At 33.0% G+C, this 144,179-nt stretch overlaps 11 protein-coding genes, 1 long non-coding RNA gene and 1 other non-coding gene across 23 annotated transcripts in view; 5 read left to right on the forward strand and 8 right to left on the reverse strand.

The window, feature by feature from the left end:
- Positions 1-11,509: 11,509 nt before the first annotated feature.
- Positions 11,510-11,839, forward strand: LOC123227263 (precursor of CEP3-like). The gene has a single exon (XM_044651994.1). It carries the CDS (start codon positions 11,510-11,512, stop codon positions 11,837-11,839), a length of 330 nt encoding a protein of 109 aa, XP_044507929.1.
- A 20,006-nt stretch (positions 11,840-31,845) lies between these two features.
- LOC123227412 (precursor of CEP7-like) lies at positions 31,846-32,109 on the forward strand. Its single transcript, XM_044652206.1, has one exon. The coding sequence runs from the start codon at positions 31,846-31,848 to the stop codon at positions 32,107-32,109; it is 264 nt and encodes an 87-aa protein (XP_044508141.1).
- Positions 32,110-58,235: 26,126 nt separating this feature from the next.
- Positions 58,236-58,342, reverse strand: LOC123196074. The gene has a single exon (XR_006497594.1). It is a non-coding gene; the product is annotated as a small nucleolar RNA R71 (small nucleolar RNA).
- A 6,040-nt stretch (positions 58,343-64,382) lies between these two features.
- Positions 64,383-68,628, forward strand: LOC123211152. 4 transcript variants are annotated; one of them, XM_044629970.1, is made up of 13 exons: positions 64,384-64,510; positions 65,263-65,344; positions 65,526-65,587; positions 65,705-65,809; positions 65,893-66,009; positions 66,173-66,715; positions 66,800-67,131; positions 67,212-67,311; positions 67,427-67,486; positions 67,649-67,732; positions 67,840-67,956; positions 68,139-68,233; positions 68,319-68,628. In XM_044629970.1, the coding sequence occupies exons 4-13, from the start codon at positions 65,714-65,716 to the stop codon at positions 68,557-68,559; spliced, it is 1,785 nt and encodes a 594-aa protein (XP_044485905.1). In that variant the 5' UTR covers positions 64,384-64,510; positions 65,263-65,344; positions 65,526-65,587; positions 65,705-65,713; the 3' UTR covers positions 68,560-68,628. The 4 variants fall into 4 exon arrangements, with proteins under 4 accessions (XP_044485666.1, XP_044485747.1, XP_044485905.1 ...); XM_044629731.1 differs by lacking the exon at positions 65,526-65,587 and having other exon boundaries at positions 64,383-64,510; XM_044629812.1 differs by lacking the exon at positions 65,526-65,587 and having other exon boundaries at positions 64,383-64,510; positions 65,708-65,809.
- Positions 68,629-68,845: 217 nt separating this feature from the next.
- Positions 68,846-85,553, reverse strand: LOC123210926. 4 transcript variants are annotated; one of them, XR_006501341.1, is made up of 26 exons: positions 85,398-85,553; positions 85,112-85,283; positions 84,919-85,028; positions 84,616-84,781; positions 84,408-84,508; positions 83,368-83,440; positions 83,131-83,266; positions 80,440-80,600; positions 79,999-80,123; positions 79,818-79,917; positions 78,417-78,513; positions 78,202-78,253; positions 76,825-76,926; positions 76,587-76,733; positions 76,350-76,512; positions 76,024-76,236; positions 75,784-75,938; positions 74,330-74,458; positions 74,017-74,134; positions 73,697-73,892; positions 73,463-73,574; positions 73,231-73,385; positions 71,290-72,736; positions 70,052-70,246; positions 69,070-69,653; positions 68,846-68,944 (listed from the first exon to the last, which is right to left on the reverse strand). XR_006501341.1 is itself a non-coding variant. In XM_044629457.1 (25 exons), exons 2-25 carry the CDS (start codon positions 85,245-85,247, stop codon positions 69,183-69,185), a joined length of 4,860 nt encoding a protein of 1,619 aa, XP_044485392.1. In that variant the 5' UTR covers positions 85,248-85,283; positions 85,398-85,553; the 3' UTR covers positions 68,846-69,182. The 4 variants fall into 4 exon arrangements, 3 of the variants coding, with proteins under 3 accessions (XP_044485392.1, XP_044485461.1, XP_044485531.1); XM_044629457.1 differs by having other exon boundaries at positions 68,846-69,653; XM_044629526.1 differs by having other exon boundaries at positions 68,846-69,653; positions 85,112-85,271; positions 85,398-85,550.
- Positions 85,554-86,423: 870 nt separating this feature from the next.
- LOC123221851 (estradiol 17-beta-dehydrogenase 1-like) lies at positions 86,424-88,914 on the forward strand. The gene is made up of 5 exons (XM_044644795.1): positions 86,424-87,658; positions 87,763-88,022; positions 88,234-88,327; positions 88,438-88,549; positions 88,641-88,914. The coding sequence occupies exons 1-5, from the start codon at positions 87,523-87,525 to the stop codon at positions 88,807-88,809; spliced, it is 771 nt and encodes a 256-aa protein (XP_044500730.1). The 5' UTR covers positions 86,424-87,522; the 3' UTR covers positions 88,810-88,914.
- A 656-nt stretch (positions 88,915-89,570) lies between these two features.
- LOC123221841 lies at positions 89,571-94,243 on the reverse strand. Of its 2 annotated transcripts, none has more exons than XM_044644771.1 (7): positions 94,041-94,243; positions 93,840-93,958; positions 91,447-91,508; positions 91,111-91,230; positions 90,775-90,873; positions 90,578-90,695; positions 89,571-90,491 (listed from the first exon to the last, which is right to left on the reverse strand). In XM_044644771.1, the coding sequence occupies exons 1-7, from the start codon at positions 94,208-94,210 to the stop codon at positions 89,908-89,910; spliced, it is 1,272 nt and encodes a 423-aa protein (XP_044500706.1). In that variant the 5' UTR covers positions 94,211-94,243; the 3' UTR covers positions 89,571-89,907. The 2 variants fall into 2 exon arrangements, with proteins under 2 accessions (XP_044500706.1, XP_044500716.1); XM_044644781.1 differs by lacking the exon at positions 94,041-94,243 and adding an exon at positions 91,601-91,649.
- Positions 94,244-96,573: 2,330 nt separating this feature from the next.
- On the reverse strand, positions 96,574-108,691 carry LOC123222668 (CDPK-related protein kinase). Of its 2 annotated transcripts, none has more exons than XM_044645567.1 (11): positions 101,266-102,611; positions 100,890-101,020; positions 100,748-100,789; positions 100,533-100,641; positions 99,969-100,047; positions 99,572-99,868; positions 99,388-99,500; positions 98,139-98,246; positions 97,996-98,055; positions 97,746-97,913; positions 96,574-97,548 (listed from the first exon to the last, which is right to left on the reverse strand). In XM_044645567.1, exons 1-11 carry the CDS (start codon positions 101,866-101,868, stop codon positions 97,408-97,410), a joined length of 1,851 nt encoding a protein of 616 aa, XP_044501502.1. In that variant the 5' UTR covers positions 101,869-102,611; the 3' UTR covers positions 96,574-97,407. The 2 variants fall into 2 exon arrangements, with proteins under 2 accessions (XP_044501502.1, XP_044501510.1); XM_044645575.1 differs by lacking the exon at positions 101,266-102,611 and adding an exon at positions 108,302-108,691 and having other exon boundaries at positions 96,985-97,548.
- Positions 108,692-110,000: 1,309 nt separating this feature from the next.
- Positions 110,001-114,503, reverse strand: LOC123227468 (mitogen-activated protein kinase kinase kinase 5-like). The gene is made up of 11 exons (XM_044652278.1): positions 113,854-114,503; positions 113,021-113,626; positions 112,854-112,941; positions 112,536-112,598; positions 112,286-112,449; positions 112,060-112,135; positions 111,372-111,431; positions 111,172-111,297; positions 110,590-110,799; positions 110,401-110,498; positions 110,001-110,278 (listed from the first exon to the last, which is right to left on the reverse strand). Exons 1-11 carry the CDS (start codon positions 114,405-114,407, stop codon positions 110,251-110,253), a joined length of 2,073 nt encoding a protein of 690 aa, XP_044508213.1. The 5' UTR covers positions 114,408-114,503; the 3' UTR covers positions 110,001-110,250.
- A 2,422-nt stretch (positions 114,504-116,925) lies between these two features.
- Positions 116,926-119,800, reverse strand: LOC123210975 (50S ribosomal protein L25-like). The gene is made up of 3 exons (XM_044629477.1): positions 119,313-119,800; positions 119,110-119,239; positions 116,926-117,421 (listed from the first exon to the last, which is right to left on the reverse strand). Exons 1-3 carry the CDS (start codon positions 119,679-119,681, stop codon positions 117,195-117,197), a joined length of 726 nt encoding a protein of 241 aa, XP_044485412.1. The 5' UTR covers positions 119,682-119,800; the 3' UTR covers positions 116,926-117,194.
- Positions 119,801-124,047: 4,247 nt separating this feature from the next.
- Positions 124,048-126,965, forward strand: LOC123216861 (LOB domain-containing protein 36-like). The gene is made up of 3 exons (XM_044637477.1): positions 124,048-124,470; positions 125,040-126,013; positions 126,711-126,965. Exon 2 carries the CDS (start codon positions 125,051-125,053, stop codon positions 125,972-125,974), a length of 924 nt encoding a protein of 307 aa, XP_044493412.1. The 5' UTR covers positions 124,048-124,470; positions 125,040-125,050; the 3' UTR covers positions 125,975-126,013; positions 126,711-126,965.
- Positions 126,966-135,616: 8,651 nt separating this feature from the next.
- On the reverse strand, positions 135,617-137,535 carry LOC123194164 (transcription factor HHO2-like). 3 transcript variants are annotated; one of them, XM_044607340.1, is made up of 5 exons: positions 137,164-137,535; positions 136,826-137,067; positions 136,471-136,732; positions 136,276-136,349; positions 135,617-136,185 (listed from the first exon to the last, which is right to left on the reverse strand). In XM_044607340.1, exons 1-5 carry the CDS (start codon positions 137,354-137,356, stop codon positions 136,030-136,032), a joined length of 927 nt encoding a protein of 308 aa, XP_044463275.1. In that variant the 5' UTR covers positions 137,357-137,535; the 3' UTR covers positions 135,617-136,029. The 3 variants fall into 3 exon arrangements, with proteins under 3 accessions (XP_044463275.1, XP_044463262.1, XP_044463268.1); XM_044607327.1 differs by having other exon boundaries at positions 136,276-136,355; positions 137,164-137,534; XM_044607333.1 differs by having other exon boundaries at positions 136,276-136,352; positions 137,164-137,532.
- Positions 137,536-143,804: 6,269 nt separating this feature from the next.
- LOC123208366 overlaps positions 143,805-144,179 on the reverse strand; it is a 1,049-nt gene continuing 674 nt past the window's right edge. The window contains exon 2 of the long non-coding RNA XR_006500773.1: positions 143,805-143,852. This is a non-coding gene — a long non-coding RNA (uncharacterized LOC123208366). The remainder of the gene's footprint in view (positions 143,853-144,179) is intronic.

The following is a 144,179-nucleotide window of genomic DNA, read 5'->3' on the forward strand; positions in this document are numbered from 1 at the left end:
TTAATTCATGTTCAAATCCATTGGAGAAGATGTATGACATTTGAGGCAAGGCACTTAATTTTAGCTCATCATTGGTTTGACTTGTTGGATCTAAACAAATAAGTAAAACATATCTATAGCTTGTGAATGTTAGCGGCATAATCCACCCCATGGGGGTTGGTGGTGTGGTTCTTTTGACTTTGACTACTTTTATTTAACTCTATTAAGATGTAATTAATATGAGCGAATTTAGTATACAATAGTGTTAATGTGAACGCATTAATATTTTATTTTGTCTGAAAAGCATCATGATTATAAATTACTCATTATGTTATGGAAAACGAAGATTAGTAAAACACGAACTATCAACATATTGAAAAATCTATAATTTCTCAATCTTATAAAAAAAAATTAAAAAAAAAATATAATTATTGGGCTTTTGGGTTCTTTCCTAGGTAGAGAAACTCAAATTTATTTTAATGAAAAAAATCTGACCTATCATATTTATAAATTAGGGCAAATAAAAGTCAATATATACACATAAATAACGTACTAAAGTTAGAATACAAGAGAAGGAAGAAGACAAAAAAACACTGTTTTAGTTTATCAATACAAGTTTGTGATAGATTTTTGTTTTTTTTCAATTTCATTATTAAATCGCTCTGATTTTTAGACTAATGGTAAAAGATACATTATTTTTTATTCTAAATGGTGGAGGTAGCATTTTGGTTTTCAAGTAAGCAGTTATCAATATTGAAATATGAGTGATTGTTTGATGCAGTTTTGTTTAGACGACTCTTAAAAAAATGTCTCTTTTTCTTTAATCTATCATTCAGTTGCTCTCAAATTTTAATAGTATTTTAAGTAAGTTTAGTGTTATATTTTGGATAGAGACTTGTTTTTTATGCCTGTAACATTATAGACTTGTTTTTTATTATTTTTCTACAATTGTATTATTTATTTGCTTTGTTACTTTAGAAAGTTGTTTACTTATTTATAAGTTGAAAATAAAGTATTATTATTTTGGATATAACAGAGTGATTTATTTAGACAAGTCTTATGATTTTACTCGAAAATGTTTCTACATTTAATAGTGATGTTCTTTTCTATTATATTTGTTTTTTATTGTTTAGTGTGATAAAATCATATTTTGATTGATTATTTATTATCACATAGTTTAATCAAATAAAAAAAAGTTTAATTTTAATTTTGTTTGTTTAATTGTTCTCTTCCAACAATAATAATAACAACTTGTTTTGTTTGTTCCAATTATGTACCATTTCGGTTGGAAGGTTTCATTCCATTTTGAAATAAAAGTTGACTTCTGAAAGTGAGAAGCATCTTTGACAAAACGAATAAATTTATGGAAATTTCAAATATAGAAAGACTGTCATACTGATAGAGGAGCACTGGTAGACTGGAGTGATTAAATGGGATCCACTATTTCTTATTTGGGGCACTTATAATATAATATAATGTTATAAACATGAAATCTTAATCTGTAATATGTGCAATTAGTAAGTAAGGACAAAACTTAAATAATCCAAAAAATGAAGCTGACACTAATATAGAAATACATGCTCTGAATATACCTATTTGGAGGTTTTCCCCACTGAGAAAAATTAATGTTAGTTTAAAAGTCAAGGCAAGAAGATCATTAAAACTTTACCCCACTTCTGGGATTTGATATTTTACCAATCCACAAAGATACTAATTTATATTTTCTCAAAAGGCAGCGGTTCAGCCTATATTCAAATTAAATTGCAATGTAGACAAAGCCTCATGTGTTCAACTATAAAATTGGCAAGTTGATGCTAGCGTACTCCAACTTGATTCGATGTTTGATTCTGTTTAATTTAATTTTCATTTATATATTAAAATTAATATGTTTATTTCTATTTTGAGTACACAAATAACTATATAATTAATATGCATCATCAAGTTATTTGATGATAATAAATTAAAGATAAAATAACATTCAATTATATAATGACATATCATATGCATACTTAAAAAACAGAAACATATAACATTACTCATTAAGTAATTTTGATTAAGTGGAATCTTAGCTTGTCTCCAAGGATCGCAATTTCACCTAACTTTCTTAATAGCAATTCTCATTATTCATTCAGCATACTTATTTCATATGAATTCATAAGGATAGGCTTAAGACTTAGATAATTGTAATTGTAATTACCAAGATTTCATTCAATTCATTAACCCCAACTATATGATTCCTAGCCAGTTGCATCATCTAAAATCATTATTCATTCACTCCCAAACCTTTTCCTTTATTTGGTTAGATTTACAGAATGAAATAAAATCATTATCAGAATTTCAAATTTACATGGAAGAATAAATTGATCCAACAGCTCTCAACCCATTTCGGTTGAGTCAGCCCAATAATAACTGGGTTGGGTATGAGGTGCCCAAACCAATAACCCAAACTTTAAATTATATTTTTTATTCTAATATATTATTTATATATATATACACACACACTGATATCAACCCATTTTCTGTATTAATGAAGTTAAAGATTCTAGCTAGTACCATTTTGCTGTTATTTTATATATTTGGTTAAATAGTATTAAGTTTATGTATCAACATCAATATCTTAAATAGAAGAGTGCATGATTTATTCAAGATGTCGCCAATTGAAGACTAGAATGTGTAGCAATGAATTCATGAGTTACTTAAGTTAATAGGTGAGAAATTATAGCAAAAAAAAAAAAAAAAAAAACAGAAGGTGCATTAATTGTTAGGGTAATGGCTTAGAGCCAATTGGATTTGTATTTGTGTAATTTATAATTTCAAAAAGCAAAAAGGCTAGGTTAGCATGAACGATTGTTATAATCATAAGAACGACTATTTTTTATCTCTAATTAATCTTATCTAATATCTTATCATATATCTCAAACATTAATGAAAACAATTAAAGCTAATCGATACAGTATCGTGTGAACAACCGTGCATGCCTCTGGAATAGTCATTCATATGTTGTGTTATACAGTTTGCCCAGTTTGCTATCACACATGTATCGGGCATTCAATCTCCTTGGAATGCCAATTCTAAGGTCAGTATATAAACAAACAATATATTGAATTGTATAGGTTTTTTATTTTTTATTTTTTCACTTTATAAACTCTCAAAACATATATTACTCTTTCAAAGGGTTCTAGCAGATTCTTGAGCTTCCCATTGCCTCCCGATTCATTGTTCCATGTGGATCATCTCGAGCCATCCTACATTGAACTGGAAGCGAAAGGACTCTGACATTAAAGTTGAAGGGGCCTCCAAACGCAAGTCCCATAAACTCCCAATGGATGTTTTAGATTATATATATTACGTTCCATATTCCGATCCTAGTCGTTCATGGATGAATGTCATGATAAAAATTTTTAATTTTACACTTTCGATGTTGTATTTGATATTTAGAGTCCGTAATTGGAAACGAAGATTGTTTACAATAATATAAAGTGTTATTTTCTAGTCAGGATGTTTTAATACAAGTTTGGGTAAGATTGAAGGCTTAAGTAAGCCTGAAGATTGCATCAATGATGATGCTGGATGAGCCCTAGGTCTCAACGATGACTGGATTTTGCATAGAACAGAATTGGATTTATACAAAATTCCCAAAATTTGCTGTGAACTAACCCTAAGATCGAAATTTAATTAAATTACAGTTTATAAAATACCCAAAATCATCAATTTTAATATGACAGAAAAGATTCTATAACCTAACCTAATAAATGTTGCATTAATTCCAAATGTTAGATTAATTATACAAACAGATACATTATAATCTACAATTAATCTATTGAAGTTCAACACAAACATAATTCACACACATACATGTTATAAAATACTATAATTATAAGTTTTAGACATTCAAACAAACTTGATTGCACAATTGATGATGTGAAAACGCTTTATTGCTCGATCAGTTGCCTATCTAATAAATAAAGCATGTCTATCTTTGTAAGATACTCTCGTTCATTGCATTGGGAAATGAAACTTTTTTGAAATCATAGTTTATTAGGTCATTTCATTAAAAATTCAATAAGCTCATATAGTCCAAACTCAATTAAGCTTGAAGATTGCGTCAACGATGATCTTGGAGGAGCTCTAGGTCTTGGTGATGACTGAATTTTGCATAGAATTGAATTGGATTTATACAAAATTCCCAAAATTGACTATAAACAAATTCAATTAAATTTTAGTTTATAAAATACCAAAAATCATCAATTTTGCATACAACAGAATTAGATTTTTTAGTTTTTAATAATAACAGCAAATACCAATATAATTATGATAGTTGCTTTTTAACAACAATTACAAATACCACTAAAGTGTATTTTAATTAACTTTGGAAAATATGAATTAAATTTATTGGTAATTTTAAATCTTATAAATAATTGTCATAATTCGTCAAAATTTTGTTGATAATTATTTTTTATTTATACCAACATTGCAAATAATTATAAGAAAACTTATAATAATACAAGATTTTTCTATATTTGTTTATATATAAATAAAAATATTTGTAATATTTTAAAAGTCACTAAAATTAATAAAAAATAGCTCTAAAGAATCTTTTGGTTGTAATGGTAAAATTTTCTATAAGTATTTTCTTAGCTCTTTGTACTGTTCGAAATGCTTAGAAGTCGTACAATCTGTAGACAAGTTCAATATGCTCCACTGGAGTAACAAGTTCTTCATGAAATCGTGATTGTATAAGAAGATCTAGCTTTTGTTGACTATAGTGGAAGGATCTCAATAATTTGTGACAGAACGAATCTGAAGAATAAACTCCCTATAATAATGTGAAGGCGTTGGAAAATAATGGTGGAGTTAAAGCTTTATGTACACAAATTAAACCTGGAAAACATCATCCATCATATATATCACTACTTTGTGTCAATCTTCATGATGATTTTTACTGGGTCAAATTACGGCTGTTATACAAACCATTCTTTTCTGTCAAAAAGTATTCGTCGCATTGGTGGCTGCAAATTAAAACAATTTTTGATTTGAAGTGTACTTTTGCCCCCAGTCTATAGTGCCTACACTGTTGCTTAAAATATTGTTAAGATTTACAAAACCCCTATATAACCGAGATATTGAAGAACAGATCAAAACAATATTCAATTAAAAGGCGACTACAACAGATTTTGACAAAATTAAGTATAGAGATCTCAGTTGCCAAATCTCTGTATGATTCGGCTTCGCTCAAATTGGACGACATTTTCATTAAACAACCAGCAAGTTGGACGATGCATGATGGCAAGACAGTTTTTTAATTCAATGCGTTTGTTGATCCCATTAAATTAAATAACTTGCAACCACTCCATGTTATCAGATTAATGATGCACTTGCGAGAATTCCGCAGAACTGGGGACTTCAGCAAAATATTTTGGCAAGAAATACTAGTTAAAAGTATTCTTTCTGTTTTAAGAGAACTCTAAACAATTTTTTTTACCGGAGACTTAGATGTATCCTTTTTTAAATGACTGGTCCTTGAGAAATAAATAATAAATACATAAGTTGAGAAATTTGTTCACTTATGACAATTTTATTTTGATTTGTACTCTGTAGAGTATATTTCAAACGCCACTTTCAGAGCACTATTCTCATAAGCCGTTATAAGTAAGAATATGTTTATAGATTAATTCAATAATCATGAAGAAAATTATTTATAATTACCACTTTAAGGAATCTGTTGTTTTCTGTGGCAGTAATCATGATCAGCACTTTTGATAGTCTGCAGCAGGCCATAAATAACCAGTTTGGAACAGTTTGCGGACAGATGTGTTACACTTGAATTTGTCGACAAAAAGAATTCTTCTAACTTGAAGAGAGCCATTGACATAAAATACTATACATTTGCAAGTGGACGGTATAGGTGAATCCCTAACTTTTTGGTGCATTACGGGGGAAGCGGAGCTTCCGAACTTTGCTAATTTTCATTAGGCCGACTGACTACATCCCACGCAAAAAATTTGATGGAAAGACAATGTGTCATTCTTTTTCAAAAAAAAATTAATTTCCCACCTGTTATCTAACTTCCTTGATTAAAACCGTCAATTGAAAACAAAGAAAGATGTTTACCTATAATTTTCTAAAATTCTGACATAACTTAAAAGTTATTTTATTTAGAAAAAAAATTCATACTATTTTTTTATTTTCATTTTCCTTATTTTTACCTATCTCTTTTATTATCTTGAAAGTTTACAATGCCATGTCACTTCCACCAAGTCTTGCATTAAAAAAGGCTTATTAAACACAAGATTTATTATGCTTCTTACATTGTATTGAAATTCTTTTTGTGGTGGTTGAATATATGGCCGCTAATTCCACCTTATTCTTTGTCGTTCAACATGCCCACACACAACATCGGCCTACTTTTCAAATAAACCCAGCTCCGATCCATTGAAAAAACAACCAGGGGGAGAGAGCAAGATCCGGCTGGTAAATCTGAATAAGATCTAGAAGCTACAATGAATTAAGGCTAGTGCAAATGTCCAGGTGGCATCCACCAATCTGGTTAGCCATTGACCCCAAGCTCAGTTTCGATTACCAACAGCTGTTGATCCTGATTTCTAATTTTTTTCTTGAATTTTGTTTGATTTGATTCCATATAAGTTATTATTTGTATTGTGGAATATTGTGGAGCAAATAAAAACGATAATAAGGGGCGGTGGTGATGTTGGTGATGAAGATGAGGGAAAGTGGAAAACAGGTGAGGAGAAGACAAATGAAAAAAAGAGGAAATGAAAAAGATAATGAAAAATAAAGAAAATATTTATAATTAGAATTTAAAATCAGTTTGCAGTATTTTTGTAGTTTAATTAAAAAAATAAGGATATTTTAGTAATTGACATTTGCATTAAGTATTAATGATAAATTTATAATTTCACTAAAAGGGGTAATTTATGGTAAAACCAAATGAAAGACAGGAGGGGAAATATAAATTTCAAATTGAAAGAGTAGAAAATTTTGTTTCATGAAGTTTTGGTGGCAAATAGTAATTTGACCTTTCCAATATTCTTGGGATACCTAGCAATCCTCTGTTACCTTATCAACCACAAATGGAACGAAATTGATTAAAGACTACCCCCTCTTACAACACTATACATAAAGCAACATTAAGCACAATGAAAGGTCAAGGATATTTAGCTTCAAGAAAAATTGTAAGTTGGTCACTGTTTCATTCTCAAATTCTATATACTTTATGATTATAAAAAAAAAATGGGCATGCAAACTATCGTGCAAGATCTTCAAAAGATCAAATCAATTATATGCAGTGATATAGGGAAGCCTTTGATGTTTTAGTCATATCTAAACCGTTGAAATTGATATTAATGCCGCTGGTCCAATTTTTAAATTTCTTTTTTTTAGTTTATGAAATTATGATTAGCTTGAAGATTTCCAATGTGCATACTTTTTACGCCTATAAATAGCTTAGGAGATGAGAGCTTACCATCATACCTCCTTACAGCTCTTGTTTTCTTCAAAGAGCTCTCATAATTCTGTCATTGAGTAATTCAATTCGTTCCTCTTCCAAATATGGCGGATAACCGATCCGTGAACATATGTGTTATTCTTCTAGCTTTAATCGCCTGCAGCCACGCAATTCTTTGGGCTGAAGGAAGACAGTTAAAGTACAAGGAGAAAGAAGAAAAGGCAAAGCATGGCAGCAACAAAGTTAATTTGCACCAGAATTCTGCAGAGCTCAAAGAAGATTTTCAGTCAACGAAACCGATTGTTGACATTCCTGGGGTTGAAAACACGGCGAGTGTGACTGGGAAAAAAGAAATATTCCCACCCATGAGTTTTGGTGAATCAGCAGCATCAGACACAGATGATTTTCGACCAACTGCACCAGGAAACAGTCCTGGTGTTGGCCATAAGCATGCAAAAGAGGAAATAGATGTTGAAACTAAGGCGATTGTTGACATTCCTAGGGCTGAAAACACTGCGAGTGCGACTGGGAAAAAAGAAATATTCCCACCCATGAGTTTTGGTGAATCAGCAGCTTCAGACACAGATGATTTTCGACCAACTGCACCAGGAAACAGTCCTGGTGTTGGCCATAAGCATGCAAAAGAGGAAGAAGATGTTGAAACTAAGGTGATTGCTGACATTCCTAGGGCTGAAAACACTGCGAGTGCGACTGGGAAAAAAGAAATATTCCCACCCATGAGTTTTGATGAATCAGCAGCATCAGACACAGATGATTTTCGACCAACTGCACCAGGAAACAGTCCTGTTGTTGGCCATAAGCATGCAAAAGAGGAAGAAGATGTTGAAACTAAGGTGATTGTTGACATTTTTAGGGCTGAAAACACTTCGAGTGTGACTGGGAAAAAAGAAATACTCCCACCCATGACTTTTGGTGAATCAGCACCTTCAGAAAAAGATGATTTTCGACCAACAGCGCCAGGAAACAGTCCTGGTGTTGGCCATAAGCATGCAAAAGAGGAAGATGATGTTGAAACTAAGGTGGTGGTTTCGAAAACAAAAGCATAAACATGTACATGTGCTATGCGTTTAGGTCCTTGCACCTGGTGGATAAGCCGGTGTCGGAAATATATATTGGGCCTACAAATATAAAGATTGAAATCTATATTACACAAAACCAATTGACTTATGTTAAGGTCCAATTTACACATTTATATATCACTTTTTTAGATTCTATTTATTAGATGTGAGACTCTTTTTTTTTATTCTTTATTTGAGTCTTCAACACGCCTGTTTAAGTGCAAGCATCTAGGCTGTTAAACTTGTCTTTCAGCTCAGCCGGTTTTTAGTTGGATGTATTGTCACTTGTATCTAGGAACACTTAGGCTGTTAAACCCGCCATTTGGCTCGTGCTTTGATACCATATCGCTGTATATAAGTGACAATGCATCCAGCCAAAAACCGATTGAGCCAAAAGACAGGTCTAACAGCCTAGATGTTTGCACTTAAACGAGGTTGTTAGAGACTTTAATAAAGAATAAAGAAAGAGAGTCTCACATCTAATAAATAGAATATAAAAAGTGGTATATAAGTGTATAAATTGGACCTTAACATAAGCCAATTGGTTTTGTGTAATATGGATTTCAATCTTCACACTTATAGACCCAATATATATTTTCGACAGTCGGTAATTAGAATTTCTATTTGATGTATTATGTCCGTATATAAATAATTATCGTGTCCATGTACAGGCTGGTTCCTTTATGTATGTTCGAGAGTCTCCATATATATGGACTCAGCCGCCGTGCTATTAATTATATGGAAGTAAAAAGAAGTCTTTTAATCATTGTCTATATACTGAATTAAGGAGATCTCGAAATCTGAAAGCCACAGCATCGATGGAAAAGGGCAAATAATTAACATCTTATTATAACTATAAAAACTTCAAAAAGTTTTAGATTGATAAAATAATACTCTACGTCCAACTGTGAAGAATATTACGGTTGCAGATGAAGTTTTTATAAACAAAAGCACCTGCCATTACTTCACAAAACAAAAATAATTTTGTTAATAATGCAAAATTGGTGAGTTTCAATCAAAACTCACCGTTTCATAGCATAGGGGAAATGCAAATTGTAGAAGATCGATTTGAGTAGGTCTTCATTGTTCTCTTCCTGTTCTTGATATTTTGTTTCTCTTTCATCAAATCCGGGTACTTTCTCATCAGATCTGGATTTCTCTCAAGTCTGGATATCTTTCGTTTATGATAAGTTAGAATCTGATTGTTTATTGTTAAACGAGTGAATAATCAGTGTATGATCTGAAAACTTTATGATAAATTGTTAATGCCATGGCCATTAATATGGAAAACCCTAGAGAGTTACTTTGTTACATAATCTAGGGTTAGGGTTATGCAATTGAAAAACAGATTACAGTCTTTGAAGAAAGGAGTAATGAGTATGAGCGATTACGTAAAGAAAATGAAGGACATAGCAGATTACTTGAGAGCTAGTGGTCAGGTTATAATTAACAATGAACTGATCAATTTTATTGTGGATAAATTAAGTTCAGAGTTTGATCCAACTATTGTTCTTATAACATCAAAGTTGGATAATTAATGTGAATGAGTCGATTACCTTGGCAGTTTTTTTTGGTTAATTAAATGTATATATGAAAGGAAACAACGGACACTCAAGAGAGGATAACTGGGAACAATCCTAAGCACATTTTTTCAAAAAAGGACTGCACAACAAACTAAAGATAGGCAAAACCCAGCCAGACCTACAAACAACAAGAGGGAGTCTAAGATTTCTTCTCTTGAAGACCTATCATGGTTCCTATCACAAAAGGGTGGCATATCACAAGAAGAAAAGGCCTCTCAAACAAATCCAAAATACAATTGAAGTCTTTTCCAAGAAGACAGAATCTCCATCCAGGAATTGAAACCAGAAGCAAAAACACTGCAGTATCCGAATAACTAGGAAATGCACTTTAATAAAGCTGCAAATCAGACATCCATAAAAATATATTTGATTTAGCAGATATTTAGTGTTATGGTTGGAAAGCTGAACACTGAGAAAAAACATTTAACATTTAGTGGGAAAAATAGAGAAGAGCAACAGAATATTCAATAAAAATCGTTTAACGGGACTAAATTTCCCGAATGTCTATACTGTCCTCCCTTTGTGTGATATAATATGCACTTCAAGTTCCAAGATGTTATTATACATGCATCTTAGAATGCGCACCAGCTGTTACCTTAGTGATCAAGACTCTTAAAATATAATGTATGGTTAAAAAATTCGTCGACGCCTTAAATCTATAAATGTTTTGTGCTACTGCACTCTTCAGCTTGATTTTAATTGAGAAAAATTAAAACGACAAATCTCACAACAAGTGGCGGCTGCATGTGCATGCAAACTTTTTTCCTAAACGCTTTTCAAGCCCCAGCTACATACTACTCTTCCTACATAAATTAAATGTGAGAGGAATGAACCCTTTAAAACATACAAATCAAGAATATTATCAAAGTAAATCGTATTAATTATTGTTTGAACTTATTTCCATAAATTGAAGTCCTGGCTACTTCCTTGACTATGTTTTTAACAGTGAAAACATGTAATTTGTTATAACTATATCATGAAGTTGTTTATTTTAGTAAGGAGTTACGCAGAATATATGTTGTAAATTCAATACACATAAATAGTGCAGTGAGAGTGAGTGCAAGTTAATGAACCCATGAGATGCTCCGTGCATGCATGTAAGCTCATGGCATGCATGACATCAAAGTGATGTATCTTGATTGATTTTTTAAATCCAGTATTTTATACATTGCAACAAAAAGTAATTCCCACTAGCTAGGGCTTGTGAATTGTGATGCTCATGCAAGTGGCTCTTTAATCTCTATAAATACGGAGGAGAGGAAAGGGTTTGGCATGCGATTTGCTTAGTTTAGTCTATTTGTGTGCAATAAGAAAATTGCTTCAAGTTTTCTGTTTCTCTGTCTCTTGCAAGTTAGTCGTTCATTAGCTAAAGCTTGTTTCTAAGGCTTCTTTCTTTGTCTAAAATGAAGCTAATCTTTGCATGTCTTATCCTCTTTTTAACTTTCTGCCAAGAAATTCAATGTACCGAGGGAAGACATTTGAAGTTAGAGAGACAAAATGAATCCCAAAAGCTTCAAATTTACAACAAAACCCTTGAAATAGAAACAAGGAAGCTTGTAGAGCAAAAACGTAACCTGCTTGTTGACGAGAACTCTGCCGTTACAGTAGCAAATGCTACTGTGTCTCCACCTACAGATGGGTTATCGGCACCTCCACCTTCAAAACATGCAGATGACTTCAGGCCCACAGCTCCTGGTCGCAGCCCTGGTGTCGGGCATGCTATTCAAAACTAGGGTTACTTTTCATTTGTTATGTAATCCTGCATGCTGTACTAAGGTGGTGGCGTTAATTTTATTCGGTCCCAGTTTTCTTTAAATTTAGAAAACTCAAATAAACTCTTTGTGTGGTGCTATATGATATTATTATTAATTCGATCACAAAAGCTACTTCAAGTACAGCAAATGTAATTTATTTGCTATTCTGTAAGATGTCTGTTTGTATAAAGATGTATTGGTGCTCAATGAAGCAATGTTATTTGGGATTTATTGTTACTTTTATCTTCCAAGCTATCAGCATCTTGTTTACTCTCTCTACGACGATTAATTATATCTAAATCTTGCACCGATAGTTTTCAATAGATCTCACTCTCCACTAATAAACTCACACCCTTTATAATGAAACCAATGCGCTCTTGTTTACATAAGAAGAGGCTATACATCGCCAAACCTTAACCATATGTGATATATAGTCAGCTCCTTAAGAAATATATTGTATACTCACATTTGAAGAGATATATTAGATCACTCCTCCAAGATTAAAGCTGCTATAATAATTCTCCGGAAAAAATTACAATATAATATTTCAATACGAAGATTACCATTAACTATTTCATTTCATTCTGCAGCCAAAAAAGATAATTGTGAATAAGAATTAAGTAGTAATTCAATATCATCGGAAGATTTCCACCATGTAAATTTTGTTTGGTTCAAGCCTCAAAAGGATTCAGAACTGAAGTCGAAGTATATTGCTAACGTTAATAATTAGTTGACATTGAAACTTTAGTTATTGTTTACTAGTGGTTAGAGATTGTCATTGATCTACAAATTTTTATGGTGTCGACTAAAAATGATTATCCATTCTTATACTCGACTAATCTTAACATAACTCTCTCCATTTATTTAAACGAACATACATAGGTTAATCACGAAATTTTTTGCAATCCATGAGTCATGGCAATTTCATTTCTTTTTCATCTTGGCTTTCCATTACAATCCTCAATAACAAGTTACATTTTGCCAATCTAAGTTATATTCCAAGAGGAATATTAAATGTACAAATATATAATATAAACTTATTTATACAAACTGGAATAATAATATCTAATTTGGTGATTTTAAAATATTGTATTCATATTTCAAACCATACTTGTGGACTCCTATTGCAAAACTACGATTCGACAGTAAAGGAGTGTATGTGTGCACTCTCAAACTACATACAATGAAACTAAAGCTGAACGAAATACAGTGAAAATATTATAATAACTACATTGGACAGTTGGGACTGAAAGCATGATTACAGATCTTTGTCGACCAACAAAAGTAACTATCAAACAAATAGTCTAAGCACGTTTGCTTTAGTTCTTTAGTTTCTAACCATTAAGTATAACCAACCTCGTGCACTACAGCCTAGCACACAATCAATGAGAATCAAATTGTCTTTGTACTCTTTATATATTCAATTCATTTACTAGTTAGTTTAATATTTATAAGATTAGTGGGAGGGAGGCGCTGGGGTTCCAAACCTCGGGGAGCCAACCATGCAAACACAAGAACCTTTATGCAAGATTCTTCATTCATTTTCAATTCCATTGTAATTGGAGGGAGCGGATGAATGACGGTTGAAGCAACGCACTTAATTTTTAGCTTATCATTGGTTTGACTTGTTCGAACCAAACAAATACGTAAAACATATATATAACTTGTGAATGTGAGTGGCATAATCGACCCCATGGGGGTTGGTGGTCATGGTTCTTTTGACTTGACTACTTTTTTTATTTTATTGAAATAAAATACCATTAATACAAGCGAATTTAGTATATAATAGTGTTAATGTGAGTGCATTAATATTCTATTTTGTCGGGAGAACATCATGATTATAAATTATTAACTGAATTACATTTTTCAATCCAAGGTTTTGCCTTAAAACACTTTTCCACCTCTTGTTAGTATAAATAACGTTTTTTCATCTAAAATAAAGTATAAATAATACTTTCCTAATTATCATTTTATCTATAATACTTCATTTTCCTAAATTATCATACAATTATAAATTAATAAAAATAATAAATGACATTTTAAATATTTAAATTATATAAAAAGCTTCATATTTTTTTTTCTTTCCTCCTTACCCATTGTTTCTTTGTTCTTATAGTAGAGTTGTCTTTGACGCACAATCGTATATTTGAGGTAAACTATAATTTTTTCAAATTTTAGGGGGTTATTAGAAATTCAAAAAAAGATTGGGGCTTTTGAAAAAAATTGAAATATCAAATTGTCCTTAATAATTTCAAAAATGACAATTACAACCCCAAAATAATGAAGAGAATGTAACAAATTATAAATGTGAAAATCATATGATAATTATTTGGGTCTTATAGTAGTTTCAAAATATATAGAGATTTGAAAAAAATTTAAAGATTGTTTTAAAGCTTTTAAATATTTTTAAGGATTAAATTGTCATATTTAAAATGTTGAAGTCTAATGATTTTTTTATTTTTTTCAAATTAATTGATTGCAAAATTACTATTTTGTCTTTACACTGTTAATTTTTTATTAAAGAGTTTGTGTCGAAATATAATGGGCCTATAAGTGTGGAGATTGACATATATATTATACAAAATCAATCGACTTATATTAAGGTCTAATCTATCACATTTATATACAATTTTATTAGATGTAAGATTTTAGTCTCCAACACCCTCCCTTAAATGCAATAATCATAGATTGTTAGACTCGTCGTTTGGATTAGTCCACCTATTTGATTTTGGGCTCTGATACTACGTTGAAATATATTAGACCTATAAATACGGAGATTAAAACTCATATTATATAAAATTAATTGACTTATGTTAAGATTCAATCTAACACACTTATATACTACTCACTTATATTGATTTTATTAGATGTCAGACTTAAGTCTCTAACAGTTTGATTTTAGGTGAAAAACATTATTTATGTTAACTAAGGATAGAAAAGTGTTTTAGTTCAAACCATGGCTGCCTGTTTACTCTAAATCATTTATGATCATTATTACGTTATAGAAAGCGTAGATTCGTAAAACACAATTATCAACATATTGAAGAATCATTTATTTCTCAATCTTATAATAACAATAATGATTGAGAACTCATTTGTTTCAATTATAGATCATTTGGATTAGTTGGCTTTATTTTTGGAAGGTTGAAAGAAAAACCCAAATCTATACATAGAAAGCTGCTTTTTGAATAATACCTCTTCTCTTTGATTTCAAATTACAAACATGCCTTTGTGGATTTCGGACATCCTCTTTCAAACAAAAGTGCAGCACCAAAAGCATAAACATGCACATACACATCAAGTTCTTGTACTATTCATTTAGGTCTCTTAACCCTGTACATAGTAATGTAATTTCCATGGCCAAGTTAGTTCCTTTATGTCTATTGGAAAGTTTCTCTGTGGATTCAGCCGCCAAGCTGTTATGGAAAACAAAAAGTATCAAGTCTTTTCATAATTCTCTCCGTCGAAATATATGAGTTAATTAACATCTTAATATAACTTCTAGCTTTATTAATATTATTCAACATCCATAACTGGGAAAAAATAGAAGCATATAGAGTACATATATATTCGAGCGCGCCATCTTATATAATTTGGAAGGAATATTCATTAACAACTAAAGTACAAGTATCTCTATCTATTTTTACATTATGAATTTTTATGTATGAAAAATATTAACAACACACAACACCACATGACATACAGAAAAGATAAAATTTGTGTTTGTTTCAATGTATTATAGGGTGTAAGTCTATTTTGTATATGATTGTAAACAAAATACATTGATATATCTAAAAATATATTTGGTTTCTCTCTGGTGAGTTAATATATAACTAGGAATTCGAATTAAGTTATAGACTTCAAATGCATATTTGGGTAACCAAAGCACTATAATCAGTTGCCCAATTATGCATTTCTCATAAACACATATTATAACTCATAAAAGAGTTGATATGAATTTACAATTTTTTTGGGTCATTTTGTCAACTTGAAATTGTCAAGATACAAAATTCTACATTCTCTTACAACCCATTTAGCGAAGAATCTTTCATCAGAGAGATAAGTTGCTTTTAAGAATAGAAAAAGGAAAAAGAACATTATATGTCCATCCCTGGCATAAAAACACACACATATACATACAAATATATTTAGACACTGGATAACCTAATTAAAAAAAAACTGCAGACCATGGCAAGTAACAGAACAACATATTAGAGGACAAAATTTCGATGAATTTCTTATATTAAAAGACACAAATTTTATACTTAAAGGTGAACTAATTAAATGTGCCCATAAAAACATAAATGTGCATATTTGTCTATCAGTTTATGCATGTAAACTTATGATTTATGTATGTTCATACGTGAGTACATGAATGTAGAGAGACTCAAAAGTGGATCAATTCATGTAAAAACAAGATAAAAGGAATATCAATACTTAATTAAGATATAGAAAAAAATTCAGCCAGCTTACCATTTGGGGCAGTCTTTTCCACAACTTGTGTACATGTTAATTATATAAGAGATCCTAAAGCATCAAGGTATCTTTGAAAGTATCAAACTATAAAGGGTTAAGAAAAGTGCTCCCAGGTCACAGCCGGAAGAGAGTCGATTAAGCACTTTTTACAATAACTAAATACAATGGAGATTAAATAGATGAATTATATAAATCGAACATGCACAGAAGAAAGAGATATGGGGGCACATGATGCCACATGAAGTCGGCCGCCACAACCACTAACTCTAGTCTTTTTGTTTTTGTATTTTTTTTTTTCACTTTTACTCTTTTTTTACCTTGCTTTTCTGGCCTGATTTCCATAGTTGAATAAATAAATACATCAAGGTAAGCTGAATAAAATAAAGTGACTATTAAATGTGGGAATCCATAAGATATATATATAGTGTACATTTGGTTCATGTAATCTTATATTAATAGTAAGAAAATATTACTATCAATATAAATTAACATAAAGATTATTAGATATAAATTATTATTGTGTTAGTTAAATACTGTGTTTGATTGATAGTAATAAAAAAAAATTGAAATATTATTTTACTGAAATACCCTTCTATTTTTCATTTTAATATGAACTCACATAGTAGAAGGACCGAAAGAGAAATATTTTCTTTAATGGTGTTCAAAAGATAGCTTACAAAGATATTAAGCAAGCGTTTTGATAAATGATAGAGCTTTGATTTAGGAAGAAAAATGCAATGGGATTGGGTGGCTAGTTATTTTAATTAAATGTAATGACCGTTTTGTCCTAAAAATTGAATAAGAGTAAAATAATCATGATGAGGGTTAGGTGGCTCGTTATTTAAATTGAAAATAAGGGTATTCTAACTTACAAATTTAATAAAGGCAAAATAATCATAAATTTAAAATGATCTTGCTAGTATATTTATATAAGGGAAGGGTGGTATTTATATTCAATAAAACTATGTATACATATTTTTTAGTATATATTAGATATAAGATAATGTATTATTATGTGATTAACTGAATTTGAATTAAATTTCAAATAATACATAATCACATGATGATACATCATCTGTGTACTTAATTATATATTCAAAATTATATATATAGTATTACTTATTCATATTATATCCTATATTACCTCATCTTGATAAAAGAAACACAACCTATTACTTACTAATTAGGATTCCTTTAATAAATCATAATAGTGCTCGGTTGCTTTTCGATGTTCGACAGGCTCATTATTTGGATTTCTCCAAATCAAATTTACACTAACTAAAATGCTATCAATAAAACTTGGTTTTAAAAAATCCTTTAATTCAAAATTTATGATTAGCTATATTCAACTAATTTTGTTTTGCCGTAAATGGAAATTCAAACTCTTTTTTAGTAAAGATATCTATGCAATTAATCTTGCTCTTAAAATAAATTATTCTAAAGGTTAAATCTTTGGTCAATTATAAAGTGACTCCTCCATAGCTTTGGCATGTCTTTCCTCTGGCTCTTTCTAGCCTTCTTGGCAGTTTTGCACAAGAAATGGACTGAATGAGCGCCTTCATCTTCTAAGTTTCATTACCTTTCATTTCGCACAGAGGAAATGGTGCAGCGGACCAATTAGTCAACATTTGCTCTACGCAGCTAAACTTTGATTTGAATGTACACTCACTCATCCCTAGCTAGCTCCTTAACTCTTTTTTTATCAACACAGTTGATCCCTTTTTTTTTTTTGGGTGAGTAAAAGAATATATTAACAAAAAAACAACGAGACTACAACAGAGATTCGAAAACATCTTAAGCTCCTCCCGCCAAGAGGAAAGATAGCACAAGAACTAGGCAAGGTCCAACCTGCACAAAAGAAAAAAAAAAAAAAACTAAAGTGAAACTCCTCTTGAAACCTTATCAAAGATCTTAGAAAGATAGGAATCAAGAGGATGACAAAACAAAGTTTAATTATGACTATCTATATAAAAAAATTCGCAGGTCTCTCTTGTAGGCTTATTGATAGGGTATTACTAGTTACCATTTTACATTACTTTTTTTGGCTTGAACTGAACTATATACCTTATACCTTTAAGACTTTGCTTACATTCGCATTCATGTGTTTTAGTTAACAATTTTCATTATATTCCTTATTTAAGAGTCATTTCTTTTTTCGTTTCTAAATAATAAATTCTCCTTTGTTACAATGAGTTTCTACTAAAAACTAGAAAGAGAGAGAGAAATATTACATTAACAGAAGTTAAAAATAAAAGGGCTCCCTAGCTACCAGAGAATCCTCGACTGCATGTCAGGCAACATTTAGGGTACTTGGAGAAAGCCTTTTTAAGCATCTTGAAAATTTCTACTGAATTTACCTTTCATCTTCCCATTCAAAATTAGGGTACTTTTAGTTAGGAAAATTTTAAACTGAATAAAAACTTCGATTGTAGGCATTTCTCTGTTTTGGATGCTAGTTCCTTGGAAAATTTGAAACCGGCATTACTTGTTGGAAAATTTTGATATATCATATATCATATATATCATATTATAAGATATCTTTTTAAAAAAAATAATGTAATAAAATATTAATAAAAATAATAAAATTTTTAATCAATATATTATTATTTTAACTCAAAAATTTAAAATTTTTTTATATATACCTTTATTATATCTTTATTTTCTATAAAAAATTATATTAATTTAAAATGGCAACATGTATCATAAAATACATATAATTATATATATATATATATATATATATATATTATATTATTAAATGTAAATATTATATATTATAAAATACTGATAAATATAAATAAGTTTCATGATGTGTTAACCTGAGTTGGCTGCCATGTAAATTATCGTATTTGCCATATTGAATATCGAGCATGCATGGTGAGACTCTGAGGTAGCCAGCCGCAAATTTGAAGGGAGGATTCTATGGAATCATGTACAGTAGCCACGGAATTAGATTCCCTGAAAACCGTGCAAAGAGATATAATTAAATAGTTTTGTATTTTTAACTCTTGTTTAGTCCCACAACTTGCAAAGATAGAAAAACAAAGAGAATCTAATAAAATTAAGAGGAACGGCAGACAATATTCTCTTTGCCGGCGGGAGATTTGTGGGCGGACAATTTAAGAGTAAAAAACTCTTCCATGTGCAGCTCCCCATATAGCATTTTACTGTATCGACTGACTGAGATATATTTTTTATGCCGCAAAAATAGTGCAAAAGTTGCAAACTAGCATGATTCTACGGTAAATTTTAGGCTATTTATAAAATTTGAACAATGATATATGGACTCAATTTTAAATAACTAATTGATTAATTAGATTATATTACTTTATGAGATTAATTATTATTTTATTTTTAATTTAAAATCATTTAATCATATGATAATTTATAATTTGAATATTTAATTAGATGCTCAATACTAAATTCAAATAGTCTTATTAATAAATATTTAGGCACAAACAAGAACACACCTTTATGTTTACCTTTCATGGAAGGGGGAGGTCAAGAGAATCCTTTCCATATTTACAGTTCCACCTTCTTGAATTTACTTTTTGTCTGCATATATATTGATGAAAAACAAGCAGCCCTATGTCAAGAATACACAATTTTATGTTTTCTTTACATGGAAGGGGAGGTCAAGAGATCCATTCCATATATGCAGTTCCACCTTCTTGGGTTTAGGTTTTGTCTACATAAATATTGAGGAAAAACAAACAGCCCTACGTCACGTACGAGTAGTTCAAGAAAAAAACACTTTCTTACTTAAAGAAAGTACCATAAGGTAGTGAAATAAATTATCGGGGGAACAAAAAAAAGGAAACTCTTCATTACAACAAGTTAATTTCTTTTTAGGGCTAAAGATTTAAATGGCCTTTGTACACATTCTACCGTTAACGACAAAGGGAAAAAAAGAGGCGGCAGTTGCATGTAACATGCGTTGTTATCTTAAAAGTTTATGCAAGCTAAGCTATGAAAAGTTACAGCTTGTGTACTCTAGGAGCATGCTTGGCGGAACCCTAGAACAGGCTTTCATAAAGCGGTCCAGACCTAATTTATTTATATTAAATTGTTCTCCTTCAATGTAGGTGCGATGGAATCTTCCTTTCTGGGTTTTTTTTTTTTTTGGTTAAAATATATTGTGGACCGAAGAGAAAGACTTGGGACCTCACCTCACATGCAATGTTATATGCCATGTAGCTTTTTTAACTCTATTAATAGCGATTTAGGTGAAGGGTTTTTGGCAGCTTACTCTTCTTTCTCTTTCTCGTATATATTTGACCTTAAGTTCTTTCAGTTTGGGATATTGGTATGAGAAATGATAGAGTTGATTTGGGTTTAAAAAATGTAATGGGGTTGAGTGGTTTTTTCTTTTAATTGAAAATAATGTCTGATTGTCTTAAAAATTGAATAAAGTCATGATGAGGGTTGGGTGGCTCATTATTTAAATTGAAAATATCAGCATATTTAACTTAAAAATTGAATATAGGTAGATAAACATAACATTAAGATTACTATACTAACATTTTAATATAAGAGGAGAGTAGTAATTCATATTATATCCTAAATCACCTTGATAAAAGATAAATTATTGGGATAATATTTTATTATCCCGAGCCAAATAGACCCAAGTACTTCTAAATAAGATTCCTTTTATACAGACTATGCCGAAATGGTCAAGAGGCAAAGAATTAGTGAATCTCTTGTAAGTTTTTAGTATGGTTTGGTTGCATTTCAATGTTTCAGAGGCTTATTTATTTATTTGGATATCTCAGAATTAAATTTACACGAACTAAAATGTTAACAATAAAACTTGGTTTTAAAGAATCCTTTACAATTTACATCAAAATTATGATTAGCTAAATATTCAAGTAATTTTGTTATGCCATAAATGGGAGTTCAAACTCATTTTTTTTGAAGGTATTTATGCAATTAATCTTGCTTTTAAAATAAATTTTTCTAAAGGTTAAATCTTTGGTCAATTATAAAGTGAATTTGCACAGGAAATGGATTAATTTAGCGCCTTCGTCATCTTAATTCAATCATCTTTCCGTTCCCACAAACTATAGAAATGGAAATGGTGCAGCGGATAGTGGACATTCTCTACGAGGCTAAACTTTGATTTAAATGTACACTCGCTCTTCCATAGCTAGCTTCTTGCCATTTTTTGATCAACACAGTTGATCGGGTGTTTCTAATTACCATTTTTTGAATTACCTATAATATAAGAATTTGCATACATTCGCATTCATGTGTTTTAGTTATATTTGCATTAGACTTTTTCCATCTGAGGGAATGGGGATAATATTCACGATATTCCTTATTTAAGAGTCATTTCATTTTTTTCGTTTTTAAATAATAAATGCCCCCTCGTTACTAGAGTTTCTGCTAAAAACGAGAGAGAGAGAGAAATATTATATTAACACAAATTAAAAACAAAAAAGGCTACCTACCAGAGAATTCTCAACTGCACGTCAGGCAACACTTGGGTTAAAGTTGAAGATGCTACTTGGAGAAAGCCCGTTTAAACATCTTGAAAATTTCAGCTAACTTGACCTCTCATCTTTCCATTCAAATTTAGGATACTTCTCGTTAGGAAAAGTTGACACTGACAGAAACTTCGATTATAGGCATTTCTCTGTCTCTGATGCTAGTTTCTTGGGAAATTTGAGACCAGCGTTACTTGTTCGATAGTTTTAAAGACGACTACACAAAACTAAAAATAAATAGCTCAAGTTTCATCCACGTGTTAACTGGAGTTGGTTACCATGTAGAATATCGAGTATGCATGGTGAGACTCTGAGATAGCCAGCCGCAAATTTTAAGGGAGGATTCTATGGAATCATGTACAGTAGTCACGCAATTAGATTCCTTGAAAACTGTGCTTAGAGATACAATTAAATATTTTGGTATTTTTAACTCTTGCTTAGTCCCACGTTACAACTTGCAAAGATAGAAAAACAAAGAGAATATAATAAAATTAAGAGGATCGACAGACAATTATTCTTTTTGCTAGTGGGAGATTTGTAGCGGACAATTTAAGAGTCAAAAACTCTTCCATGTGCAGCGGCTAAAATATCATTTTACTGCAACGACTGACTCACATTTTTTTTTTATGCCGCAAAAAATATTGCTAAATTGGCTTACTGGCATAATTCTACAGTAAAGTTTAGGTTATATATAAATATTTATGCACAAACAAGAACACTCCTTTTATGTTTTCTTCACATGGAAGGGGGAGGTCAAGAGAGAATCCTTTCCATATATACAGTTCCACCTTCTTGGGTTTAGGTTTTGTCTACATAAATATTGAGGAAAAACAAACAGCCCTATGTCAGGTACGAGTAGTTCAAGTAACGAAACATTTTCGTACTTAAAGAAAGTACCATAAGGTAGTGAAATAAATTATTCGAAAGAAAAAGAAAGCTCTTCAGTTAAGAAGTTAATATCCTTCATGAGTATTACTAAATATACAAATAAATTGTATAAACTTTTGTGTAAAACCTTATTCAACAGCTTATGATTGAGTAATTTTACATCACTTAACAGGTTAATTTTCCTCATGAATAAAACTATATGTACAAGTAAACTTTACAAACTTTTATGTATAACCTGATATAATAACTTATGATTAAGTGATATAATTATTTATTTTTTCTATCACTTTAAAATCACCTAATCAATTGTCATCACATCAAATTATACACAAAAATTTATATAATTTGTTTATATATCTAGTTATACTCTTCTTTCATATCTTTAATAATAAAATTATATGTACACATTTTGAATACACAAAATGGGTATACGATGATTTGTTATCATGTGAATAGTTAATTTTGAATTAAAGATAAAATAATATTCAATCATATGATGACACATTATTTGTATACCTATTTTATGTATTCAAAGTATGTACATATATCGTTACTCTCAATCTAAAGATTTAAATGGCGTTTGAACACATGTTAACGACAGAATGAAAAAAGAGGCGGCAGTTGCATGTAACATGCGTTATTATCTTAAAAGCTTATGCAAGCTAAGCTATGAAAACTTACAGCTTGTGTACTCTATAAGCATGCTTGGCGAAACCCTAGAACAGACTTTCATAAAGCGGTCCAGACCTAATTTATTTATATTAAAATTTTCTCCTTCAATGTAGATGCTATGGAATCTTCCTTTCTGGTTTTCTTTCTTTTCTTTTTTTTTTTTTTCTTCTCTATAGTGGACACAAGCTAAAGACTTGGGACCTCACCTCACATGCAATATTATATGTTATGTAGCTTTTTAAACTCTATAAATAGCGATTTAGGTGAAGGGTTTTAAGTATCTTCCTCCTTTCTCTTTGAGTTTTTCAGTTTAATGCTTAGTAAAACAAAACACTAAACTGATAAACTCAACCCTTTGACAATGGCCAAGGTCATTTTTACCATTTTGTTTTTCATAGTAATGATCTTTTCCCATGAACTTTGCATTGAGGGAAGACGTTTGAAAGTGAGAAAGAACATCAAGTGTGACAAATGCCTCTTTAGTCCTGATGGACAGAGCATTTCTCGGGACAGTGCTAAAAAACATGTTGCCGCTCCAATGCAGCATGGTATTAAAACCATGGAAGGAAATATTGACGTTTTTCGCCCCACAACTCCGGGTCATAGTCCCGGAGTGGGCCATTCCATTCACAACTAAGGAATTAATCGAATAACAAAACTCTGATATCAATGGTTGCATCAGTTGATTTCCTGCTTAGTAGCTATCGCGGTTGTAATGTTTGCTTCTTATTGTTAGTTCGTTGACTGTATTTATGTATTTCACTTTTTATATAGATGTTTTACATTGCTTTCAATGTGTAAGAAGCTTTAGAGCCATATGTATGTAAAACATCAAGTATGATTCAGTATATTCCCCTATATTCTGTAAAGTTTTGTTTCTCTTCAATATCATACACTTTTTCTTACTATAATATTCACAAAAATCATGACGTACCTTCTAAATATGCACGGCTACCAAACTACCTATATGTTAGGTATATTGCTTTCTGTAAATAAAGAAGCATAAAACGTCTTATGGACACTTCAAATTAGAACTTTGTTCAACTTCAGCTCACGATCTGCAATAATGAAAAAACTTAAAATATCTACATCAAAATGTAAGGATTATGAGTGAGTTACTGTTGGAAATAATTCAAGCGTGGTCTTTTATTGTTGCTATATTTCTGGTTTGTGGATGTTAGTTCCTAGAATTAAGGTTGAATAAGTCTAAGTAGTGGGTTGTCCACTAAGTGTCTGTTAGAAAAATTAGGAGTCATGGCTTTGTGGTGTAACAACTAAATGGAGAGAGTCTCTATTTAAATGCTCACTTACGTGTTTAATAATATCCTTCTTTAATTTAAAATTTATTAAAGTTTCTTCCTCCCAGACTTGTTCAGTTTTTAATGCGTATTGTGAGTTAATTCTCTAATTTCCTACAAGTGTGGTATCAGAGCAGGTTGTTAGAGGGTTGTGAGTGATTTTTGAGTTGTGTCTCCAAACTACTTATGGCTTCTACTAGCGTTGTGTTAAACTCATCTCAGAATGTTATTGTCTTTATTGGTCTTAATTATCAGTTCTGGCATATCAAGATGAGAACCTTGTTTATGTCTTATGATTTGTGGGAATTGGTAGAAAATGGTTTTGAAGATCTTGCAGATGCAGAAAGATTAACTGCAGCTCAACGCACGGAGTTGAGAGAAAAGCGAAAGAAAGATGCCAAAGCATTATCCCTAATTCAACAAGCACTAGATGAAGCAATTTTTCCACTAGTTATGGTTGCCATTACATCGAAGGAAGCATAGGACCTGCTTGAAGGAGAATATCAAGGCACTAACAAAGTTGTTACAGTGAAGCTACAAACCATGCGTCGAGAGTTCGAAAATTTGTCAATGAAGCAAGGAGAATCAATTCAAGCATTCTTTTCAAGAGTACACTCAATTGTGAACCAAATTAGATCCTTTGGTGAAAAATTAACAAAACAGAAGGTTGTTGAGAGAGTTTTGTGAAGCCTTCCCACAAAATTTGATTATGTTGTTGTCGCAATTGAAGAATCAAAGGACCTCACTAAGTATTCTCTTCAAGAGTTAATGGGGTCACCTCGAGTGCATGAACAATGGATGAACAGAACATCGAAAAGTACTATTCAACAAGCATTTCAATCAAAGCTTGAATTGAAAAAGAAATTTGATGATTCAAATCAAGACAACTCTAGTCGCGGACGCGGCAGATCCTTTCATGGAAGAGGAAGAGGCAAGGGAAGAAGGCCAGCAAAGAAACACTAATTACAGAGGTAACAACTCTAATTTTGTTCCTTGCTCACATTGTGGAAGGTCAAATCATGAAGAAAAAAATTGTTGGTATAAGGAGAAATATAGTCAAAACAAAAATATTCCACAGTGTCATTATTGTAAGCAATATGGCCACATTTAGAAAAATTGTCTTAAAAAAACTGCTAAGCAAGAAAACACACAAGAAGAAAGGGATATTCATGAAGAAAATTTATTTGTTGCTTGCTTATTTACTCATCGTGAAAATTTTGATGATGTTTGGTATCTTGATAGCGGATGTAGTAATCATATGAGTGGCAGCAAATCACTCTTCCTGGAGCTTGATGAGTCTGTGAAAACACAAGTAAAGATGGGAAATAATACTCGTGTTCAGGTATGTGGAAAGGCACAATCTCTGTAAGGACAAAGTCTGGTGAAAAATATTTGCATAATGTAATGTATGTTCTTGGGTTAGCACAGAATTTAATTAGTGTTGGTCAATTGATAAAGAAAGGGTATTATGTGGTGTTCGATGATGTTGAGTGTATGATTTATGAAAAGGAGAACATGAAGTTAATTTACACTATCAAGATGATAGAAGATAATATGTTTCCACTTGTGTTTTCAAAAATTTCTATAAATGCCTTTAATGTAGTTAGTGATGATTCCTTGCTTTGGCATCAAAGATTTGGTCACCTTAATTTCAGCGGACTAAATTTGTTGTGTAAAAAGAATATGGTGGATGGGCTTCCAATGGTTAGTATTGAAAAACAATCATGTGAAGCTTGCATTTTTGGTAAGCATCATCGAGATAAGTTCCTTCAAGGTGGATCATGGAGAGCCTCAAAACCTTTAATGTTGGTGCATACTGATGTTTGCGGACCAATGCAAACACCCTCCCTGAGTGGAAGTAAGTACTTTGTGATTTTTATTGATGATTTTTCACGGATGACTTAGGTGTATTTTTTGAAGGAGAAATCAAAAGTTTTTGAATGTTTCAAGCAATTCAAAGCTATGGTTGAGAAGCATAGTGGCTACCAAATTTTGACACTTTGCACCGATCATGGTGGTGAATTTACTTCCACAGAATGTAATAATTTTTGTAGCAACATTGGCATCAAAAGGCAACTTACAGCAAGTTATACTCCCCAACAAAACGGAGTCGCTAAGCGGAAAAACAGAACAATAGTTGAAGCTGCCAGGAGCATGTTAAAAGATAAAAATCTTCCAAAGAAATTATTGGCTGAAGCTATTGGAGTTGCTGTCTATCTTCTCAACAGATTTCCAACTACAGTCGTTGAAGGGATGATTCCGTATGAAGCTTGGCATGGTTGTAAACCCAATGTAAGTCATTTAAAGACATTCGGGTGTATTGCTTATACATGTGTACCTGTTGAATTGAGAAGGAAACTAGACGACAAAAGTACTAAATGTATTTTTGTGGGCTATAATAAGGAAACTAAAGGCTACAGACTTTATGATCCTAGTTCTAAAAAATTAATTATCAATCGTGATGTCATTTTTAAGGAAGATGAAGCTTGACTTTAGGAAGATGATAAATTGCAGCCTAATATTCTGGTGGAGATTGTAGATGCTGAACCAAATAGCCAAAATGAGTCTTTGTCATCTCCAGATTCAACACCACGAAGAGTAAGAAGACTTGTTGAAATTTATGAATCTTGTCAACATGCTTGTGTTATGAAGGAACCTTGTTGCTTCATGGATGCAGTAAAGAAAGAAGAATGGCGAGTTACAATGACTAAAGAGATTAAAGCAATTGAGAAGAACAACACATGGACCTTAGTGGATTTACCGGAAGGAAAGGAAGCAATTGGGCTGAAATGGATTTATAAATCTAAGTTCAACTCAGATGGTTCTTTGCAAAGGAATAAAGCACGACTTGTGGCTAAAGGGTATGCACAAATTCTAGGTATTGATTTCACTGAAACTTATGCTCCAGTTGCACATTTTGATACAATTAGAACTATGTTGGCAATGGCAGCTCATAATGGATGGATGATTTATCAATTGGACATAAAATCTGCATTTCTTAATAGTGAATTGTTGGAAGATGTGTATGTTGAGCAACCTAAAGGTTTCATAGTGAAAGGGCAAGAACAAAAGGTGTATAAATTGCACAAGGCGCTCTACGGACTTAAACAAGCACCAAAGGCTTGGTATAACAAGATTAATTCCTATTTTGCTAAGAATAATTTTCAAAATAGTGCTAATGAACCTACGCTTTATGTTAAAACTCATGGTAATGATTTCTTGGCTGTATGTTTATATGTTGATGATATGGTGTATAGTGGGAGCTCTTCTCATATTATAGAAATATTTAAAAGATCCATGATGCAAACTTTTGAGATGTCAGACTTGGGTTCTTTACATTACTTTTTAGGAATTGAAGTGGTGTAGGATTCACATGGAATTTTCATTTGTCAAATAAGATATGCTGTTGATTTATTGAAGAAAATAGTAATGGAGAATTGCAAGGCTGTCAAAACTCCATTGAATGCGAATGAGAAGTTGTCCTTAAGTGATGGAGCTGAAAAAGTTGAAGAAAAGCACTTTAGAAGCATTGTGGGGAGTCTCTTGTATCTTTCACATACAAGACCTGATATTGTTTATAGTGTTAATCTAATTTCTAGATTTATGCACAGCCCAAGCAAGAATCATTTGGGAGCAGCCAAAAGAATCCTACGCTATGTTCAAGGAACTTCTAATTTTGGTATCAGGTATTTAACAGGTAAATCCAACAAACTTATTGCTTTTACTGATAGTGATTGGGCTTCTTGTTCAGATGATAGAAAAAACACAACAGGGTATGTTCTTAGCCTTGGTTCAGGAGCCATTTCATGGTGCTCAAAGAAGCAAAACAATATAGCCCTTTCAAGCACTGAAGCAGAGTATGCAGCTGCAACAACTACAACATGTCAAGTTGTTTGGATAAGAAGAATCTTGGAAGACTTGAAGCTAAAGCAAAATGAAGCAAGTGTGATATTTTGTGACAACAAATCTGCTATTGCACTATCCAAAAATCCAGTTCAGCAAGGAAGGACAAAACATGTTGAGACAAAGCATCATTTCATTCGAGAATTGGTTGCAAAAAATATTGTGAAGCTGCAGTACATCAACACTGAAGAACAACCAGCAGATATTTTCACAAAAGCTGTAACTGAAGTCAAATTCATCATGTTTCGTTCAATGATGGGTGTTGAAGCCCTTCCTCGAATTAAAGGGGGGAAATGTTGGAAATAATTCAAGTGTGGTCTTTTACTGTTGCTATATTTCTGGTTTGTGGATGTTAGTTCCTAGAATTAAGGTTGAATAAGTCTAAGTAGTGGGTTGTCCACTAAGTGTCTGTTAGAAAAATTAGGAGTCATGGCTTTGTGGTGTAACAACTAAATAGAGAGTCTCTATTTAAATGCTCACTTACGTGTTTAATAATATCCTTCTTTAATTTAAAATTTATTAAAGTTTCTTCCTCCCAGACTTGTTCAATTTTTAATGCGTATTGTGAGTTAATTCTTTAATTTTCTACAGTTACCAGTCATTGACTCTCTGTGAATTTGATAAAGAGAGGAAAAACAAAGCTGCTTGTAAATTAACAAAGCAATATGTAGTCACTTCAGTATGAAAATGGACCATCTTATGTCATTCTATATATCAACACTTTTCAGGTTAATTTACCATCAATATTACATTGACTGTCCTAACTTTTTGCTTTGTTGCATTGCGGGCTTCTATTCAATTTTTATAAAAGATAATGGGAATGAATGTTATAATTAGGCTATAACAAAATTTCCTTTCGGGATCTTATTGTTAAATCCACAAAGAAAATTCAGAACTTAATGGAATGTATTATATAATTATTTTATAAAGAGACTAATTTACCAAAATAGGAAACAAAACCTTCATAATCGTAAAATTATTTAGCCCTAAATGTTGGGAAACGTTCCATTGAAAAAATAGAGGTCCTTAAGCCATCACATCTCAACAAAAATAAAGAAATAAAAGTTAACTTCTGAATGTGAGAAGCATCTTTAAGAAAGCCAATACATACATGGAAAATTCAAATATAAAAGGATTATCACATTAAAGAAGAGCATTAGTGGACTGGAGTGATTAACTAGGGTCCACTATTTCTTGTCTGGGACACATTTAATATATTGTTATATAAAGTACAATAAAACCTCCCCAACCTGAGGAGGTCGGCCATTTGATTCTTCTGTTCGGTCTCAGCATTAACTTCCAGGGAATCTTGAGCTTTTGGAAGCTAATGATCGATGTTAGAGATAAAAAGCCAATCCTTTTTGGCTGACCTCCTTAGTTAGTTTGAGTGGTGTTAACTTGGAATTCTGAAAAGGAAAGTTTAGGGTATAAAATTCGATGAGTCGATATTAAAATTAAATTTTAACATAACTAATATAATAATTATAAAATTAACCATTAAATCTAAAATTTGATCTATTTAATATGGCCCATACAGCCCCAAAGTGAAGGTCCTCAAGGAGGGTTCCTCCTACCAAAAAAAAAAATGTCTTTTGGCTGTTGAATTGGGACCTTTCGTTGTAAAGTTAGGTCTATCTATATTAGCTCAAGAATAAAATTATGCAAGCCTAAACACCGAGGAACCGTCCAAATTAACAGTGTTGTTGTGAGCTTAACTGTTAGTGGCATGGTTAGTGGGAAGATGCATGTGGAAAAGTGGGGATCAGGAGACGACACTCCCTTTCACTTTTTAAAACTCCAGTGCCAGTGTGCAACCTTTGGATTCTCTGAAAGGTATATAAGACGGATTGCCCAGATCGAGAATCATTTGATTAATCATCCAATTGTTAAGAACATCTGTACTTGAGATCTTTTGTCCAAGTACATCTTCATACAAACTTTGTATGTATATATTTGTGTATGTATTTGATTTTTGTTATACATGTTTGTGCCTTTTTATCAAATATTTTAAAAGTATAATTCCTTTATAAAACAATGTAAGATTTAGGAGTGTGTATGATTTAGTTTGGTATGGTTTAAAAATTTTTTCAAAACAATCTAAAAACACACTTTGAAAAAAATTCAAATCAAACTAAACTAAACTGAAAAAATATAATTTGATTTGATTTGAATTACATTTTAAACCTATTATAGATCATTCACTTTTAAATATTGCATACTTACTAAATAATAATTGCATTATAGTTATCATGGATATGAAATAAAAATATAAAATGAATATAAAATACATATATAATAAACAAGTATAAAGAAAATAACATATACATACATACATATATATATATATATATATATATATATATATATATATATATATATATATATATATATATATATATATATATATATATAATAAGTGGTGCATCTAATTGTTTATTCAAAAATTTTGTGAAATATGGCTTTATATATATATTTAAAAAAATACGATAATAATAAGTGGTGCATCTAATTGTTTATTCAAAAATTTTGTGAAATATGGTTTTATATATATATTTAAAAAAATACGATTTACGGTTTTGTTTTGTTTAGAAATTGTCTAAACCTTAACCCAAATCGTAAATTTTTTTTTCAAAAATTTATCAACCCAAAACAAACCGTTTTATAAATTAAACTAAAATTTTTGAACGATTTAATTTAATTTTATGATTTAAATCAAATTATGTACAACCTTAATAATATTACATAAACTTAAGGATACGCACTTACATGATTTAATGTAGTGGGCTATATGTTATTTTTGTATATACGTAGATTACATGAAATAATTACTTCCGGGAGCCGTGGGGCAGGAAATCGAATATTGTTACAAGTTACAACTATCAAGAGCCGAGAAATGTACTTTGAGCCTTTCCACTAGTGAATAGAGGTGGGGATTAAACCTTAATGTAAGCCATCCAATGCCTCTTTAATTTGTGTAATTTCTTGAAAGGAATCTTCCCGCTGATAAGGTACCTGCACATGCTCTTGTCCCAGTTACAACATTATATATATCCATCTCTATTCTTGCCCAACAGTAGGCTTTAACTCACATCTTAAACCCCTTATACTACGCTAGAAGAAGATCTAACTTCTCTAATTGCACTTCTTTCTAAGCCCTCAGACATCTAGTAGAAGAAGTGCAGGAGAGCTCTTCTTCTCTTGGCCCTCTCTCTCTATATATTCTCCTAGTTAAAAGTCCTATATAACTCACTCCCTCTTAAATATGGCAAAGACTAGAACTGTCGTTGCTTGCTTTTTCATTCTTGTCTTGATTTTATCCCATGAATTTACTTGCATTGAAGGAAGGCATCTGAAGTCTAGATTGTGCAAGAAATGCTCAAAGCATGCTGACAACACATTGGGTGTAGCAAAAGGTAAAGCTACGGAGTCGAGGCAAGAGCAGGCAAGTAAGGTGGAATATGTTGATGATTTTAGACCCACAACACCAGGTCACAGCCCGGGAGTTGGGCACTCCATCAACAATTGAAAGTGAACTTGCAAAGCTTCTGTTCTAACCGGATTAGCTTTAATGCAAAGCTTATTAAGTTCCATCTTTTATTTTTCCTAAAGCTGAAACATTACCCTTCCTGTCTTGATCATTGTAATTATTCATTTCCTGCAAAATGAAAGTCTAACGAAAAAAAAAAGCATGCATTATCAAAAACGGTTTATCATAAGTCTCTCCTTTGCAATTCCTTTTCGTTTCTCTTTCGTGGATGAAAAATAAGTAATAAAAACACGTTTAGTACTCAATCTGGAAGAAAAACTGAAGTATGCTCTTCAAATCGTCGTTTCCTAAATAAACAGAAAACAGTTGATGTTGACTTTGTAGATTTTTTACTTCAACGCTGATTATCTTATTATTATTGTGTTCTAATTTTACCTTTATTAGAGTTTTAAGATAAATGTTATCGTATTCAATTAAAATCACCAGTAATCATTTATTTATCAGTATTTTACCATTACTTAAGTAATCACTAACATTAAAATATTTAGACTCTGAATTAAAATTACCTTTTCACCGTTCACACCACCACCAAGGCTATCACTATTAAGGTTGCAAAGGAGTCAAGATACTCACAGTTTAGCTTCTGTGAAGTTGACCTCGTAACTCAATTTTAATATAATATCAATAAATTCTTAAAAGTTAACTTTTATATCCTTAAAATTTTATCTTATTATTTTGATTATAGAAATAATTGGTAAATTACATAATTTAATTATAATTTTATACTTAAGTCATTTTTGCCTTTAATTTGTTGTAGTTTTTCTTTATCATTTCGTCATTGTTTTAGTTTAACATACAATTGAATACATTACTTAGAAGCAATCAAACCCTCGTTGTAGCTTTTAAATGTGTATGGTTTTTTCGATGAGATTCAGATATTGCCGCGTAGATTTTAATCTTTCCATATATATATAGTTGCCAAGTTGTCGGTACGAGAGCCGGCGCAAGTAAACAACGCTTGACTCATTTCCACTAATTAAGCACAAGTGCCTTTCTCGACAACTTTATTTTTAGCCAGGCATATTCCAGATGTGAGGTTAGAAAGCTGACAGAATTCAATGAGAAAAGAAAAAAAAGTTATAAAATGGAGTCCTATTCATACTTTTTGGTTTTAATCTTAGCTTAAACGATACCTTGTTTAACAAAATATCCTTTATATTTTCGACATTAATCTGATCCTGTTGTGATATGAGATACTTATTTGTGGGTATAATTTGTGAGAATATATTTTATAGTTATACTATTAAATAGAGGTAGCCCGCTTAATATATATTCTCCTTCAACTTAGGTTTGTCCTAAAAGCTCTTTCGAATTTTGTATAAACAATAATTTTCATGCAAGACATAACTTCATTGATAGAAAAAAAAAAATCTGACACAGTATCAAAAATTTAAATTACCATATAATCTTTAATTATGTCATTTTTTAAAATTATCAGGTTACTCAATTACAAAACTTTAAAAAATAACAAATTTGTATCAACATCATTTCTTCACCTACCCATTTTACTTTCAACTTTTTCTTTCTATAAGCCTTGGTTGGCCTCCATTACTCTTTTTACCCTAACAAGTCACCTCACACTCTCAACCTTGTAAATCATTCTTTTTTAAGTCTTTGTCGCACATCTTTATTGAATCTCACATCTTTGTTGTATGCCTAGTTAGCCTTCACCACCTCTTTGTCACACACCTACAAGAGTTTCTTCCTCCCTTGCTCGTGGTTTAACAATAACTTCCACCAAAATAATTTTCAACTTCTTTAACTTCTTTTGCTTCACTTTTTTAACATCCTTGGCCTTGTCATTCTTGGTAGCGAAAGAGAACCAAGTTTTTGTGTGCCACCTTCCCTGTTAATTATAAAGACTACAATGAGGTGAAAAACAAAACTTGAAAAGGATTGATGTTATTGTTCCTTGATGTGCTAAATATTCATTTGGTTGCAGTAATGCAATGGTAAGATTCTAGTCAAAGTGACTGTCAGGGTTTTAATGATTAAATTATATATTTTTAAATTTGTAAAAGGATCAAATTATTATATTTAAAATGTTATAGAGAAATCTGCATAAAGATTATTTTTTTAATTTTTTTCAAAAAAATTTTTAATGGTGAAATTACTTTTATACTTATATAGCATTAATTTTTTAAACAAAGTTAGAGTTTGATGAGACAGTGTGATTTATATATACAAGAGGTATAAAAAATGTTTTGAGTCCAAACCTTAAGAGGGAAAATTTTAGTCACTAATTAATTGCAGAATTCAAAAGAACATCTTCAAATCAGTCAAGCTATTAATTTGGTCATACATTTGTATAATTTTTTATAGAACGATACTATGTATATTCATTTTGAATATATATTTATATGTGTTATCACATGATTAAGTATTATTTTATTTTTAATTTAAAATAATTCAATCACATGATAACATACATCAAATGTATACCTATTTATATACTCAAAATGGGTACATATAATTTTATTATTATTTTTTATAATTAACTCTATTATATATTCCTGAGATTAACAGGTTTGAGACTTACATTTTCAAAATATATCTTAACTCTATCACATGATTAAGTATTATTTTATTTTTAATTTAAAATAATTCAATCACATGATAACATACATCAAATGTATACCTATTTATATAGTCAAAATGGGTACGTATAATTTTATTATTATTTTTTATAATTAACTCTATTATATATTCCTGAGATTAACAGGTTTGAGACTTACATTTTCAATTATTTTATTTTTAATTTAAAATAATTCAATCACATGATAAAATACATCAAATGTATACCTATTTATATAGTCAAAATGGGTACGTATAATTTTATTATTATTTTTTATAATTAACTCTATTATATATTCCTGAGATTAACAGGTTTGAGACTTACATTTTCAAAATATATCTTAATTCATAGCTAGAGTATGCTCTTCATCTTTCTCAAATACATAATATAGTGTCTGTGTGTGTATATATATATACAAAAAATACAATAAAATCTTGTAAAAATAAAATCGCATATATACTAATCTTTCTCTGGTCGAACCAAAATAAAAAAAATTCTCTCAGCACATGCCCACCAACTGCGGTTCTATCGAAGCCGTAAACATGGAATCTTAAAGCTGTGATATGTGCAATTAGCAGGTAAGGACAACACTTAATAATCCAATAAATAAAACTAAAACTAAAATAGAAATGCATGCTCTGAATATATCTTTTTGGAGGCTTTCCCCACTGAGACAAAGACATACACAAAGAGTGGTCGTTGAGTTATTTTAAAAGTCAAGGCAAGAAGACCATTAAAACTTGACCCCTCTTCTCTGATTTAATATTTTATCATTCCACAAAGATACTAATAAATGTTTTCTCAAAAGGCTGTGGTACCTTCCCGAAATTCAAATTATATTGCAATGTAGACAAAGCCTTATCGGTTTAAGCATCAAATTCGCAAGTTGAAGCCAGCATGCTCAAGCTTGATTCAGTATTTGATTCTGTTCAATTTAATTTTTATTTATATATTAAAATTAATATGGTCATTTCCTTTTGAACTGAAATTTCTAGGTCGATTGCAAGAGATTCTAACTTAGATATATTTCACCCTCAAAGGTTGTTGGGTTTCGGATCCACCCATAATGGATCAACCCAACTTGTTTGCATAAAATGCCAAGGGCAGTTGAAGGCAGTTAGAGGATAAGAGTTTTTGGCAATTGGCTTGACAGTTGGGTATATATAAAATGTCTAAAAACTACGAATTAAAAATTTAACGCAATAGTTTTATTTTTTCTCCCAGGAATACCAAGTATAGCATGTTTTGCAGAACCTCCTAAAGTTATGCATAACTTCACAAAATCTTGAAAACAAAGTATACAGGCAAATTGTGTCGTGGAAATAAATAATTTTGGATAGCTTCAAAGATGCTTAGGATTAATTCAAGTAGAGGAACCAAACCCAAGTATGTTTGTTGTATTCTTGATTGACAGAATTTTATGATGAATTATGAATTTAGCCTGATTTATGAAAGGGTTTTGATGAATGAAATATATGGAGCAATGTTATGTACACATATTTTTTATATATAATTTGGATACACATATGATATGTCATCATATAATTGTACGGTATTTTATTTTTAATTCAAAATCATTCAATCATATGATGATATATCATTTGTGTACTTAAATTATATACTAAAAATGTGTACCCATAATTTTATTGAAATATATGTATAAACTTTGATTGGGAAGGGCAGAGACAATATTGTCTAGTAAATTATCTATGCAGTACGTATACAAAACTTAAAAACCATATTAAGGGTACTTGCAATGAGTTAAATGTTTATTCATCATTATGGGTGGGCTTTTAACTTCAAATAATAACTTTCAAGTTTGTTGGTGAAAACGAATAAATTTTTAGTGTGCCTTCACGATATTAATTATTGAATATGGATTTATTCAATAATTAGGATTGGAAGGGAAAATTGTCGGTGCATTTTGTTTGCCGTTGATAAGGTCTTCACAGAACACATCTGATAAAGTTATAGTTCCTCTCGAAGTTGATCTAGATAGGAAAGCAGTCTTTGGAGATCTTACCAGTCCTATTTTAGTTTCACGTTAGTTCCTGATGGCACAGGATACTGGTGTCACTGTTGTTGCCATTTCTCTCAGAAATAGAGCTTCTTACATGTTGAGTTTTGTCAGCATTAGTGAAGTTACAGACACAAAGTTTTTCCGGATCAAGTATATGGAAGGCTTGCTACTTTTTCCAGGAACTGTCACAGAAGTTGCTGTTGTGTCTTGTACTCAACTGCCTGTTGAATTTTATGATTCTTATCCTGAAGTATCTTATATGAACAGAAGTTGTAAACTATTAGCACTGATAAATGATTCAAGATATCCTCAGATTGAAATTCCTTGCCAGGATGTAATCCATGTTTGCTCAAGATGTCAGACGGTTCCATCCATTGAATACAAATGCGAAGCTGCGAGTGTCAAATCTGGCAATGCTAGGACAGGGGTGATGGCATGAAATTGCTATCGCAGGTTGAGGCATGCTGACTTCAGTTTTAGTGGCCAATTCGTGTGTGTTGGTTTTTCATTTTATTAAATTATGCTAATGATAGTGTTTTATTCTTAATGCTCCTTCTTAAGAGTTGACTAGGATTATGTACACTTACGATGAGTACCATTTTAGTTATTAATGATATGTATCATTATGTAATTAAACGTTATTTTATAATTAATTTAAAATCATCAAATCATATAATGATATATTATTATATATACTCAAATTAATCTTCATTATAAGTCTACATAGTTTTTATCTATGTAGCATGGAAATGGAAACAAGAAAACGTAAAAACGCGAAAACGGAAACGTGAAAACGCGTTTTTTTAAAAATATAGGAAACAGAAACGTGGAAAAATTTATAAATATGAAAAATATAAGGTTTTTTTTATAAATACCAAATTTTTTATAACAAAAATACATAAACTTGTATAGTATAAAAATAAATAATAAAAAAAATGAAAAGAAAGAATATTATAAAATGGAATCATAGAAACTATTGTGAATTGTTTTTAAGCAAAAACATGTAGATATTCAAGAAAAAAAGCAACAATACACACCAATTTATATAACATATCGAGTAACACATCGAAAAGTGGAGAGGAAATAAATTTAATATGAAATTTAAACACATTTCAAGTTTAAAAATACAAAAAGTGTATGTTTGATCGATTTTACGATTTTTTTTAAAAGAAATACGCTTTAAAATTTTTCAAAAATTTTGAAACGATCCAAAACGTTTCGTACAAGTTTCGGGGAGTTTCGGAAACAAAACGTTTCTGAAACATGGAAATGCACCCCATTGTGAGTTTTCGTGCTACTTCGGTTTTTATTAATTACCTATTAGGAAGCTAATTTTTTAACATTTACCTGTTCTTGTGTAAGGTTGAGTTTCAGTTCACTTAGTAGTCTGGATTCCATTGTAGTTGCGGTGATGAGCCTTTCAATTTGACAATGTTATAGTTTTATGTAGAGATACATCAATGAGAGATTCACAATTTTTAAGTGCTTGCGCATGTGAAAATGGCAATCAAGCAAGCTAGTTGTTTTAAGCCTGAAGTGAACAAATAAATCTAATAAAAACTGTCCATCCAGTTGACACATAGTTTGCTTGTTTTGATGAAGATTTTTGTTCTATAACATGCAGGGCTAAAGATCTTGTAAAGTTTTTTGTACCTGTTGAGCATTGCTTCAGTTGGATGAGATATGCATGTTTGGTACTTCTTTTGCTTTATTCAGTATAGGCTCTTAAGTCGAGAACATGGATGGCTAAAATTCTTGCCAAGAATATCATTATCAAAGTCCTCGTTTTATGCTTTGTGTAATAGACTGCCTCCTGGTCTGTGTAATATTTATTAATTTTATCCTGTGTCCGTGAAGATGAGTAAAATGCCAAAAGAAAAGTTGTGTTCTAAAATTTGTGTTTTCACTGTAGGCTTTTAGTAATTTTGTGGTTTTCAGTTCAAATATTAAGACATTTTCTTTGATTCTGTGGGAAGTATTAGTGAGCAGTGGATTGTTGTTAAAAAATTGGAAGAAAATGAGAGAGAGAGGATTAGTCAGAACTGGGAATTTAATTTCATAACTCTCTAGATGGGGTTTTTATTTTGGTTATATGTTTCATATATCTTAAAATATCTTATAGATAATTGAATAGTTGAAGTCTATTAGGTTTGGACATTTGTCCTCAATCCAATCGTTCATTTCTATTATAAATATATGTTTTGGGTTTTAAAAGAGGGAGAGGAAAATGTATTAGGATTTGGTTTGAGGGCAGCCATCTTTGGCTGATTTAGGGAGGTCTTCGATGCCTCGAACAGTTGAAAAATGGGAGGCTCCGAACTTCTTGAATTATTCGGTTTATCATTGTAATGTTTTGGTTAATGAAATAGTTTAATTTATTATGTTTTTTGTGTTTTGGTTGAAAAGAGTTGGGTTCCTAACAAAATGGTATCAGAGCATTCGATCCAGCGGAGAAGATAGATGATGGTCATAAAAGTAAAGAGTCATCGAAAAATATTTACGGAGGAGGCTGACTTGAAGAAGAATGAGAGAAATGAGTCGGTGGCTACATGTTGGAAAAGTGCCAAAAAAAAAAAAGAGAGAAGAAGAAGAAAACAAAAACAGAGGGAGAAGGAGGATGAAAGTGAAATGTCAGCAAGAGTCTGAAAAAAAAAATTACATAGGCAGAAAGGAAGATGCAGAGAAAGCAGAAGGAAGAAGAAAGAAGGATGAAAGAAAAGAAGGAAGAAAAGAAAAAGACAAGGAGAAGAAAGAGAAAGGAGAGAGAGAAAAAAAAAGAGGGTTAGAGGGCAGTGGCGGTTGGCTTGTTGGGAAAAGGAGAAGAGCTGTGGTTGGGAAAATAGAAGGGAAGGCAATAGGTAAGCTTCTTGGGAAGAGAAAAAAAGAAGATGTGGGGCCGTTGGAAAGAAAAGAAAAAGGTGAAGAAGCAACAGGAGAGAGAGAGGGTAGGGAGAAAAAATAATAATAATAATAATAAATTTAAAAAAAATTAAAAATATCAAAAAAAAAAATTTTTTAATCATTATATAAATATTCATCTTGAGGACAAAATGATTTTGAAGGAGAGGGAAATGTTAGGATTGAGACATTTGTCATCAATCAAATGGTTTATTTCTATTATAAATATATGTTTTGGGTTTTAAAAGAGGGAGAGGAAAATGTATTAGGGTTTGGTTTGAGGGCAGCCTTTTTTGGCTGATTTAGGGAGGTCTCCGGCGCCTCGAATGGCCAGAAAATGGGAGGCTCCAAACTCTTCAAATTGTTCGGTTTATCATTGTAATGTTTTGGTTAATGAAATAATTTAGTTTATTATGTTTTTTTGTGTTTTAATTTTGTGTTTTGGTTGAAAAAAGTTGGGTTCCTAACAAAGTCTCAAGGTTCATCAAGGCTTCCATTACTCAAATGCTAGACATTAATGTCACCCTTTGTAGGGCTAAATGCCAAGGTTGGAAATAACTAATCATGAAGTGGCATCCTTTTAGCAAATACATGATAATTAAAGAAGTCTATATTAGTTTGGTATGTAAGTTTGCTGGCTCTGCAATTGGAAGGAAAAGGAAAACAAAAAGAGAATGAGAGAGAATGAAAGGTGGTGACACTTCTTGGCAGCAGTTGATGATCAAGTATATTTATTATATTCTTGCTCATGATTTATTGTTATTGATGAAACCCTTTTTTTTCCTATATATATAAAAAGAATAACTAATTATCTTCATATGATCATATATTGTGTTTTCTAGGTGTAGGGGACTACTTTTTTTTATCTGTTGTGGTGTCTACTTGAATGTTCTCACTAACTATGGTGCTTCTATAACTAAGCTTTTGTGAACTTATATATGAAGGCACTGAAGACAGTGGAATTGGTGCTCACAAACTGGAAATTTCAAGGTCCAACATTTGGTATGTTTGTGCTTGATAATCATGAAGTATTGTTCCCCATGGTTCAGATTGGCAATCATCACTCCAAATGGATCACTGTTAAGAATCCTAGCCAACACCCAGTTCTAAAGCAACTTATTCTCAACTTTGAAGAAATCATTGATGAATGCAGGTGCATAGATGGTTTAGTACAACTGTCATCGTCTAGGAGGCTGGAATTTACCAGACCAACGAGATGTGGCTTCTCAGTTGCTGAGAGTGTAGTAACAGAGGCTTTTGGTCATCCTCATGGTAGAGCATCTCTTGGGCCAATATTGTTTAAACCCTCAGACCGATGTTCTTGGAGAAGTTCAGCCCTGATAAGGAACAACCTTTCTGGTATAGAGTTGTCTTTGAGGGGATTTGGCGGTTCACTCTCACTATTATTGTTTGAGGGGTTTGAAGTAGTAGAAAGTGTAGAATTTAGCCTTGGATTGCTAGTTACTCATAATGTCACTCCAGACTTGCTATTTCAAGTGGAAGATACTACCTCTGTTTGTTCGCGACTATTATCAAAAAAACTCTATGTCAATAACAAGAAAGATTTGCCGTTAGAGGTCAGTAGTATTAGAGTTTCTGGGCCAGAATGTGGCCTAGATGGGTTTATGGTCCATACTTGTACAGGTTTTCTTCTTGAACTTGGGGAGCCAGTCGAGTTTCTTATATCATACCAGACCGACTTTTCTGTGGCTATGTGGTACATAAGGATCTTGAATTGACCTTAGCCACTAGTATTCTTGTGATACCAATGAAGTCAAACCTTTCTATTTTAATGTTTAATGTCTGTAAGAAATCAGTCTTCTAGCGATTGAGGAAATTCTCCATAACAATTTTTTTTTGGTTGCATGCGTAATCACTTTGATTTTTTATTTCCTTTGTCTCCAAATGATAGCCTCAGACTCTCTACATTGCATCTATAAAGATGAGGAAAATTCTATTAATAACAGTAGGACTGTTAGGAAATCTTCACGTGTATATCATAACCAGAGAAACAACAAAAGTTATGTGTTTGATGAATTAGATTGTTTGTTGAGTTTAGTTGCAAAAGGCAAATCATCTAAGAAACCATCTGTGGATGAGTGTTGTGATAGTCAAAAGGAGCCTTAAGAGTAGGACACGAATGCTCAACCTGGATAAGCTACTTTGTAAGATCATATACCCGATAATGGTTTCTCTGATTCTCAATGTGATAGAGGATTGTCATCTTTGCCTTCAAAATAAGTAGTTGTTAAGGATTCTGATATAGTGGAAGCATCTCAAATTGATGACCTAATAGTTAAAACTGGAAAAGACAAGGTGCGAAGGCGAAAGAAGAGGAAGTGTGCTTGCGCAGTAATAACAGGACTACTTGAAGTTTCAAGTAGTCAAAGTGGAAATTCTACACCCTCATCTCCATTGTCTCCAATCACATCTTTTACTTCAGACTGTACCTGGGTACCATCTCATGATTTGGATGTCCACTGAGTCTAGAAATTCATTTACTCAAATGGCTAACCAACACTGTGAGAAGGTTCAAATTCCTGAATTGGCTTCTCAGGAAAAAATATTGAAGCCCCAGCTTTCTCAAGCAAAAGTATTCAAGCCCCAGCTGCCTCAGCTTTCTTAGGCTAAATTGTTGGAGCCCCAGCTTTTTCAAGCAAAAGTGTTAGAGCCCAGTGTTGAAAAATAAATAAATAAATAAATATTGGCTCTTTAGGTCCCACATGGACTATTTTAATCTCTTTGTATTTTACCAAGTACTATAAATAGAGGCCCTGGTTTTAATTCAAAATCATTCCAAAAGCAATTGTAGTCAAACACAATTGTATTGAGAGAATCCTATTAGTATGGATCTTTAATAGTTTTTTTTTTTTGTAACTATTCTTTAAAGATAGTGAAAGTAGTCAACGACACCAAGGCGTAGGCACATTTATCGAACCTTGTAAATTTTTGTGTTCTCTTTCTTTTATTTTTCTATATTTTATTTTCTGTCTTAATTATTTATTATATTCAATAGCATAGAAATTATGTTTTATATTTTTGCTGCACAACAAGTGGTATCAGAGCCTAAATTTAGGACAGTAAGTAGTTATTTATATGGTTATGTGCATGTCTAGGAAAATGTTGTCTAAGGAGATTGGTTTTTAAGGAGGCTTTGTCCTCACCAATCTTTCCTGGGTATTTTCCTAGTGCATATATTATCATTTTTTTGCACTTACTATTATCCTAGGTTATAGTAATTTTGTTTTAGCTATTGAATATAAATTTGTGAAACTTGGTTATTTGAAAAATTGTCTACCAAGAAAATCATAGTTAGCAGAAAATAGCATCAACATCAATAAAGACAATTGTGACAACGACAAAAATTGATGTGAAAAAATTTGATGGCCGAAACAATTTTGGCTTGTGGCAATGTGAAGTGATAGACGCCCTGTGTCAAGAAAATCTTGATATAGCTCTGGAGGAAAAAAAACTAGAGAAGATGGATGACAAATAATGGGAGATGATTAACCATTAAGCTTGTGGTATAATCCGTATGTATTTTTGTAGAGAGCAGAAACATCCATTCATGAAAAAGACATTTGTAAGTAAGATGTGGAAAACATTAGAAAACAAGTATATAAAGAAGAGTAATGAGAATAGACTTTATTTGAAGAATAGATTGTTTCGTCTTCAATTGAAACCTGATATAAGTATAAGTGATCATATTGATACTTTTAACCAGTTGATAGTTGATTTACTGAACCTGGATGAAACCTTCAAAGATGAAGATAAGGCAATGCTTATACTAGGATCTCTTCCTGAAGAATTGGATCATTTAAGCATTACATTACTTCATGGAAATGAGAAAGTGACTTACGATGAGGTATGTGCTGTTTTGAATAATAATGAAATTCGAAAGAAAGGTCAACAAGAGAATAAAGAGACAATTATTGAAGCATTTACTACAAAGGGACGAAGTCAAAGTCGCAAGCAAAAAAGAAGGGGTAAATCTCAGTAAAAAAAAAGACCTAGTAAAGATGAATGTGTTTTCTGTCGAGAGAAGGGACATTGGAAGAAAGATGATTCGAAGTTACAAAGGAAAGATAAAGGTAAGACCAAAGTTGCTTCAGATGGATATGTAACTGAAATTGAAGAAGATGAGTAAGACTTTGCTCTAGTAAGTCTACCATCGACATCTTAGTATGATGAATGGCTTCTAAATTTAGGTTGCACTTATCATATATGTCCACACAACGAATGGTTCTTCAATTATGAAAAACTAAATGATCTAGTTGTTTTCATGGGTAATTATAGTCCTTGCAAAACTGAGGGGATAGGTTCAATCCATTTAAAGAATAATGATGGATCAACTAGAGTTCTGACAGACGTTTGACATGTACCACAATTGAAGAAAAATCTCATCTCTTTGGGAGTTTTGGAATCCAAAGGCTTCAAGGTATCAATGCAAGATGGAGTCGTAAAAGTTTTCTCTGATGCTCTTGTAGTGATGAAAAGTACAAGAATAAATAACTTATATTATTATAATGGTAATACAGTTTTTGAATTAGCAATTGTAGTATCTGAAAAGATGTAGATGATGAAACAACCAGACTTTGGCATATGCGTTTGGGATATGTAGGGGAAAAAGTCTTATTTAGTTTGGTGAAACAAGGTTTATTGAAAGGAGTAAAGACCTGCAAGTTAGATTTTTGTGAGCACTGTGCCTTGGGAAAACAAACAAAAGTAAGATTTAGTACTGTAATTCATAATACTGAAGGTATTTTAGATTATGTTCACTCTAATATGTGAAGGTCTACTAAGACAACTTTCTTGGGAGGTAGACATTACTTTATTACTTTTGTTGACAAATTTTCTAGAAGGACATAGGTGTACACTTTAAAAAAGAAGAATGATGTATTAGGCCTTTTTTTGAAATGAAAAAAGATGGTTGAAACTCAGACTAGCAAAAAAATCAAACAACTAAGGACTGATAATGGTGGTGAGTATACTAGTGATCCGTTTTTTTAAGTTTGTTAGGCTGAAGACATTGTATGTCATTTCTCAATCAAAGGAACACCACAACAGAATAAGGTGGTAGAACATATGAATCAAACCTTGTTGGAGAAGGTTAGATGTATGTTGTCCAATGTTAGGTTGGGCAAAACATTTTGGGCTAAGGCTGTTACATATGCATGTCATCTCATTAATCATTTACCATCCACTGCAATTAAATGGACAACACCCCTTAAGGTATGGTTTGGAAAACCTGCTAATGATTATGATTCCTTATGTGTGTTTGGTTCGACTACTTATTATCATACAAAGGAGTTTAAATTAGATCCAAGAGCTAAAAAAGCAATTTTCATGGGGATTAGTTCTAGAGTGAAATGATATCATCTTTGGTGTTTAAAGTTGAAGAAAATCATTCACAACAGGGATGTTACCTTTGATGAATCTGTCATGTTAAAGAAGGTAGGCAAAACATTTTGGGTTGAGGTTGTTACATATGCATGTCATCTCATTAATCATTTACCATCCACTGCAATTGAATGGAAAACCCCCTTTGAGGTATGGTCTGGAAAACCTGCTAATGATTATGATTTTTATGTGTGTTTGGTTCGACTACTTATTATCATACAAAGGAGTCTAAATTAGATCCAAGAGCTAAAAAAGCAATTTTCATGGGGATTAGTTCTAGAGTGAAAGGATATCATCTTTGGTGTCTAAAGTTGAAGAAAATCATTCACAACAGAGATGTTACCTTTGATGAATCTGTCATGTTAAAGAAGGTAGCAAATAAGACCGATGATACTTAACAGTAGGTGAAGTATACTCTGCAACAGATGGAGTTTGAGATAATCACAACAATAAACCCAGCTAGAGTTGTTGAAAATGATAGTGATACTCTAATGGTAGAGGAGGAAAGTGAAGATGGAGAGGTTTCAACCCAAGAACCTCAGTAGCAATAAGAATCAATTGCATCACATAGGCCAAAATGAGAAATATGTAAACATGCTCGATTTGCTGATATGGTGGTCTAAGCACTTCCAATTGTAGATGATGATATTCCTTCCACCTATAAAGAAGTAGTCAAAAGTAAAAAAGCAGTCAAAAGTTCAGAAGCTGAAAAGTGGAAGAAAGCCATGGATGAGGAGTTACAATCCTTTCAAAAAAATGAAACTTGGTAATTAGTTTAATTACCGAAGAATAAGAAGGCAATTAGGTGTAAGTGGGCATATGCAAGAAAAGATGGATGTCCTAACAAAGAAGATATTCGCTACAAGGCAAGGTTAGTAGCAAAAGGCTACGCTCAAAAGGAAGGGATTGGTTTCAATGAGGTATTTTCTCCGGTTGTTAAACATTTCTCTATTAGAATTTTGTTGGTCTTGATAGCACAATTGAATCTCAAACTAGTTCAATTTGATGTGAAAACTGTGTTTCTATATGGTAATTTGGAAGAGGAAATCTATATGACTCAACCTGAAGGATTTAAGGTTGCTGATAAAGAGAATTAGGTTTGCAAACTGAAGAAATCGCTTTATGGATTGAAACAGTCACCAAGACAGTGGTACAAGCGATTTGATCGATTCATGATGGAGCATAGGTACACAAGAAGCAAGTATGATAATTGTGTATATTTTTGCAGGCTACAAGATGGGTTTTTCATTTATCTATTATTGTATGTTGATGATATGCTGATAGCTTCAAAGAACCAAGAAGAAATTAAGAAATCGAAGGCATAACTTAATCAAGAGTTTGAAATAAAAGACCTGGGAGAAGCAAAGAAGATTCTAGGTATGGAGATTAGTAGAGATAGAAGAAGAAGCAAGGTTAGTTTGACTCAGAAAGAATATTTGAAAAAGGTATTACACCGTTTTAGCATTTCTAAGAAGTCAAAACCTGTAAATACTCCACTTGCTCCTCATTTCAAGATTAGTGCATCTTTATCTACATGTACAGATGAAGAGCGAAGATATATGTCATAAGTTCCGTATTTTAATGCGGTTGGTAGCTTGATGTATACAATGGTGTGTACAAGACCTGACATTTCACATGCAATTAGAGTTGTGAGCAGGTATATGCATGATCCTGGTAAGGGACATTGGCAGGCTGTGAAATGGATTCTACGGTACTTACTAAAGACTATAGATATTAGTTTAGTAATTAAGCAAGATGATATACTTGGTCAAGATGTGATTGGATATGTTGACTCTGATTATGCTGGTGATTTGGATAAACATCGATCAACTACTAGTTATGTCTTTAGTCTTGCGAAAGCACTAGTCAGTTAGAAGTCTACCTTGCAATCTACAGTTGCCAGAGATGTCAATGGGCAGGGCCAGGTCGACTCCAGCTTGACCCGTTGGGCTAATGGGCCAGGCCGGCCCGAGGCCCAAATAGTAATGGGCCCTTCGAGCCAGGCCGACCCTTTAAAATATAAAGGCTTAAAACCTGGCCCATTTATTAATGGGCTTTAAATGGGCCGTGTCGGGCCTTATTAAATGGGTCGGGTTGGGCCGGGTCGGGCCTTAATCAATATTTAAAAAAAAGTTTTAATTAAAATTTTTAAACACAAATTATTTTTCAATTATTAAAACCGAGGACAGTACCCCGAATATTTTATTTATAATCCTTCACTTACGGCGGAGGAATACTGTGGTTACATGATTAAAAATATTATAAATTGTTAATATAATACAAATAAATTAATTTACATATTGTATAAATTACAAAGCATAAATAAATTTTATCTATTATATAACATTTATCTATTCATCTTCTACATCCAAATCTCTGAATTCTTTAAAGACATCTTCTGTCACACAATTCTGTAATTTAAAATCAGCTTTGACCCAATCTTTCATGCACATTATCGCTTCGACCATATTTGGATGTAAATTAGATTGTCTATCATCCAGCACGCATCTCCCTACGCTAAAAGCAGATTCCGATGCTACAGTTGACACCGGAGGTGTTAGTAGATCTTGAGTCATGGCTACAAGCACAGGAAAGGTTTCTGTCTTGTCTTTCTACTATGCCAAAACATCTAGTTTTTCTGCATTATATCTTTGAACAATTTCAGGATAATGGTCAATATTTATATAATTATAAAATTGACTATAATTTGTACTTTAACTAGCAGTTTGTTTACCTTTGTGCAATAAAGACCATATGCATGACTTTTTTTTACTTGAACTACCAGAACTTACCTCTGGTGCAGAACTTTGTCCAGTTTTTTCATATTTTTGTTCATAAATACTATACATATTAAATAAAAATTCTTGAACATATTCAACAAAATTTACATTGCTATTAATTGACAAATTTTCATTAATAACATCAAATAAATTTTGTAATCCATTAGTTTTTGCCCTAGGATCTAAAATAGTAGCTGCAGAATAAAGTAAAGGAATTTCACTCCAATATTTTTTAAATTTTTGTTCCATTTGCATACATATATTTTGAAAAGCATGATGAGAGTGACGATACCTATGTTCTTTAAAAATATCACTTATTTCTATCATACTATATATTATAAAATAAGTTGTTGGATAATACGCACATGAGTAATGATCTGTGACTGTTTTCAATGGGTCTAACAAGTTTATTAAAGCCATAGCTATTTCCCAATCTTGATCTGTCAAAAAATTAGGATCTTGCGAATCCATTGGTTGGGTATTGAAGTATCTTGTTATAGGAACTTCATACCCTTCGCATGCTTTCAACATGAGATATGTTGAATTCCACCTAGTGTTAATATCTATTTTTAATTTTTTTCTTCTTAACCCCATTGATCTACATAATTGATGATATACTTGTACCCGTGATGGGGATGATGAAATATATGCAATGGCATGTCTAATTACTTCTAAATGTTTTTTTGCTAACCTCAAGCAATCTTGAGCGATTAAATTAATAATATGACATGCACACCTAACATGAAATAATTTTTCATTAAATGGAGGAGATAAATGATTATACATATATTCAATAACTTTATCATTATTTTTAGCATTATCAAAAGTAATTGAAAAAATAGAATTATTAATTTTATATTCCCCAAAAATATTTGCTAATGCACGATAAATTGCAAGACTACTATGTGGATATTCTAAATTTCTAAATGCAATAACTTTTTTGCATAATTGCCAATCAGAATTAATATAATGAGCAGTTGCACAAAGATATCCTATATGTTGATTTGTAGCAGTCCATAAATCAGAAGTTATTGAAATAACACCATTAAAATTACTTAATTCTCCAATAATTTTTATTTCCATTAATTCTTAATTTCTCAATATATCTGACCTAAGAGTTGACCTAGGAATTCTTCTAAATGCTAGTTGAATACTATTTTGCATCATCCATTCTAAAATTTCATCTTCTGCATAACTAAAAGGTTGATCAGAAGCAACGACATACCTGGCCATGTAATCTCGCACCTTCATTTGATCGTACGTAAAAGTCGACATTTCTCTCATATGTTCGGAACCGCTCAGACCTCATGCTGAAGTGGCATTTGGACCAACTGATCGCGATCTGGTGGATGCAATTTGTTTTTGTCCTCTAAGTTCATGTGGAATTTTTTTACAGTAATCAGTAACATGTCGGCGAAGATGTCCCGTCCCATTTGTACTTGCACATGTTAAACAAGAACCGCAATGTTTACATACTGCTTGACGAATTAATTTCCCCTCTATTGTTTCCTCTATTCTATCAAAGTGTTCTCATACCATTGACGTTTGTTTTCTTTTTCTGTCTGTCGAATAATGCGAACCTGTACCCGTACTACTTTCACCCGTTAGTGCTCCACCTATTCCACCTTGTGCATCATCAATAATATCATCAGCACTAGCATGATAATATTCAAATGGATTAAATTCATTTGACATTGAATCCATTTGTAATATTTTGTAATAATAAAATTAAAATAAAATGAGATTAAAAATATAATAAATAGTTGAGATTGAGAGATTGAGAGTTTGAGAGGTTGAGAAATTTGTAATTGTAATTGAAAGTGAAAATGAAAAATTGAATAGGTTTTTATAGGAAAAAAATTAATTAAAAAAAATTTTTTTAAAAAGTTAAGCAACGATGGTTTCTGCCAGGCAGAAACAGCTTCTGCCAAGTGGCAGAAAAATGTTCTGCCAAGTGGCAGAAGCAGCTTTTACCATTTGGTAGAAGCAAATTTTTGCTTCTGCTGCCTTGCGGCAGGATGTGCTGCAGGAGGCAAAAATAAAAAATAAAAAATTTTATATTATGAACAGTACCGAGCCAAGTCGGGCCAGCCCACGAGTCTAATATTAAAACCCAAGGCCCGATCTGGTAGGCCCATGGGTCTACCCGGCATGCTACAGTACCGGGCCGAGCTTTGTCGTGCCCAGGCTTTTTTTCGTGCTTCCGACCGGGCCTCCATTCAATCCGGTCCAATTGACGTGTCTAATAGTTGCTTTGTCTACTATAGAGGCAGAGTATATGGCAATTACAGAGGCTGTAAAGGAAGTTAGTTGGTTACAAGGATTGCTAGAAGAATTAGGAATTGTTCAGAAGCATGTCAATGTGTATTCTGATAGTCAAAATGCAATTCATTTGGCAAAGAATCTAGTATTCCATACACGGACTAAGCATATTGACGTTAGACATCATTTTGTAAGAGAGATTATTGAAGAAAAGAATATACAACTTCTGAAAATTGGGACTGCTAAGAACCCTGTAGATATGATGACCAAGGTGGTAACAACGATCAAGTTCAATCATTGTTTGAACTTGATCAACATCCTGCCAGCTTAAACTGCATCGAAATGCGCATTTGAAGTCGTCACTGAAGAAGAAAAATATATGGGAAATTTGGTGGGACTTGCTAAATCGCCAAGGTGGAGATTGTTGAAAAAATATAAAAAAAATAAATATTGGCTCTTTAGGTCCCACATGGACTATTTTAATCTTTTTGTATTTTACCAAAGGTTATAAATAGAGGATTTGGTTTTAATTCAAAATCATCCCAAAAGTAATTGTAATTAAATACAATTGTATTGAGAGAATCATATTATTAGGGATCTCTGATAGTTTATTTTTCCTTTGTAACTATTCTTTGAAGATAGTAAAAATAGTTAGAAGCGCTGAAGACGTAGGTATATTTACCGAACCTCGTAAATTCTTGTGTTCTCTTTCTTTTATTTTTCTACATGTTATTTTCTATCTTAATTATTTATTATATTTAATAGCATAGAAATTATGTTTTATATTTCCGCTGCACAACACCCAGGTTTCACAGGAAAAAGTATCGGAGCTCCAGCTTTCTCAGGCTGAAGTATGGGAACCTCAGCTTTCGTAGAGGTATCATGATAACAGGTGTATTCGTACTCCAGAGGGTCCAGCACAAAGAAAAAATGCTAATAAACCTGCGTTATTATTGCCTTCTGCCACTTTCCCTTGTGCTGGTAAGGCCGTTCGAAGCGCATTCGCTACATCTCCATTGGCTTCAGCATCCATTATTGCACCTCATGCACGAGCTCCTGGGTAAAAAATTTGCTACCTGAAAACTGTTAAAGGAGAACCAGCAGCGCCTAGAGATGAATATACATAGGATATTTGGGGTGATCATTTTTCTGGACTCTGTTTGATAGGCAGCTCAAAAGATGTAACTTCTGTGAGCTCTAATTCAATGGTAAACTACTCTGGTAGCTTTTTTGTAAGTGGACCACAGGCCCTTAGGACAAATTCACCATCAAGATCTGCAAGTTATTCTGAGCAAGAGGTTTAATGATATAACTAAATAATTAGTGAACTTCCTCTTCTGAACTCCTCTATTTTTTTGGCTTGCTCATTTCTAACTCATAAGACTTCTTCTAAACAGGCCTTCACAGCAGGTGAGGTACTTGGTAGTGATATTATTCATGTAGCTGCAATACACATAATCAACGTGGCACAAACAAATGAAAAGACAATTAATGAAATATAGATTTATATAGTAATGAGGAAGCCTATGCATATGCACATGCTTGTGAACGATTGCTCCTGATTTTTCAGCGGTTCTACTCTAAAAAAATTATGCAATTTTAGTCTAATTTCACTTAGTATTATTTTTTTTCAAAAATAAAAAGAAAAATAAAAAGAAAAAAAGATAAAGGTTTCCATTTATCTAACTTTATTTGGTTTCTTTACTACTGAAACTTCTAAGCATGGTGGGTGCTCCTCCTGTTTGTCTTACATTTGGTACTGGTTCATTCATCCCCTTTGTTGATATTTCATAATATATGTACTAAAAGACATGTATACATACAGAAAGGAACTGAAAATTGAAAAGCCAGTGTTCAAATCAGGTGCTATCTGGCATGGCCTCAAGCCATTTGGCTTAGCAATGGTCTTTAAATCCTCTAATTCATTAGCTGTGAGTGAGCAAAAATAGTTTATCTAACTTATCCTTTTTTGAATGATTACTGTTGGAGCTAAATTCTTGTTACCCATTCCAGATAAATGGAATATAAGGCAGTACAGACTTAACATTTGAATTGATGGCAAGAAAATCAAATTTTAATTTGAATGGGAGTAAAGAATTTGTATTATTAGTTTAGTATTGATGCTTAAAATGCTTCTCATGCAGTATTCGTGATTCAAATAAGTGGTCTTCAAGTTTTAGGATTCTGAGATTTGCTTCAGTTATACTTCAAAACCTTGTATTATCCTGACCGATAATTTGAGCATTTTGTTAATCATCGTGGTTGTTAGCCTTAGCAAGTTAGTGCTTAATTAATGCAATTATCCATTTGAATGAAGTTGGAGCATGAAAAGTCTGAGTTAGTCCTAGATGGTAAAATTTTACTTTGTTCTTTCTTTTGGAGAGTTGAAAGAAGCTTGGTTTTGCTGCATTAATTTCTAAACCCAGATCAGAACATGATGGGTGAAAGAATTAATTTTTTTTAATGAACTTGGTAATCAAGTCCTATTGAGTATTATTACTAACCATTTAATGATTTGTTCCAAGTTCATGGTGTGTTAAGGGGGCAGAAACAGTGAGGTTGATCATATACTTTATGCAAAGGGAGGCAGCGTTAGGGGCCAGTATGGTCCAATTTGGTATGATTTGACAGATTTTTCAAACTAAATTGAAAAAATAAATTAAAATTTTTCAAACTAAATCAAACCATTTTATATTTCAAACCAAACTGAAAAAATACAGTTTGATCTAGTTTAGATTACAATTTGAAATATAATTATTAATATCCTATGATACATGATACATATTGTATCATACGATATAGATGAAAAATGATACATATCATAAGATGTATCGAATTAATACGATACGATAAACGTATGATACGATACAATATATATTACCTATACGAAATTATACATTTTTTTAGAAAAAATGATAATGCATTGGGGGTGTATATAAAAATTTTTAAAATGTTAAATATGTTTGTGATATTTTTTAAAATAATAACGTCTCAATTATAATATTTTATTTGTAATTTATTATTTTAATTTTTAAAAACTGTATCATACAATATGATATACAATATGGTAAATTAAAGTTTTGATATATGATACAATACATGATTCGATTACTATAGTTTGAATCCTTTTAAAATTATTCATATATATATATATATATATATATATATATATATCTGTTTTCCTTATGTTTTAATCTATCAATTCAGTGATGATAGCCTTGGAGTGAGACACTACCAAGGCCATTGCATCAAAATGCGGTTTGTCTATGATTGTTGTCTAAATTCAGACCATGTACAACTATGAAGCTTTAAGGGTTGGCAATTGCCATGGTAGATACATCTTGCATATTTGTTATAAAACCTGTTAGAAGCTTTTTACTTCCACTTTAATGGCTTTCATGATAATAGTGGTAGTAATTAAAACTGGGATGACTGGTAAAGATCAGAAAAATTTAGGATTGATAGGACAGGGATGTTGTCGAGATGCTGGGTTTCTATGCATGTGTTGCTGTAGTCCTTGTAATTGGTAATAAATTCATGGGTTTTTTGGGGACCATCTCTGTATTAACTTTCCTCGTGTGCTATTAAATGCAAATCGGAAAAAGAAAATGACATTAAGGTACCTAACAACAACTGATCCTTCAATTTCATTTTCCGTTTCAACTCAAATTATGTATTTATATCCTTTCTTATCCATTTTTGTCTTAATCTGTAAAATAATTGCAGAAGCCGTTTTGTACTGTTTTTGTGGTATACGTTGAAGCCAAAATCTATTTTTTAGGAGCAAACATCAGATTTCATTCGAGTCTTTTAGTTGATTGTGGAAAGAAACTAGGACGGATTAAGCCAACGTGGTCCAGTCGCCAATATATTGGACCACATCCATAGCAAATATAGACATCGATCCCATCACTCCAATTGTTCATAGATGTCCATAGCTTCTCTATATCAAATAGTTCATTAAATATATCAGAGTGAATTCAATAAGACTGAGTGGCAATGGAAATAAATTCATACATAAAAGAGTACAAGTTTAAATCATTTCTGTTGGCATTTCGAAAAACCAAATGTTGTAATAAAAAATATAAAAATTGTATCATATTAAGTGTGCTATGTAAACTAGACTTGGTAAATAGGTGGGTGGATTGGGTGCGGACCAAGTAAAAATAAGTACGTAAAATGGATATGAGTTGAAAATAGATCAATTTATACAAATAATGATTTTAAAAACTCGTATCCAACTCTATGAGTATAACTCGATTGGTGAGCTATCCACTAATATTAATTTTTTAATATTTCTCTTTTGTTTTTATTACCTTAATGAATTCATTTTATAATTTTTAATATTTATCTTTTCAAGTATATAAGTATTTCGTGAAGGAATGAAAATTTCTTCAAATTATAAAAATGTTTCTTGTAAATTTGAAGAATTTTAACATTAAACACGGAATAAATATCTATAATAAAGTGTTTAGTATTCATATTCTTTAAATTTGTTTTCAATACAACAAATTCTCTAATTTTAAGGTGGATTTGAGTTCATTTCACATCAAAAAAGAAGAAAACATGTAAAATTTATGTTGAGGGTGTTATAAGTTTGATGTTAAAGAGAAAGAAGAAGATAAATAGGAAAGAAATGACGGATGACCCATAAGTACTTGCGAGCATACCCAACACACCTACAAAAATCTATTACTTGTGGGTGCAAAGTCCAAATGGATATGAGTTCAAAAATCCAAAACTCATATCCGTTTTTAAGTGAGTTACCTACTGCAACTGTTGGTATCTTACTCGTTTTGTCAGAGCTAATGTAAGAGACAGTTCCCCCAAAAATCAATCAGCTAGTGAAGAGGGAAAGTTGCTATTGGGTATTTTAAAAGGTTTAACAGCATAGCATGTATTTGGTGATGTATAATTGAAAAGCAATGGCATATATTTGAGATAATTTAAGATTTTGACTAAATCTAGCCTCGCAATCACAAGCCCATTTAATTTAAAGAGACAACTAATGCATAATGAGTGGTTAGGAAAGGTTAGATAGATTTTCTTTTGCATGTGAATCTGCTTTTGCCCTTTTCACAATTGCCTCAACTTCCAGTAATGTTCTAACTTTTTCCTTTTGGCCTCACCCTCAGGACCTCCCACATTGCCTTGCGCCCTAAATTCCATAGTGGGTCAACCTGTCTCTTGAATCTTCATGCTTAGCACCAGTTGAAATAAAAAGGTGAGGTGTTAACTTGGGGGACCATTTTGTCAATTATTAACTACAATTTCATGTCTTCTTCTTTAGTTATGAATGGTAAAGATATTGTTTTTGGTGAATAATATAACATTTTACTCTATCCATATCTGTATTTACTCTTATCTGAACAAGTTATTGCGTTTAATATTGGACAATTAGATCTTTCTTCTTACATCATTCATTCAATGATAATAATGTTACTATTTAAGAAAAATATGTCCATTTAACCTACACTCATTCATGTCTATTCTTGATGAATGTTTCAGTACCACCATCATCACTAGCAATGAAATTTTGCTAATGAAATTCCTCTTTTACATTATCATTGTAACTTTCACTTAAAAATAGGAGTTAACCTAATAATATAATTGACTTTAAGTAGATGAAGGAGCACAAAAACGTCTCAAATGCAATGACTAATTGGATTTAACGAATGGCTATTTTTCTGCTTCAACAACTATTTGTTATATATATATATACCAAATTGACTGAGAACTCTGAGTTTCCTAACTGTATATTAAAACTTTAAAAGTCATGAATGATTATATTAATATAAATATTGTTCCTGAATCTTATGTTTTATAAGTGAACTAACACATTTTGAGTTAAGATTGAACTTAATACTTGAATTTAATCCTTCTTTTTTCCTTGATTTCGTGTCTTCAAAATGGGATTCTATGATTGAAAAAACAGAGGTCAATAATAGAGTTCAGTGCTTCAAGTTTAGTTGGAAAGTCAGAGATGATGACAAAATCATATATAATTAAGTTATTCGGTTATACTGATATAATATTGAAAGATGTAATTATTTAATATTTTTTTTCTGAAATATATACTTTGACATTGCCAATCAAGTATTTAATTGATTGTTGAATTACAAGTAGCTTGATGCTTGTCCTTTCTATGTCTCCATCTCCGGTATACGTCCAAGATTACTCTATTTAATAATCTTCAGTACTATTCTTTTTTTCTACTGATGCAAAATAAATGGCACTAAAATAGGATCTAATTAGACCAAAAAAAAAAAAAGGCAGATCAGTGATAAGGCCAATAATTGTTACTATTTTGATTTATAATTCCCTTGTGTTGTGTGGAAATTTGATTTAATCTAATGGAATTACTTATCTTTTTGCATTTAGGAAGATTTGAGCAATTTTGGAATAAATAGGGCCAAAAAGAGGAAAAACTGGAGCAGATATATTAAACTGGAAATTTCGTAATGCAGACTAGGCGTGGGCACGTGAAAAATGAGAGCAGAATCCGGAAAGCAGATCTGAACGTCCAGATTTGTTGCAAGAGTCCAGAAAATATTAAGATTTGCTTCCAAGGAAAGGGATAATCACCAGCTGGAAAAGAGGATTAATTGAGCTAATTAAGGAATGATATTTTTGGAAGAAGGATTTATATTAAAAATATATATCTTTTCCTTTTTTTTTTGGGAAGATATGTATCACTTTGCTTGATTGGATTAGGAGATTAGGATTAGTTTCAATTTCCAGATTTTTAGTAGGAAGATAATATATATAAACTCTTATTTTTATTTGAGAATTATCAACCATTGTATAGAGAGGATTAGAGAGAAAAGCATGGTCTACAGTGGCTGAATAATTTATCTTGGTTGAAGGGATCTGAAACCATGGAACTACAATGATTGTGAGATTTATTTTTGTTCTTTAATGCATCTTTTAATTATTTGAGTATTGGTTATCTTTCTGAATTATATTTCATGATTGTGTTGGTTGATTTCTAAGATGCGCAATTAGTTTATCAATTAATATAATCTATTGCTAGTTTAGGTGCTGAATCCGTAATTGTTCAATCCATCTAATCGAAGTGGCGACTAGGTTTATCGTTTGCTGCGTCAGAAACTTTAAATCCTAGGAAAATAATCAACTAGATTAAATGCAACGTCGTACGTTTGTGTTGTCTTGCTTCGTTGGTCTTTCTAATTCGTAATGCTATTGTTTAATTAAATTCGAGATCGTATCCGAATTATTAATCAATAAGGGTTAATTGGAATACATGTTTTTGGTTAACTAATCGTAAGGAATGACAGGTAAATTTAATACCACAACGAATATTCAATTAATTAATTTGATATTTTGTTTCGATGATCAATCGTAGTTCCAATGGTGGATGTGACCGAAGACCAAGGTTTGTTAAATCAATTTATTCCTTTTAGATTACTTTTCTGAATTTTTATTTATTGTTTTCCATTATAATTTGCATTCAGTTCAAAACCCCCTTTTTATTTATTTGTTTCGATTTATTTGTGACGACATACTAATCAAAGCTCTTCGAGGGATCGATCCCTACTTTCCTTTACTACATTTTTGTTACAGGAATTTAGGATTTAATTTGGGTGTCAACGACAGCACGTACCAAAATTTTGGCGCCGTTGCCGGGGAGTTTTTAATTTGTATGTTCGTTACGCGATCTTTGAAACAAGCTAGTTTACAGTTTGATCCAGAAATTGAAAAGACTGCAAAAGGGCTGAGAAAAGAAGCGAAAAGAAGACTGCAAGCACACAGATCTGCTTGCGAAACAGAGGAAAACATGGCTGAAAATCAGACTTTACGAGAGCTTGCTGCTCCAAATTTAAATCAACAACCACACTGCATCACTTTTCCGAATTTAGATGTTAATGCAACCTTCGAATTAAAATCTGGACTAATTCATCTTTTACCTATTTTTCGTGGTTCCGCAGGTGAAGATCCTCATAAACATTTACAAGAATTTCATGTGGTGTGCACCGGAATGAAACCGAATGGAGTAACCGAAGAACAAATCAAGATGAGGGCTTTTCCATTTTCTTTGAAAGATGATGCGCAAGATTGGTTGTATTATCTACCCGCTGGAAGTATCACTACTTGGCATGAGATGAAAAGATTATTTTTGCAGAAATTTTTTCCAGCATCAAGAGCAGCCAGCATAAGGAAAGAAATTTGTGGCATTCGGCAGCATACTGGAGAATCTTTATACGAATATTGGGAGCGCTTTAAAAAACTTTGTGCAAGCTGTCCACATCACCAAATTAGTGACCAGCTGCTTATTCAATATTTCTACGAAGGACTTCTATCAAATGAAAGAAATATGATTGATGCAGCGAGTGGTGGAGCATTGGCCGACAAAACACCTGAAGCAGCCCGGAATTTAATTGCAAATATGGCATCGAATTCACAACAATTTGGACATAGATTAGACCATTCATCTCGACGCGTCAATGAGGTAAATATATCTTCTCTTGAAAGCCGACTTGATGATCTAACTACTCTTGTACGTCAAATGGCTGTAGGAAAAACAGAGGCAGCGAAAGTTTGCGGAATCTGTTCAGTAGAAGGACATCCAACTGATATGTGCCCAACACTTCAGGAGGACTGCTCTGAACATGCTAATTCAGTGGGCGGATTTTTAGGACAGCAGCAGCGAAATCATAATTATAATCCCTATTCGAATACCTACAACTCCGGTTGGAGAGATCATCCTAATTTTCGTTATGGGAATGCAAATACGAGTCAGCCTTCAAATAATTTTCAGCCGTATCAGCAGCCCTATGTTCCTAGACAGCAGCAACCAACTCAAAATTCTAATTCAGGTACATCTCTTGAAGATATTGTTAAAAGTTTGGCTACTAACACTATGAAATTTCAGCAAGAAACCAGAACTAGCATTCAAAATCTGGAAAATCAAATGAGCCAGATGGCTACTGCAATCAATAGGCTGGAAGCACAAAATTCAAGCAAACTGCCGTCACAAACTGTGATGAACCCAAAGGAGAATGTTAGTGCCATAATGTTGAGGAGTGGAAAGGAGCTGGAGATGCCAATTAAAGCACAACCTGCACCAGCACAACCAACAGAAAACAGAGAAAAATTGGCAGCAGAAAATAATTCTTTCGAAAAGGTAGCGACAGGTAAATATCCTTCTTTCAGTGAATACAAACCTGTTCCTCCTTTTCCTGAAGCTTTAAAACTGAAATGCGAAAGCAATGCGGATTTATATGAGACCTTTCGAGAGTGTGAAGTCAATATTCCACTGTTTGATGCAATAAAACAAGTGCCTCAATATGCTAAATTTTTGAAAGAGCTGTGTACATTGAAAAGAAAGCAAAAACTTAAAAGGTATGAAAAAAATAAGGGTAGGAGAAAATGTTTCAGCCATAATTCGTAAAACTCTTCCTGAAAAATGCAAAGATCCAGGTATGTTTTGCATCCCTTGCACAATAGGAGGCACAAAAATTGAAAAAGCCATGTTAGATTTAGGAGCATCTATTAATGTAATGTCATATTCCATTTATTCTGCTCTTAATCTTGGACCTTTAGAAAAAACTGGCACAGTTATTCAGTTGGCCGATAAATCAAATGTATATCCCAAGGGGTTAATTGAAGATGTTCTTGTTCAGGTTAATGATAAATTAATTTTTCCAACTGATTTTTATGTTCTTGACATGGAAAATAATGACCAATCTGCACCTATTTTGCTAGGAAGACCCTTTCTGAAAACAGCTAAAACGAAAATTGATGTTTACAAAGGCACACTGACCATGGAGTTTGATGGTGAAGCTGTCCAATTTAATATTTATGATGCTATGAAATATTCTGATGTGAATTTTCCTGTGTATTCAGTTGATTTAATTGATTCTCTAGCGCAGGATATACTTGATGGTGATGATGAATTAAAGGTGGCTAACCATAAAAATATTTTGAAAGAAAGAGATGAATTTAAATTAATTTCAGATGTGCAGAATGCAGGGAAAAAGATGAATGAATTCAGAGAGCTGAAAAATACAGGTAATTTATTTTATATTGAGCTGCCAGTGCCTAATGAAAAATTGTTACCTTCTATTTTGCAGGCACCAGAGCTGGAGCTGAAATCTCTTCCAAATCACCTAAAAAATGTGTACCTTGGAGATGAGGAAACCTTACCAGTGATCATTTCCAGCAAGTTAAATGAGCAGCAAGAAGAGAAACTGGTGCAAATTCCGAAGAAGCTAGAGATTCGGAGCTTAGCGACATCAAAAGTATTTCAAGTTAATAGCCATAGACTCAAATTGTTTTACAAAGGAATGCCAGCTGAAAACATCAGAGAAGTGGAGTTGAAAGATCCCGGATAAATAAATGAAGGCATTACGTCGAGCCGGCGACTGTAAACAAAGGCGCTACTTGGGAGGCAACCCAAGCTTTCAATCTTATTTTAATTAATGCTTAAATTTTAATTTTCTAGACATTTGCTTTAATTTCGGTTTATGTGTTCCAATTTTAGTTTTAAATTTCAGTTTTAGGATTTTTAGATATTTAATTAGCAATTATTTTATGATTTTTGCTTAGGTTTATTTTAATTTATTTTTATGTTACTGTTCAATCATCTTCTTCCTCCTGCCAGGTTCCAGTGAGCTGTCTGTAAAGGTTCATGGGGGAGAAATCTACATTTTGGTATTCTGGAACTGGGTCATGTGCTTCCGTCAAAAGTCTAGCTTCTGCTTTGCTATTTTCTTAAATTCATGGGGGCTATATGATTTAGTGTAATTATAAGGCTGGGTTTATATGCTTCCAGAGACCATATTTGCCAAACCTACGCCTCACAATTTCTCTCCAACTAAAATAAAAACCTAGCAGCCCCTTTCCTCATTCTGCAACGCCATGGTCAGAACCCGTTCACAAGCATCAAAGAGCAGCAAAAACCCACCTATCGGAGGCCTCCTACACCAGAGTTGTTATCAAAATCTGAAGAATCCTCCATCAATTGCAACTCTCCAAAAATTCGAACTACTGTTCATCCTTTTCCACAAAACCAGAGAAGTTTCCCCTTCCTTTTTCTTTTAAATTTCAGTTTTTATTATTATTATGTTTATTTAAACATTGAGGACAATGTTTGGTTTAAGTGTGGGGGACGGTTTATTTGTGTTTTATTTTTCTGCTGTTTGTTTTTCTGTTGTGTACTATTCTGTCCTTCAGTTTTATTTTTTTTTTTTTTTCTGCTCTGTTTTGTTTACTTGTTCTGTTCTTCTCTGCTCTAGTCTTCTTTGTTCTGCTCTGTTTGTCTGTCAGTTTTTTTTTTTTTTGTTGTTCTGTCTTCCTTGTGTTAGGCGTATTCTGTTATGCCTAAAATTTTTGCTTTGTTTTGTCTATGTTGCTGCTCCTTGCTGGATAAAGTTTGATTTTTATGGCAGCTAGTGTATCCTTCCCTATTTTTAGTCAGCTAAACAGTCCATTAATTTCACTTTGAATGAATTAATTTGTATGCATGCCTTGGAATTTAGCCGATTCAATAGGAGAGCATTGTGCACTGATTTGTTAGATTAATTAGGGGTATGCACTTAAACAAATTTTGATAATTGAGTCCTAGAGTTTGTTTGAAGTTGAGGTGAATTTAATTAACCCGTGAGTTTTGAGCCAAAAAAGATTGAAACATTCATATCAATCTATGTTTTCTTTGATGAGTGATATTCTTCCATGTGAATATATCTCTAGAACTTGCTTTGAACCGTTTCGAGACCACATTGAAATATGCATGCATTAAAATGATAAAGGCATTCTTGTTTAAACCCTTTAGCTTAAAAAGCCGACCTATTTTAATTTCCCTAGTTAGCCCCTTGAGCCTTATCAAGCCCTTGATTCTTTGTGTTAAAACCATCTTACAAACCCAAGCCTTCAAGTAAAAATCCTCACCCAACCATGAAAATGAGCAGGGCATTTAAACTAAAAATTTGTTGCTGGGTAAATTTGCTATCTTGAAGAATTTTAAGTGTGGGGGAAAAGGGGACTTAAATTCTCTTAGTTATTGCCTTATGTTGTTATTGTTACTGCCCTATGTTGCTAGCTTTATTGTCAATTCTCTTAGTTATGCAAGAAAACAAAAAAAAAAAAAAAGAAAAGAAAAAAGAGAAAAACAAATGCTGGAAAAGAAAACAGAAAAGAAAACAAAAAAAAAAAAAAAAAAAAAAAAAAAAAGTTGAAAAAGAGAGAAGAAAAAGGGCAATAGCAAGTGGCAAAGAAATGTGGCGAATGTGGTGGCTTTAGCTTTACATTTTTGTTCCCCTTGTGTGTTTAAATGTTTTGTTAATATTCATGGTTTTAACCTTTTGTATCCATTAATCCTCACCTTTACCCAAAGCCCCATTACAACCTAAAATAAAGTCCTTTTGATTTATGCATGTATATAATCTAAGTGGTGGAGATTTGGTGCATGAGCAAGCTTATGGTAGAATGTTTGCATTGGAAGAATTTGAGCGAAACACCGAACCATTAAACACATGAGTGATATGAGTGATAACCGTGAGGATGATTCACCGAAGCTTTGCACATGCTTTAGAATGTGATTATCTTGATTTGTCTTTGTGCATATTTCCTTGTAAAATTTGATAATGATGTGTGTTGATGCTTGAATCTTGGTTGGTTTGAATTTTGAGGTATGCACACTTTTTGGTATCGTGAGAAAAGAGATTGATGGAACCCCTTTTGAGTTTGTTTTGTTTTGTTTTTGTTTTACTCGAGGACGAGCAAAAGATAAGTGTGGGGGAATTTGATAAGGCCAATAATTGTTACTATTTTGATTTATAATTCCCTTGTGTTGTGTGGAAATTTGATTTAATCTAATGGAATTACTTATCTTTTTGCATTTAGGAAGATTTGAGCAATTTTGGAATAAATAGGGCCAAAAAGAGGAAAAACTGGAGCAGATATATTAAACTGGAAATTTCGTAATGCAGACTAGGCGTGGGCACGTGAAAAATGAGAGCAGAATCCGGAAAGCAGATCTGAACGTCCAGATTTGTTGCAAGAGTCCAGAAAATATTAAGATTTGCTTCCAAGGAAAGGGATAATCACCAGCTGGAAAAGAGGATTAATTGAGCTAATTAAGGAATGATATTTTTGGAAGAAGGATTTATATTAAAAATATATATCTTTTCCTTTTTTTTTTGGGAAGATATGTATCACTTTGCTTGATTGGATTAGGAGATTAGGATTAGTTTCAATTTCCAGATTTTTAGTAGGAAGATAATATATATAAACTCTTATTTTTATTTGAGAATTATCAACCATTGTATAGAGAGGATTAGAGAGAAAAGCATGGTCTACAGTGGCTGAATAATTTATCTTGGTTGAAGGGATCTGAAACCATGGAACTACAATGATTGTGAGATTTATTTTTGTTCTTTAATGCATCTTTTAATTATTTGAGTATTGGTTATCTTTCTGAATTATATTTCATGATTGTGTTGGTTGATTTCTAAGATGCGCAATTAGTTTATCAATTAATATAATCTATTGCTAGTTTAGGTGCTGAATCCGTAATTGTTCAATCCATCTAATCGAAGTGGCGACTAGGTTTATCGTTTGCTGCGTCAGAAACTTTAAATCCTAGGAAAATAATCAACTAGATTAAATGCAACGTCGTACGTTTGTGTTGTCTTGCTTCGTTGGTCTTTCTAATTCGTAATGCTATTGTTTAATTAAATTCGAGATCGTATCCGAATTATTAATCAATAAGGGTTAATTGGAATACATGTTTTTGGTTAACTAATCGTAAGGAATGACAGGTAAATTTAATACCACAACGAATATTCAATTAATTAATTTGATATTTTGTTTCGATGATCAATCGTAGTTCCAATGGTGGATGTGACCGAAGACCAAGGTTTGTTAAATCAATTTATTCCTTTTAGATTACTTTTCTGAATTTTTATTTATTGTTTTCCATTATAATTTGCATTCAGTTCAAAACCCCCTTTTTATTTATTTGTTTCGATTTATTTGTGACGACATACTAATCAAAGCTCTTCGAGGGATCGATCCCTACTTTCCTTTACTACATTTTTGTTACAGGAATTTAGGATTTAATTTGGGTGTCAACGACAGCACGTACCAATCAGATATATGCTACTGATAGTACCATCGTATAAGCCTCTGTAGTTTAGTTTTGTCAATCATCAATTGAATTGGCACCTGAAACTTTGCTTGCGCAGTAAGGCATTTAGCCTGTTCAATAATGGCCTCATAATAAGGATTTTTATTTTCCATTTCTTCTGGTTGAAACAATTTATAAATGTGCAAATGCAAGTTTATAGCTGGTCCGTGTAGAAAGAGTAGATTTTGGTGCTTGCAGAGCAGAGTAGAGAGGAACAGAGGATCCATAGAAGTAAAATAATAGAACAAAAGTCTGTAAGTGAGAGAGAAAGTGGGCATGTTAATGGAAGATGAAAGGTAGTTGTGAGTTGTGCACTATCACTAAGCTAAAGTGCACTCAAAGACAGTCACTAACCCTTGCCACCTCACGTCAATCTTTCTCTCTCTCAGCCCTCAACTTTCATGCCCATTTGTAAACCAACAATTTCTCAACACTCTGTCCGTTTATTTTCTTTTTTTTAGTCAAGTTTGTGTTGGTTTCTTTACCTGTCTCCACTGAACTGCCTGTCCCATACCTCTTCTCTTCTCTCTTATTTTACTACTCAACCGGTAAAAAAATGCTTAACCTTGTTTCTTAGAAGATATTCGTTCTTGTCAATCTGTTACTCTATTCTTGGATTACGCTTTTAAGCTCGAATTCTCGTCGTTTTCTTCTTTCTTCATCTGCTGTATAAGCTTTTGTTGCTTTGTTTCACTCTGTTCGAGATACCATATTACTATATTTGTTTAATCAGATCAATTATATGTCGAAACGCATGTGTTTGCCTGCCATTTCTTTCTCTTTCTTTTCTTCTCTCTGCTTTCAACTTTCCCGCTCTGCAGCTTAAACAAAAGTAAAGCAAATTTTTCTTTCACAAAAACTCTTACATAATAAATATTCAAATCTCCCTCAAGGACCAAATACTTGGGTTATTCTCAATCTTTAGTCTTGCCTCTTGCTACTGCCTTTTTAATGGGTTCAGTTCTTGAAGTTTGTTTGTTCTTGTGATTATTTACCGGGGCTTTTGCTCGTTTATCTTTTTGAAAGGCAACGTTTTCTCTTTTTCTAGTGAAAAAGGCAAAGCAATAAAGATGAATACGAGAGTTCGAACTTCTCTTCAATCTATGAAACCTCCTTTAAAGCATGATAAAGTAACTTCTCTCTCTATTTCTTTTTTTTCTTTTCTTCTATTTATTTTTTCGGTTTTATCTGCAAGAATATCTGAACAGGGTTTGCTTTTTTACTTTTATTTCCTGAAAAATTTAAGAAAATATGTTGCTCGGAATCCATAGTTTGTTAGTACATGATTTCTGAAAAGTTTGGAAATTGCAGTTCTTGTGAAATCTGCTTGGGTACTAGAGGGTGAAATAAACAAGTACATTTAACAAATCTGAGTTGGGTTCTTTCACTTATCTCAATAAAGGAATGATTTCTCCTTTAAGTTTCTTTTTTGTGTTCATAGACTGCTTTGAATTTATTAACTTATAATTCTTGGTTTTGAATGCACAAAGAAGGAAGAAATGGAGACTCAGGGGAGCAAAGGACTTGGTGCTGGCAAAGCTGTGTCCAATCGCCGTCGATCCAACAGAGAAAGGAAAATGGCCTTATTACAAGATGTATGCGAAATTCTCCATGCAAATTTATCTAATTTGCTTCTTTTCACTACTTTGATTGTTATGGTTCACATTGTATTTTTCAGGTTGATAAGCTGAAGAAGAAGCTCAGACAAGAAGAGAATGTTCATAGAGCTTTAGAGAGGGCATTTACTAGGCCTTTGGGTTCTCTTCCCCGTCTTCCTCCTTATCTCCCTCCATATGTTAGTATATTTCACTCTCTCTTCATTAGATCTCTCTCTTGTCAGCAAACATTGGATTTGTTTCAGGAAAGAAACTGCACAACCAACTCTTTGTTTTTGTTTAAGATTTGATATTTTAAAAAAAAAAAAAAAGTAGTGTTGATGATTGCATTCATTGTTTTAGACATTGGAGCTACTTGCTGAAGTAGCTGTTTTGGAAGAGGAGGTTGTTAGGCTTGAAGAGCAAGTTGTGAATTTTAGGCAAGGTCTGTATCAGGAAGCAGTTTACATTTCTTCTAAGAGGAATGCAGAGAATTCAAATGATTCTGATCAAATGTCTCTTACAAGTTATAAACACCAGCGCTCTAAATCTTTCTCCTGCACTGATATCAATTTGGCATCAACACCAGCCAGGCCCCAACCTCAACCTTCTCTTGGTAGAAGTACTTCAAGCAGAAAGCTGTTGTCCACAGATACCATCAATGATCGAACAACAGCACATTGCTTTATTAGGACAATGAATGGAAAACAATCTTCAGTTAAACCCAATTCCTCTCCATTTCATTCGGAAGATGGGCGAGGAAAAGAGAACCGTTCATGTACTAATTCTTTGAAGGATAAGCAATCTCCAGAAAAGAAAAATGCCAAAGTTGTAACCCCTGTTAAGAGACTTCCAGTCAAGACTGAATCTCATGATCCCAAGGGCATGGATCATTTGAAGTTGCAGGTACAATAATTAGTGATTTCAAAATGAGAACTAGATTTTAAGTTTAGACTTATAGTAATTTTAATAATGGTTTCAATTTTCCAGCCAGAATGTAGACTAGAGGACCAAGAAAAAACACAAGAGAGCTGTTCCGGTTCACCCTATGATAGATTATCAGAAGTTGAAAGCTCACCAAACAAATTGTCCGAGGATATTCTTCGATGCTTGTGTAGCATTTTTGTAAGGATTAGCACACTGAAGGACAAAGTTGTGGATTCTGGTGAAAGCAGTGGAGGAAGTAATTGGGATCCCTATGGTATCCACTCTGAAGTCAGCCACGGTGATGTTGGTCCATACAAGAACCTCTATGCAATTGAAGCAAGCTCAATTGATCTCAACCGAACCACAAATGCATTGTTTCTGATTCATAGGCTGAAGTATGTCCTTCCATCATTTTCTCTCACTTTTATGTTCCACTGCTAAAACTGCTGTTTACCTGTGTAGATGATTTTTTCAGGTTCCTGTTTGGGAAGCTTGCCGTTGTTAATTTAGAAGGTCTTACTCATCAACAAAAGCTTGCATTCTGGATTAACGCTTATAATTCCTGCATTATGAATGTAAGATTTCTGTGTATTACATTGCCTGGTTTAGTTGAAGTTTTTTTTGGCTCTTAAGTCATTCTATCATGCAAAAGCAAGAGCAACTTATGCTGTTAATATGTTAATCTTGCAGGCATTTCTGGAACATGGGATCCCAGACACTCCTGAACTAGTTGTAGCACTTATGCAGAAGGTGAGACCTGTTGGCTATAGTTGTTGTGTTCTGCAATATTCTTTACCACCACACAACAAAGGACATTCACCCGAAGGGATGATTTGGTCACAACTGATAGAATTCCTCTATATAACAAACCTTGAATTTGATGTAATTGAACTTGTGTTGTGGTTGCTCCAGGCAACAATAGTTGTGGGGGGACGCTTGCTCAATGCAATAACCATTGAGCACTTCATCTTGAGACTGCCATATCACTTAAAATTTGTAAGTGCATTCCTCTTTACCTCTTTATGCTTCTTTACACTGTATTAGATCAAACATTCTTAGATGTTCTTCAATATCTAAATCCTCTTCTTTTCTGTCCCCGAAAGACGTGTCCTAAAGCTGCTAAAAATGATGAGATGAAAGCATGCAGTGTATTTGGATTGGAGTGGTCTGAACCTTTGGTTACATTCGCACTCTGCTGTGGGAGCTGGTCTGCCCCTGCTGTAAGTTTGTTTTGGGTAATACTATATATACAAACAAATTATATAAACTTATCCGATTGAATGATTTTGAAGTGAAAGAAAAGCTAAACAATTACACTTCATGTACCGAAACTTGTTCATTGTTGTGTACAAGTCTGAAAGGCATTTGAATTTTACTTGTACCTTTATGTTCTAAAATGAAGGTGAGGGTGTACACTGCATCTGGAGTTGAAGAAGAGTTGGAAAGTGCAAAGAGGGACTATCTACATGCAGCTGTTGGCATTTCAAGGACAAACAGGTTGATAATCCCCAAGCTTCTGGATTGGTATCTTCTTGACTTTGCAAAGGACTTGGATTCATTAGTGGATTGGATATGCCTGCAGCTACGAGATGAACTCAGGAGTGCTGCACTTAAATGCCTTGAGAGAAGGAAAAGAGAGCCTATTTCTCAATTGGTGCAAGCAATGCCATATGACTTCACTTTCCGGCTGCTTTTATGCCGGTGATATTTTTCATCTACATAATTCTTTGCTATACTTTGTATACTGGTATGCTCGACACGTTACAACTAGGTATGTAGTAGCATACCGTAGGGAAGAAATCGGTATTTTTTTGCGAGAGTAAATGTAGAACAAGATTTACTAAAGGTGGTTCCCTCAAGTCTTTATAATATCCTATTTCACCTTATACTCATTTAATCCACGTCATTACATTTAACCATACAATTACCATTTAAGCCTTCAAAATTTTTTACATTCTAAAATGTTAGTATATTAAGATATCTTAGATTATAGACATAATCTAACATGTATAATTTTAAAGAAAAAAATCCAAATATTTAATACAAATATACGGTTATACAATATGATAAACAAATCGTGTATAAGAATTTAAGTAAAAATATAGCACCTTTGATAAAATGGTCTTTAAATTACTCACCAAGCTAAAATCAGTGGCCAAACACCTAGAAATCAATGAACCAGAGAAATGTTCGATACAGCCTACAAAACTGTGAAGGCATTGTATTAGTGACTTCCATTACAAACCCAGCAAGCACATGCATATTACAACAAACAAAAACCATTTACAAACAAATTAAAATTACATTATATACCAATTGGCAATGCTATCTACCTTCCTCTATGATAAATGGCTCATTCTTCCAATCAAAATCGGTGGTATGATGCAGGGTGAAAGTAAGAAGCTCTAATGGGATAATAAAGAGCTACATTTTTCCATCTTCATTCTCAGCCAAATGGTGAAGGAACAGGCGCTGCAACTGCATCTGATCTTTGAATACTTCCCATGCCGCAGATAATGCATCCAGGTGCTGAGAGAGCTGAAAATTTGGCCCCACAAATATCACAGACATCATATCCAATGGTCGACAGACGGCTGAGTGTGGCAGCACAGAATTGAGAGGGATCTTCCAAAGGATCAATAGACTTGTTGGTCAAGCCCCTCTGAACACACATGTCAATCAGACTCCTCAACTCATCCTGCTTACTTGGAGGAGCTTTGGACAGAAGCAGCTCAAGCATTTGTTTTGCATATCCAAAATTCTGAACATCCATGTTCCTTTTAATGGCAGTTCGAATGCAATTTATTCGGTGCTTTGTCTGAAGAGGGAGGGAACCCAAATGACGTGACAGTCTAGCCATTTCATCTTTTGCGCTGATTGCACTAGGGCCTTGAACTTTCTGCAGTCGTGAAATTTCCTGCAGTGTAACCCAAGTGATGGTCATGCCAATACCTCCTGTTAAAATCACATAAGAAAATCTATGCTGTACACAACAATAAAAGGCTATCTGCAAATCATGCAAGTAATAATTTTGCTCAATCATCTACCATACAGGACTCTTATGTAATAATTTTTCTGAACTGAGGCCGTTTATAAAGTAAAAAATTAGATAAGCTAACTAAACCTTCAACCAATAACCAGGTCTAAAAATATACTTATTCATAGATAGTTATCAGTTTCTAAAAAAAAAAAAATTAAAATTATGTGTCCAACAAAAGAATTAAACACCAGCAAGGTGCTACTCTGAAGATATTTGGTCTTGAGAGATAAATTCATTCTACTGAATTCATTTGAAGATATAACAAAAATAAGTACCTGCAGAAGAGTGACTGCTATCTTGTACTGTGCACAGATGGTTGCTTGAGCTTTAATGTCAGCACCTCGAGACTGATCCTTAGCTAATGCAAGGAAAGCTTCATCAAAACAAGATAGTGCATCTGGAAGTTGATTCTGCTCAAGGTGAGCAACACCCGTCTTGAAACATACTGAAGCAGCTGCCCCACGAGGAACCTGTATGAGGATAATAAGCCATGATGTACAGATCTAGGAATACAGATATTAAACATGTTTATGACATATGAAAAGAAGCCAATAGACTAGACAGATAGATTGGAAAAGGTCAACTGGGGATAAAAAGTGAACCTCTCAAACCTTTCTCCATATAGTTACTTGCTACATATGCAAGGAAAAAAATAAATACATTTAGAAAATTAAATAGAACTTGAAGATCAGGTTACTGTTCCACCACACCCCACTTATTTCGTCTGTCTTCTTCTAACCAATATTTAATCTCAAAATAACAGGTGATGCAGAGAATTTGATGCCTATAATCACTATTCCAAATGAAGCTATATGTCAAAAAAGTAACTTTATTGTGAAAACTTTAGTATCGTTATTCCTCAAACCTACCTTCCTCCTCCATTCTGAACTATGCTAGATGGCATAAGCCAACCTAAATAAAGACCTTGACTGCCAAATTTTATAACTGAGTGGTCTTCACCCGCACATGTGAACACTTCCATCAAACAACAGAATTCGGCAATGAAGAAAAAAAGCATATGACGAAGCCCAAAGTTTAAAATAAAGATATGCATACATAAAATGGCTAGTTCATAATGATCATGCTTGTAAAAAGAAAGTGATCTTTTTAAAACTACCTGTAGCATTAATATTGCAGAGAGTCAGCACAAGAAATTTTCAAACATATACAAAAACACACACACACACAAAAAAAATAAATAATTCTCTAGTAAGGACATCTTATACTAATCAATGCAAAGATCATGCTTGAAGGTCATTGGGTTCATTCGCTAAATATCATTTCAATCTAACAAATATAAATCCAATGGCATTCATGCATGGTCCTTCCATTAATCCTGTAAGGGCATTCTTACTAGAGAATTATTGTGTTTATATGTGTGTGTGTGTGTGTGTGTGTGTGTGTACAAGTTAAGAATCAACATTTCCTATGACCTGTCTCTGCCAAAAGAAGACCCAAAAGAGGGATAAATTGAAGTAAAAGCAAGAAACTACACAGACAAACACATACTAACCTGTCCAGGACGTACTGTTGCTGGTGGAGAAACAGCACGATTAGTGGGTTTTCCAGAATCTGAAACTCCAAGGGCACTGAGATCAAGAGGTTGCATGGAAGGGGGGGCCTGAGCAGCCTGAACTTGAGGTTGAGACAGGACAGAAGCCTGACCAGAAGATTGTGGTGGAACACCACCATCAGGAAGTCCAATGGACTCAAGTGGAATTGCAGGTTGTTGAGGAGCTTGTGGGGGAACACCATGATCAGGGAGACCAATGTCAGAGGCAGATGCACTTCCCTGGTTAGGTGTTACCTTGCCACTTTGAATGCCTCTAGCAGCTTGTTCATATTTTGCAAGATAAGAAGTTCCAGGAGGAGGCAGTGAGGCCGCAACTTGGAATGATGGAATTGTATTCTGGAAGAAGTCTTCAGGAATAGGTCTAGCTGTAGCTCCAATACCTGCAGTTGTAAGAGCTGGCTGTGATACTGATGGAGGTTGTGACCAAGACTCAGTACCAAATGGGTCAATAGGAGCAGAAACTGCAGGTGCAGCTGCAGTTCCACCAGTAGCAGGAGAAGTCTGTGACAAAATCTGACCAAGGTCCTGGGATCCAACAGTTAGCGACTTAGATCTCATAGGTGGGCCCAACCCATCACCAAGTTTAAACTGCTTTGTGGCTTCTTTAATCTTATCGACATCCACCGTAGCAGATGCAATAGGCTTATCTCGTATTCTAATTTGTAGTTTTTTGCCTTTTGATGTTCCCTCCTCATCACTGCTACTACCATCGGCAGTTGCACCATACATTGGTTTCTTAAATTCTTCTTCAGCTTTAGCCTGTTCATCAGCAGCGGTAGAACCAGTATATTGACTGGTAAGAGTTTCTAGACCCATCAATGAACTGACTGTCGATTCACCATCAGGCACCCCCTTTGATTTGTTAGATACAGATTTGGCTAAAGGAGTATGAAGTCCATTAGGTTTATTGTCAGCTCTTGCAGGCATGAAAGGTTTAACCAAGCTATTTTCTGTTACTTCGACAATATTGCCTCTTCCCCTGATTGAACCCAGGTAAACACCAATATGATCAGAAATGATAGATGGTATGGGACCATCGTCAGTCCTCATATAAGGCACCACTTCTGCAGCCAGCTCCCACTGAGGTACACTCTTCAAGTTAGTGGGAGTCTTGATTTCCCAGTTCCCACCACCCCATTCAGGTCCTTTTGGAACCATACTCTCAGCAGCAAAATTGGCAAAAATGCCTTGTGTCCATCCAGTAGAGCGGACTCTCAAAATCCTTTCACAATATCGCCTCAATTCTGAATTAGCCCCTTCTTCTTCCAATCTTTGAGCAAGACGACGCATTGCACTGGGATTAAGGTGGCATATAAACATATCAAGCATGCTCTCATAGTCTGCTATGACTTCAAAAGTTTCTTTGGCACTGTCAAACTGTCCATACCTACAGTTTCAAAATTCAAGGTCATGAAAGAAAAAACATGATTACGATTATATTGCTATCATTATGCCAACAAGATGATCAAACACCGAGCAGTAATAATTGATTGCCACTAACATATCAAAATATATCTTGGTAAAAACATTATGAAATCTGCATACAGGTTCAGATTTAGGCACTTATAATTAAAACTTTCCAAAGCTATTTGTCCAAATTTGTATATATGATAAATTATACATATAACTGAACAATCAAATGCGCTATTGAACTTAGTAACAAAATTTTTTTTTTCAGCAGGACATCCAGGACGAAAGAGAATGATAAAAGTCAATTATTTTCCCAAACAAATGAAAATTTTGGTCTAAAATGAGTTTAAAATGAAAGATCTCAGGTTCTTAAAAGCTAACACATATAATACGTAGTTCTTCAGCCTAAGCACGAATATCTGACCTTCTCAATGTGTAAAACATCTGAAGCATAAAAAACACTGTGCTTACTTTATACAGGCATATCCTAGTTGCCGGAAGCGATGGAATAAATGCGAGGTTGGTGGACATTTTGGATAATCTCTAGAGCGCAAAAATTCATCCTTCAAAACAGATAGAGCAGTAGAAAACCGGAGAGCTTTAATTGCATATATGCCGCGCAACACCTAAATTATTTCTCCCATGTGTGAGAAACTACACAAGATTTGTATAACATAAAACATAAGGCATCATCATTTCTCACCTGATTAAACTGTGGGCCAGATTGGGATAACGATACAGCAAGGTCCCCACAGACAGGAGGACCGTTGGCAAGAATATCAAGAGACCGGGGAGTTATACGCAAGCTGTCAAATCTTTATCAGAAAAAATGCCAGTAATGTCAGATATTACTAGCTTCTGTCCACAGATCTATTTGATATAATAAGATGCGTTTTGATAAAAATATAGTATGTCCAAGAGAAAGAGATAAGAAAACCTTGATGTTATTTGGTACAATATTTCAGACAGGTCAAGCTTCTGCTCAAAATATTGTTGCATTGTGGCAAACCCGATAAGAAGAGGTTCAAGAAGCCCAACAAGACAACTCTTAATCTCAAACCTTTTCTTTTGTTTGGGACTGATATCTGTTGGGTTTGCGAGCAATAAGCGATCATTTAAAGCACCAACCAAAACTGCAAGGAGGAATTTCAACTCAGCATAATACTACAATTAAAAGTTGCGAGTGATGTTCTTTACATATCACATTATAGAGGACACCAGGCTCTTCAAGCATAAAACACAAGACAGGCTATTTACCTGAATTTGTTATGCTAATTGAGAGAATCGTCCTAACTTTTCCATCCCAGCCTAGCACACTAATTCCGGTAGCAGTAGAAAACAGAAGCGCTGGCCCAACCCACAAAAGGGATCTATAGTGCACATATGTTAAGTGTTCAAACAAAACACATTGATCTTGTCATACAAGTTTATATGAAAACATAGAAGAAAAAGCAGGGATGAAGAAGGAAAGGAGAGAAGTTTCAAGCTCAGTTATTCTAATTAAGGATAGAAATATATCTATATATCATTGATAGGGTCCCAGCAAAAGAGTTATTCTGAATAAGGATATTGAAGGAAGTCCTTTATCAAATTTTGTTGAACTGCTTGCCAAAATGTCAAGATCAGCCGAAACCATAAGTACTCTTTGAGTAGTTAAAATTCCTGCAACATAGCCTCTCTGAGTCTCTTGCCAATTTACCTGTTGAAGTTGAAAAATTCCAAGATATAGATCATCTGCACGATTTATTGAAGAGCACAAGTTGCACATAAAAGAGATCTACGAAATGATGATGAATGCATACATATATAACTTATGAAGAAGTTAATGAACTGACTAAAATATCACGAAATCCAATCATCCAGCTCTCTCATTTGAACTCAACAGGTTACTGAGTAAAAGCATATCCCATTTATATGACAAGATAACTTTGCATGGGGTTACCAGGGCTTTGTTGAGAACCACGATATGAGATTTTACTTCAGAATTTAAGTGAAACAATTCACTATATACTCATGCATGTTTCTGCATAGATTGAAGGGGTTAACAGGTCCTCATAGAAAGGCTCAAATCTCTATTCACTTGGTTGCTTTTCTTTTTACATTCAACAAGGCAGTTAAGTATAATCATGATAAATCATAGTTTTGCAGATATGGCATAGCAAGGTTTCAATCTAGACTGATTTAATACAGGACTAACAAGAGCAAATGCTAAAATTTTATTATGTTGGCTACATGTTTGTTACATAAATGTTGCTTAAAATAGGCCTTAACTCCTGGTGCTTTAACTTTTACTTGAAGACTTTATCCTTTTACTCCATCCTAGTTCAATAGGAACAGAAATAGAATAAGATGTACAATTCTTAGTTATTCATAATCACCAAATTTCTATGAATGCAGAAGCCGACAAAGAACTCAAAATATTAACTTTACTTTTTTTCCATGTCAGAATTTTCCTCAGCCCCACTTGGCAGACAAGCTAAAGCATTATAGCCTCAGCTACCAGCACAGCCACACAAAGATTCACTGGGGTATTTTAAAGAAAAGGGTGTGGGGCCCAAAAGTATCCTTGAAGCAGAAACTGAATTATCTAGCATAATTTGCTTTGTGTTACAATAACATTTATCAACAAATATGTGTACCAGATAAGTAAAAAAGTTGGACTGGGCACAATAAAATTATATATATGCAAATTAATATTTTTCCACATCTGAAATAGTGCAAGCTAGTTTAGTTGATTAAATCACTTTTTAGCACACAAATGACATGAGATTGAATTGTTCTGACACCAAAGGAGGGGAATCAAGAATTGGAAGAACATGCCAAGGAAAGAAAGATGGTTGCATCTCATTGTGCTATTCAAGGACCCAATGGATCTCCGGTGAACCAAATAGAAGACCTAGCTATATTAAGAATTGCTTCAGACATTCAAAAAATAATACACTAGGAAAAGAAAATAGGAAATTCTACGACTTCCCTAATTTATTCAATTCATGAGTTGCAAGCACAAAGAGTTTAACTAATTACCTGAAGCACAATTTCATTAACTTTCAACTTGATAGACTTTTTTCCATCAGATTTCGTTGGTATGCAATGACCACTTGAAGTTGACAGACGGTATCCTTGAATCAACTTTGCCAACCCAATGAGATCACCATTACATGCAAACATCAAAGTTGACTCTACAACAATAGGAAAAACTAATCAGTACAATGTATTACAGAAGCAACTGCTATCTAATATAAAAGATCTTATTTCCACAAGCACCTATTGGAGTGGAAAAGATGCGATCAACTTCGGTTTCAAACATAAACTGCAATGGACCACGAACTGAGCTAACATTTGAATCTGCTGACTGGTTCTTTTCATCAGCTTCTTGTGAGCCCACCCCCCCAAGAATGTATAAAGCCAATCCAGTCTTGTCTTCATCAAGAATTGCAAATTGATTTTCATTGGGCCCAATAAATGCTGCATCTAGACCTGAAAAACTCCATACTTATCATCAGCGTCATGCCCACGCAATTTTTCAGCTCTGATATACGCATGCACAGGCTAACAACAATAAAAAAAACATGTTTAAGAAAATGAACTACCTTTGATAGTGCTACTTTTACTGTCAGCTAACTGGGAATCGACATTTTCCCTATAGAGGACAACCTCATTTGTAGTGCCACTGAACTCATAAACCACTAGAAACAGCCTCTGTTTTTTACTGTAAACCATGTACTTTGGATAATATTCCACATTGCTTGGAATCTGAAACCGCAATTTATCGTAAGGGACACTGGACCAAGCAATTTCAAATAAAAAAGAATCCAGTTCAGCATTACCGAAGTGTAAAGTCTCTTGTAGACACTATCAACTCCGGTACAGAGATTATATGCCATAATATTTATGCCATCTACATAAAAGGCCCTGACAGGATAATGAAGAACCCTGTTCTCTCTATTGAAGAAATTGAGCTCCAAATGAAATTGCTGCCAGCAAACCAAAACCATCATCATATGCAAGCTTACACAATGTAACCACTTGTATAAAAATCAGTTTAAATCTTCAAAACTAAGCTACCTGACAAACAGGGATGTCCCTTAGTCGATGTTTAATATCTAGGATTGTGATTAGAGGCAGCCGAGATATTGGAGCACTTTTGGCATGACCTTCCATGAAATGCTATAACAAACGCAAGTCATCACCACATCAAACAGGAAAGATAAATAAAAGATTTAAGATCCAAAAGAGCCAAAGTTTGATGTGCATTCTCAATTGAGTTACTTAGCAAATGTCTAAAGATTGGCCAAAAAAAAAAAAAAAAGAGAGAGAGAAAAAGGAAAATACAGCTTTAAAACTATATAGTAATGCTATAAGTCCCAATTTTGTACTATAACTTCTATATTTCAAGTTATACTATTTAATGATTGTTATATCATTCTCTTTGCAACACTCATGTGGCAGTCTTAAATTAATTTCACATCCCTTAGGATCTAAAACTGGGATACAAATCAAGGAAGTATATTATTGTCATTAAAATATAAGCCACAAACTGAAATACCAATTTAAGCAAATAAATGTAAACTTGCCCTAAAGAAAAATGGGGAGATTAATCACCTCTTACTCATGATAAAATTCCACTTATATGCTTTGTTTGGGTGTGTGAATGTTTCTTTATGGGTTGCAAATAAGTGTGAATTATTGTTTAGCCTAGCTGTCACACTAAGCACAATAATGTCTCATTCAAATGCAAATAAATGTAAATGTCCCTTAAGATTAAATGCTCAGCTAGACAAAACTCATAAATATTGAGACTTTACCCAAAAAAAACACCAAACTTACACAGTAAACTTAAGATAGAACTAAATATTGTTCAATTCAAGAATTAGACCAATTACCAAACATCTCAATATTTAATGCAAGTCAAAAATTTTGAAAAAAAAATAAAGCCAAGTTGAGACCCAAGTTATAGCCCTATTATCACAGCTTTGCCATGTCCAACTTTTCTTCTATCATATTTGCATTTATATACATACACAAGTATCAATGTGACTACATTTTTTTTCCTATTGAATTAATACATTTCCAGTAGCTAAAATTATATCTGACAGGCATTATTAATGTACTCTGAGAACGACAAATCAAAATTGATCACCACCATCTAAAGCTCCTCAATTAAAAGTCCACAAATTGTGTCAAAATTTTGTGCAGATGTTAAAACCATTGATCCTAGCACTACAAACATGGAGTAATACTATATGTACTAATAAATTGGTATCAACAAGTACTGTAGGCTGACATGTTATCATGAGATTGGATGATTTAATTATTTACTTTATTTCTAATTTAAAATCACCAAATCACATGATGACTTATCAACCCGTTAGTGCCCATCCTTTAGTACATAAAGTATTCATCATAAACATGTATAACAATGATGAATAAAAAGCAACATACACTGTAAAGAAAGGCCTTCCTTGCAATATCTGCAATCGTCAAGTGATTGTGGCTGTCAGATCAAACAATAGTCAACTAACACATTAGTCAATGATAGCACGTATATCATTGGTACTGAAGGAATTGTAACAGTTACAATCTTCAAAATGGAAATGTTCCAATATTCAATTATGTTATTCAAACAACATTAACCAAAACAATACTTTTGAACTCACCCCTTTTGATTATGCTCTCGTAATTGTGCTTGAAGTTGATGATCAGCTAAAATTCCTGATGAGCCCATGGATGAGAGTTTTTCCTTTAAAACGGATGCTGCAAATCACTTCTACTATCAGTATATCTGGTCATCTAAACAAGCATGACAGCTAAGCCAAAAAGTGTCTTGACAAATCAAGCAAAACATGATAAAAGAAATGGATGCAAAATATCATAAATATCATAAAAAGCTAAAGTTATTCTCTTCTTCCATTTAGAGCATCCAACAAATTGCACAGCATGCTATTAATGAAAGAAATGGCAGAAGATATTTCAAAAAATTAAATAATAATTTTGAGGCAGGGGAGTCCTGAATATCCAGTACAAACAGTGTATAAGATATCAATATTAACCAGATAGATTTCCATAAATCCCACAATAAATCATCAATTTTTTTGCTCACAATGCATTCATTTTGGTTTTGCTCACATTTCATAATGCCAACAGTGTTAGTAGCTGCATTCATTGATTATCATTTTTAAAAATCTACTCTCAAAATTTGAACCATCAAGAAAAAGAAATGAGAGACTGTTTGGCCACACATATATGTGAAGAAGAGAGGAAAGAAAGGAGTCATGAGTACAAGTGGGAAGAAGCTGGAATTGACAAATGGCAAACACACAGCAAGGGAACAAGCAGCAGACAAGCAGTAAGGAAAGTGGACCACAAGGATATTCAAGGGAAACGTGGCACACAGGGAAAAGGCAGATGGTTATGGAGAGGAAATAAAGAAAAAAACTGGGGAGGGAAATAGGGAAATCAGAGAAGAATTGTGTAACTTAGAGGGTTATAGGGAGAGAATCAGCCTCTCAGTGCTGGGTGAGGGAAAGGAGATTTATGTACTGCTCTACTCTAAGTGATGTACAGAGCTGGATTTATGTTAATTGTACCATGTGTGTGTGTTTGTGGTTGTTTATTGAATAGAACAGTGCAGGTAAAGAAGTGTAGCTCATCAGAAGTTGCAGTTAAGAGGAAGAATTGAAGGCTGATCCACAGGTACGCAAGAGAGACAAAGCAGTAGTATAAGAACAAGTTTTATATTAAAATTGAAAGAACCAAATAGCAGTAACCTTGATGAATTGCATCGTCCACATTAATATATATAAGTAAAACCAACCAATTTAGTGGTTCAACACATAATATAGAGTACTGGAAGTGTGAATGATAATCTTTAGCAGTTCCAAAATGCAATAATTTAGTAAACTTGATAATTGGAACAGGTCATGAACCACAGGCAGAGTAGATAAGGATAGTAACATCAAGATATGTCAAGAAGATGAATATAATTACAAATTAAAAAAGATGACTGGCTACATAAAATACTATTAAACTTGAAAATCCAGATTTAAATAAAACTTCACCTGAAGATCCCCTTGCACTTTGCAAGACTGCAAACAGTTGTTTCCTTGCTCCCCTAGTGTATGCAGCCCTATTCTTAATATTGTCACCAGCCGTCAAATTCTATATCAAAGAAATAATCTCTCAGTTCAGACATATAACATATAATTTATAGGTAAATGGCATAGAGGAAGTGCTTGTAACTGCAAACAACAGAGCTGCTAAATTCAATTTTGGGTGAACTTCTAAAGCTCTAACTCGTGGTAAGGGATAAACTGCTTCTCCACCTTGCTGAGATAAAATCCGTGGGATATCTATTGATTCAATCGCTGCAAAACAAATTAAGAAATATGTTAGCATTGCAGCAATCATTACCTTGGTATTAGAAGAATATGTGAAAGATAGATGGAATCTAAGGAACCATACCATAAAAATACATTTTATCATTCATGTATGCATTTATGTGTTTGCACATTCACTTATACGACATATCATGCAAACTAATCTTTACGTAGTACAAAAAGAATTCATAAGATGCGAATATAAATATAAATTAAAGAGGAATGTCAAGGCGTGCTCCACACAGAGCCACTGTTCAGGATGGTGACAGAAATTATTTTAGGGTAAAAGTAGAAATTAGCTTACAGGCAGGCTCAAAGAAACTTGTTTGCATAGGAGGTCTGTTAGGATTAAGCATCACACTTGTTTTCCAAACTTGAAGAGTACCATCCTTGGAAAGAGTAACGACTAAATGCAACAAGGGAAGCCAAGCAACTGAGATTATTGGTTGGGAACCCACTTGTCTACTGCAACAACTCAAAAAAGAAACCTCTTGAAGTTAAGTCCATGACAACAGCAGCAATTACAAAAAGAGAAATTGCAAGAGAAAAGAAGAAAAAGCAGTTAACTAATTTACACAGGTTGATGTCATTTATCAAATCAAAAAATCATCACACCTTCGATACACACACACACACACTCATACATACAAAAACTTGCATGGTCCTCTCAAGCATCTCCCGTAAAAGCACTTGAATCTACCCATCATTGTAGCAACTAATAAATTCGGGCAAAAGATCCAGATAAAATGACCCAAGCACCTACAAAAATGTTTGTTGCAAACCTAGTGGCAATATTGAAAACGGAAAACAGAAGAGCATGCATGCCAACTGTAATATTGGCAGTTTAACTCAAAATAGGTAAGCCAAAAGTACATGATAGCTACAGATATAGAAAACTACACTCACTGCTCAATCCCTTCATTAACCTGATAAAACTTGCTAAACTAGAATGTACTACAATAGCTTCAAACTTTTTTCCTCGAAGGTAGGGGCATCTAGTAGTGATTCAAGCTAACACATTTAACACTCATAATGCAGCAGTTAGAAAGGCCTCACATCCCCTAAGACGAACTTTTCTTTCAACCAAGGAGGCTTTAATTGTTGAAAGATTCATAACCCTTGCATTGGGCTCCATGCAATGTCATAGCTGACTAACTAATCAATAACCAAACTTATTATAAAAACTAATGAATAATCATGACATACTAATGAAGAACCAGGAAGCAAAGACTTTTTATTTTAACATAAAAAGATGTTATATTTTATAGATTTTAAAATTACTTTTATTAAAGGTATTACTAATGAGTGTCAAACTTTCCTCTTTTAACTTGTTATGTTCAGATCACTTTCACCTTAATATTGGTAAATGTCAGTTTCCTTTTTGCTTATGACTTGACCAAAATATAGACCATACATTTCTCTATAGAGAGCATTGATTAATCATAGAAATAATAGAATTCTTGAATGATTCTCCTCCAAGCCTTTCTCTATATCATTTTTCTCCCTTTCAATTATAATTTTTTCTATGTCTTTTCTTGCTTTCTTCCTTTCTCTCACTTACAACACATCAAGCATGTTATTGTCTCTACACTAATAATAAGGTACCAGGGTTAATTCCAAAATGTTCATCTTGGTAGCAAAACATAAGACATGAAGATGGCTTCCAAATTCTTTTTTTTGAGAGCCAACAAAACATTCAATTTCCAAGTTAATTAATATGGTAATTAGAAAGATAACAAACTGTTAGGGACATAACAAAAATATTATTAAAATTAAAAGAAAATAATGTTGACAGCAAGAAGTGTCAACTCCTCCCAAAGCAGTAGCCTTCCAATCAACCAAAGACTACCCAAAATACCCAAATAACAATATTCCTCTCTTCTCCTTTTCAATCCAATCACCTCTATTTATTCTACCAATATCCTAATTTCTAAATTCAAATAATATCTAAATCAATTATTTTATCCTAATTTCAAATATTCAATTTTAATCAAATATTTTATTAAAATAAAAAATTTCTAATTAATTAATTATTATTTTTATTATCAAATACTAACATTAACCACTTTTTTGAAAACCACCTTGTCCTCAATGTGGGAAAATTGGAAAGCTTTTTTTTCCCTTTTTTTTTTTTATTTACATACCCATTTTGATGACTTTTTCATTACCAACATAATCTTTTTCACATCCACACTACTCTCCATTCTTTCCTCTTTTTTCCAATCCCCTCCTAGATCTCACTGCTCTGATACCAATTTCATAGGGAATGAACAAAAATATTATTAATATTAAAAGAAAATAATACCAAAGTTGTAATCTCCCAATTAGCCAAAGGATGCCAAAAATACCCAAATAACAATATTCTTCTCCTCCTCAATCCAATCACCTCTAATTATTCTACCAATATCTTGTCTTTCAAATTCAAATAATATCAAAATCTAACGTTTTAACCTAATCTCAAATATTTTACCCTAATCAAATATTTTAATTTATTTATTCTACCAATATCCTATCATTAATTACTAGGTAACCTCCAACAAGATTCTAGGTTTTTTTAAATTATTATCATACTTAATAGTAGCAAGTTCTAACAAATAGATGTGCTACCTCTCTTGTTTTTTTTTCTTGAACAGATATATAATTCATTAAAAGAATGCCAAGAGAGCATAACTCAAGTGATGAAGGAAAATAAAATGGACCACCATTGACCAAAAGATAAAAACAAAAGGAAATGAGATGAAACTATAAAATTCAATGAATTTTGAAAAGAGATAGAAGAGCTCAAATTATCAACCCAGTGAAAACCCCTGTTATTCTCAATAGATATTTCTCCAATGTTTTTTTTCCTTTATCAAAACTTGCATAAGTTCATTGTAGCCTCTATCAAGATGCAAAACAAGCATAATGAAAAGGAAAGGAAAGAGAATAGCAGAAGAAATCACATTCACTGAATCAACAAGTTAACCTGCAAAACAAATAACCATTTATTACTTACATTCCAATCATAATAGGTCTCTCTGTTGATACATCCCATGCTAAAAGTGTACCTCGCCTATCACCAACAAAAATCCATTCCAGTGTTGGGTGAAAAGCAAATGAACCAGCGCCAATAAGTTTAATTGTATTTTCAACTGCAATGAAACACATAAAATAAAGATCATATGCTGTGCAGCAAAAGAATGATAAATATATATCAAAAAACCTATATAGGGAAGCAAGCATCTTGTCTCACGTTGCAGTGTGTAATGAACGGCATATGTATGGATGTTGTATGCTCGGATCAAACCATCTGCATAAGCTACATACTGGAAACAGATAAAGAAGTCAAACAAACGATTGGATGAAAGTCCCCTAACTAAGAATGACAATGACCAGTTATTGTCAGCCTATAAAATAATATAAAGTATATTACACAATACATATAGAAGCCCTAACATATGCGGTTGACGCTCCAATGATAAATGTTCAATTTTTTAACAAATTGTTACCGTTAGTAAGATTTTACAAAACTATTCATATCACGGCAAAATTCATAACTCCGTAATTTCCATTCTATGTAAAAGTTATGATAATAAGAAAATAAATTCGATAGGAATCCCACTTTTATATACTTTAATATTCATCACTATAATGAGACATCAAGAGATCTATTTCAACTTAAGGCGCTCCTAATACAACTTTGCAAATGCAAGAACCCTTAAATTAAGCAAAAATTTCTTTCTTCTCTCCCGGAAAGAAGCGATATCATCAATGGATGATAGATGACTCACACTCATATTAATGCTCAAAATCTAACAACATTAGCGTCTGGCCCCACTTCAAGTCTCAAACAACCATGCAGATAATCGTCTTCAAGCAAAAGTTGCAAATTATCCATGGACACCTTAACTTCCAATAATTCAATAGACATTCAATCAAGAATTCTCCTAATAATTATCTTTGATGAAAAATGATAAAATTGCAAGATCTTGATTCTTCTCACTCAATAAATGAAAATAAGTTACACACTAAATCATTAAATAAGAATTTAGTTTCCATGTCTTTTTATTTGGGGCTTGGAAAAATTAAAGCATTTTTTCAACCGATTTCAAAACTAAATTGAGAATAATATAGGATAAACACTCAATTTTTTAACAGAATGAAATAATTATATTAATATACTGAAAATTCAATAAGTCGAACTCTTTATTTATCCACCAAATGGATCAGGATCATCTCAACACATTTACTGCCCTAACAGTGACCAAAATCAGAACCAAACTAAAATTTTACCAGTACTGGTAGACGGGGATGGCAAGCTATATTAACAATTGGCTTCTTCAAGTCTGTCTTTATTTTTGTAGGAGCCCTTCCTCCTTCGACAGTTCCAACAACTTCACAGAAGAATTCAAAATTAGAAACAGCTACAGGATTGATATAATGGCATATATGTAAGACTTGAGACAAATCAAAAAGTACAAAGCCTGGAAAGCATACTGACCAGTAACACTCATCCTCCTGTGGAAACCAAAAAATACAACCGGTTGGAGAGGTGTCAATGCAAGATGAACTTCTGTATCAATAGAAATTTGTTCTGACTTCTTTTCAGGTGAATGTAGCACAAAAGTTTGCTCAGTGTCAAAATCGCAGGACCTAATTGTACAATCCTACAGTAACAAAAGTTTAGAACTTAGAACTGATAGTACAAAAGTTTAGAACTGATGGCAAGTCGAAAGGCAGCCCAAGAGCATCAATTTACACAGACATCAGGCAAGAACTCAAATTTGCATATTTAGGTCAAAACCTCAAGAATAGCGACAACAGCATGGCTGCTGGTGGGACTATAAGCCATGCGAACAACAGGTGAACCAATGTCAATAGAAGCAATCTTGCTTCCAGATAAAGTATCAAATTCTGCACACACAAAATATTCAAGCATTAAATTCAAAATTAGTATGAATTGAAACAGTATGAATTGATATATTAAATGAATTTACCAATGATGTAGGTTCCAATAGCAACAGCAATGAGTGCCTGATTGTGGTGAAACGCAGCAGCATGCGGCTGCAAGGGTTTGTTATCGCCGCGACCGACGTGGCGCAGATCTAGGTGCTGAACTGTGGACCACTCCATTTACTTCGTTATTTTCTGTTTCACCTTATAACATTACTACAAAAAGTCAACAAGCAACTTTATACGATTGCTATTTCAGATCAAATAGAAATCCAGAGATGAATCTGATTATCTAACTTGAAATAAAGAAATTTAAATTATTTAACTTACCTGATGAATTTCCTAAGCGAATATGGAGTTCATTGAATTGTAAAGAGATGAAGAATGATGTAAAGAACAACGAGATCACGAACGGCAGATGCAGGGAGAAGAGACAGCTTTTCAACAGGTCAGAAGAGGAAAGACTGGAGGATTGGGGTAATCAGTAGCCCAGCCCAGTTGATGATCCATTAAACATCAATCACATTCATAGAAATAAGGCCTTCTCATTCGGTCCAGCCCGAATCAGTCACAGAGCTACAAAAGCTTTGCATGCCTTGATCCATTTCTTTTTCTTCATCATCCGTACTATACAGAGCCTTGATCCATTTATTAATTAATATAACATTATTTTAATTAGTTCGTATCAAGATTTTTCTACATTAATAAGAGTGATATAGTTATTTTTTTAATTTTAAAATTATTTAATTTGATATTATTATCTTGGTATGTATAAATAACTCAATGTCTTATTTATGCATGCTAAATAAAATTAAAAAGCTAGAGGTAGACCCAGAAACCTTGAATGGGCCACGGGCAGGTGGCTATTGAAAGAAGTTAGAATCGACGAAGCTGAAAAGATTGAGATACAACTTTGATTTATGGTCCCATTCTTAATGATTGAATTGAATCGATTACAATTTTATTAAATAAAATATAATTGTAAAATATTGTACGTTTTGAAGGTACAAGACAGGCTTAAAAGATTTATGTACGGACAAACAAATCCTGCTCTACTGGCAGAGGATAATGTCGGCAGAAGAAGAGCTTGTTTTTGTATCAAGATTGAATGAATGTAACGTAAATACGAATTTTTGTAAGTTAAATTTTATACACAAATTACACTTTTTCAATTGAATTCTAACTCATCGTAAAAGAAAAATATCAAGGCAAAATCATATTTTTATTTCTTAAAATAATACTAATTTAAAAAAAAAAAAAAAAAAAAACTACTCCAGCCGTTAACCATTATCCCATCCGTATATCCTTCGCCACTCGACTCTAAACCCATTGGCAACCATTGCTCTATTCTTCGATGTCAATCTCTCGGATATCTTATTCTTATGTCTTATCTTTCTTCCAGTCCAATCATAACTCATCTGGAATGGATTGCTGAACTCATCATCCAACCTAACTGAAAATATCCTCCATGGTTACCTCATCAAAAGAGAGGAAAGCGGGGGTGAAGAATGTAGCAAGTTGCCATGTGATGATAAACTCTTGAAATTCTGCAGTAGGACCTTGCATTGCCATTACCCACCAACATCTAATATTCTCCGATGTTTATTAATGATGAAACAAAACCCAACTCATATAACACAACCTGCCAGCCGCCCATAAAATTAAAGCATATCTATAATCAAGAAGCCTTGGCTGCTGCTGCTGCTGCTTTCTATCAAAGAATTGGCTAGCGATAGAGGCAACCCATGCATGCTACAGAGGTCAAGAATGGAGTTAAAGTGCATCTGAAATCTTTTTTCCTTGCCTGCAGACTGCAGAGTTATAGCTACCGCCACTTTTCTGTAATGGTTGAAAGGAACCAGGAGGGTTACGAGATCAAGACTGCTCTCTGAACTATAGATATTTTGCGGATTATGTCATTTTACCTTATTACCACTTATATAAGACAACATGGGTTAAGTCTTTTTAATCTAAAGTTTACCGTACAGGTTTTGTCAGAAAAGGTTGGCTAGAGAATAGTTGACTTGAGATGCTAAGAAACCTGTAGAAGTTTGGCGAAGAACCGGTTTTGGGACGATTAGCAAATGTCACAATTTTGATGTTGAAAGGATCTCTTACCTGCCAGGAATCTGCAAGTGCATCAACAACTGTTAACAACCCTAAATTTAAGAGATTGAGATTAAAACAGTGAGAAAGAGAGGTGGGATGGTTTATAAGAAATGAAAGGCAAAGAAAGCAATATTCAAAGCCAAGAAATGCTTTAGCTCTGACGGAGAAATGCTTCTTGCTGAGGAGGCAACGACATAGACAGTGACAGAGGAGGCAAAGAAAGCAATATTCATCTCTTATCTCAAGTTTTTTTTTTTTTTCTATATAAATTTTCCAATCTCAAAGAAGAACTGAACCGAAACAACCGCCGGCGTTTATATCTCCAAACCGCAGCTAACTGGCAAAGATGCGTAGCATGTCCAGTTCTGGCTCTTGTAGAGGCATCGCTGCCATTGTTGGGGTCGGACCCAAACTCGGTCGATCCATAGCCCGAAAGTTTGCCCATGAAGGCTACACAGTGGCCATCCTCGCCCGTGACTTAGGTATCTCTCGCTACTTCTTCTCTTAGTTCATAAAAAGAAACCATTTTTCTCTTAAAAAAGCAAGTGTGAAAAGGGTTTTGAAGCAATTTATGTATTGATTACAGGGCGATTATCAGTATTTGCGGACGAGATAGCAAGGGAAGAGAAAGCACAAGTGTTTGCAATCAGAATTGACTGTTCGGATTCAAGAAGTGTGAAGGAGGCATTTGAAGGAGTTCTTTCCCTTGGATTTGTTGAAGTGCTTGTATACAATGCATACCACCCAGTTTCTTTGCACTCCACCAACTTCACTGACATTCGCATCGATTCTTTTGCGAAATCCGTCTTTGTCTCCTCTGTTGGTGCCTTTCTCTGTGCTCAACAGGTACTTCTATCATCCATCTTCATATAGCTTTAAGCTTCTTTCACCTTAATTTCTATTCTTCTAGGTAATTAAGATTTCAGTGAACCAAAATCCCCCATTATCATATGCTAAAACAGGAAGCTAATTAATATCTCAAAGCAATTCTAACTCAATAAAACCATATCTTCTTGTGTATATAACAGTGGTCTTAAGGTTAAATGTTGAATTGTAGGTTCTTCCTGGCATGGTGGAAAGAGGAAAGGGAACAATTCTGTTCACTGGTTGCTCAGCTTCTCTCAGTGGCATGGCGGGTTTCTCTGAACTATGTAATTAATTATTAATTGTATAATCTCACTTTTGTTTAACTAATCTGTTGATAGGTTCATCAACTTTCTCCAATTAATTAATATTAAATATGTAATTTGGAGTGAGACAGGCTGTGGGAAGTTCGCACTGAGAGCATTGTCGCAATGCCTGGCAAGAGAGTTCCAACCCTTTGGTGTTCATGTTGCCCATGTCATCATTGATGGTGTTATTGGCCCACCTAGGTAAATCACTTATCATTCACTAATTTTTATTAAGAACCTAAATTTATCCATAGATGAGAAAGTTGTTAAAAGAGGATTAAATTAAGAGCAGGGGAGCGTCGGCAACTCAGAGATGGTTGATCGGGGAGCAACAACCGAGAGGAGGAGAAGGGGACAGAGCTATGACAATGATGGACCCTGACTCTCTGGCTCAGACTTACTGGCATTTGCATGTTCAAGAACGAACCGCTTGGACCCAGGAGATGGATCTTCGTCCTTGATACTTATTTCAATTTGTAACATCATCTTTAATATTCCTTTTGTTAATTTACTAAACTTTCTCTTTATAATGCATTGCATATATATATATATACATATTGTCCGAAGGGAGGATGTTGCTACTGTTTTCTATGATTTTATTGTGATTAAATTTTGATTTACTGCGTCTCTAAGTCTTAACCCAGGAGCAGATAACTTCGGACTTCGGTTTTATATTAGGGGCCACTGTGAGGGATAACATGGGGACAGTGTTTGCATGGATAACAGACGGACTTCGTGTTCCAATTCAAGACACACAACACAAGGGTTGTAATAAAGTGGGGCTTTGAAACGAGAGATTTGGGCCAAATAAATGAAAATGAGAGCAACTTTTCATGATGATGATTTAATCGTGTCATAATTTTAAGAAGAAAAAGCTCTGATTTGAGGGCTGATATTTCTTTTCTGAAAGCAGCCGTCATTTGCTCCCCCTAATCGCATTCACCATCACCTGTTCAATCACAAAAGTTGGCTAATAATAATTCGGTTAGTGACTCACATTAACCAACTAATTCTGATTATGACAAAATTGACTTAAGTTTAATGTCTGGAAACAGTTTTATGCAGCTAACGACAACGAAATGAAAATATCATCGCTCCCAATCCCAGCATTAAAAACAATAGAAATAATTTCAATTGAAGTAAAAAATTTGTCAATTCAATGAAATTGCTGGGTTATAACCTTAGTTCATGAAAATTTTCAAAGTCATATAATTGTATGCGGTGGAAGTTAATGCAGACGTTTTATAAAATGCAGACCAATGGTAGAAATCCAATGGGATAATACCATTTGAGGTCAAATTCGAAGTAGTATCAACATAAACGGCAGGTAGAGTTATTTGTTTTAAGCCAGCTGCCGTATGAAACACATTCCTCGTACACATCTCCAAATGTACAAGAATTTTAAGTTTGGCAGGTTAAAGAGAGCAACCACCTGGAATCTTGCATGCAAAAAACGTGCACCAATATATTATGAAAAGTGCAGGAACCCTGACTTACCTGCCTGTTGGGTGCATTCAACTGAAGATTCAATACTTTGTTTAGATACCCAGAAACACATCCTACCGGAGAACAGATTGAAAACCATTCTTTCTCTGTCCACATGCCTCGGTTCTGGAAGGATTTTGATGTGAATGCATATTAACAGTCCTCAACGCTGGGAAGCAGTTCAAGTCCCCCGGTTCAAAGTTGTGGCTAGGATTTAAGAAAGAATGGTGGGTGTTATTAGTATTGTTGTACCCCTGATTTCTTGAAGTCATCAAGGACATGTGAGAGAAAGGCTTGAAATGTGGAACTCTTGTCCTGGTTGAAGTGTAGCCCTTATCATGACCACAAAATTGGAATGCTGCTATTTGAGACATATGAGAACCCTGGGAAGGTGTGAATGACCGAAGGGTTGGATCTTCACAGTAATTCCTTCTATGAAAGTTCCAACGTCTCTGAGATAACTGAGACCCTCCTGACCTTAAATTTTTCTTGAACTTTGGATTCCTTGGTGGAGCATCTTTAAAATAGTTACGAAATTTTGCATGTTGCAGAGGCATAGCTTTTCTGGGTCCATCGAAATACCTGCTCTTTGCTGGTTTTGTTGTCTTACTCATCTGGGATAACCTTGTTTGATGGGAATGCTTTTGACGTCTTGCACCTAATATTCATTAGAGAATAAGTCTGACATATGCCACCAAACATAAAAATGAAACAAACAAAATAACAGAGTGTCTTTTTAGTAACATGTATTTGTGGTCCATGGCTTCTTTGTTTTCCTCGTTGCTCTTACAAATCTTGCTACTGCACCTCGTTTGTGTTTCTCAGCAAGCACTCGTTCTCTTTCTTCTTCATTATTCCAAAGCTAAAAGGTGGAGAAGAAGAAGGTAAGTAAACAAGCTGACACATTAAAAATTGGCAACCTGACTAACTTAAACAAGTACCTGTCTAAAAGTTTTCAATTTATAAAGGTTACGACCCTTCACAAGCAAAGGAAAAAGTGTAGGCAACCTGTTAATCCCCTTGCTCCACAATATTTCGATCTTGCACATCAAAAGCATGGATCCAATAGATGAAGTATTAGATGACTAAACTACTCTCTCAGCAAACAATAGTAAAAAATGTGCATGATCATCTATTCACAACAGCCAATCAGGTGGTTAAGGACAATCATTTCATTAAACATAGATTTTTATAACTTAGAAGCATCTATAGCACAACATTGAGTAGAATATTAGAAACTTAAATTTGGCACCAGAAAAAGCATTTCTTATCCTTACGGTAAAAGTATGTTGTTGTTTGGCAACACCATAGCTTTCATTGACAACCCTTCCAGCAATAGTTCTCTCTCCTAGAAGTCTCCCATGCCTTGTCACTTTATCAAAACTGCTCAAAAAGATCTTGAATTACATGGAAAAAGAATTTAGAACCTGAAATACAAAGCATAACCAGAACAACTCTTAAATGAAAACTGGAATACTTCTCATAAACTTCCTGTGTGAACAAAACAACATCACCCTTACAAACATCACCTGCATTTAGTTAAGGAATTTCAATTATCTCCAAGATGCCTCAAAAACAAAGAAAGATAGCAGATAAATACAGAAAACACCTACCAGTACAATTGATGCTAAAAGATTATTTTTGATAGAGTGCTTCACCGTTTCCATCTTTGATTCTGAAAAGTAGAAATTAACCTAGTTAAGTAACCAATGGGCAGAATTCATATGAAAAAGAAACTAGTAACCGTTATATTTCTATTTCTGCTACCATTTCTCTCTTTTTTTTGCTTCTTCTCCGTTGATTCTATCCACTTAACCTGTATCATTTGGTATCAAAGCGCAAATTTGATTCAACTTTTGCACAAAATATCATGAATTTAACCCCTATCAGTTTCTATTGAATGCAGATTTCTCAACTCAGTTTGGGATATTCAATGCATCATCAAGATTTCACCTATCTCTACCTAAGCTAGTGGACTGTGACGTTTATGCATGGACTAATCTCTTTCCTATAACTGTTTGAGATCAACTTTGGTGTTTTTAATCTATTGGCAACACCTTTCTAGTTACCCACTTCTTCAGTCTACACGCCAGGAGTTGACTTCTTTTCAACTCGAGGAAATTGATGTAGGTGAACTAGAGAATTTCAACTTGGGGGAATAGGTCAAGATGACTGAGAGATTTTAGGGAATTGATGAAATTTCTCTACAATTTTATTTTATTTTTCTTACCTAGTTGAATAAGAGTGAACTTCTTCTTCATGGTTAATCTACATTCCTCTTTAAGTGTTCAAATCTTTTTTATGCAGTTGTTTTAACCACTATAAATTCAGGCTAAATTTCTTTCATTTTTAGACTTAAAAGTGAATTGATGAATGAAAAATGGCTTCCCCAAAGTTTCTCCAGTAACATTTTGGTTCAAATAGCCTAATCTACAATTAAGATATTATCTATTTTAGACACACAATTCATCATGGTTTTGAAACTCAAAACACATCTTAACCATTTAAAAGCTCACAAACTATTTAACCAGTATTCTCTTGGCATCCCTAAACAATGTGGCACACACACACATCTCCCATGTTTTGCCGATGTGAGATTTGCATACAAATATCACATCTCCACTCATACATTAATTCTTCTAATTTTCCTTCGTTTCAATTTCTTTTATAGGCTCATTTCTGGCTTCTTATCCCTTATTTCTATCTTCCTCATGTCTATCACTATCCTATCTCACATTATTTCCTGAAGTAGAAATTATCAATATGTATTTTACCAGCCATGATCGATACCTTGGTTTAAGGATTCCTTTTAGCAAGAATACAATACTATTACATTAAACTCAAGAAATTGTAAATGACGAGAGTTATCAACATGGAAAACATTGGAGAGGGCTGAGAAACAAGTGGTTCCATAGGCAATAAATACAGCTCATAAGTTGAGCATATAATGTAAATTACCAAACATAATTATTCTTATTAAGACATATTAATAATTGGAGCCAAGATCCTCAATATGTCTAATCATATTGGATTGTCAGTCATCTTCAAGAATTTTCTTGATTTCAGACTGTATTAATGTCACACTCAAATTCAAACAGGAGAAACCAATTATTGTATTTGTTATGATATTTACCAATTCTACGACTAAAATTTCCAAACTAAGAGGATATATTGTCATCACAACATAATGTATAATCGCACATGCAATGTGACTTAAAGATGTTGAAAACAATTTATGTAGACCAAAAAACCACTTGCCTCCAATGCTCTTTAATCCTCTCTACACACACTGTCTTAGTACCAGATACTCTGAGGCCATGCTTCCGTAAGTACCCTTTGCATGCCTTGATATTTAAAGCTCCTAGATCAGCCCCTCCTATGTAACAGAATGTCCAACTTGAGATTTCAAATATACCAATTTATGGCAGTCACAAGAACTGTTATAGGAAACATTACACCGATCTCTATAGTATTAGTCACAACAATCCTGTAAATGAGAAATGTCACTTAATATTGATACACCCCAAGTGTTAGTGCCTGGATTTCATAGTAATTGTAATTTAGGAAAATCAGGCCTTTAAACCCTCAAATACATCTACCACTAAACTAATTATTTAAGTTGTCCAAAGAGCCAAAACTAAAACTTTTCCAATCACATCTAAACTGCCATATAGATTTTACTTAAGTGGAATTGTCATTAGGACACAGTACAGAAGAAATATAATACAGTTGATGTTAGGAATGTAATTAGATAGGATCTCCTCAAAAGAAAATTAAAATAGCTTTGAGTCAGTCATATGCTTTCAAAAACAAAGCATCATACTTTACTTGCAAACTAAAACAGCCCTAGTACATTTTAGTAAGAGCTTAGAAACAATTATACTATAAGATCAAACCATTTTTGTTTAATTAAACATAAGTGAAAATAAGCATAACAACAAAATCAACTAATATAAACCTAAATTAATTTGATATAAGCAATTGAAATAGTAAATCTTGAAGAAACCTTGAAGAAGGAAAATGACTCTGCTGCAGAGAGACTCATCATCGCCGTCTTCTTCGTCTTCATCTTCGTCGTGATCAGATAGGTAATCATCCTCTGTCACCTCATCACTCTCATCCTCACTGACCAAACAAACAACAAGCGTAATGAGATATAATAAGGTCAAGACTCTTAATCATAAAATTATATTTGAAAATCGAATACCTCAAACTCGAAATGCTATCGTCCTCATCTGCATCATCGTTGTCGCTGTCATCTGACTCGAGTCCATAGGAGAGACAAATGAAATTGCGTTTCTTCCTCTTCTTTTCCAACATTTGATTGCAATTTACAAATCCAGACAAAATTTGCTCCACAGTTTTCAAATTTTGCATTATATTTTTATCCACCCTTTACAAAAGCAACACGTCAGTAACTAGGCAAGGTGATCGTTATTACTTTTTGGCCAAAGAACTATTTCCCACTCAAGGATGGTTGTTTCCTCAAGTATTTCCTTTTTAATTTTGAAATCTCAAATATCTACTTATGAATAGTTAAATTTAACAGAACCCTAATTTTTTAAAATTTTATCTCTTTTTTCCCACCTAAACTTTAAAAACTAAAAGTTTTCCCCTAACCTAAGTTTTAAAAAATGATAGTTTTCCCTTAAAGTTTGGTTTTCAAATCTCCAATGTCAAATCTGATGTCGTTATCAACCGTTTATCCCTCCCGAAGCTTTTTCTCCCTCTGATGGTCACTTTTCATCCATTTAAATATCCGATCGACGTCGAATAAGGCTTGAAAAACGACAAGAGACAAAGAGTTTTGTCAGAGAAAACGAAGCTCTTTGTCTTCATTTGTCTTCCCAAACAAAGACAAAGATGTTGTCTTCATCTGGGAAGACGATCGTCTTCCCATACGTCTTTTTCTAGGAAGACGAAGAGTTTCGTCTTCCCTGACGAAGCTCTTTGTCTTTCTCGACGAAGCTCTTCATCTTTCAGAAAAAAATCGACGCTAAACAGACGTCCAAATAGGTGGAGAGAGATCGCTGGAGGGAGAGGAAGCTTCGAGAGAGATAGATGACCAGCAATGCTCCCTAATTTAGAGTCAAAGATGTGGAAACCAAACTCTAGAGGGAAACTATCATTTTTTAAAACTTCGGTTGAGAGAAAACTTTTAGTTTTCAAAGTTTAGGAGAGAAAAATGAGATTATATTTTAGTTTATTTTTAATATTATAGATAAAATGATAATTTTACCTTTACTACTATTAGATTTAACTGTTTATGAATAGGTATTTAAAATTTTCAAAGTTAAAGGGGGACAATGAGAAAACAATAATCCTTGGGTGGGACATAGTCCTTTGGCCTTACTTTTTCCTTCTTTAATAATACTATTTACCGTTCAACAAGCTTGGAAAATTAATAATATATATAGGACAAAAGATTATTTCCCAGCAACCTTTAATCCATTTTCCAACTTTTACTCTAATGGTTTGAAAATTTTAAATATTTATTTATCATCTATTTCTTATTAAATTTTGTTTTAATTATAAAAATAAAAACATTATTTTATTAAAAATATTAAAAATTAAATATTTTATTCTCTTTTTTCACGTTAATTTTTTAAAACCTAACAATTTTCTTTGGTTTTATATTTTTCAATTTTTAAAAATGACTTTCCCTCTCTTTAAGGTTTCATATTTTCCAAGTTTTTCTTTTACAGTCACTTCCCCTAAACTTTTTAAAAGTTTTATTTCACCCCCATATATACAATCTCCATTGGTTGCCCTTCTGTTTTTACCTTGTATTTAAAAGTTTAGGAAGGTGTGTCTGTTTTTACCTTAAAGAGAAAGACGTGTTTTCTATCTTTGTATTTCTTGCTCAAGTAAAGACAAGGATGAACGAAGGGCGTCAACTAAAGAAAGAAAGGTCATTGGTATGTTGAACGTGTGGAATGGAAGACGTCGGGTAGAGAAAGAGGGGTCATTGGTGACGAATGTCGTCATTGAGCAGAAAATGCGTCTCTCTCGAACACACCCTTTCAGTCCTCTCTTCACCAAAGACAAATGCCAGGCTAATGGCAATTGGGAACGGATGGAGGAGGTAGTCGAAAGAAGGGTAGTAAATGGAGATTATATATATAGGGTTGAAACAAAACTTTCAAAAAATCTGGGAGGTAATTAAAAAAATAAACTTGAAAAAAATATGAATCCTTATAGTTGAGAAAAGAATTATTTTTTAAAATTAAAAAATATGAGGTTAAAAGAGAAATTATCATTTTTTAAAATTATAATAAGAAAAAAATTAAAATTTTAGTTTATTTTTTAATATTACTGATTAAAGAATGCTTTAATTTTTATAATTAATAGAAAAATTTAATAAAAATTAAGTAATAGATAAATATTTGAATTTTTAAAATATTACAGTCAAAAATTTAGATATTTAGTAAACCTTGGTGGGAACAAGTCTTTTGGCCATATATAAATATATATGCATACATACACACGTACACGCACACATTAATTTGTTGGTGTACTTCCATTGTAAACAGTAATATTTGATTTGTAAATTAACCATTATCAAAACTCCATATTAATTATTTTTATCCCCCCATTACAAAGCAACACGTCAGTAACCAGGCGAGGTAAGATGGTGTATTACGAATAATACACATTAGATCAGAATTATAATTGGTACCGATAATATTTAGCAATACTCCATAAAAATAAAATTGACATAAAGAGAGAATCACAGTCATATCATGCAACACTTTGAATAAATTTTGAATTACTGATTGCAGATTTTCCAGGCGCACCGTTTACAGGAAGCCAATAAGCTCTGGTAAGCCGGCAGCCCATGAACATACCTGACTCTGAATCTGATTGCTCTTGCAACAGAAAGCTTTTTTCTCCTCTATTAAATAACTTGCAGATAAGAGCATATGTAACCCTTGTAGAAATCAGACCTTTTCTAGTTGCATAACCGATTGTTTGGAAAACAAAAAATAGGCACATCTCTGAATGACAGCTGCTATAACAGCCCCCAAGTAGCAAAATTATGTGGGAAAAATAGTCAAGAGTTCAGGAGCCACGAATTGGTTTGGAAAATGTTGAATCAAATTAACTAGTTTAGAAAATATTCATCAGAGCGAAGGGTTTGGGGTAGAAAGTTTTTAGACCAGAAAAGATGATGAATTCATTGCAATCTTGAACTTTATCAAGACGGTAGAATATGTCAGAACATCAAATGTCTGGTAATCAGCTGAGAAATATTCTCACCTGCAATTGAAAACTTTAACTACAGCTTTACAGTGGAAGACATAATTGCCTAGCTTCACAGCATGAAGTTAGCCACCAACTTCAGTACTTCAATTGTGGAACTTTATAAGGTTCTACTATAGAGATGAGATGAAATTAGTCCCAACCCAAACCTACTCTGCCATCATTATGTAAATCTCTTCAAATTCAAATTCAGGCCTACCAAGACTTCTCATCATTCAGGCCTATCAACACCTCTCACCATTTCTTTTATTCGCCAAAACAGTTTTCACCAAGAAGTGTTACTTTTAGCTTCTATGTTGGTTACAAAACTTCTATTGGGCTTTTGCAAGGGATCGGCTTGATCCACCATGCAGCAACTTGACAAACCCTAGGAAGCTCAGCTTTCCATCAGTGTGCCTAACCCAATCATGGAGAACAGCATGAACAGTGACTGAAGGCCCAAGGCCAAGTTCCTGAAAAATTTAAATATAAACAATAAATGCACAGTGTATTGTGCTGTTGTCTTCAAATTGCTAAAGCTACAGATTACTGCTCCATGGTGACAGTGATATTAACAACTGAATCGATAAATGCAGCCAATTGACTGAAATTAACCAAAGAAGGCACACACAAACTATTCTAATGTCGAAAGATCAGGAAACTGACATACCGAAGCTAATTCCTCAATGACAATTGCCCTGTTTCCATCTTTTTCAAAAAGTTCATAAGCACAGCGAGCATGTTGTTCCCATCGATCAAGAGCCTCTAGCTGATGAACACTTAATGCAGCTGCACAAAATTCCTCAAAGTCCATCCTTCTGTATTGAAGAGCATTAAGCTGCCAAAGAAAAAAGGAATTGAAGTTTAAAATTACAAATTTTGGGGAATACTACCTTCAAGATGTAAGTCAAAGGACCTACTGATGTCATAAAATCAGGAATTCGTGACTCCATTGCATCTGTAGAATTTTTCATTAAAGCCTGATCAAAGCAAGAGGTGTCAAGAGAGTCGATCACAGTAAAATCAACATTAAAAACTTTAAAATATTCTAAAAGAATCTAACCGCTCTAATAGATTCAAAGCTTATGGAGCTATTTTTGTTTGGTTCCAGTAATGCGAATTGCTCCTTCAAATAAAATAGTTCATCCACAGTCAATGTTTTAGAGAGAGCCTGCAACATCGCAAATGATGTTAATAGGCTAACCTACAGAAATTAAAAGTCCAAAAGACAATAAAAAGAATATAGTGTGGAGATGTATAAAGTATACAGTATTATTGGACAAGGATTCTCAAATTAAAGTTTTCATAAAGAAAGTGGGGCATTTTTTTTCCCAAGCACTTTATTCTTCTTTAGCAACAGTGTGTTGCAAATATTTTGTTATGTTTGAATACTACCACTCAGTTTTTAAGGACAATTAATGCAACCTCCAATATTTAATCCTTCTAAAATAAGGTCAGGTAACTCCCACTTACCAGAATAAATTCAAGATCGGTTCCCGAGTGAATACATGACAACTTGTCACATCAATAGTCATGAACTTACAACTGAACTATAACACTAACTAAAAGTCATCTAGTAAATTTGGTTCTTAGATTTTAGCCTACATTGTTTCAATACTTTCTCAAATCAAGTCAATAAATCACTCTCATCTATGCATCATTTCCATATCAGCCACCATGTAAAAGAGAAAAGACCTGTACAGAATCCTTTCTCCTCTTAAGAGGAAAAAAATAAAAGAGGCAGTACAATTAGGCAATAGAGCAACAACAAAATGCCATTTTAGATGTACCTTAAATACATTAAAATATTAGCCTTTTTTCTTGAGCCTAATGGAGAGTCCCTTTTTCTTGCCTAACTAAATGTGAAAAAAAATAAGATTAATATTTGTATTCTCCATGAGTTTTTTATCGTCATGGTAAGAAATACCAATGAAAAGTGAAAACTTAACTGATATTAGCATCCCTAAGGTCAGCATTGGTGGACTCCCACTCGATATTGCAATGAAATTATCTTCTATAATAAATTATAAGTTTTCTCGTGGGTATAAATTAATTAAATGAAATGATTGCAATTAAACCCCAAAGGATTGTTGATTCAAGACTGACCATTATTGATTTTTTTTTTTGAAAATAAGAGCTTAAGCCCCATCAGTTAGCCTCTGTTAATAACTTAATATCAATGAAGTTTCAAAATGATTTTGTACCCATATTTATAATATTAACAAACTTGAGACTAAAACTTCATAACTGAAAATAGAAAAGGGCAGACAAGTATGGCAGGATAATGTATAAAAAGAATCTCATATACATACCCTTAGAGCAGATTTTCGGAGAGATGATGAACGCATATAAGCCTTCATCTGTTTGAATATTAGTATATCCAAAGGCACTTTTACATCATTGGAGTTCTTTATCCAGGGATGACCTGTGACAAAGAATTGCTAAGAGCATTTCAACTTTCTAAACACACAAATTTCTAGCAGATGAAGCACTCACTTAGAGCTTGAGCAGCAGTCAATCTTTTTCGTGGATCTTTATTTAGCAGGCGCTTGACAAAATCTCTTGCCTCAGAAGATAGAGAAGGCCAAGGTGTTTCATCAAAACTTGGATCAGCTTTCAGTACGGCCCGAAAGATCCCTGACTCAGTTCGAGCCCAAAAAGGACGACTGCCACACAACAAAATATACGCAATCACACCAATACTCCAGACATCAGCTTCTGTACTGTAAGATTTATGCAGAACTTCAGGTGCCACATAGTATGCGCTACCAACAATGTCATTAAGTCTTTCATCTGCAGACCAATAAAAATCAGAAAGTCTAACAAAAGACATGGAACTAACCCCAAAAGAAAAAGCCAACAGTAAAAACTAGGTAAAGCAGTGAGGACAAACCTGGTTTAACAAAATCTGACAAGCCAAAATCTATGGCCTTCAACACTGAGTTCTCATCCTTTGATGTAAACAAGAAATTCTGATCCAGCAAGTAACTACACTTAGATAAGAATTTATAAATAAAACTGAAATTAGTAGCAAATGCCACATGAATATGAAAATAAGCAGTCAATTCATATATAATATATATAACTGACAGCAAATATTTAACACAATATCATTCAATTGTTGTACTTTAGCATCCCAGTATATAATTAACAAACGTCATGATCTTTTGGACCATAGTCATTAAGTTGGCCTCAGGTCAAACTAAGAGATATGCCTGGTGAAACCAACCAGAGGAATTAGATTGAATAAGCATATCATGGATCGAAGATCCATGTCCTAATCAATAAGAATAAAATATATCTCTCTCTCTCTTAGGCCTCATAAACAGATAACTGTCTTAATCACAAATCAAATCACTCAAAAACTCAATGAATAATTCATTGAAAGAATTCAATCTACCATCATAAACATGAAAAAAGCAGAAAAGATTGATAGAAGAACGATTTTATTTTTCACCTCAGGTTTAAGATCCCGGTGCACCACACCCTGAAGGTGGCAAAAAGCAACAACATTTAATATTTGTATCATCACAGCCTTTGCATCATCCTCAGTGTATTTTCCGCCCCTGAAGAGAAGAACCAACATCTAGCTTATAAACTGCAAGCCTCTGAAAAAAAAAAATTAAATGAAAAAAATGCTGAATTAAGATGCAGTTAGCATCAAAGAAATACCTAGCAAGTATTCTATCTAAGAGCTCTCCGCCTTCACATAGCCTGAAAAATGAATTACATTTTATCAAGATATAGCCAAAAAGACCCAGAGCAAATCAGCATGCCATTGCCAGTAGTAGAAAGAGAAGCAATCAGAACTTACTCCATCACAATATAGACGTTCTCAGTGTCTTCATATGCATCATAGAATTTAACAAGATTGTTATGTCCGGTCAAAGCTCTCAAAATTTTCACCTCCCTTCTCACATCTTCAATTGCAATTGCAGTTGTCATCTACCAGCAAAAATAGATAAAACAATAAGCAAATGCTTAAAATAAGGTTATCAACTTCCAAAACTAAGTGCAACTTAACATAAACCTCGGTTTTTATAACAAAGAAGTAAATCTCGCAACATATTTTTTACATAGCGTACCACTTAAAATTAAGAACTAAACACGCACATCAACCTGCAGATCTAGCTCCACAATGTAAAAGTGTCGCCAAAATAATCAACTAATTAAATCAAATATTTACAGACCTTGGACTTGGGTATAACCTTGACAGCTACTTGCTGTCCTTTAAGCTCACCCTTCTTAAACTTGGCTGCACACGTGTACCCAAAGTGTCCACGGCCGACTTCATCTCCAAGTTCATACTTATTTATAAAATTCTTTGAGAATCCGAAACTTTTATCAAGCCCCGTAGCAGCTTCGGCTTCACCACCTTCCGGAATGGAGGCTCCATTCCGCTTAACGGAGCCATGACGCCGTGCCAACACAGCTTTTATATGTTTAGCTGGCGATGGCGGAGGAAACGGGCGCTTGAAAAATCTCTTGGGCGTGGAGTTGGCCGAAGATCTTCCAGGAGAAGGCTTCTTGGAGAAGAAGTAGTGAGCTGGACTGGGACTGTAGAAGGGGAAAAAGGGGGACTTTTTTCCTTCATTGACGGTATTGTTCCGCAAATCGCCATTGCTAGGGTTGTTGGTTTGATCGTTCACTGAACTAGAAGTGGAAACAGGTTCATTTTTGGCTGGAATAGGGTTTTCCTGGGCTGGAATTGAAGAGCTCTTATTAGGACTAGCAACAGACTCAGGGGAGTTGGGGTTAGGGTCTGGGGAGGGTTTGGAGTTGCAGAGACCCATTTGAAACTTCCTCCCCAAATACAGAATGAAATGAATTCAAAGTTCTAAGGCTAAATCATGACGAGAACCAGAAACAAAAAACTTAAATCTGAATTGAAATCCTAGGGCTTCATACTTAAATGGTAGTAGAATTTTGTCACTGGTGATTGGAACTGTTCATTAAGAGGAGATGGAAAGGAAGATTTTCAAACGGCGATAAAAAGGAAACGACTGTGCCTTCAGATTTGCTTGTCAAAACATAAACATGATCGGTGAAAAAAGCGGGGTTGCTCGTGGGGTCAGTTGGATGATTTACACGTGGCGAAATCTGGGTGATTTTTAGTGAGGTCTAAATCTAATTGATGAAATCTCCTTGTCAGAGACCGCCGATTTGATATAAAAGTCAAAACTGTGCCGTTTGATAAGGTTAGAACGGTTCATAATATTGCCTTGTTTGGTCCAAGAAAGTGTCACTTTAAGATGCAATATACAGTTGAGATTTGGAAAATTATTATAATATGAAAATATTGACCTTTGAATTTGCACTTAGGCTAATGTTGATGTGATAATGATGCACCACTATATTGATTTGAATTTAAGAATTCAGATTCAAAAGCATAACCTAACATTGAGGAGACAATTTGATTTTAGTTGGCGGCCATAGTGTTTTCCATGGAGGCACCTCATCACCCAAAAAGTCAACAAAGGATGAAATTTGTTAGTTTAATTATTTTTAAATTGGGGAAAAAGACTATTTCCCACCAATTTTATAGGTTTATCCCAAACTTATATCCACGAAAGATGAAAAACTCATTTTTCCACCTATGATCAAATTGTCATCCAATTTTTTAGTTAAAGACAAGGATAAAATCGATATTTTATTATTTATATTAAAAAGTTATAAAGTTTATTACTTTTCACCTCCCTTAGGTTTTAGAAACTAACATTTCACTTTTATCTAAAGTTTTTAAACTTTGAAAACTAATATTTTCACCCCCAAACCTAGGGTTTCCATATTTTTTAAAACGTAGCGGCCCCCCATAACTTTCAAAAATAGCAGTTTTACCTCTATTCTTCAACTTCATCTTTCAACGTCATCACCGGTCTCCTCCTTCTCCTGGTGCGACGGTGGTGGTGCGATGAAGAGACAAAAATCTCTTCGTTGCACCACCATGCGACGAAGAGGTTTCTCTTCGTCGCTCCACCCAAACGTCAATCGTCGTCCTTCGGCGCGTCGTCCAGATCTGGACGACGAAGGGTCGTCCTTTGTAGTCGGAGATAGGAGATCGATGAAATACGTCAGTCGTCGGTGGTGGTCGGAGAAGGAAGCAAACCCTATGGGTGAAATCTAAACTTTTTAAACTTTGAGGATGAGTTGAGTAATTAGTCTTTAAAACTTGGAGGGGGGAAATGGCGAAATTTTAAAGTTTTAAGGTTTTAAACAATAAAATGCTGATTTTACCTTTGTCTCTAACTGAAAAATTGGACGACAGTTTGGTCATGGGTGGAAAAAAAGGTTTTTCATCTCCTATAGGTATAGGTTTGAGATAGGCTTAAAAAATGGGGGGGAAATAGTCCTTTTCCCTTTAAATTGCCAAATGACTATTTTTCATCTAAAATTCGATAAAAGAATGATTTTTTTTTGTTTAAACTTGAAAATTTTAATTTCTTACCCTTCATACATTTCTGTTAGTAAAATTTGTTATGTGAAAGAACATAATAGTTATTTTGTACAAACTTTTTCTATTTTCTCTTTTATTATTTTTTTTTAATATTTTCTCTTCCTCGTCATATTCTTTCTATTGTCTCTTTTCCCCCTTTTCTTCATCCTTTATTGACACCACCTTGGTTGTTTCCTATTTTTGACCAAATATGTATTCTAACAATATCATATCTACCCTCTGGTCTTTCCTCTTAGCTTTACCAAATTAAAAAAAAAAAAACATTCACATAACAAATCAATCAATCAATTTTTGTGGGAAAACTCATTTCTTAAGTGGAATTGATATGTTAGATATAACCTAAATTTGATTTAGAATTTGTTTAAATAGGTCTTCAACGTTTGAGCGTGATGAATTAAGTTTTTTTAGTTTCTTTAGTAAACTCTTTCACTTTAGTTTTTTTTTTTTTCACATTTTATATCGTATTTGTGACTCTATAAGTTCTATCTTTGGTGTTCTTTTTAACTTCTTGCTTGAACTTTATTGTTTTCTCCTTCTTTTATTGTGTATGTACACTAGTTTGACTTTTTCTTTTTTGTTGCTTCTTTGAGAGCTTACTTTGCTTCATCAACCATGTATTATGGTATATCTTCATTAGTTTCATTCAATGCTCACCTCAACTTGTGGATCATACTAGCCTTCAAGTCTTTGGCCTTTTCTGTTGAATCTTCGACCTTGAAATTCAAAAGTCAATCAACAAAACTAATTACTAAACATTATGAAAGGAGATTGTGAATTGGCTCTAAGAATTTTTCTTCATGAGTTAGTTATAATTTGAGGACAGAGAAAAGACAAACACTTGAGATTTTGTGAGAAGATGAAGGAGAAAGAGAAAAGGATTTCGCAAAAACTTTAGAGAGGTTGAAGATGGTGAACTTAGTTTGGATATGGAAGCCATGTTTGGTTTGGACACAAAATGTTTGAAAATTTTGGTTGCAAGACATTCTTGATGACAAAATTAGGCGTTTGATGGTGGCACCGTTGGAGAAGGGTAAAAATTAAGAATCAAAAGGGCGAAAGGAATTTCAAAGGAAAATGGTTGTTTCTGAGCTCAAAGGTAAAACTATCACAAACTTGAACAAGTTTTATTGTTCTAAAAGCCACTTGTTAAATTAGACTAATAGCTAAAATTTTTTTTTCAAGGATTTAAGTGATAAATATTTTAAGTTGAATAGAGTTTTGATTTTGTTTTTTAATAGTTTGAGCAATGCTATACTTATCTATTTTTAATACATAATTTATATATACAGATAAAGTGTTATTATGTGATTGAGTATTATTATATCTTTAATTTAAAATCACATAATCAAATGATGATAAATCATCTATGTATACAAATTATGTATAAAAAATGGTTATTCATAATTTTAACAAAAATAAAAACAAATGAAATTCACTCACAAAAAATGGAGAATGGGTAGAAAATTAGACTTCTCAAACTTTAAGGACGAGAATTTTTTGGTTTCATTAGAGTTGGGGTGGGAAATAGCCATGAGGCCATAATATAAAGTAATAAGCGACAGTGGAAGTGATTGTTGAAGAATATAATTCCAAAATTTGCCCACAAAAAATGTCACAACCAAAAAATGTTCCAAAAAATGTCCATTTCAAAGTTTAAGTTTTGTACTAAATTGACAACAATTGTAAAGTAATGTGGTTATCTCAACTCAAGTGATGGGCTTTACCCCACTTTTTTTGCTTTTAATTTGATACTTACGGTACTCCCAATATTCTCTGCCTTTATTTGGATTCGATTCTTGGAGAGTCAAGACAAAGATAATTGAATAAAGAAACAGACACCAGGACAAGGACAAAAGCAGACCATAAATGGTTCCGCTCTAATGTGAAAGTTGAAACGTTGGATAGGGTAAATAAATCTGTTGCTTAATAGATTAGAATAGAAACATATCTGGTAGAACATGTTGCAATTGACTTCACTTGTACAATAAGGCAATTTTCTAGCTTTCTTTCAATTTGGGACAATATTGTTTTACAACTTGGAGTTCAATCAATAATAAAAGATTGAATTTCTAAAATCAATACGCAACAATGGATTTGACCAATCAAACTCCATCATCAAAAGTACTTCAAAATATCCAAAGTCAAAAAGGAAGCTAGACTGCAATTGAGAAAAAAAAGGAAATCTAGTAGAAAGATGAAAAAACAATGGTGACAACCACCTCTGAATTGCATTTTATAAGCCCAAGTCCCACACTTGATGTGTATGTTGTTATATATTATGTATATTTATTTTGAATATATAAATTAATACATATTTGATATATATTATTATATAATTAAAAATAAAATAATATTTAATTATATAATAATATATATAAATATATATTCATATTCCCTGTGCTTACACATTTAAACAACAGAGTCCCTAGTAGTACAAAGCAAGGCCCAATTTATAAACAAATTAAGTCCAAATGATACAAGTGATGGCAGCCCAACCCATATAAATATATTTCCACAAGATTTTTGTTTAGAAACACAGATGTATAAATGATTAGTAACAAATACGGGATGTACCAAGAGCAGTACAAATACTTATATAAGTATTAATATATCATTATATTATAATGATAATATTTAATTCTAATTTAAAATCATTTAATTATATAATGATATATTAATTTTTATATTTGTATTTATATCAATTATTAATACATAAAACATTATTGGTAAATTATATTTTTATATGTTTCTATATCTACATCCAACGTAGAATTAGTAAAGATCTTGAACTATAATGTCACTTTCGCAAGCTTGTGATAGCCTTATTATGATAATATAGACCACTTACATCTTTCCAAGTGCTTGTAATTTGTGAATGAGTTATATTTGAGGTACAATTTTTGGTATCAATCTAATCAAACATAATAATAAGTCTTAAGGGATAGTAGAGAAGTTTTATGCATAAGAAAATATAGATTCAAATTTTCTTTTTCGATATTTCAATATTAGATTTTTAATTTACATAATTTAAGTGTTTTACTTATTTTATATATTGATCTGACCGTAAATGAGTGATCTGACTTATATGAAGTTTTTCATAAAAGAGCCATATTTATTTACATGAATAAGTTTGACATATTGGAGGTTCAATTCTTAGCTTCAATCTAATCAAACATAATAACAAAAATTAGCATATGCTTGGTCTTTAGTTTTGGAGAGTACAAAGTTAATTCATTATAAGCCCAAATAATTTAAAGTAGGATTAGTGCATCCTGGGTTTAAATTTCAACCAGAGTAATATTATGTGTATAATTTTATATATAAATAATAATATATTATCATATAAATAAATAATTAAAAATTAAAGATAAAATAATATTTAATCACATAATAATATATTATTATTTGTATATAAAAATTATATACATAATTTTATTGTTTCAATAATTATGAAAATAATTATGAAAATGAGGTGATTAGATTTTAATTCCCTGTATTTTGTCCTGCCGTACAACAATCAATAAAATCCAAGAGGCAGGACAATTCACATACACAAAAGCCGGTTATAGCAAAGCACGTATTTGGAATTTTAGTTGAATTCTTTCATATAAATATAATTACACCACGCCACTTCCCTTTTATTTTAAGCATCAATTGGCTGGATTAGATGACTGAAACCGTGAAATCAAGAGATGGAATCAGTTGAAGATAGCTACTTGGAGGTCAAGATGGAAGAATTAGTGAAGACAAAGGAAGAACTCAAGAGAGCCAAGGAAACTGCCACGCAGTCATGGTTAGACTCCAAGCCGCTCATTGATGAACTCGAAAGGCTCAAATCAGGCCTTGCAACTGCGAAAAATCGGTATTCTATGTCGAATATCATGGTCACCGAGCTCCAATCAGAGCTCGAGACCACTGCCAAGTCCATAAGAGCCAAGAAGGAGGAAGAACTCAAAGCTACAAAGATGATCAACGAACTGAGTCAGACTTTAGATGAAACCCGGGAAGAATTGGAGAGTCTGAAGATGGTGTCAGATGAAGAAAGGAGAGCAAGATCAAAACTTAAACAAGTTTTGCGGCTGACGAGGCAGACGCTTCGAACATCGCAGCTAACACTTCGTGCTGCAAGGATAGGATCAGAGGCTTTCAAGGCATCCGCTGATGAAGCACTTGGCTACATCAAAATCTCAGAGATTGACAGTGCTGCTGTCGACCTGACTCATGAAGAACATCACGCTTTAACAAGAAAAGCTAAAGAAGAAACATCGCTTGCGGATTGGCGAATTTCTGTTTCCCTGGAGCAAAAGCATGCAGCTGAGGTAAGCCGAAACTTCGCTTTATCAAGATTAAAGGAATCCTACTCTTTAAGCAGATCAAAGAGAAGAAGAACGGAGGGAAAGCTAGTTGAAGAAGGAAACAGAGGAAAAGAGGCAGAGGAACAAGAATTGAACACCAACTTGAAAGTGGAAGTGGAAGCCCAAGAGAACAGGGGATTTGCCATCCCCAAAGCTCGGGCCAGACTGATTGCTGAGTCTAGTAGGACAAACCCACAAGTGATAAGAAGACAGAAAAGCGACAACAATAAAAAGCTGATAAAGAAGAGGAAATCATCAATCTGGCATCAGATAAAAAGCTTCCTTGTACGAAGCTTAGCAAGGATATTTGGATGATATCAGAGGAGAATGTATAGTACAAATCCAGCTTCAACCTACAATAAAGTACTACATCCTTGACATAAACAAAAATGAGAGCCTTCAGAAAAAAAATTTTACCTGAAGCTTCCTTTTGATTGGTTGTTCAACCAAAATATTGCCAGAATTTTCTGCTCTCCAAAGCCAACCAAAGTCCGTAAGTAAAACTCTGTATTGGATGCCTAAGTCCACATTTAACAAATTTCAGCTCTCTTTTAATTCCTCCTGAAAGACAATAAACAGGGTTTAAAGTCCGAATATGATCATTTCTGGGAAAAGTCTCGTGTTGCTCACTACAATGGATTCCAATATTCAACTTTCTCACAAATTATAATTCTAATATACAGTAAATGATTACTTTTCACTCGAATTATATCAAAACAACAAGTTTTCATTTAAAAAAAACAACAAATTTCAATATTCTACTAGTAAATATCGTTATATTTTACTACAGAAACAAAAAAAATAAAAATATTCTTATAATAAAATTAAAATAACAAAATTATCGTTTTATGATTTATTTTACAAGTTTATAGACAACATCAACATCATCATTCTCTTAGATAGGTGACTTATATACTTAACTTAAAATTCTCGAAAAATAATCAAATCAAATATATAAATAAACAAGTTTATAATATCGGTTTAACTCTTGAAATCATATCCAACAATAGTGGGGAGAACTCAAAAAATCCAACCACTTCACATACTTTTTGTCCCCACACAAAGAAGAATTGTGAGCAATTCAATACAAGTCACCATTAACAATACAAACTATTATTGGCAAAAAGGAATCATCAACACCATCACCATCACCCTTGATACCATCAAACACCACCACCACTACCACCCCTTGTCATTGTCGACAACATCATCAGCACCCCCTATTATCATCCACAACACCAAATCCAATTTGTAAAGTCTAAACAAACCATAATCCACCCATGATTAGAATAATAGCATTCCAATGGAATTTATGTTGAATTACACCATTTCAATGTGATTGCTATTAGAATAGTACAATTCTAGTTGAAGGGCATCAATTTTGAAATGGTGGGATGCGATTACAATGCAACTAGTGGTTTTTTCAATCTTATTTTTATGATGGCGGGGGTGCAAAGAAAATTAGATCAATTTTAGCTTGGCCTGTCATTTCTTTAGATAAAAAAGAACTTAGGCAGCTAACTCGGAGCTGAGTTTGCCCTTTCATCTTCCGTCCCAATCCTTCTTTTACAATTCATTTGAATTAAAAGAAAAAATAACTCCTTTAAAATAAAATTGTTAATGTTAACACATCGATTTATTATAATAATAAAACTAAGGGTTCTCCTTTTTCTCATAAGAAAAAGGTTTTCACCTATGAAAATAGTTGTGTGAAAAAAGAACCCAATTTTAAGATAATTTCATTATCTTTAAAATTAGTTAAAAAGACATCTAACAGAGATGCGATGAAGTTCGATTAAAGTTATAACTAAAATTTAAAATTGGATATAAAATTACTGAAATACCTTTTTATAATTAAAGTTAACGAAAATAATTAAGTAAAAGATGAAAATTTATCGTTTTTAACTTTAACAATAACAATTTGTCATTTTAGCATAGTTTAGATGACAATGATTGTTCTATCTAAAAAATAACCAACACGAAATTGATATTAACATTAACATAACATTGACATTGATATTGACATTGACATTGACATTGATATTGATAGATGAATAGCTTAAACCTAAATTCTACAAATTGATCTTCAATCGGACAAATTTACACAGACGTAAAAATATCAATATACATATGCGCTGACCTTCCATTAATTGTAAGTGAGTAGTGTACAAAAAGCTGCTTCTATATTCACACTACCTAGACATTCTTTGCTTCTAGGATGTTTTTATAACTTTACAGACTTCAAGAGGCTTTGATCAATCCCCACAACTCCATTGCTCTCTGGTATTCAGTGTGCTTTATGCATAGAGGACATAAACTAGGAAGACCATCAAGGATTGAACATGAAGAATTATTGAAACCAAAATCTAAGTTGGAAGTTTCAACAGGAGATCACTGAAGGAAAAAAAATGACGTAAGAGGCCGAGTCGGCAGTCATGCAAGAGTAAAGAATTACCAACTTCAATGTCCTGAATTTGATTGTCTAAATATACAAAAGAGAAAGGAATTCCTCCTACCTCACAGAAGACAAATTTTTTGGACTTTGTGAGCTTAGGTATAGAGGACACTGATAAGTTTTACCATCGCAATATTCTCCTAAACTTTGCGGTTTATCCTGTCAAGGGGACAGAGAACATCCTGTAACTTAACAATAGAACTTGGAAAGAGAAAAAAGAAAAGAGAAATTGCACTTATATCTAGCTTACAGTCAATTTCATCCCAGTAAATGAATGGGAGCAAGATGCAACATCAGGCTGCTGGGAGCATTTCAAGAATCGGTGTTCTAGTAACATGCTGGCAGTTGGCCTCTTTGCAGGATTTCTCTGGAAACAACACCGTAAAAAGTCCTTGCCTTCAGCTGATAGATTTTCGGGTATGGCTGGGGTATCTTTCAAAACTTTAAACATAGCTGCAGCCTGCATTACATAACATCAACCAATGATTTGTCAACCAGGAAAGCTAAAAGAACAGGTTAATGTTGGGCAAAATAAAAAATAAAAGATTTTAGGACTCTTCATTTAGTGTACAGAAGAAACCATTGTGCAACATATGCAAAATTTATATTGATCAAAACCTTCTAAGTATCAATAAGTGAATGCTTGGAAAGCAAGAATTATTAATGAAAAGAAACAAACTAAGCACAAAAGAGTTTGATTAAGTAGATCCAAGGTATAAAACTATATAAGACTTCTTATGAATGGTGACTAATTAGCAGCTTGGCATGTTAAGACATTTATATCCATTGCAGCTCATAAGTTAAGCAACATTTAGAAACTGTAGATGCTTACCCCTTCAAACTCATTCCAAGGAGGTCTCCCAGTAAACATTTCAATTATAGTACACCCCAAGCTCCAGATATCAACAGCAAATGCAAAATCAGAGTCATTATCTTTCTGCATGACTGACATCATGAGCTGCAAGGAAAACAATAATGTCAATATGCTGAAGCTATGGACCAGCACAAATTGATGTAGCAGCAACAAAGTACCTCTGGAGCCATCCAGTATGGGCTTCCCTTCAAAGAAAGATCAGCAGCTTGTCCAGTGAGCTGAGAAACAAAAGAGGTCAAAAAATTATTAAGGTCCAATATGAGAAAACAAAATTAATCCCAGATTATGGATTTCATAGCAACAATTAATGAGTTCGGTGTTTGTTGATTGGCCATTAAATCTGTAGTGTCAACTCAACCAAGGTAATAATTTCAGAATTAGTTATGGCACATTGCATGGACCAGAAAGAATAAGCACTAGCACATAAAATATATAATCCTGCTTTAGGGTTCACTGCAGCCAAAGGCTAGCTAGCACAAAATTAATAGACTAATAATGTCAAAAGCAATGCAGGAACAAAATAAACAGAAATATGCTACTATAATTTTGTCAAACAAAAGACTGCAAACTTTCTTTCTGCTTGAACCTTACTGTAACATACTTGCCCAAGCAGAAGAAGAAACACCACAATAAAAGACTCCATCTCACTTAAATTTCGAAAGATTTGAATCTACTGCTTCAGCAGCATGAGTGACATTTTCACATTAAAATAAAATAGAGAAAGGAAAGTCCAAGAGACAGAATGCCTGTGGGAAGAAAACTTTAAAGATCTCATAGCTGCACAATTACAAACATGCATCTCAGTATTGTACATAACAATATTTCAAAATTTTAATCAAAACTCACAAGTTTAGCCATTCCAAAGTCAGCGAGCTTAACCACCCCTAACGCATCAACAAGCAGATTAGCTCCTTTGATGTCCCTATATATAAAAAAATAATAATAATGAATAAAATAGCACAAATTCTGAAAATAATCTCAATTAAATGCAATATTTTACTATTCAGTCTACATTAAACTTAATCAAAGTGTATGCTAACACAGCTTTTCAAAGCAAGCATGCTCTTTATACCTGTGGATCGTCTTTTTACTATGTAAGTAAGCCAATCCATAAAGAATATGACGAGTGAAATTGCGAACAACTGATTCTGTTATGGCTCCACAATGTTCACGAACATATTTATTAACTGAACCAGGATGAACATACTCCAGATATATGTAAAATTTTTCTTCAACCTACAAATGCATAAAATTTAAATTCAATGCTCTGGCAAGCAAACATTAGAAACAGGATGCCAAACATGCAACCAGAAGATACTCACTATTTCACTACCATAATACTGTACAATGTTAGGGTGCTTCAAGTGGCTAAGAACTTTGATTTCCTGAAACAATTACAAGAGTTAGATGAGAGATGGAGAGGCAATATTTATAATATTTTCACAATAAACCAAAGGAATTGTTCATAGCCCAAAAAATCATAACAAGGTATCCAATATGTAACGCCAGGCCAATGAGATCCGCCAAAGCAAACCGCAAAATATATTAACTGGGCCAACATCAGCGTAATAAAATGCTCTTCATATCTTATGCATTGAAGAAAATTGGTTCATTTTGTATGCAAGATGCTTGGTAATAACCTGTTCCAGTTGCTTTATACACTCGGCAGATTTTGGGTCATCAGGAAATATTTCAACCTCTTTCATCGCACACAAAGCTCCAGTTTCTCTGTCAAAAAGGAAAAGGCACATTTAGCGTTTGTTATGGCAGAGGAAACAAGCAATAAAGATACGCAGAAGTCATATACCGATTGCTGGCAACATAAACACTTCCAAAGGTACCACGCCCAATAAGCTTTCCCTTTTTCCACTGATTATTCTTAGGCAGAGGTTCAGGTTTTGCTGGAATATGAGAGACAGAAGTTGTAGGTGAAGAAATAGGTGGACCTGGAGGAAGAGGTAAACGGTGGACTTCGATATGGGTACTAGTTTCAGAGGACAATTTGGATTGCAGGGGTGAGGAAGGTCCAGTTGGGCTGACGGGGTGTCGACATGGACTTCTACTTCGAGGACTTTGAAAAGGAGAATTATCAGCACTAAAAGCAGTGTAATCAAAGAAAGCAGGTGGAGGAAGGCCAAGGAAATCTACGCGTGGCATCTCCGGGGCAGACCATACTTTATTACCGTGAGGAAGAGGAACATTATAATAAAAGTGAAACATCTGATTCATGTCCATATTCTGTGGGCTGAGTATCGGACTTGAAAAGGCACTAGAAGAAGCACTCTTAACAGTACTATATAACCTGAAGTTTTCTCTAGAGCAATCTAATCTGTTCAGATCTTGCTGGGATTTCCAAGTTGACATTGTCTCCAAATATGCAGGCTTCTTCTTCTCAACACCGCGTGAGAACACGCTGCAACAACAACGGAAGAAAAATAATTAAACAAAGCTCATTTAAAATTAATAATTGCTAACCATTAATGCCACTGTAAAAAAAAAAAAAATTAGAAATACATATTGAGTTCATAATTTATCTATGAAAAAATTTCCACCCCACAGTTTGGTTCATAATACATTTTCAAACCTTCCCTTGAACAGGAATTATTAAATATGAAATAATTTAAAAGAAAAAATAAAAACCTCTTAATTGTTGCTCCATCTGATCTATCTCTATAAGTATCTCTAAAACCGTTTCGTTCTCTCTCCTCCGTGCTTCTTCCATTTCCGCCAGCTTCTCTGGGAGACAAGAGCCGCGACTCACCGTTATCATCCCGTACAGGCAACGGCAACGGCAAAGGCAATGGCTGTGCACTTGACGAATACGGCAAAGACCTGACGGTGGACGCATTGGACAATTGACCATAATTGCTGTCCGATCTGGACAACGTAACGGAATGACGTATAACATCCGTTTGTGCTAATTTGTCGATTTCAACCATCTCCTCATCGCTCAAATGCCTTAGCTTCTTCTGCCTCGTCAATCTCCGGACTCGCAAAGGCCTCTCATTGTCGTTGCCATGAGTGGCACTTTTATCAGAAGTTTTAGTATCGCCGTTGTTGTTAGTTCCACTATTGATACGAATATGAGGATTTTTATGACCTTTATTGCGAAGATTATAAGGTGAATGCTGGTCCGAGAGAGTAGAGGAAGAAGAGGTATGAGAAGAGAAAGAGATATTACGAAGCCAACGCATGGTGGTGGTGGCGGCGGCGGCAGTGGCAACCACGAGAAGTAAAAATCATGATATCATGAAGAAGATTTAGAGTTTGTTGAAACGCGGTTTACAACGTAATTGCACGCCAAACGGGATGCTTCTCTCCATTTTAAGAGTGAATTTTATAACCAAAGTTGAAACCTTTGGGAAATTGTTATCACATTATCGTTCATAACCATCCGATTGCGGGAGAAATTTACAAATGTTACTGACGTGGCAGGGTTTAAATTATTTTATAATTTCAGTAATTTAATTAGTTTTAAGTTAATTGGATTTCCGTTAATAAATCCAATATTATCTCTGAATTAACAAAAATAAATTAATTTTGTAATTTCTCCGAAAGAATATAATATATCTAGTAGATTTAAGTTTAAGTTGAAGATGAAGACCCAGTCAGTGAAGCGTTTAAAGGGTGCTGGAGGCAGAGGTAGAGGTAGGAGGAGGAAGTCAATAGCGAAGAATGTGGGGATAATTACAATTTCTCCCCGACATTTAACTGTAAAGAAAACTTTGGTTTTATAGAATTTTTTCCTAACGTTTTGATCCCTTTCTCTCTTTCTTTCTATTAGTGTTAGATCGTAATTGAATTGACTTAAAGTAGATAGTTAGTTTAGTTTAAATTTGTTTAGTTCAAATTTTAGTTAAAAAATTCGGCTCATTTTGAAACTAAATTGAATTTGAGTTAGAAAGTTTAACTCAGTTTAACTCACGAGCTAAGTATATAGTTTGATTTAGTTTGAATTTAACTCATAGCTCAAATAGAATTATATTAATTAATTGTTAAACGACATCATTTTGTCAATAAATTATGAATTCGAACCATAAAATTCAATCACATATTTGAAACATAAATTTAAATTATAAATTCGAATCAAACGCAAACTAAATCATTTTTATACGAACTGAACTTGAACTACATTTAATGTTGACTTAACAAATTCAAACCAAACTATTTTTCATTTGGACTGAACTCAAACCAACGGAGTGTTTGCACTTGGTTAAGATCTTATCCACCCCTACAACCTGTAACATTCCAATTGCAAGGTGAACCTGACAAGGACGAAAATGTCAATAAAAAAAATATACAAAGATTGGAGTGTGTCCCTGGTGGCGGGGAAGAATGAAGAAGAAATGCATGTGGAAGTCAAACGGAGAAGATGTATAAGGATGACCATGTCTCTGTACACGCCATCAATATTGAATTGATGGTTTTATTAAGTAGTTAGAGGTCCAAATTATTTGAGAATCAAGAAGAATATAATTGATGGGAGTCTACGGCAATTAAAAGATGAAAGGTGAGATGGGTGCTCTGTTCATCACCAATTATCCTTATATATTTCTTCTCACAAATTTGATTTTGATAATACATATAATACCCAGTTAAGACATAATGATATTGAAAGAATTAGATGGTGTAATTTGTGTTATCTGTTCCCTATATGACATACAAAAGATATGGGTGGGGTGTTTTTGTCAATTACTTACTCCGGTCAACACACTTAAAAAATAATTTAAATTTTATTATTTTTATTATTTTATATGATTTAAAAATAATAAATTTTATTATCAATAATAACATAACAGATAATATAATAATTAATCTTATTATCACATTTATCTCAAAATCTTGATTTTATTATTTATAATTATATTCTTATTTATTAATTTTTTATGATAAAAAATGACCTAATATAATATAAAAATATTTTTGAAACTTCTAATAAAAAATAATTATTATTTATACTTATCAAATTTAAAATATAATAATAATTAATACTTAATAATATCAATTTTAATAATAAAATATTATTTAAATCAACTAGCCATAAGGATGATTTTGTAGTTGGACGGAATTCATGTGCAAACACCTGCCAATCACTTATACATGACTTTAAAGTTCTCGAGTAATTTGGACTAACTTTAGCTGACATTGCTATAATTTTACATGACTTATATATGTAAACTTTCCACAAACTATTATATGTTGGCGAATTTTAGTATTATTAAATAATTTGTAATTAAAAACTAATTAAATAAATTAATATAAAATTATTACGTTTACCGCATTAATTTGTAACAAATAGCTTCCAGGTTCACTACCATTTTCTTTGAAATCTTTGTTAAAATTAGGTAGAAATTGTTCACTTTGAAGTGCAGAAAATTGAATACCAGAAGAGTTTCTCAAGAATTTCAAAGATTAAAAAATAATAAAAATATATAAATTTATAATAAATATTAAATATATTACTATGTAATTAAATCATTTTGAATATTGTAAAAAATACCTTCCAATCACTTGGTGACACGTTATCATCTATTCTTGTTCAAGAAATTTCAAATCTAGATGATATTCTTGATATCCCGAGTCAATGATATCAAGCCCCATTCTTTTGTGGCTATGTATAAACCCTGTAAGTTTTCCCTAGAGACAACTCGGTTCAACTCTGCCTTTATTTTTTTTAGAACCGAAAGGAGAAAAAAATCAATAGGCAAAAGAGAAAGAAACCAGCACTTAGCTGGAATACTACAAAATTTCATCAGTCACCAACTATTGTTGTAACTGTGTAACTAAACTGTAAAGAATCTACAGGTACAAATATAGCATGCAATACTTTCAGTCATTTCAGGAATACAGTCTAATAATTGGTTTCTAATCATCTCAGGAATACAGCATAACCTAAAGCCCAGCGAAAGCAACAGGCTTATTTTTCAAATTGCATGAGTAATACTTGTCAAAATCCACAAATACTATCTATCCTTCGGTGCCTACATCACTGCAGGTTCTGGGTTTCCCAAATTTGTTGCCACAATCTTACATATAGGCATGTTCTCATTCTTGCTTAAAAGTTTCAAGGATGGATGTACCTCTACGTCATGCATGAAGATTTTATCCCCAATATCAAGATTGCTGACATCCACCTCAATTTTTGGAGGAATGAGCTCAGCTGGGCAAAGATACTTCAGACTAGTTCTTATCCTGTTAAGGGAACCACCTTTTTGGATATAAAAGTAGCATTAGCATATAATTATTTTGGTGACAACAAGGTAAATTGAGTTTATAAAATACTTGCAAGAACGAAAGCAGTAACAACATACAATGACGACATCAATCTCAAAAATGGTAAAGTGAAACACTTTCAGTCAAATCCACCTCAATTAATGGAGGAATGAGTTCACCTTGGCAAAGATACTTTAGACTAGGTCTTATACTGTTAAAAAACCAACCTTTTTGACATAAAGAGTAGCATTAGCAAAATATTTTGCCGATGACAAAGAAAATTGAGTTTGTAAAGGACTTCTGAGAGAGAAAGTAGCAACAGCATACACTGACATTATCAATCTCAAATTACAGTAAAGTGAAACACTTTTAGTCAGATCTCCATAGTCAATTTACAGTCATAAGGAAACCAGTCCACTCTAGATTTGGATGAGTAAATCATAACAAAAACTCTAGCGTTCTCCTATCTCTTAAATCCAGAAGCATAAAATAGAACAAGAAGGTGGCCTTCCTCAGTAATGCTTCCCAAAATGCATTCCAATTCTTTTTCATTATGGCTCCAAAGACATGAAAAAGTTTTGCACACAATTTAAACAAATTGTAGAAAAATCCTACAAATATCCATATTAAACTTAAAAATTTGCTATTACAATTCTATAAATTGCCTATATGTCCACGAATAATTTTTGTTTTCCAAATGGATAACACACTAATGTGCTTACAGTTCTTCTCTCAGTTTCTCCTATCTAAGCCCTTTGACTATGGGAAAAGCTAGCAAAGCATATCAAAGTTGTCTTGACTAACTTTAAAGAAGCAAACAAATTATTTGAGCCTTTTGGGTTCAGAGAGGCAGTTCAACAATAACAATTAAAAAAAAAAGAGGAGAAAATGGCTCTTAGAGCTATTTTAACCTCATGTGTAAGTGGTTCATTTCTTGAACACTACAGAATAGCTTCTTGTTGCGGAAAATGGTAGTAAATTTTCTAAAAGAAATGCTAACTTCTCATATGATATTTCATAACCACTAATGGGATGAGACAATACTTGGAAGCAATTGTAACATTTGCAAGCTAAACAAGAGGAGAAAAAGGAAATAGAGTAAATTAGCACAGAAAATATATGCTAAAGATGTTGGAAATTATATTTCATGCATTCCCCAAGGTTCGGAACCGTTTTTATACGTTCTTCATTCTTGATCAACAATTTTTTGCTTTGCAGAACTCAAATTCCAAACTGACGATTAAAATCAATATGCTATTTGGGCGCCAATTTTATGAGTAAGGTAGCGTACACCTATACAACCAAGTCTAAATCAAGGTAGATGTCTTACTGGAAAATTTTCCATCATGTTATATGCTGGAAAAAATTACAAACAAACTACTGAATAATAAATTCACTAGAATATCCTCAGCATTTCTAATCCATAAACATGCATATTCTACATGCTACATGGAGAAAGTAATGTTGAAATTTGTATTAAACTTCGTGGTTACAGAAATAACGTGGACATTGAACTAAAAGAGTTCCATAGATGACGCATCATAAGTTCCAAGAAACCTAATTTATAAAAGTAATTCAATATTATCATTTTCCTCTTCACATCGATGTACATGCATAACATCCCATGTATATGCGAGGAACACTCAAAATATTATTGATATGGTTAACAGAAAGCAAATTTACCTTTCTTGAGACCAGGACAGCTTTCTTCTCCTTTGAAAACAACTGGCACATCAACCTTCAACTCGGTCCCATCATCAGCCCACACAAACACCAAATTCAATATATGCCCAGTCTCTTCATTCTTATGAACCTATACAATATTCAACGTTTCACAAACCGAACAAATTAAACCAATATGAATGATAAAAACACACAGCTATTACCTTAATGGGCAGTACTTTTCCGGAATCAAGCAAAACTGATGACCCGGACCCCGCTCGGATCTGGAGCGGGAAAGTGGTAGAGTAAAAGAAGGGGAGTTCCACGGACTTGAGAATGAAGTGAATTTGTTTTCTTTCAGTGGTTAAGAGTTGTTTCCTAGAAAGCGATCTCCTTTCAGGACTTTTTTCGAGCAAGTTCTGTGCAAAAACAACTGCCGGGATTCGACCCTGGACCCGGTCCCTTGACGCGACACGGCTACCGGTAAACTCTCTGGGGATCGCTTGAATCGTGTGATAAGATGAAGTACATTGTGAAAACGGTGAGTTGTGACTATGGGCCATCGTTCTCAGGGTGCGCCACCATCCCGACATGGTTGTTTCGGTTTAGCGGAAAATTTCAGGAAAGTGAAGATTCCGGCTTGGCCGTGGCGTTGTGTGTAATCGACAGAGGGTTTTGTGATCTCAGGGATTTAAGAATTGCTGGGCCAGAAGCTTCGCCCATTGGGCTTCAGTTGGGCTGCCTAGATATTGGCTCCGCCTAGTGGAATCAGACAGATGAGTATGTGACCACAGACCATTCGTGTTTGGCCATATTGTTACACCGATAAGGCAACCCCATCCAACCCGGACACGAATAAAACAAATTTTAGATTTAATGATCGATTATCACTTGAAATATTGTCAAAAAGATTTGATCAAATATTTATATGTATGGAGCCTCTTCATTATCACTTAAGCTAACCTTTCTATGCAAGGCAAACAGTTACTATGAATAGATATTTGTCAAAAATCTTCTTTTACGTAACATTGGCATTTTGCGATTCTGAATTTGCCAATCAGAGAAAACACACTTCTGTCTGTTGTACCAGTTTTCTACCACAACCCTCACAGCCACACGCCAACTTCAACTGCTGCCCTTTTCTTTAACAAATCCTGTCATACATTATCATACACGTCACTGTGAGTATTGTCGGTCACTTCTTTTTAAAACAAGCAATGTACATTTGAAGACAAAATAGATGAAACATTTTCAAACTCTTTGTTTTCTGCTATGGTGATCAGCCGTTAACCCATTTCACATTACGCAGCGGAAAAGGCAGCAAGCCGCAAGCATTTGGGTGAAGTGGTGGGGGCGGCTTGATATCATCGGAGTATATATGTCAATCTTTTAATTAATAAAATAAAATAAAAAACTAGTTTTTGGACCTTCTGGCTTTGGTCTTGGGGTTTCTTCATCTTCGGTATATGTCGACTACATGCACATGATTAACCGGTTGAAAGTCAACAGCTAAAAAAGTTAGACTTTGTTTTAAAATATAAGACAAATAGATGATTTGCATGCAGTGGCACTTGCGATGGTCCATCCTTCATAACCTATCATACCATCCCAATAACTATGTCTATATGCGGTGAAAGTTCCAAGTTAAACCCCTTTTTTTTTTAAGATAAGTTATTGTATTTAATAGACAAAGAATAGTATTACAATACAATTATATATACTTATTCAGATATATAAATATATACATACTTATATATATCATTATGTGATTAAATGATCTTAAATTAAAGATAAAATAATATTTAATCATGTGATGATATGTATAAATATATGCATATTTATATACTCAAAATATATATATAATATTGTTCGTAGTACTATATGGAAGTAGATTACATTACTTTCTTAAATTGAATCTAAAAATTTATTCGTACATTGATCATAAAGAAATAAGATAACTATATCAATTATATGATCTCAATTTATCATAAAGTAATAGTTTTCTTTTGTAGACAAGAGATGAAATAAAAAAAAAGGCGAAAAGACTTATTCCCACCAAAGGTTTAGTGAAAACCCAACTCCTACTTTTCAATTTTTAAAAACTTAAATACTCACTCTTCTGTTAAAATTCACTATTAGGATAAAGGGTAAAAAAGTTATTTAAAAAACTAAAAATTTATTACATTTTCCCCCTCTAAGTTAAAAAAACTAACAATTTTCCCTCGACCAAAGTTGAAAAATGACCTTTTCCCCTACCCAACCCTAAGTTTCATACTTTTTAAAATCTTCTCTTCAACCGCCTCTTAAACTTTTAGAACTTTCATTCCACCCCCCAAATTGTTTTAATCTATTGCCCTTCTGCTAGCAACCTCGTCCCTTTGTCTTTGGCAGTCCCTCTAGTTGAGATTGAGTAGTCGATCAACATCTATCATCAACGATTTAGCTCCCTTTTGACGCGATGGCGACATGATTCCATGGCCTCTCTTCCTCTTCTCTCTCTCTCTTGATGTTAAACAGTGACGAAGCATTCGATGATGACGTGATTCTGGCACAATGGTGATGCAACTCAGTTTTGAAGTTATGGTCGTCTCTTCCTAAACAAAGAAAAAGAGATAGAGACGTCTCTTCGTCGATGGATCTCCATCTAGGAAGAGACGACGATGATGCCTAAGATGTCGTCATCTCTTCTTCTCTTTTTTAGCTTGTCACTGTGACCGAAGATGGTCATTAGAAAGGGAAGAAAGAAAACCTAGGGTTTTGAGGGGGCAATTGTCACTTTTCAAATCCTGTGTGGGAGAAATTACTAGTTTTTAAACTGGGAGAGGAAAATGTGATAAAATTTTTATTTTTTAAATTTTTTTAATAAATAATAGTTTTATCCCTAATTCTAACTGAAATTTTTAATTAAAATTGACTTATTGATGGGTGTTTGGGTTTTTGAAAAGGTGGGAATTCGGGTTTTTACTATACTTTGGGTGAGAACAAGTCTTTTGGCCTAAAAAAATAACCTTATAGATATTAAAGAGTTATATTCTTAAGTTATGTCCTCTTTGTTGTCTTTAGTGAAAAGAACTTCTATCTACATTCTAAATTGATGTGCGGATAAATAACACCATCTTTCGAACCTTGCAAAGAAGATATCATTTTTGTATATTTTTGTATATGATTTATTATATTAATTAAAAATAAAATTATTTTTATTATAAAAATAATAATAAATAAAAATATAATTATAATAAAATGAAGATTATTTTGAAAATTTTTTAATATTTAAGGTGAATATAGTAATCAGATTATCACTTACATTATCTAATATATCATCATTATTAATAAAATATTATTTTAATTATTATTAATAAATAAAATAATATAATATAAATAATAAAAAATAAATGATTAAAATAACCTTTATTAATCATCAATCGAACAGCCCCTTGAAATTGAACGGGGGCCTTCAGAAGATTTTTTTGGGAAAAGAAATTGACAGCATTATGGTTTTAACTTGTATTCCAATTAGGTCCCACTCTGTACATAACAACAAATTCACAGTCGTTTTCCCCCACGCCACACGTTCCCACTAGTCCAGACAAACACTTCTGTATTCGCGTCCCGTTTAAGGAAAGCGATTATCTGTATGCTCTCTTGCTCCATCACCTCTACATTATTCGCTTTCCTAAATTACCCCTTCTTCATTTTTGTACATTCATTCTTTTTCTAAATCCTCCTCTGCAGTCGGTCGCATTTTCAAGTGCTGACTATCAGAAATTCACCGACGATTAAATATTCAAAAATTCTATTCAGATTACCGGCGATATAAGTAGCCGGTGGTGGCTGACGTAGCTAATGATTATCCTTCGGAGCAGTACTGGTTAAGCTTAGGATTAGTCTTTTCGATAATGAATGCTAAAGGAATGCCATCTATCAAGTCATTCAAAAGGCTAATTCTCCGCACGGACTCTGACCGGGAATTGCAGGTCACACATTACCTCTCTTTTGCCCTGTCTCGTGAAAACTTAATTTTACAAAAACACCCTTATATTGCATAATTAAAACAATCATAACATGAACGAAGACTCAATTCCATGAGGGTTTAGGATATAAGGTTGGTTCAATCGTGTCACATTTATTGCTGTGAAGTAAAAGGTTATGCTTTTTCTAATTTACCATTAATAGCCTTTCTCTTTTAAACATCAATTTTTACTTAGAATTGTAATTTATCACATTATTATTAGATACCTTTTTATTGTTTACCTTTCTTTGTCTATATTTGGTCGGGTACTTCATGTCATGCCAACTTTTTCTTTCAAGGAGAAGAAAGGTTACCGTATCCTTGAGTAAATGACTAAAAGATTAATACATGAGTATAATTTTATATATAAATAATGATATATTATTAGATAATTAGAGATAATTTTATCTCTAATTTAAAACTCTCAATTATACGATAATATATCATTATTTATATATAAAATTATATATATTATTTTATTAATGGCTATAAAGGCCACACATTGTTATATTGTTTGAAAATTTTGAATTTTCACATTAAAGAAAGTGGATATTTGGTTTATTAAAATATTATTATAAGAATCTACATTATATTATTAATATATTTTTTTTAAATTTTTAGTAATAAAAGATTTTAATAATTTATTATTATTAAAATTGATGTGATAAGGTTGAATTATCATTTTTATATTAAATATTAAAAAATTATAAAAATAATATTAATTTTATAATATATTATTCATATTTATTAATTATTATGCACACGCGTTTACTTGTTTATAAATTTATTAATTTACTTTCAATAAAAAGAGTTTGAGGAGGGGCAATTTTGGCAATGAAAGGAGATAGTACAGGGACAAAGAGGTAACTCAGTTCTGCATTGAATACTTGTTCAGAATTGAAGGACCTTTGCTTTCCAACCTTATTAAATTCACGTTCAGATAACAAAATAAAAAAAAAATTAATAAAATTATAATCGGACGGTCAAAACTACCTTCTCATAATCTCTCAACGGCGCCGGATTCATAGATATACAAATAACGTCCTGCCCCCTCCTCCTTTTTAAACTATCATTTCTGTTTCTCCTTTTTTCTGCACATTCTCCCTCTCTCTTAGTTTATCTTTTTATATTTCATTTCTTCATAGAAAATTTAACATTTCTTTCCATTTTTTTCTTGTGTTGGGATCCTTAAAACTCAAAGATCGGATCGCGCACCCTAGGCCGGGGAGCTCTCTCTCTCATTCACTCTCTGCAAGTGCAACCATTGCCATCGAAGCGTCGACGTTTCATCTTCTTAGATATGGTTTTGCTGCAGGTGTTATGGACCGAGATAGACGGTGATCTGAACCAAGTTTATTAAACAAAAATCAAAGGTATAGATAATATCATAGGTGGCAGTTTTTTTTTTTTTTAAATTTTCGGGAAATCTGAGTTTTGATATGGAAAGATCTTCCTGTTTAGATTCGAAGATCAAGAAGATTTCGGTGATTTATTTTTTTTTCCTTTACATTTCTTCTTAATCTTTTATTTCTTTGTTAAAAAGGATCCCGAAGGATCCTGTAAACCAAAAGTTTCTTGCATTACAAGATGACAACGAAGCGTGTGAAAGGTTAATAGAGATTGTGCTTGAAGACGTACCGATAGACGCCATCTCTATTTGTTTTCACATTATTTTTTCTCTCTCCTTGGAAGGATTAAGTATTGAAAATTTGAAATAACTGACGGTGAGGTTGATTTGGATTTGAAAGTAAGGTCAAGTAACTGTTTAATATCAGTTTATACTATCATATCGGTTTTTCACATAGCAATGATATGTATATTTTTTTGAGTGATTTTGATAACTTGTTGAAGCCCACCTTACCTCATTTATCCGTCTTTTTCTGTGACCTTTAACTTTTTACAAAATAATTCGTGTACCAACTTCTGTTTATTTTTTGATCAGTTTGGTAGAGGATGTCTTCTTCAAGCTCGCCGTGTGCAGCTTGTAAGTTTCTTCGTCGAAAATGCACGCAAGAATGTGTTTTTGCACCTTATTTCCCTCCAGACCAGCCACAAAAATTCGCAAACGTGCACAGAGTTTTTGGCGCTAGTAATGTTGCAAAACTTCTTAACGAACTGAGTGCCAACTTGAGAGAAGATGCCGTAAACTCGTTAGCTTACGAGGCCGAGGCTCGCCTTCGTGACCCAGTGTATGGGTGTGTGGGTCTGATCTCGGTCCTCCAACACAGACTCAAACAAGTACAGAGTGATCTGTATAACGCCAAAAAAGAGCTGGCTACTTATATTGGCCCTCAAGCTATGATGCCTATATTACAAGCCCAAGCCTTTTTGCCACAACAGCATTTGGTTAATCCCTCCTCTTCTGCAGTGATGCAACAACATGGCATATTGCCTATGATGGGAATACCCACGGGAGCACCTCATAATGGGCAGCTGGTGATTCGTGATCCACAGCTGCAACATCAACACCATCAGCAGCAACAGATGTTTGAGGCTCAGCAAATGGCGGCAGCCGTGGCTGCGAGAGAGCAGCAAGAGATGTTGAGGAGTTATGAGCAACAACAACAACAGCAGCAACAAGATCTTGTTAGATTTAACAGTGGATTCGATGCCCCAACTGGGTCGGTTACCGCCACTGGGTTTAACCATATGAGTGGCGCTGCTATGTCACCTTCTTTGGCTCTGGGGAGTTTTGATAGCCCATATCAGATTCAACCGCAGGAACCAGAGCATCATCATCATCATTCACATCCTCTTCAAGCACAGCTTCTGCTTCAAGCACAACAGGCACAGTCACAGCCGCAGCATCAAGCACCACAAACACAACAGCAGCAAAAATCTGGAAGTGAGGAGGGTAGAAGTGTTGGTCCTTGTTGAAGTTTTGAAGGCTCCTTGAAGCAAGTTTTTCTATTCTAGGTATGTCCATTTCTCTCTGTGTTTTTATTTTGTCCTTTACTGGTGTATGTTCATGTACAAAGGGGATTTTGGATCCTAGATGGCTTCCGCTTTTTTGAGGTTTCTGCTTTTATGTGTAATCTGTTGTTGGTTTTCATAAGTTGGGCTATATTGTTTTGTGACAGTGGAAAAACAAAATTACGCTTTATTGCATAAAGCAGTAGGGTTGGGCAAGAGAATTGTTGTCATTTCACTGAGAGTGATGTCTCATTCATCAACAATAAGTAGCTCCTATCTCAAATAGAAGCCTTACATTTTTTTTTCTACTAAATATTAACAAACTTATTGCATAATTGTTTAGGTCAAATCAAATGCATGTTTCAAACATTCATCTCTCATATAATTTTCCCAAACTTTTGAATTAGCATTATAAACAAATCGTATAAATTTGTTTATACAAAAGTAATATTTATAATTAGATTATATAATTATTTATTTTTTCTCTTGTTCAAAAAATATCCAAATGTTAATATTTCTATTGTAAGCCAACCCATTTGTTACTCGGTGAACAATAATCATAAGCAATTTATAAACTATTTGTAACCCAGCAACAGCAGACAGTCTACTCAATGATGCTAATTGGTTTTACTATAGAGTTTTGGAATGATCTTTTATAAGTGAAAACATCTAACGGCTTTTCATATTCCTTTCTGTGAAGCTAATATCGGCTGCAGCATACAAAATAAACAGAGAGATCAACAAGTGGAGTGGAGATATGGAAAGATCCACATCTGAGATCCGAAGTCAGTCAGTCAGCATTGTTTTTTGTGTTTAAAGAAGACTTTTTTTGGGGGAGATACAATTAAAAGATGTAAGATCTGCATCGATCGTCGAGTACAGCTTTTTCCTTTTCATCATATAAACATGTAAATCAGAATTTGGGAAAGTTAATTATCATCTTGTTTCTTTCTGCAATCTACCTCCTTTCTTTCTCTCTTTTTGTTATCTTTTGCACTAGTATTGAAATAAAATATCCTCAAAATCCTACCCGAAGAAAGGACAGATTTTATGTTTTGTAGTGCAAAGGGTGTCGTGTTGATAAGTTTTGATTGGTGCAGTCACAGAATATTTAATCAGTAGTACCTATCGGTAGAATATCCTTAGAAGGCTAGACAAGTAGAAGTTGAGGGGACTCTAAAAGCATATATATTTTTATAAATTATTTATCCATTGCATAAATAAATAAATTCTCCAGAGGGCAAGCGAAGCGACGGAACTCGTCTACCTTTGCCATAGTCCCATGATCTCTTCTCTACTCTGGTTGTCTGTGAGATTTTTTAATGTTATCATTAAGGCAGTACTTACTGATTACGCATTCAAAATTTATTATTATTACTTTGCAAGTACGATGGTACACATAGGACTATTTCTTTATTTCACTTTTTTTTTTTCAACTACATTGGTTGTTGAGCATTTTTTTTTGAAATTCAGCTTTGGCGCATTCAAAAGCAGACCATCAGGCTGCTTGGTATTTTGTCATCCTAAAAAAAATATATATTTGACTGAATAAAATATTAATATCATAGTTCATGGTTTAAGAAAATCTTAAAACAAAAAAAAAAAAAATGATATAAAAGTTTGACTAATATAGATCTAAAATGTTGTATAATGCTACTTCAAAATCTTCACTCTCAAAAATAAATTTTTTTATGGTATTTTTTCAATAATATTATATATATTTATTTCAAAAATGATATAAAAGTTTTATCGGTATTCTTTTATGTACAAGTTTTTTCTCATAAAGGAAAAAAGAACAGAAAAATGAAATTTTTATGATTAGATTTTCATTGCAATTCTTGTATTAGTAATACATGGGATATTTACTACATAAATACATAATTAAGTAATTAACAATGTTGGTAAGCTATTAAAAGCTTATAACAAGTTAATTATTTTGAAAATGAAATGTATGGAAGAGGGATATTAATTAAAATTAGCAAAAAATTTTCTGTGTAAATCTTTTTAGACAAATTTATAGCGGTTTCATTTTTATAGGTAAATTTATTTTTAATTTCAAAAATACCCTTTCTCAGTGTATTGCATTATTCTCAGCTATTTACGTCACATTCCATCGCCTAAAATTTTCTTAACAGATTTGATATTTTTTATTCGAGCTATCACTAATTTATATTCTAAGAATTAAAAACATATTTAAAAATTTATAAATTTTTGTTTAGATTTCAAATATAGATAGTAACGAAAAAATAACATAGATGAGGGGAATGATAAGTGCTAACTGATGCTGTAAGTGTAGGGTGCGTGCAGGGTATGTACAGAGTGCGTGGGTGCGTAAAAAATATAAATATATAGATATAAATATATAAATATATATATTTAAATATAATAATATAATATATATTTAAAAATCATTATTATTATTATTATTTATATCTATTATATTAAATATTATTATATTATAAATATTATAATATTTAATATAATTATATAAATAATAATAATAATAATTTTTAAATATTATATATATATATATATATATATATATATATATATTTATTTATTTATACGCACCCTGCACACACCCTACACTTAACACTTATCATTCTCCTCATCTATGTTATTTTTTCGTTACTATCTGTATTTAAAATCTAAACAAAAGTTTAGCAATTTTTAAATATGTTTTTAATTTTTAGAACGTGAATTAGTGATAGTTCGAATAAAAAATTATCAAATTTGTTAAGAAAATTTTAAGTGATCGAATGTGACGTAAATCGCTGGAAGTGACGTAATACACTGAAAAAGGGTATTTTTAGAATTAAAAGTAAATTTACCTATAAAAGTGAAACCGCTATACGTTTGCCTAAAAAAATTTATATAAAATTTTTTTTATCAATTTTAATTAATTTCCAAAAGAGGAAGAGCAGTAAAAAAGGAAAAATAATAATAATAAAATAAGGTGCCTATTTTTTATATATTACAGAAGCCACACAACACAAGAAATGCTATGTGTACCCATTTTTGGTACACAATTCATATACATAATGATGTATCATTATATAATTAGTTAATTTTAAAACATGTGTCATCATATGTTAAAAAAACATCCAATTATATGATAACACATCATTTGTGTATATAAATTATGTATCAAAAATGAGTACATATAGTTTTATTGAAAATTATATATACGCCAACTAAGCACAGGTATGAGTTTTCACAAGGCCAATAGACTTATTCCCACCCCAGGATTAGTGCCACCGCAAACTTTTACCCATAAAGTTTTAAAAAATTAAACATCTATTTATTATTTAATTTATATTAAAATTAAAAATAAAATTATTATTTTATTAATAATATTAAAAATTAATAATTTAATCCTATTCTCTCAGGTTTTGCAAACTAAAATTTGATCTCAACTCTAATTTTTTCAATTTAAAAAAGTGACTCCCCTCATCTCTAAGTTTTTTTTGTTTTTTTCTATCTCTAGCCATCAATCTCCACCCTTTCCTCCCGTCAGCAGGCTCCCTTTTCTACAGACAAAGAAAAGACACATCTCATCTCCTCATTGACTACTCAGGAGGGAGACTGTCAAAAGAAATAAAGGGTAGAGATGGTGCCCATCATTGTTGCTATCGTTGTTACTAGAAATAGAAGAAAAAAACCCTAAATATATAAGAGAAAAAAATCATTTTTTAAATTTAAAAATATTAAAATTATGATAAAATTATTTATTTTTAAAATTTGAAAACAAAGATAAAATTATAGTTCTTTAATATTATTAATAAAATAATGATTTTACTGTTAATCTTAATAAAAATTCTAAAAGAAAATAAATGATAGACTAATATTGAGATTTTTTAAAATCCCTAAGTGAAAGTTGTAGTTACAATAAACCTTGGGTGGGAATAAGTCTTTTGGCCTTTCACAATAACTATTAATGCCTCATTTGAAGATTTGAAGGCGAAGTAACACTAGAATATCAATTAGTAACAGATATCAAATTCGAATTCTACACGTCAAAAAACCTTAAGATGGTTAAATTTTAATTTGATCTCATATGAAAAATATTAAAAAAACCCTAAAATTTAATAGAATTACATTCTGCCCCCTGATTCCAATAAGAGGAACGCATGCTATTAAACTTCTGGAAAACCGCAATTTGCCCCACCACGCGAATTTGCGCGTCAACCACGCGAATTCGTGAGTCAACCGCACTCACGAATTCGGGGGGTTGATCGTGATTTTGCCAGCCCACAAAGTTTTCCAATTTATACTATGCCCCACCACACGATGAAAACGAGCATTTTCACCCCCAACCACACTATTCCGTGTAGTCCACGAAGTTTGAAAAGTTCAAAACACCTCCCCGTCTACACGAATTCTGACCACACGAATTTGTGTGGTCACTGCGCCATTCGCGTGGTGACTGTCGAATTCGTGTGACCACATTTCACCTTCCAAACTTCATTTTTCAAACTCCATTTCAACAACAATCAACTCTACACCTAATCTAACATAAAAGCCCTAACATAATTCATCCAAATCAGCAAACAATCAAGCATTTTCTTCGAAAATTTCTAACCGTAAACCCTAACGCAAAACACCCAAATTTTACATCAAATCGCTCAAATCGTGAAATGAAATACATAAAGAGATGACAAGAGTTGTTTTACTAACCTTTTTGTCCATCGTCGTTGTCGGAAACGTTAGAAAAATCGCCGGATGAAATCGGAGTTGTCGAGTGCGCGAATCGTGTGTTCAAAATTTTCAGTTTCGTGTGTTTGGCTGTTGTGCGCGTGGTTATGGACGATTTTGAGTAGAGGGGTATTTTTGTCTTTTCGTAATTTTGGGGCATTTTCGTTTAATGTTAAGATTTAGGGGTAATTTCGTTTAGCCCTTAATCTTTGGGGCAATTATTTTAATTTCCCTATTATAAACCCCATTTGTTTTTTTTTTTTTAAATTTCAGGGTGTAATAAATAATACTTTACAGAATTATCCCTGTTCGTGGAGGGAATAAATAAATCAGCTACTTCACTTCTTATTTTCCCAATATCTAATATTTTATTTTGCTCTTCACCAATTAGGCTACATATTTGCATTTAGGGGATATTTGATTCAAATAATATTTGATTATTAAATTTTAAAAAATTATTTAAAAAATATATTATTTAAAAGATTATTAAGTATAAATTATTATCATATTTAATAAAATTTAATAAATATAAATTATTATTATATTTAATTAAAAATAATAAAAAATAAATTATCAGATTAATATTTAAATCTTGATAACTAAACACCACATTATAAGATGGTTTTGAGAGTCGTATACTACAAAGTTATATACCATTGAAAATTAAATAAAGGTGGATAAACAATATCGAAAAAATATTTATAACATATTTGGATTGACGAGATTTTTTATTGCCAATTGATATACGTAAATATGTCATGCAGAAATAATACATAGACAAGTATAACGCGTTACACAGCCGAAATTAGAGAAAAGAGAAAACACATGCCATGCTAACTTAGAAGGCTGTGATTTTTAATTGATTTTTGATGGGGTGTGTGAACAAAATAATATTGCTATTCCTATGTAACACTGACTGAGTTTGCTGTTGGGCCTTCGTTAAGCAAAGGAGGGGCCAACTTAAGTTTATTGGATTGATTTGCAGATGTTATTCTAGCCCCTCTTTTCCAAAGGGTAGACAAAATCGGAGCCCATCTGGGCAAGGGTCAGTATGAGATTGAATTCGGTTTGTTTGAATAGTAGATAATAATATTTAAAAAAAAGGAAAAAAAAGGAATTAGAGAAAAAGAAGAAAAAAAAAATTATTAGAGAAGAAGAAAAAAATTTATCCAAATCCAAAAGAATTGTTATATAAAATAAAAAAAATAATCATCGATGAGATAAGCTCTAATACAAAGATGTTCGGGGAATCGCCAAGCTAAAACTGAAATTTTTTCATCTTGAACTTAGCTCATTTGAGGCAAATAGCAATTCAAGCCTTATTGACTCAAAATCCTAACATATTTATATTAAAGTTCAGCTAATATATGAGAATTACTTTTTTCGCTAAGCATATATAAGAATTACTTTTCCAACACCCTTCTTGGATTTGTAATCTTCGTTTGAATATTTAACTTCTTAAATCCTTGTCAAAAACCATATTTGTTTGAATTCATATTCTCGTAAAATTTCTTTTTTTACCATTCAAGCTAGCTTTAAAGGAAAGATGAGTATGTTTTCTCAAACCCGTTTTCCTTTTATTTTTTTTTGAAAGTTTATCCTTGATGGATTGAGATAACTTTACTCCTAATTTAATTCAAACCTATAAGTATTTTAAGAAACTAATAAAACCTGTTCATGGAAAATCTACATATATGAAATCTTAAGAGAGTAAATTACATGGCCCTCCCAAGGTTTGGAGATATCACAAGTTACCACCTCTTGAATCCTTTAATTTTTTTTTTTTAAAACCTTGGGTGGTCAGTGAATGATGAAAAGGAGAAGAAGAGAAAAGAAGACGGAAAAATTTGATTGATGATTGGTCAATTTTTTTTTTAAATGTGAAAAGTTTAAATAACTTTTATATCCTTTTAATGTTAGTTTTTTTTTTGTTTTTTCTAATGGAATTACATACTGGGTGGGAGAGTTTAGCATAAAAAGATTTAAAGGGTGAGAATTGATTTTCAGAAACCCTGGGTGGGAAATGTAATTTACTCTCTCAAGAATAATAAATTAAATTGATTGAATTAAAATTAAATAATATTGAATAAATAACTTGTCAATGATAATTTTTGTTTTCAATATTTTGTTTCCATTAGTATGATTTACTATTTACATCCAATTATTATGAGTTGGTTACCAACCAATATTACTTTATGCTTTGTAAAATTATTGCTACTAATAAACCTAAAAGGTTAACAAAATTAACGAAGTATTAAAACTTTTAAAGTGAAAGCCTTAATTTGAGTTTCTATCATACTTATAAAACTTTGACTTACCTGATATAATAATTGTGGATCAAGTCATTATACCTCAAGTTTAGAAAGTTTTTATGGCCAAACGACTATTTCCCACCCAAGGTATGCTGTAATGACAAGTTTCCCCCCTTTAACTATGGAAACACCAAACACCCACCTATGACTGGTTAGATTTAACAAAACCCTAACGGTGATAAGGGTAAAATCATCATTTTCTCTAGAATATTAAAAATAAACTAAAATAGAATATATTTTGCCCCCCTAAACTTTAAAAACTAAAATTCCCCCCAGCCTAAGTTTTAAAAAATCGTAGTTTCACCCTCCCGAAGCATTGCCGACGGTCTCTCCCTCCCGAAGCATCCTCACCTTCCGGAGATCTCTTTCCTCCCATTTGGACTTCCAATCGGAGTCGGAGAAGCTGTGGAAGACGAAGAACTTCGTCGGGGAAGACGAAGTTCTTCGTCTTCCCAGTCGTCGTCGTCGTCTGGGAAGATGACGTCTTCCCAGATGAAGACAAGACGACAAGACGACTCGTCGTCCTCTGGGAAGACGAGTCGTCTTCATCTGGGAAGACAATCGTCTTTCCAGACGACGAAGACGAGATCGATTGATCTCGTTTTCATCGTCTGGGAAGACGATTTCTCTTCCTAGACGGCTTCTCTCTGCATCGGATGCGTTGAGGTCGAGTTGAGAGGGGTCGTCGGTGGAAGAGAAACCGTTGGGAGGGGAAGACGGCCGGTGATGGCGCCGGAGAAGGGTTTGGAAATTGGAAGGGTTTGGAAATAAACCCTAGGGGGGAAAATGCAATCTTTTCAAATTTAGCTTAGAGAAAAAATGTTAGTTTTTAAACTTTTAGGGGGGAAAATGAGATTAAATTTACAACCATTAGGGTTTTGTTAAATCTAAACAGCCATGGGTGGGTATTTGGTGTTTCCATCGTTAAAGGGGGGAAACTTGTCAATACAACATACCTTGGGTGGGAAATAGTCGTTTGGCCAGTTTTTATTTATAACTATTGATTTATTATATATTCGGTGGCTTTCATTAATTACTTGACGGTAGATTAAAGACTTAGATGGCAATATAACTACATTTATTACCGTAGGCGATAGATGGATGCCTATAAAGCATCTCATTCCTTTGTATTTATTATTGAAATTTTCCTCTGATTCTCATACTTATATTTTTCTCATTTTATATTTCAATTTTTGACTAACATGATTCAATTTATCATCTTTATTATTTTTACAACTACCAATATCATATTTTTATAATATGTTTGGTATATTCTATCAACTAGATGTCTCAAACCAGTGAGTGTCCCTTCTTTATTCTAACAATATTCACATAAGTTTCAATGGTGGCGATGTCATTTCTGTTAATTTGTGGTAGAACTGTTGAAATAGATAAGTAATTCTATTTTTTAGTACTTAAATTATATTAATCAGTGGTTTTTGTGGAGAAGTGAGTGCCCCAGAATGTGGGCAGAATGATTAAGAAATGCATAATATACTGTAACTTCTTTTTTGAAATGAATATTCCCCATGGCTAGCTTTGTGTGGAATGGATGATGGGAGGAGTGTTGGGTCATAACTTGAATACACAAAAGCTTATTAACATCTCTTAAAAGTGTTTTCATGTGATTAACTTATCTTATCGGACAAAGGATAGATAAGTTAAAAAAAAGTTATAATAATAAATTAATGGATAATAGCTTGTCATGGGATTTTGGTAAAATTAAAGTGGTGGCGTTTGGTGCTCTTTTGCTAGTGCTTGGATAGATTGATTGATAAATTTAAAAAAAGTTTAGAAGAGGGTTAGTCTATTAAATTTTAGTATAGTTTGATTTGACGGCCAAAAACTTAAGTTTATAATATGTTATTAATTGAGTAGATATACAAGAATAATATTATGTATATATATATTTTTTGTATATAATTTGATTATATAAATGATATGTTACCATGTTATTAGATAATTTTAAATTAAAAATAAAATAATACTTAATCATACGATAATATATTTTATATATATTCAAATTATATAATAAATAGATATACATATAGTATTATTCTTTTATAATGTTTCTAATAAATGGGTGTATGTCGGCCTAATATCTCTCCCCTTTTCTCTATATTGGAATTAGTCCTCCATATTTATATGATAAAATATTTATACAAGGATAATTATTTACCATGTTGATAATTGGTGGGAAATGACAGTTTTCCACATGGGCAAGGGAAAGAATAGGAATATAATCTAACAGATACTTGGGTAGGTGTGGTCTCTCATACGAAGTTTTTCTTGTTTAGGCGACTGTTGAGTCGCAGTTAATGTACTGAGTCGCAAATTGTAACCACAGAATTTTGGCTAAGGAAAAGTCCCTGTGTAAAACTGCAGTAAATGCTAAGTTTATTTATTTTTTGGGTGATGTTCTTTTAGTTGAATGAAGAAGCTGTTTTACAGAAAAATGTAAAGCAGTTGGCATTGCCAATTAACAACTTCATCTGTTCATATTTTCAGCATATGTAGAACTCAATACATCGATTGTTATTGGGAAATGTTACTGATTCAAACAAAAGAGGCCTTTCAAATTGAAAAGATGGAACAGATATCACAGAAGAAGCCAATTAGATAAATTTTACTATGCACAAATAGGACACACTAAGCCAAAACCCTAAAGACAAAACTTTGAAAAAATTTAACACAAGCAATACAAAAGGCAAGCATCTTTAAACCAACATATCTGGTGCAATTAGTGGGAGACAGGAAAAACAAAAAATTAAACTTAAACAGCAGTTTCATAGGATCGAAATTTAGATTACACATATAATATTAGAGTAATTAAGTTATTTAAGAATAACAGAAGAGCCACTTAAAGGGACGACTAATTCAATTGTCTCATAGTATCTGCAAATCTCCTTTCCGAGGTGTTTTCTAGCCCTCTACGAGTCAGCTAATTATAAATTATTAATGGATTTTAATGTAACTTCCACATTTATATGTAAATCTTTTCATCTGCATAATTCAACATCCTTGATGATGAGCTCGAGGCCTTCTTCCGAGGGCAAGGCACTGAGGAGAACCAGCCCTAAACATGCTGAGGTTTGGTAGTTCTTCTTGAGCCATCCATATTTCTTTTGCTTCAGAAACTGAAGAATTTCTCACATGAAGTCTGTACTTCTGTTGGGACATGAAAATTTATTCATCTAAGCCATCGATGGAGGAAAAGAAGAGTTAATAAATTATAAAACCATTCAAAAAAAGCCTTACTTGCAGATGGCTTTTTATTTCATCGGATGTGAGGCCCTCAACTTTCATGAATTCTTTTATTTTCTTAGGAGTTGCTGCTGCTAAACAAGATACAACTTATCGATAAAGGGATAAAGAGAAGACTCATAAAATATGTAAAAGACTTGAGAAAAGTAAAAATTTTCCATTTCTAAAGGAGATATCAAAGTGACTAACCTTGCCATCCCCCAAGATGTTCGAGTGCCTCCAAAAAGAGCCTGTGAAGTTCAGGCGGCCAGGTCCTTCTCGCTTTCTTGCGCACAAATAGCAGTTGTTCTTCCGTGTACATGTACCTTACTCGACAAACTTTGCGCTGAGGGGTGGCAAGGACTAGTGAAACATCCTTTCCCTGTTCAACTACAACTTCTTCCTCAAATGCCACCTCTCTTTTCCTGTTATCACTCTCCGCAGCAGATAGATCTTCTACTTCACTTTCCAGCTAACAAAGATACCATAAGTCATAAACACCATTCTCCTACAATTTCATTTTTCCAAAAAAGAAGAATATGAAGAAGAAGAAATTTTTATATACCATATTGATTTCTGATTCTGAGTATTCCTTGTTGGGATTGATGTTGATAGCGTGGCCCCAACTCGGAACAGAAGTCAACCACTCTCTGTTATCACCGGAGTTTTTAAAATCTATCCTCTTAACAACTTCAACTTCTCCATCTTCTTCTTCTGAAACACCTTTCAAGTCCATGAATTTATGAGTTTTAGGGCGTTGTTGCGGTTTTGAGCACTGCATTAACTCCTTTTTTACCCTCTCAATAGCTTAAAAAAAAAAAAAAACCCGTATAAAATTCGTCGTTAAATTAAAACAAATAAATCAACTAAAAAATAAAAGAAGAATAGAATGTTTGATCATACCATCCTTTAAGATAAGCATGCAGAGAGGAAGCTCACGTTCAAAGCCGTCAATCTTCTTCATCTCATCCTCCAATCTCTTACAATAATCACCAAGCTTGAATAACCTCTGAGACCTCCCTCTGGTTATTGCAACTTCCCCAAGAAAATCATTGATGTTTTGAGGAACGAAATCCAAGTTCAAATCAAACTTCATGAGTTCCTTCGGTGCTTGCTCAAGCTACTGCGTTTTCTATCTTCTTTAATAACTTAAGGCACATAAATATGACAACGAAACAACAACTATAGGGTATTTATATCATGATGAAGATAGTTCATTAGCTAAGATTCCACAGTGTAAACACAATAGACCGCACCCAAGCCGTCGCATAACAAGCGGCAACTCAATAATTTGGTTAGAGAGGTAAACATTCACAAATTTTGTTTTGAATCAGATTATATTTTTTTTTTAACTAGGAAACCCTATTTAGATTGCTTGGACAAATAAATTTGGGACATAGTGATGACTGGATTTATAATTATTATATCAAATAAGTTAGAGTTTCACAAACGTGACAGACAGAGACTCAAACTTAAACTTTTTTTTTTAAATTTTAGTACTTCACCAATTTTACTAATCTCTAAGATCATTGAATTACATATTATTATTGCATGATTTTTAAAGCGTTATTATCATTTATTAAGTTTTTTATTTTTAAATATTTCAACAAATGCCTACTAACTATAAAATAATTATATGATAGTGGTTCTTTAATCACAGTATATATGATGACCCAGTAATATGTCATTTAAATGGCCAAAAGTATGTTTATTTATTTATGAAAAACCTTTCTCAAAGTTCATCCGATTTCTTTCTTACAGGAATCTTCGAAAAGTCTTCAAACTATATGAATAAATATTCCTTGTCCCAAAACTTCTATGAGTAATTTATGTCACTTTTTTTTTTTTAAAAATAATATTGGTAGCATTTTAACATCAAATGATTAGGGAGATCTTATTCCTTAATTTTTTTTCTTAATAATATCTCCCGTTTAGAGATTGAAAGAAGATAGTATTGTTTTGTTGTACAATCCATCAGGTGAAAATATCATCACTCTCACAGGATTTTATGAGCACTAAGCAATATTATTGAGAAGTAAATATGGGATATTACCCACAGGAGTTAGTTGGAGTTGTAAAAGAAAAAGTTTTATGTATAAGATTATATAAATTCAAATATTTTTTAATGATTTATCAAGATCAAACTCATGATTTATTTAATTTAATGATTGTGTAATTAGTTACTGGATTTAGGGTTTAATCTATCCGGTATAATTGGTTTGACTTTAAAAAGATAGTTTATAATAGTAATATATTTAGAGAAATAGGTTCTAAAAATTAATAAAACTGATAAAATATTAAAATTTTTTACGAGAAAATTTGAGTCAAGTCTCTGTTATAGTTATAAAATCTTGATTTGTCTAATAAATTAATTATGAATTTAATCACTCTGTGTGTACTGAACCGGATTCTCTGTAACCTAGAGAGATAGGGAGAAATAGTCAGATAACAGGAAGAGAAAGAGGAGACAGAGGATGGTTGGGAAGCCATTTTCAATCAACTGTAGAGGCTGGCCTGCCCATCCGAAACGAAACTTACTATCGACACGTAGCTCTAAAAGTTGTACCAGATTGAGTCCACCTGACAATCAATTCTATCTTTTTTAATGTAATGGCCCCCTCGTCACTGTAAAGGCGAATATATAGTCTCATATGATAAAATCAATTATTGAATTTTGTATAATTCAACTTAATTTACCTGTTGAAACTGTAGCAATGGCATCCAATAAATGTGAAGGAAGTTAAAGAAGAGGACGACCCAATACAGTGACATAGCCCTTTGTTGTCTTGTCGACCTTGAAAACAAAAGTAACAGTTGTTACTCTTCATCGATCTATCGAAACGTGGCCTTTCACTTTTGACTAAAGCACAGAGACAGGACGTGAATGAGATTCTTAGTAATATGTTTTTTCTTGCTCCACTCCCCTCCACCTCTTTCGTGCCCGGAGAATCTGGTCTATTTCTTCAACGAACATCTCGAAGAGAAGGAGACAAAGCTTGTGTACATTATTTCAATAACAGCTTCTGCTATATTTTTTAATTTATGAGATTCCCTTAGGGAAATTAATTAAAAGAAGAGAATGAAATGATATTAATTATACTCTTTGGATATAACTTTATGTCAATGAAGATCTTTAATAAATTATTTTTCAAAAATCATGAATCCTAATAGATAACCTTGTATTTACATAGTTTCGCAAGCATGTATGAGATAGATATATTTGCACGTAGTAGAGAAAAGTCTAATTTCAATATTGGTTTTTAATCTATATATTCTCCTTTTTTCCATGTGAATTTAAGTCAAAGAGTATGATTTTCTTTTTTTTTTTAATTTTTTTAAATAAAGATGGGTAGGCATTTTAGTTAGAATTTAATCAAAGTGTATAGAAATGGTAGGTAGATGCGAGGTAGGCATATTTGCACCTAGTAGTGAAAAGACTAATTTCAACCTCAAATTTTCATCACTTTTCCATTTTTAATTATGACTATTGTGAGTTTGACTTAAAGATATGATTTTTAACCTCATTTTTAAGAATTTAATTAATAATAGTTGTAGATATTTGAGTTAAAATTTATGCAAAATATTAAGAAATCATGGGTCGGCATTGCATTCTAGTGAATTAGGTGTGAATTAGTGCATTCGGTAAATTTATGCCTAGTAGATTGAAGTGTAATGTTTTGAACCTTAGGGGGTTATATGATAATTTCTAGTATAAAGGGTTAAATGATACATTTAAAAATGGTTTATTTAATATTTTAAAGAAAAGATTTTTTGTGATATTCAATGTTTAAGGTTATACAATATTTAACATGTTGATTTATGATTATTTTTGTTTATTATAGGGAATATATGGTGATTCTTACAAATGTAATAACCAATTTATTATTGTTACAAGATTTATGAAAATATTTGAAATAATACTGATGATTATGTATAGAAAGTAGTAGATATATGTAGATGAAACGCAACAATCTACGTTGACTGGAAATAGAAATTGTAAATTTTTGAACAAGATACAACATACCAATGGCATATTGATGAAGGAATTGAGTTTCCTTTTGGGAATAAACCTTAGACTACAAAACAATGAAGGTTAAAAGCTCCAACAATGAATTGTAATATGGGATTCAAGATTATCATGTTGTCTGATGTATTATAACATTAGTTATGAATATGATATAAGTGGTACCTCTTTATATGATGATTAGTCATAAGAAAAGAAGAGTAAAATGTCAAGAAGACAATCCCAAGGAACAATATACTACTAGATCTTCCATCGCATCAAAAGAGGAACATTATTATTTACCATTTTCAATTAATATGAAATTTCCACAGTTGTAGGGCGATATGAAAAAAGATGGGGATCTTGAAGAAGGTGAACATCTTCCCAATCGATATGAAGAGGAAAGGTGTGTTGTGAACGTTTTGTGAATGGAAAGATAATGTTTTGACTTGGAGTGTTTTAAATTATGCAACAAAGATTAATGATATTTTAGTGGAAGATCTTGAATTTGAAGATACAATTTACATTGAAACAAGTGCACATAAAGCCAATATGGAATAAGGTGTAAGATCTAAGTGTAATAAAGGGTGTCAAAGACCAATTTGTTAGGGTGCTACTCTAGTCAAAGTGCATATCATTGTTTCTAACTCAATGCATTAGCTTTTGCCTCTTCTCGGCCTTCCTATTGCGGGTATTAATGATGGTTCTATGCGAGGGATAAATGTTTTAAGGTTGATGATATATTTCATTATAAGGTTTAATAGTTAACAATTCAAACAAAAAATGATTAAAATAATAGTAAAAAGAATTATGAACCTACAATCTTGTTGCAAAAAAATAGTAGCGACATCGTCCCAATCGAGGATGTTGTTGGTCTTCAAATAGAACATAAAAGGGACATTATGCAATTCCATCACTTCAACCCAATTTGGTAGATCTCTACAGTCACGTATATCTAAACCTATAAATAAAAAAGTGATGTTATTAGTCATAATAACATATAAAAATCAACAAATATAATAACGAAAAATACTTACTTGGAATGCTAGGGGAAACCCCATCAACACATAATGCATTGTCGAGGGGACCTCTACATACGACAAATACTTGCGAGCAACCTCTTCATACTTCTTTTGCATGACTGTCTCATAGAATTTGTTGTCAAGTTCCACACCAACATGCCCTATAGGTAATGGCTAAGAGTCAAAAAGTCATTACCTAGTTAGAGAAGGTGATCTAAAATCACCTTCCTATTGTCTGCACCGAATAGATCTTATTGTAAAAAATGCAGTGTATGATGATTTTAATAGCATCTTTGTCATTGTCTTCCCATGCATCCATCTCAAAAAAATTGAATGCAAATCTTCAAAAGTCAACAAAGTATATCTTAAAAAGTACGTCATTTATTATGGTTTGCTTGTAAGACTGACACATATAATTATATATCAGTATGATAACTAAGCCTCAACCCTATTACCATGGCAAACTCTAACAAGCTTAAACAGGCATAAACTCTATTTAGCCTAAACCAAAACTTCGTAACTAGGTCCTCAAGATATATTTGTTGTAGAAGCACAAAATGAATGAGGATCTCTTTAAAACAACGCTCCTCCATATCAAGAAAGAATCTATAGCAAATATCAGGAAATAGCTTCTTTTGACTATCTGTTAGCGTTTTGTAAATCTTCCCAATTGTGTTCATATGTCTTCTAATTATCAACTACACCCTGAAGTGGTATGTCGAGTGGTATCTCTGAACCCCTTTCTTATACCTCACAGCATGGGCAGTCAACTTCTTTCTTTACCCCTTGATGTTGATCTGTAGAAAAAATTCAAAATTTCAATTAATTCAATATTAAAATAAATAAAACATTAAAATCATTTATCTATAAAAATTAAAAAAATCATAAAATATAAAAATATCGTTTTACCCCGCAATTGGAAGATATCAATTTATTCCTTATTTTTTTAAAAATTCACATAAAAACTATCTAAAAACAGTTTTCTATCAATTTCAATTTGAAAAAGTTACATTCATAAGCATAATTTTGTAAATTGAAACCGAAATTTAAAGAAACGATTAAAGCACGATAAAGTTTAAAATAAAAGATAAAATTATTTAATACTAATCTTAAAAAATCATTTTAAGTGAAATTTAAAAAAGAGGGTTGCATGATTTTGGAACGAGAATCCCTGGACTTGTTGGTAGACATAGAAACTATATTTTAGAGTATATTTAGAAAACTTCATTTTCTTTGTTATATCCGTATAAACCCTAAAATGTTAATTAAAATTATATTAACCACAATTTTGACTAATTTAATTAATATCCCTTCTCTTAACATGGGAATGAAGTGTTCAACATTTTACTCAATTTTGTTATTAACTTTGAGATAATTTATGATGAATAAATCTGAGTAATTGAATTTGGCTGATGAATGGTAATTATATGAAGAATGATTTTAAGAATGCAAAACGACAACTAACTTGTAGCCATCAAATGCGTTTTCATTATTCATCCTCCATTACTCTTTTTTTTTTTTTTTCACTTTATAACGGAATCCAAGTCTTTTCAAGCAAACTTGTCTCTTATGGTTGGCTAAAAGTTAAATCAACATTATATTCTAAATACCATTCTTCTTTTATTGGTGGAGGAACACAGCCTCCTCCCCTGCCTCATATATTTTGACATATACTATTCCCGGGATTCTCTCAGGATTTTAAGAATCTGAGCATCTTTTGGTTTTACAATTACCAGATTTTTTTTTCATACTGAAACCATGATTTGATACAGTCAGATGACTAAAACCTTTAAAAACTTCATCCGAACCAGATTGTCATTGGATCCCAACCGAACCAACCAGTTCAATCTGACTTTTAAAACCATGGATTCGACTTTCGTACATTTTTTCAAATTTCAAGAATCTTTTCTTTTGATTTATCTTTTGGTTAAGAATAGTTTCTAAAATTTATTGTCTACTTTTAATGCTACCATGCATTGATGATGAAGGTCTGATGGTGGTGAAACATTTTGCCCGCAATTTATATAACTTATGGAACAGCACATGCAATTTCAATTGAATTTTGAATTTTGCTATTTCATTCCCAGATTCTTAGGACTTAGGCCGAGTCATTTTCAAATGCCCCCATTAACCTTTCATAATCTTAGATGGCCATAATGGATTATAGAATTTGTTCTTTTCCTTTTTATTTGCAAATCAACTGAAAATTGCCCAAGACTCACCAGAATTTCCTACTAAGAGAAGGTGAGGAGAACCAAAACTTGCACAATCCATGAAAAACATAACACGAAGCGGGCAAAAAAAAAAATTTAGCTAGAACTTGAGAAGACAGAATAAATCAAAGAACAGAAAAACAAAATGCTCAAAAATTCAGATCAAATTCTAGTTGCGTGCAAACCTCCCGTTTCTTTTCGGATGAACAAGGAGCAAATAGGAGTAACTCACCGCTAGCTCTTTACGAAATGAAAAGCAAGAAATTTGTTAATGGTGAAGCCATGAAAAGAGTCCACATCAAAAAGTTCTTTCAGTTTCTCATCACACAATTTTATTCTCTTGTAAGACGGATCCTTCACAGGTAAACAAAGGGCAGTTTCAAATATTAAAATTGGTACAATTACAAAGAATATCCCCATGCTACACGTCCTAAATTTAACTTACATTCACTGTGCAGGTTCTTACACATACCATTACATTAGCGTTTTTACCTGTAGTATGATAGATTATAAAGAGAACAAAGCTCTGGAAAAATTCACTCATCATTAAAGAATGCTCCTAATGACAAGAATAGCGCATAAAACAAATTTTTGGAACTGACAGCCTCTTGAAAATTCAGATGGTCAAATATTATTGGCCCAAAAACTTATACTCTATATGATCTCTTCTTTTTCCAGGTT

This window comes from Mangifera indica, chromosome 1 (genome assembly GCF_011075055.1).
Source record: "Mangifera indica cultivar Alphonso chromosome 1, CATAS_Mindica_2.1, whole genome shotgun sequence".
NCBI classification, from domain to species: domain Eukaryota; kingdom Viridiplantae; phylum Streptophyta; class Magnoliopsida; order Sapindales; family Anacardiaceae; genus Mangifera; species Mangifera indica.

Excerpts from the sequence above, each read along its gene's own strand:
- LOC123227263 (XM_044651994.1), top strand. The coding sequence starts at position 11,510 with ATGAAGCTAATCTTTGCATGTCTTATCCTCTTTTTAACTTTCTGCCAA.
- LOC123227412 (XM_044652206.1), top strand. The coding sequence starts at position 31,846 with ATGGCAAAGACTAGAACTGTCGTTGCTTGCTTTTTCATTCTTGTCTTG.
- LOC123211152 (XM_044629731.1), top strand. The coding sequence starts at position 64,491 with ATGTTAATGGAAGATGAAAG. Across the intron at positions 65,345-65,704 it reads CTCCTTTAAAGCATGATAAA|AAGGAAGAAATGGAGACTCA; the intron begins GTAACTTCTCTC and ends GAATGCACAAAG. Across the intron at positions 67,733-67,839 it reads TGCCATATCACTTAAAATTT|ACGTGTCCTAAAGCTGCTAA; the intron begins GTAAGTGCATTC and ends TGTCCCCGAAAG.
- LOC123210926 (XM_044629457.1), bottom strand. The coding sequence starts at position 85,247 with ATGGAGTGGTCCACAGTTCAGCACCTAGATCTGCGCCACGTCGGTCGC. Across the intron at positions 85,029-85,111 it reads TATTGGAACCTACATCATTG|AATTTGATACTTTATCTGGA; the intron begins GTAAATTCATTT and ends TTGTGTGTGCAG. Across the intron at positions 76,513-76,586 it reads ACAAGAGACTTTACACTTCG|ATTCCAAGCAATGTGGAATA; the intron begins GTAATGCTGAAC and ends TTGCGGTTTCAG.
- LOC123221851 (XM_044644795.1), top strand. The coding sequence starts at position 87,523 with ATGCGTAGCATGTCCAGTTCTGGCTCTTGTAGAGGCATCGCTGCCATT. Across the intron at positions 88,328-88,437 it reads GGCGGGTTTCTCTGAACTAT|GCTGTGGGAAGTTCGCACTG; the intron begins GTAATTAATTAT and ends GGAGTGAGACAG. Across the intron at positions 88,550-88,640 it reads GGTGTTATTGGCCCACCTAG|GGGAGCGTCGGCAACTCAGA; the intron begins GTAAATCACTTA and ends AATTAAGAGCAG.
- LOC123221841 (XM_044644771.1), bottom strand. The coding sequence starts at position 94,210 with ATGCAAAATTTGAAAACTGTGGAGCAAATTTTGTCTGGATTTGTAAAT. Across the intron at positions 93,959-94,040 it reads GATAGCATTTCGAGTTTGAG|TGAGGATGAGAGTGATGAGG; the intron begins GTATTCGATTTT and ends TTGTTTGGTCAG. Across the intron at positions 90,492-90,577 it reads GCCATGGACCACAAATACAT|GTGCAAGACGTCAAAAGCAT; the intron begins GTTACTAAAAAG and ends AATGAATATTAG.
- LOC123222668 (XM_044645567.1), bottom strand. The coding sequence starts at position 101,868 with ATGGGTCTCTGCAACTCCAAACCCTCCCCAGACCCTAACCCCAACTCC. Across the intron at positions 100,642-100,747 it reads TTAGATAGAATACTTGCTAG|GGGCGGAAAATACACTGAGG; the intron begins GTATTTCTTTGA and ends TCTTCTCTTCAG. Across the intron at positions 98,247-99,387 it reads TCCGAAAATCTGCTCTAAGG|GCTCTCTCTAAAACATTGAC; the intron begins GTATGTATATGA and ends GCGATGTTGCAG.
- LOC123227468 (XM_044652278.1), bottom strand. The coding sequence starts at position 114,407 with ATGCGTTGGCTTCGTAATATCTCTTTCTCTTCTCATACCTCTTCTTCC. Across the intron at positions 112,599-112,853 it reads GTATAAAGCAACTGGAACAG|GAAATCAAAGTTCTTAGCCA; the intron begins GTTATTACCAAG and ends TAATTGTTTCAG. Across the intron at positions 111,298-111,371 it reads CATACTGGATGGCTCCAGAG|CTCATGATGTCAGTCATGCA; the intron begins GTACTTTGTTGC and ends TTTTCCTTGCAG.
- LOC123210975 (XM_044629477.1), bottom strand. The coding sequence starts at position 119,681 with ATGTCGGGATGGTGGCGCACCCTGAGAACGATGGCCCATAGTCACAAC. Across the intron at positions 119,240-119,312 it reads GAAAAGTACTGCCCATTAAG|GTTCATAAGAATGAAGAGAC; the intron begins GTAATAGCTGTG and ends AATATTGTATAG. Across the intron at positions 117,422-119,109 it reads CTGTCCTGGTCTCAAGAAAG|GTGGTTCCCTTAACAGGATA; the intron begins GTAAATTTGCTT and ends ATATCCAAAAAG.
- LOC123216861 (XM_044637477.1), top strand. The coding sequence starts at position 125,051 with ATGTCTTCTTCAAGCTCGCCGTGTGCAGCTTGTAAGTTTCTTCGTCGA.
- LOC123194164 (XM_044607327.1), bottom strand. The coding sequence starts at position 137,356 with ATGAAGTTTGATTTGAACTTGGATTTCGTTCCTCAAAACATCAATGAT. Across the intron at positions 137,068-137,163 it reads CATGCTTATCTTAAAGGATG|CTATTGAGAGGGTAAAAAAG; the intron begins GTATGATCAAAC and ends TTTTTTTTTAAG. Across the intron at positions 136,733-136,825 it reads CAGAATCAGAAATCAATATG|CTGGAAAGTGAAGTAGAAGA; the intron begins GTATATAAAAAT and ends TATCTTTGTTAG.